This window comes from Haliotis rufescens, unplaced genomic scaffold, assembly GCF_023055435.1.
Source record: "Haliotis rufescens isolate VD_foot unplaced genomic scaffold, xgHalRufe1.0.p SCAF_7, whole genome shotgun sequence".
NCBI lineage: Eukaryota > Metazoa > Mollusca > Gastropoda > Lepetellida > Haliotidae > Haliotis > Haliotis rufescens.
The window spans coordinates 6285252-6419621 of NW_025964361.1; the positions used below are offsets into that span (position 1 = coordinate 6285252).

At 39.5% G+C, this 134370-nt stretch overlaps 4 protein-coding genes across 8 annotated transcripts; 2 read left to right on the forward strand and 2 right to left on the reverse strand.

Annotated features, from left to right (window-relative positions):
* The first annotated feature begins 2599 nt into the window (after nt 1-2599).
* Nucleotides 2600-7271, forward strand: LOC124149641 (galactosylceramide sulfotransferase-like). The gene is made up of 3 exons (XM_046521369.2): nt 2600-2765; nt 4325-4424; nt 5355-7271. The coding sequence occupies exons 2-3, from the start codon at nt 4387-4389 to the stop codon at nt 6907-6909; spliced, it is 1593 nt and encodes a 530-aa protein (XP_046377325.2). The 5' UTR covers nt 2600-2765; nt 4325-4386; the 3' UTR covers nt 6910-7271.
* Nucleotides 7272-11001: 3730 nt separating this feature from the next.
* Nucleotides 11002-53835, reverse strand: LOC124149642 (ATP-dependent DNA helicase DDX11-like). The gene is made up of 28 exons (XM_046521370.2): nt 53500-53835; nt 50838-50971; nt 48621-48727; nt 46837-46874; nt 44279-44343; nt 42630-42713; nt 41186-41389; nt 40848-40955; nt 39698-39782; nt 38852-38955; nt 38063-38158; nt 37027-37179; nt 36531-36657; nt 35886-35930; nt 34311-34417; nt 32746-32791; nt 31750-31848; nt 31001-31120; nt 30078-30190; nt 29181-29253; nt 22591-22694; nt 20566-20715; nt 19142-19210; nt 17779-17879; nt 14355-14439; nt 13619-13697; nt 12373-12527; nt 11002-11132 (listed from the first exon to the last, which is right to left on the reverse strand). The coding sequence occupies exons 1-28, from the start codon at nt 53597-53599 to the stop codon at nt 11100-11102; spliced, it is 2784 nt and encodes a 927-aa protein (XP_046377326.2). The 5' UTR covers nt 53600-53835; the 3' UTR covers nt 11002-11099.
* A 194-nt stretch (nt 53836-54029) lies between these two features.
* Nucleotides 54030-60944, forward strand: LOC124129891. The gene is made up of 3 exons (XM_046493243.2): nt 54030-54374; nt 56119-56280; nt 56707-60944. Exons 1-3 carry the CDS (start codon nt 54250-54252, stop codon nt 60173-60175), a joined length of 3756 nt encoding a protein of 1251 aa, XP_046349199.2. The 5' UTR covers nt 54030-54249; the 3' UTR covers nt 60176-60944.
* Nucleotides 60945-88794: 27850 nt separating this feature from the next.
* On the reverse strand, nt 88795-123317 carry LOC124149608 (paired mesoderm homeobox protein 2A-like). 5 transcript variants are annotated; one of them, XM_046521305.2, is made up of 6 exons: nt 122826-123317; nt 117220-117237; nt 93781-93825; nt 92275-92474; nt 91123-91330; nt 88795-89394 (listed from the first exon to the last, which is right to left on the reverse strand). In XM_046521305.2, the coding sequence occupies exons 1-6, from the start codon at nt 123085-123087 to the stop codon at nt 89204-89206; spliced, it is 924 nt and encodes a 307-aa protein (XP_046377261.1). In that variant the 5' UTR covers nt 123088-123317; the 3' UTR covers nt 88795-89203. The 5 variants fall into 5 exon arrangements, with proteins under 5 accessions (XP_046377261.1, XP_046377259.1, XP_046377263.1 ...); XM_046521303.2 differs by having other exon boundaries at nt 92275-92477; XM_046521307.2 differs by lacking the exon at nt 117220-117237.
* Nucleotides 123318-134370: the final 11053 nt, after the last annotated feature.

Below are 134370 nucleotides of genomic sequence, written 5' to 3' on the forward strand. Positions count from 1 at the left end.
GAGGAGCATCCGTGATGTTACATAATGTCTGCGCATGGGGACAACGCGTGACTATCTCGGGTACATGTGTTCCCCTGATGTGTTTTTTCACAACTGCTTACACTGACAACGTGTAATGTTAGTTTTAATACAATGATATTACAGATTTCGATTCCAACATCTGAAGTTTCCATTGGAATTGATAAGTGCTTTGCGCCGTTTGTTGGTTTTGTAATAGACGAGCAAGTGCATTCATATGCCATATAATTAAAAAAAAATCGAAAATTAAACACTCTGTTCCGTGCTAATAATGCTCGCTTGATATTCAGTAAAGGCCATGGTATAAATGAACACATGCAATACCTTCCTCGGTTTGACACAAGAAAACCAGCTCTGCAAAGTCTCTCATGTTTCCTTATATCGCACCCCTTCCCTTTGATTGTATTCACAAACCTCAAAATGTCTGTTATTGAGAATATTAAATAGTTTTTACACCAAGAACCAGTCAATACATCTTACATTCTCTAAACTTGCAAGAGCGCGGTGTTGGAATATCTCCAAAAAGACACCCCTATTGTTGTAATCCCCTAATATATACTGAAAAACATATTCTGTCTCAATCACAAATCCCTGCACATAGAAAGAGGGTGACTAAAACACTGTGATTGATGCAGACACCAAACACGACCGATTGAATTTTTTATGATAAAACTACAGAAAATTTATTAACTTATATCTAGATATGGAGCCTTTTGTGGTATCCAAGGTTTTTCATTCAAGTTGATACAATGTTTGACGGTCAATGGTGAACGTGTTTACGTGAGGTTTTCAAAAAGCTTCTCTCGACACTCGGTTGCGTTCACATTGTCAGTCACTGTTTGAAACCGAACCACCGCCACCTTGCGGGGTATTTAAGTCAGGTTTGGGCTTTAACATGTATCAATGATCAAGTTATGCACACATGCTGTTTATGTTCTGCTACGTTCATTGTTTCATATGTGACATTCGCGTAACACACTTCATAAACACTAAATCTGCACTTACCATTTCGTACAATGAAATGAATCAATTCATTTGGTATATTCTGTATATTTGTTATCTCTGTCACCGATGCGTTGAACGAAGTCGTGATCGTCTAGTTGTTCTGCTAAACGGTTCACTTAATATACATACAATGTAATAATTTCAGTAATGTTCAGTTTCTACTGTAACCATCTGGTGATATGTTTGTTTTTTGTTTGTGTTGTAGCTTCCATTAAATCAATTATGGGTAGAGGGTGGTGAAAGACTCATGTGGAACCACCATGATACCATCGGCCCTAGAACAACTAACCACGTCGAGGGATGGCATTCCAAGATGTCGAAGCTCGCTGCCTGCCACCCGAACGTATACAAGTTCATCAACATGATCAAGAATGAACAAAACTTTACAGAAGTGACTATCACGCAGTAACATAACGGTGGCACCAGCTGCAAGACAAACTAGACAGAGAGAAGAGACTGCCCTGCAGCTGGTGTTAAATCTCCCATCGAGTATGGTGATGCTGTATCTCACCTTATCGGACTCTAAGTGATTTTGCTGTAGCCAGGCAAGCTACATTGTATTAGATTGTCTTGAAAATTTGTACATCTGAATATAAATGGAATTTTTAATTAATAATGAATACTACTGTATTATATTGTCTTGAAAATTTGTACATCTGTACATAAATGTAATTTTTAATTAATAATTAATAAAAACCTATACTACTACATACATTTATTGTGTTATATCTACCTAGACAGGCTGTAGTCTGGCTATAGTCAGTCAGTGAAAGTGAAACAGTCTATAGTGTTAATCACCATTGTTGTAGGGATTATCACGGGCTACTGATTTTTAAACTAGAACAATAGCTGCTGGCAAAGTGAGAACACCCCGCCTATTCTACCCCGGGTCTGTTTGCTTAGTCAGATTCCCTTCACTATAGTGGTAATGAGGTTATGTGAGCAGTGTTGACAAAGGTATCAGCAAATGTGAATGTGCAGCAATGTGGACCTACAAGTTCACATGGTGGAAACATACATGGTCCTCTTGTCCTCCAGTAATATGAGCATATAAAACTTATTCAAAGACATACCCTTGGTTTCCGAAACGATACAAAACTTCCTAAGGCATGCGAACATTTAAAAATTTACAAATGTTTTCTGCCCAAAGTAATACTCATTTCATTTTTTGTAGATTTTGAAACTAGTCAGTAATTTTAGACACTAGGCCTATCAAAAGAAGTACATTAAAACACACTATACTATGATTATATATATCGAAACACGCGATTCACTATGAAATAAGTATTTACTGGGGTATCCACTTCTGAATTCACGCTTGGCCATTGCTGAAAATCCGGTCATAGCATATATGACAATGCTGCTTGTGAATACGGCAAAAAACGATGGTCATAAGTTCCAAAGGTGTAGTTTCCCATGAAACAACCGCCCAAATTTGGATTATATAGTGAATCATACGCAAATACGGTCATTGCACGCATTTCCTACTATTTTGAGTTTGTTTCAAAGTTGTAAAACCAAGCTTTTTGTCCTGTGAATAACATTCACTATGACGATTGGATACGATTCAATACACTCGCCCACCTGGGCCTACTGTGTAGAGCACTGGGTACATGTACATGGGTCATGGTGAGGCGCAGTCAGCGACGCGGCTGTTGTGATGAAGAGAGGCAACAACTGATGGTGACAGTGCGTGTGTCCAATATCACACCTACCGTCCAGACATACGGGTGTTAGACAAGGTAGGTGCATACCCCATAATGTAAAACTTCAAGTGACTTTGTCAGTGTGTGAGTTTATTGGAGTATGAACCTTCGTAAGAACGTCGGAGCTTGACGTTTCTTTCATACTTACATGTTGACTTTGGGTGGGTGGGTGTCACATTTTGAATTCTTTATTTCAATGAGGTGACTATGTCAGGTCAGTGATCAGACAAGAAAGTATGGCGGGGTAAGTGATGAATTTGTGTTCAGTACTCATTGTCCAAAATATGGGACGGCCAGCTGAATCGCGTTTACCCGGCTATACGATGCGTAACGGTATCGTTCACATTTACCATATTTAATCTAATAGGGGTATATTTTAGGACGGCCAGGTCTGTATTTCTTCATGGTATGTTAGGGGATATTCATGATAAGGTTTCTAAATGGGATGCACACATTTACTGGTTCACTAAACCTGGCTTGTCGACAGACCAAGGTTTTACTACCAATTAGAGGGTTTACTCAGTATCTGTTATCGGAAATACAGTAATCTTGCACCCTTTCTTGACATACACACCACCCTTCATACTGTAATTAGTGTACTACAAGGTAGTAGTTTAATACATGTGGTAGAAGCGGGGTGTACGGGATTTTCCTAGCTGAATGGGACCGGTGAAGATCCGGGGTAGAATAGGTCTTCAGCAACCCATGCTTGCCGTAACAGGCGACTCTGCTTGTCATAAGAGGCCGGATCGGGTGGTAAGGCTCGCTGACTTGGTTGATGCATGTCAAGGTATCCCAGTTGCGTGGATCGATGCTCATGATGTCAGTCACTGGGTTGTCTCGTCCAGACTCGATTATTTTCTGACCGCCGTCATATAGCTGGAATAGTGTTCAATGCGGCGTTAAACAACAAACACGCAAACAAACAAACTTGCCTGAAAAGACACCTTGTGTAACGTGTTTCAGTATGGGGCATGACCGAAGCCCTAGAAATTCGCAGGAGTCAAGCTTGCCGAACATGCTCATTGCTCACCCATCCAGCTTCTCTCCGCAACGTTGCTTAACTGCGCCGGATATGGGACCTGTGCCAATAAGCGCCCGCACGTTTTTAAACATTTCAGTTGTCCTTGAAGATTACTCGGACATATCTGCTCATGTTTAGTGTGTGTGTGTGTGTGTGTGTGTGTGTGTGTGTGTGTGTGTGTGTGTGTGTGTGTGCTTGTACTAGTCCGGACTGATGCCAATTAATAGTGCTAGCACACTGAGATACATTTCCGGAGTTTAACATGAATATCCCACTCAGACACAGTATACCAGCCGACCAGCCCTTGTTAAGCCCCTTAATGCCGGGCGCCAGACAGGATAACAACACGTTCCATCTTTTAACGTCTTTCGGTGTGACGCGGTCGGGGATCGAGCCCCGGACCTTCCGCTCTTCGGGCGGACGCTCTACCACTAGACCACAGAGGCGGTCCTGAACATTTAAGAACGAAGTAGATGTGTATTCTGTAACAAACACATTATATGTCCAGATAAATTAAACTTCGAATACAGTATTGTCATAATCTAAACAATCAGTGTTTGTTTGTTTTTAGCCATCCATGACCACATCCTGTTGTTGTTGCCCGAGCGACGCCAGCTAGCAGACACCGCCCCCATGGCGATCACTGTGCACAGAACAAGATGTTTGTTCTAGTAAGTATATCAATTGTTAGCATCACCCACTCACCTTCAACCAGGGAGTCTAGGGCAGAATAGGTCCCCACAACTCCATGCTTATGCTTGCCTGAGAAGCGACTTAATACAAGGCCGTAGTTAACTTTTTTGACGGGGTTGTGTGTGTGTGTGTGTGTGTGTGTGTGTGGCGGGGAGGGGGGGGGGGGGGGGGGGGGGGGGGGGGCATATATTTGTGCAAGTATCACTTGTCCCCTAATTGTATTTTCATGATTACCATCATAAGCATCGATCCACACAATTGGGATACGATGTCATGCATCGACCAAGTCAGCGAGCAAGGCCACCCGATTCCGTTAGTCGCCTCTTACAGGACAAGCATAGTCACCTTTTACGGCAAGCATGGGTTGCTGAAGACCTATTCTACCCCGGATCTTCACTGGTCCTATGTTAAAGTATAGTGTAGAAGTTAGGATATTCGTAACCAGGCACACTTTCACAAAACAACCTTTGCTACACCATTCTACAGTTCAACCGTTTCACGAAGCAACCCGTATCTCGATCTTAACTAGGTGCACTAACCTCAACGCAAAGGCTTGCGATCGTTAGGTTATTTTACATCGTCTGCTGAAAAGATTACTCGATATTTTATCGAATTTCATTGCCTATTAACTCAATCATCAAACTTCATAATATATTTAAGCCTAGAACTGTTTCCTTCAAGGAAAACCCAAAGTAATACAGGTCTTACACATTTACCAAGTTGGTAAAACCCGCAAGCAAGGCTATTACGGCGAATCTGGGATTCGAACCCACGATCATAGATTCCTGGCCCACCTAAGGGACACAACTCTGCACATCATGTTAGATCACTCAAGATTATATGTTAAACTATAAGTCGAAGGTTTATTTCATTTATTTTTAAATATTTTTTGAAACCTCTGTTCACAGTCTCCTGGTTTCCGTGGCTTCGGTGTTGTACATACTTGTTTTGCTGGGGGCGCCAAGTCACAGAAGCAGCAGAATCAGACTTTATGCAAAAAGAAATATCCTCTACAACCGTGCCCACAATCCTGGTTTAGTGACAATGCAGGACGGGACAATGCATGAGAAACACATGCTGAAAGAAAATCCCATCTCTGGTCCTCAGCTCAAGGAGGCCGGAATTCCACCAGCAAACACCCTCTACCGTGAATACAAGCATCGGTCTCACAGGGGTTCCAGTCATGAAGTTAAACTGGATCAACGGCCGCATAGGGAGCAGCATGGAGAAGATACCGAAGAGCCAAATATTTCATCGGAAAAATATCATTCTCAGCATTCCAGAAATACATGGGAGCAGCCAAATATTCCATCGGAAAAATATCATTCTCAGCATTCCAGCAATACATGTCCCCCCAAACACAATGTCGCCTTCTTGAAGGTTCACAAAGCCGGCAGCAGTACCATGGCAAACATCCTGCAGAGGTTTGCCGTCAGGAACGACCTCAACGTGGTCCTCCCCGACAAACTAGTTGGAGAAAGCGGTTTCAACATTCTTGGTTACGGACCTTTCTTCTCGGCGAACATGGTCATCCCCGTTCCCGAAGGACAGACCTTCAATATACTGTGCAACCATGTTGTGTACAACAGGGTAGTGTTGGACAAGCTCATGCCCCCTGGCACGTTCTATGTCGCCATCGTGAGGAGTCTTGAAGAAAGGTTCATTTCCGCGATGAACTATTTTGGTCAGGTATATTATATCGAAGACAAAATGAAAATGACTGGTGCGTTTAAACGAGAGGACATTCTGTCACACTTCTTCACCAATCAAAAGGTTCACGGGATATACAAGGAGTCTATAATAAACAGTATTGCGTATGATTTTGGGTTCCCAACGTACAGTGACAATGAGGAATATGCCCAGAGCTACCTTCAGAAGATCGATAAGGAGTTTGACTTTGTGATGATCATGGAATATTTTGACGAGTCTCTCGTGTTGCTAAGGCGACGTCTGTGTTGGGGTCTCCGTGACATCCTCTATATCAAACATAACTCCAATCGACATCCTGTTCTTCCTCTCGCAGAGGAAGATAGACAGAAACTGTACGGATCACAGAAACTAGATCATAGGATATACCAGCATTTCTACGGTAAATTCTGGGATGAAATTCTAGCTGAAGGACGTGACATATTTGATGAAGTTGCTAACTTTAAACTTGTGCAAAAGCAAGTTTTTGACTTTTGCAGTAGTGATGAAAAACAACAGAGAGTTCTTAATATTCCGTCGTCGAAATGGAACGAAGATTTCAGGCTGACAGCGTCCGATTGTAGAGGGATGCTGGTGTCAGAACTGATGCAGGTTCAGAAGCTGATGGACAGGGCCAGGGAACGGCTGAGGAGGGACGGAACGCAAGAACAATGGGGGGCGTATGTTCAGAACTTTCGGCATAACAACAAAATGCGGATGAAAAATATAGAAACATATAACGATATGTTTTACGTTAAACCCGCAAATGTCACATGATATCTCATATGTTATTGCAATGAAACACGACAAAAAATGTTTACCCACTTTGGAAACTCGGTTAAAGCCTGCGCCTTGGTCTTGATGAAGAACGTTGCGTTTAGTGGCATTGAGCAATAGACAAGGTTTGTTTACACGGCTACCTGTAAATAATTGGGTTTGGTTTGCAAACCATTGGTGTAGAGTATGAGCAACTGGGTATGATAGCATCATATCAACCAGTTCACAGAATTCCAAATTCCGGACCCGTGAAGATTCCGTGGTAGAATAGGTCTTCAGCGACCCATGCTTGCCATAAAAGGCGACTATGCTTGTCGTAAGAGGCGACTAACGGGATCGGCTGGTCAGGCTCGCTGACTTGGTTGATGCATGTCATCGTATCCCAATTGCTGATGATGTCAATCACTGGATTGTCCGGTCCAGCCTCGATTATTTACAGACTGCCGCCATCTAGATGGAACATTGCTGAGTGCGACGTTAAACGACAAAAACCTCCAAATTCTACTCTTTGTTGTTGTTCTGACAAGAACAAAGTATCGGGGACTTATTCAGCCCCTGTATCATCAGGGGTAGAGCCTGACTCTGTGGCAAGACAGACCAGCTGAGGGTGGGTATGTGTGGCCTCCATGTGATAATCCATGGGCATTTTAAACCATATTTACAATAAATTATTGATTTTACAAACCGAACCTCTTGCTTATATCTCTCCTGACATCATAGTCACAGAATTCCTTTACAGCTACGACTAGAATACCAAGGATACCTTTTTTCATTATCACACCATTTGTGGCTACCACACACAACGTTTTGTGCAAGTACACACAATAGCACCGCGCAGGACTCATAGAATAAGCTTCAGACATTGTATTTTGTTTGTTGTTTAACGCCGCACTAGACAATAGTCCAGCTATATGACGGCGGTCTGTAAATAATCGAGTCTTGACCAGACTTCGTTAAAGGTTAAAACATTGTATAACTACAACCAAGAAAAAGACCTATTTGAGTAAGACTTGATAATTACCGTTTCCGAAGCATTCGCTGCAGAACGTCGATAGGTGGCGCCCTAGCCTTGCTCCAAGTCTCCACAGAATGAAAGTCCATGGATATATTTGTTGTTTAACGCCGCATTATATTTCAGCTATATAACGGCGGTCTGTTAATAATATCCAGTGATTGGCATCATGAGCATCGATCTACGCAATTGGGATACGATGACATACATCAACCAAGTCAGGGAGCCTGGCCACCCGATCCCATTAGTCGTCTCTTACGACAATCATAGTCGCTTTTTACGACAATCAGTCGTGTAAGTAATGTTTTACACAGCAATCAGCTACAGTTGATGTCCGTATATTCAAACTAGTGGTCGACAGCATGAACAACAATTCACCCTGTAAGGGTACAGTGAGTTTGGTTTTATGACCATTTGAACAGTGTTTCAGCTTTACCATTGCCTGTCTGCTTAATGTGTTAGGAAGTGGCCCAGTGGATACAGCATCTGCCAAGAGAGTGAAAGGGCTGTGGTCGGATCCTCTGACTGCGTCATACCCTGCCTGGCGCTCGGCAATAAGGGGATAAAACAAGGACTGGTTCGCTCGGAGTCAGTACAACGTGTCGGAGTTGGGTATCCATGTTAAACTGTGGCATGATGTCGCAGTTGGCTGGCACAATAAAACCACTGGCATAGGTCCATAATAGTATATGTAGATCTAATATGTTTAGATTTTGCACATAAACCTAAACACGTTCCTTGTCCAATAATTTCGACATGTTTAGGTCTAAACATGTTTGGGATTTTGTTTAATAGCTAATCGTGTTTAGGTTCTAAATGTGGGAAAACCGTACACCCCCTTCAATTCGTTGTGGTAATTTACAAATAGGGCGCTTTCCGTGAGTTTTTCTTAAAAGTTTAATGGTGATATAGAAGTGTAACTGAAAGACGTTAAGGTGTTGTCACAATTGTCAATTTTCATAGCCAGCATTTACTTAGCTTTATTTAGTTGTACAGTTTTACATCGAAGGGACAAAAAACCCAGGGTTTTTTCTTTTATAAAAACAAAATACGATTTTAGAACTATTTAGTATTAGAGTTTTGAACGATACACTCATTTTTCTCGCATTGTAAGTAGGAAGCTCTTAAAACGTGTAAAAATATCACGCCGTCATCAGTCCGTATCGCCCCCTTCCAGGTATTAAAACGATGATGAAGTGGAAACAGTTGAAGTCAGTTTCATCATCGTTTCCTTTGTTGGTTTGTTGTTTAACGCCGCACTCAGCAATATTCCAGTTGAATGAGGGCGGTCTGTAAATAATCGAGTCTGGACCAGACAATCCAGTGATTGACATCATGAGCACTGATCCACGCAATTGGTGTGCGATGACATGCATCAACAAGGTCAGCGAGCCTGACCACCCGATCCTGTTAGTTGCCTCTAACACGACAAGCATAGTCGCCTTTTACGGCAAGCATGGGTTTGCAGAAGACCTATTCTACCCCAGATCTGGTCCACTGTCACATGGAGGTGATCAGTCGTAAGGGGTCTGCACATGATATTATAAAGTCTTCATATCTCCGGCCAGACCTACTGATGAGCTGCTTATTTGCTTAACCTACATTTATAAATCACCATAACCCATCTTCTGAGGCATGAAAACTTATAAATGTTCCCCACCTAAGGCAATTCAAACCCTTGTAAACCTAGAAAAGAGGCACCTTTTACAAACAAGAGTGATCAGAAAGATGACATATCCCCCTGGCAGCTGTCTGTAAAGTAATCACTAGTAAATGTGCAATTCTATATGTAATGAGTCAACAGTTGAATGTTCTTTTAGAAGCATACATTGTTTAACCTACTGAATGGTTTTCGAATTCTGGCCCGGAAACGAAAACGTTCCCCAATGGAGTCTAGGTCCAACTTCTTTACATAAAAATTGTAAAAAAGTAAAAATTTGTAAAAAAAAATAATATCAAAAGGCATCACTTAAGTATGTGCCTGATAGCTTTACCAAGTTTCGATCAAATACACTGAATGGTTTTCGAATTCTGCCCCGGAAACGAACCCCATCCCCAATTGAGTCTATGTCCAACTTCATTCCATAAAAATTTAAAAAAAATAAAAATTAGAAAAATCCCAAAATATCAAAAGGCACCACTTCAGTATGTGCCTGATAGATTTGCCAAGTTTCAATCAAATATACTGAATGGTTTTTGAATCCTGCCCTGGAAAAGGAAATGATTACGAACGGACAGATGGTCAGACGGACGGAGAGACAGACTGGCTGATCGCTATATCCCCCCGCATTATATGCCAGCATAGAACAGCATTGGAAATACTCTATGATCAAGTATTTCCTGGGATATCAATTTTTGATTTCATGCTTGGAAATGTCTGCAATTGTGGTCATAGCATTCATGACAATGGTGCTTGTGTATTGCAATACACATTGTCATATGATTCATAGGTGTAGCTTCATTTGAAATAAACTCCCAAAGTTAGTTCATATCGGGAAACATGCAAATCTGGACATGGCATGCAATTCCCTCTGTATAACATTTGTTTCAACAGTGTAAAATGTGGCCAGTGGTTAATATCGAGATCGAGAGAGAGAGAGTGTGTGTGTGCATACATATATAAAATATACATTAAGAAATATATCGAAAATTTTAATACAATATGTTCAATAGCTCCTGAGTAGATGAGATTGGCGAGAATGCTGTAATTATAACTAAAATGCGCAGCTGCGGGGTACATTTTGAGTATAATGCTGCTTCTAACAATATTTCAGCTGTATTAGTGAGTGAGTAGTGTTTTACGCAGCTTTTAGCATTATCACGGTGGGGACACCAGAAATGGGCTTCATCTTCGGTGTGATGAGCGAATGCTTTAACCACTAGGCTACCTGGCTGCCCCTTCAGTTATATAAGGCAGGATAAAGTAGAATCAGACTTCACCCATTGTATCCATGTGATGAATCGGACCTGGGTCTTGGGTGTGACCAGCTACCTCTGCCCAGCATGAGGCACAATGCACCCATGTGTAGGCTAACTGTTCCACCCAGGGTGAAACAATCACTTGTCATAACATGCAATAATGACTTTGGCAATCTTTTATTTACACAATAAATATCAACATTCAACTGATTGCCTTGCCCCGTGTAGATGCTTCATATGTTCACTGGCACTTCTTCCCTCAAAGGTTGAGTTTTTTCTTTTCAGCAAAAAACTGAAAATAATTTTTTGAGAGAATAATAAAGCAATGGCACAAACAGTGTTTAACACAGCAAGGAGCAGTACTAGTTAATGCCTGTATATTACCAGCTGTACTAGTGGTTGATGGCATGAGCATCGATCCAAGCTGTAAGGTACAGTGAGACCCTTTTTTTTACATTCATTAGTATTTCAGGGGGCACGGTTGGCCCAGTCGTCTAAGGCGCCGTGATTCGCTGTGCAGAGGTGTGTCCCATGGGCACGCCAGAAACCTATGATTGTGGGTTCGAATCCTGGTTCTCCCCGATTATGTTTCTAGGTTTGTCAGCACCATACCCGTGCTCGTGTGTTTCTCCAAAGTGGTAAATGTCTGAGACCTGCATCACTTCGGGCTTTCCTCCCACATTAAGCCGACACGCCGTGATATAACTGGAATACTGTTAAAAGCGGCGTTAAACCCAACTCACTCATTTAAACCACTGCCTGTCCACTTAATGTGGTAAGAAGACTGCCTCCGTGGTGTAGTGAATAGATCGTCTGCCCAGTTTTAGGTCGGTAGTTTGTTCCCCTACCAAAGATGTTAAAAGATCGTACTTCTTCTGACCCTGCCTGGCGCTCATCATTAAGGGGATAAAACTAGAACTGTTCAGTATACTGTGTTTGAGTGGGGTATCCATGTTAAATTGTGGGATGGTATCTCAGTGGGCTAGTACCATAAAAACGGACTAGTACAAACATCCACACACGCATGTGCATTCAGATTGCTTTAAAAATGCAATGATCTTGCCCCAAACATTAAACCCCACTTCACCTCACCCAATGTGGTAGGAATGCCAGATGTGATGCAGGTCTGAGATGTTTACAAATTCGATGAAACCCACGAGTATGAGTTTCTTAGTCAGCATCATACCCAATCTGGGCAAACCGGGATTTGAAACCCACAGCCATGGGTTTCTGAATAGCGACACACAATAAAAACACATATTGCAGTGTGTGGGATTTTGGGTAGGGATCATAATAAAAATGTTTAAAAAAATTACATGTGGACATCAATGACATACAAACAAACAAATAAAGAAAGAAAGAACAAATATATGCCCCCTTCCACCCACTGAAGGTGAAATTCACAAATGGGACCCTCACCAGACCAAAATTGTGGAACTGCCTCCATACTGTTAGCAGTCGATCTCCATTAGTCGACTCTTACGATTAAGGGAGAGACATCATATCCTTACTTCATATGAAGTCACACTCACCTTGGACAGTGCGGCCATGACTGGGCCAAATCTGGCCATTTTGTTGAGATGTTGACCAATCCAAGATGGCAGCTTGCTTGCTACATGGGGGCCGGCATATCGACGGTCACACAGCAGGATGGAGGCATAATCACCACGGTGACGGATAGCTCGACCTGAAACAAGCGTTGCAGAATATGATTCTAAATTAGGAAATGTTCAAAAAACAAATACTGCTGAGTACATGGAATATGCCATATCACCATAGTGTGATGAAGGCAGACGATCACTCAAACAAGTAAACAAGTAGGGATAACAACAAGTATGTCTACTAACAAATGCAGATCAAGAGATAAAATGGCGAGTGTGGTAGGTTTTATGTGATTGTTCGCAATATTCCAGTTGGGGTACACTAGAAATGGGCTTCACATATGTTGTACCAGTGCAAGGCATCCAATAATAGCTTCACACATATTGCAAGGCATCCAACCCAGGCCTTTGGGGTGACGAACGCATTGACACAAGGCTACCAAAAAAAACCCAGGGTGCAATGATTTGTTTGTTGTTCAGCAATCTTCCAGTTATATGACGGCTGTCTGGACCAGACAATACACTGATTGACATCATGCGCATCAATCTGGGCAATTAATGACATTGTCAAACAAGTCAGCGAGCCTGACCATCCAATCCCATAAGTCACCCTTACGGCAAGCAGTTGCTATTTACGACAAGCATGGTTTGCTGAAGACCTATTCTAACCTGGATCTTCACGGGTTCAGGGTACAATAAAGGTGTGAGATGAAACATGTCATGATTCTTAACTTACAATAGGATACAAATCACAGGAGTGAGTGATGGAGTGAGTTGGGTTTAATGCCGCTTTTAACAGTATTCCAGTTATATCACGGCGTGTCAGCTTAATGTTGGAGGAAAGCCCGATGTGATGCAGGTCTTAGACGTTCACCACTTCGGTTAAACCCACGAGCACGGGTATGGTGCTGACAAACCTAGAAACATGATCGGAGCGAACCGGGATTCGAACCCACAATCATAGGTTTCTGGCGTGCCCAAGGGACGCAACTCTGCACAGTGAATCGCAGCGCCTTAGACGACTGGGCCACCCGTGCACCAACAGATCACAGGAAACAGTCTGTCCTACAATTTGAAATATATTCCATATTGTTAAATGTGTGTTGGTGCCAGTAATTAAAATGCAGTTAAAACCTCTGGAGCTGATAGGAAAAGTACCACAAGGAAACTGTCTCACCGATGGACTGGTTGACGGCCTTCATACAAATATTCTCGTAGTGCAGCTGTCCAGGTAGTCGACCATCCTCAGATTTAGGCTGTGGAGTGAATGGATGCTGAATGGTGAGTGAATGGTTGTAGCAATCATCAACGAAATGGTTGGTATGGTAAGACAATATCAGTGTTACCCGTTCTGACATTTAATGTTAATTACGTTTGTGATGTTCTTAGGTATTTGTATGGGTGTTTAACAATAGGCTGAGACCTGGTGCTGATGTAACCAAAATTTCCTTTGGGATAAGAAAGTTTGATCTAATCTTAAAGCTTTTGTATCACCCTGTGGTATATATATATATTATACTCTTATGAATGTCCCAAGTCTGTATTGAAGTATGGGAGTAGTATGTACCAGACACTATTGCATCCACTAGCTCCAACGAAATTTCCTTTCAATGTTAACACATGGACTATATAATTTAAATGCAAAAAGATGTCTTGTATGAGAGTAAAAATGTGATTTTATTGAGACACACACACATGCATACACGTCGTTACTTAAGTGCAATAATCTTGGGCGCGACGTTAAACCCCATTTTACCTCACCTCAGAGTACACAAGAAAACATATTTTCCTAAAATCATTTATAAGAGTCTTGTGATTTGTATAAATACATGAATAAATACACTTGATGATCGAGGATGTGATTTAAAGTGATGAAATTTTCATTATTCACAAGTGAAGCCAGGTGAACCCACATAGTTCTTGTTGAGGTAGTCCATCTTCTCCCGGAGTTCGGGTGAGTACATGTTTGGGTACGGCATTCCCACCATGATGACACACCTGTACAGACAGCATACACATTACATGTTTGTTTGTTTGTTGTTTAACGCCGCACGCAGCAATATTCCAGCTATATGACGGCGGTCTGTAAATAATCGAGTCTGAACCACACAATCCAGTGATTGACATCACCAGCATCGATCCACGCAATTGGGATACGATGACATGCATCAACCAAGTCAGTGAGCCTGACCACCCGATCCCGTTAGTCGCCTCTTACGACAAGCATAGTCACCTTTTACGGTAAGAATGGGTTGCTGAAGACCTATTCTAACCCGGATCTTCACGGGTCACACATTACATGCTATGAGCGGACAACATACAAGGCAAACCACAATAAAATACACTCACAAAAATCATCAAGCACTTCTTTACATAGATTTATTTTATTCCAAGATTAAACCAGTTTAATTATTTGTTTCACCCATCCATCTTTCACTTTGGAGAAAAATAAAAAGTGAAAGGGGAAATAAACCTATGATCGCAAAAGTACAATGTCGTTAGGATCAGGCTTGTTCTCTCCCACTCTCTACAGTAAAGATTTTATCTGAAGGGAAGGATGGCAGTTTTTTACCCAGAAAATAAAATATAAAAGGCAGGTGAAATATGACAACAGGCACATATGTAAAAAATTGTGGTATATCTTGTGTTAAGTAACAAACAGTTATTTCATAAATGATTATTCTATTTCCCTCCAACCTACAGTTAATTTTGGGATAAAAATCTGTAAAATATTAGCAACTAAATTGGTTTGGCCAAACTATTGAAATCTCAAAAAATGTTTGAATTTGAAAACTCTGCCCTATTCACCGAGCCGTGTCTGAAATGTTACACAAATTGCATTTGGACAAGGAATGAAGATGAATGATGCTCTGATTCAAGCTACACAAAATACTAAACTTTCGCTTAGTGCCTGAACATATGTTCAACATGTCTACACAACCATGACAACAAAAACATTCTTTTGTGGATCATAGCCAAGATCAAGCAAAAAAATAATTAAAGAAAACCAAACCCCCAAAACCAGACAAATACCGTATTTGACGTAATAAGCGCCCAGGGAGCACTCAAAATTAGAAATAGGGGGCTCTTATTAGAATATTATTTAGTTGAAAAAACAACAGAGGTGAAAGATAAATTTCGTGGTTTATGCTGACAGCCTGAAATGTTTATGTACGAAAGATATATTTTCCCAGACTGTAATTGCCGATAATTAAGGGTGCATATAACACACGCGTGAGTATTATACACGAATAAATAAGTCTTGTGTACATTGATCAATCAGAAGGGGTGCTAATTGGGATTGTTCACTAGCCAAGATATTAGCAAATGTTGCCAAGTTACGTCGAATACGGTAAAAAGAAAGAGCCATTAATAATTTGTGAAAGAGGAAATGGGGTTCAGTCCAGGTTAAAAATAGACCTGGCAACTGTTTTAAATGGCGGGAACTGGAGCGTGAGGAAGGATAGTTACAATACTCCAGCAGGCTCGACAGGCTGCAATGTCAACATTGTTACTGGCCTGTATCCGAGCGTACAGACACTGACTATGAATACATTCACAAACAGTTGCATGAACACGAGGAAATTAGGACACGAAAGCACCTGGTTAATGCTCAGGAGCTTCTGTGAGAAACTGGAAACACATCATTAAGAGGGTCAAACACAGGGCGCATTGATCACTGAAGCTTGAGATGTGTGAGAACTTTATATTGGTCAGACTATACACAAGTGGTTAGAGCCTTCTGGACACACCCTTGTAGATTTATTGTACAGGAATGAAGTATTGGTTTTATCATAAGGCCAGGATGAATTATTTGATTTTCATCAATGCCAGCCTCCGTTGCACATTCCCCCTGACATCAGTTTAGCTACACATTTTTTATTTTTTGTTTCAATGGCCCGCTGCCCCTATTGAAAAGCAGCTGGAAAAGAAAAAAATTAAATAGCTATATATTTTTCTCCTGCTATTAATATATACTCTCCTATATAACATAATATGTTATATATATATAAATTCTATGTCTACATCACTATCAGTGATTCAAGAAGCCAGCTTCAGTTTTAACTCCACGGCAGAATGACTTTCATATCAATAAATAAACGATTGACATCTACGGAAGCCTTTTAGGGCCATTTGTTTTTTCTTGAAATTTCAAAATACTTACTTGAAATTTCAAGATGTAATAAGTTGAAATTTCAAGATACATACTAAGTTGAAATTTCAACTAAGTATCATGAAATTTCAACTTAGTATCTTGATAGTATCGAAACAAATAAAAAACCAAATGGCCCTAAAAGGCTTCCTTCGACATCACTTTGTATTTACATTTTTATTTCGACCAACCTTTTGGAAAAACTAGAATAAATCCATGAAACATAAAATCAAAAACATGTGGCCTTTATAGTCTCAAGTACCTACAGATCAAGAACATGTGATTATTAAGTGATAATTAAAGAACGCGTTCCCTTCTTTCTGTGAAACACACCATATGCATTCCTACAAAACATCTTTGCTTCGTGTGGATCACAGTGACAGTAAATACCCTAAAAAGCTGTAGCTCACCTGGGTAGTCAATTGTTTAAACTGTCATCAAAGACAGACAGAATGCTGTCAGGATTGATATACAAAATATTTGTTTGCATTTTCTCACTAAAAAGTGCCAACACACTTTAAACCTACAAAACATTTTTTTTAAATACAAAGATCAAATAACAATCAAAATATGTTAAAAAATAGAACATATATGTGGAGCCCCTCTACTAACAACTCATATACCAAATTTTGAGTAATGGCTGTGTAATAGCCATAAATAGGTTTTATAGAATGGCTGCACTAGCAGTCAGGTGAGCTAAACAATACACAAAATAAACCTCCTGCCTCAGTTTTGAAACATTCCCATGAAAATCTAATAAGAATTTAGTGTGGCCTTGATACACTCTCTCCTTTGGATATAGGTGAAAATTTTGGGTTTGGTTTGGTTTGTTGTTTAACGCCACACTCAGATATATTCCAGCTATTTGACGGCGGTCTGTAAAATAATCAAATCTGGACCAGACAATCCAGTGATTGATATCATGAACATCGATCCACGCAGATGGGATCGATGACATGCATCAACCAAGTCAGCAAGCCTGACCACCTGATCCCGCTAGTCGCCTTTTACGACAAGCATGGTCGCCCTTTACGACAAGCATGGTCGTCTTTTACGGCAAGTATGGGTTGCTCTACCCCGGAATCTTCATAGAACAGCATAAAACAACATTCATTTACTTAAGTAACCTCCATGTTAAAGCATGGTAGAGTGGCATGTCTTGAGGAAAATATTGCTAGTCTCACCTGCCCATGTCATCGGAGAAGTTTATGCCTTCGCTCATCTTGCCGCCTACAACACAGAGCAGGAGGCCCCCAGTGACCCCGGTCGAGCCCGTTACACTGAACTGTATCAGAGAGAAAACATGTGTAACACTGAACTGTAACAGAGAGAAAACATGTGTAACACTGAACTGTAACAGAGAGAAAACATGTGTAACACTGAACTGTAACAGAGAAAACATGTGTAACACTGAACTGTAACAGAGAAAACATGTGTAACACTGAACTGTAACAGAGAGAAAACATGTGTAACACTGAACTGTAACAGAGAGAAAACATGTGTAACACTGAACTGTAACAGAGAGAAAACATGTGTAACACTGAACTGTAACAGAGAAAACATGTGTAACACTGAACTGTAACAGAGAGAAAACATGTGTAACACTGAACTGTAACAGAGAGAAAACATGTGTAACACTGAACTGCAACAGAGAGAAAACATGTGTAACACTGAACTGTAACAGAGAAAACATGTGTAACACTGAACTGTAACAGAGAAAACATGTGTAACACTGAACTGTAACAGAGAGAACATGTGTAACACTGAACTGTAACAGAGAGAAAACATGTGTAACACTGAACTGTAACAGAGAGAAAACATGTGTAACACTGAACTGTAACAGAAAAGTGAGTGACTATTGTTTCACGCCGCTTTTAGCAATATTCCAGCAATATCACGGCGGGGGATACCAGAAATGGGCTTCACACATTGTACCCATGTTGGGAATCGAACCGGGTCTTCAGCGTGACGAGCTAACGCTTTAACTACTAGGCTACCCTACCGCCCCCTGTAACAGAACACATATGTGTAGACAGGGATGAGAAGATAGAACCTTTGCAATATGTCAGAAACGTTCAAATGGGAGATACCATATACAATCAATTCTGTCAGTATTATTCTGAAATAACAAGACACAATAATTACAAATACCAATGGCACCTGTTTCATGACATTTCAAGTTGAATAATCAAAAACTTATAACATAAAAATAACACTAATTGCAAATGTGTCAGCTGTAGAATTCAACCATAGTGGCTAGAATGTTCAAGATGAGCCTTGCTCTGTTGACTGTTGACAAATGATATGATGCTTGATGGAGCGAGACAAAGACTTTATTGATCTTCAACGAAAAGAATATACAGGGAACCGCCATTGATACCGGCTCGCACATGTCAATTTCAAAACGAGACTCTGACCTCTGACCCATACATATGCATACAATAAACCTTAATTGCATGCACACTACAGTGGCTAGTGATGCATCATAGTGCATCTGTGCAGTGCAATGAGACTGAAGACGTCGCCACAGAAACAGACTTGCCTCACCTTGATACATTTAGCAAACTCCGCAAGAGTGGAGTCAACCAAAGAGGCCAGTTTCGGCTCCCTGAATATCTGAAATAACGGTGAATATACATTTACAGTCAAATTAAAATGTAGGGTTTGTTCTTACAAAATGACAGACTAATGAGGAATGTTATTTCACTTATGGTTCATGTTTTCACAAACCAAAATTATTTACATGTCGCTTTGGAAATAGCTTCAGTTTCAAAACATTTGTTTTTCAAGCATCAAGTGACTCCAGTTGGAAAGAACCCCTACCAGGAATTTGCTCTGTTTATCAAGTAATATGGTGTAGGAAATAAGTCCAGGATGCCAGACTAGCAGGCCATGACATAAGTTCACTTGACTTTGAGTCAGGTGAGCTAAAACTCAATGATTTCTTCAATGGAAATTTTGAAACATTCTATGAATGGTAGAAGAAAAAACTAGTTAGCACTACCTTTCTAATTTTTTTTTGATGACAGGCCCTATGGTTTTATAAAGAAAGGCCAAATGATTAAAAATAGAAGCATTGTTGTAAATGTTTTGGCATTTATATAGACAAGAGTGTGTGTGTGTGTGTGTGTGTGTGTATATATATATATATATATATATATATATATATATATATATATATATATATGTAGAGAGGGTGAGAGAGAGAGCAAGAGAGAGAGAGAGAGAGAGATAGATAGATAGATAGATAGATAGATAGATAGATAGAATAGAAAAGTCCAAAGATGAGCTGTATAATTTACTCAACCGGTTTCACGCATGTGATTTTCAAGAGTACAGTTATACCGTTACGCTGTTTTGACGTCACAGTGCACTCTAACATAGTATGACATCATAGTGCAAACTAACTTTGTGACGTCACAATAAGACAGGCGTAAGACGATAGGGCAGGTGTACGACGCATACAGAAATAAGTATTGTAGTGGCAGTAAATTGTACAATACATGTAATTGTATATAATAATTCATTTATTTCAGGCCATTTAATTTTGGTTTGAAAGTATTAATAACATAACTTTCTTCTATCTTTCTCAGTGCATCATTGTCACATTTGTAAAACGTGAATATAACAAAATTTGGTGTTTTATTCCTGATCAATGTGTTGACTGAGTGGGATACACCGACAAGAGGGGTCCCTTATTTGTTGTCGTTGGACCCTGACTCTCGCTCTTAGGGTGTCCCCTGTCTGTCCAATGTATTCGGTCTTGCATCCAGCACATTTACGACATAAATCAAGTTTTTCGAAGCACAATTCATATTTTCACGGACATAGAAAGTTTTTTATATATATTACTAAAAACAAGTTAAAGAACACCTGATTCTTTCAGGACAACTGTAGTAATGTGAATGAATTGGGTGTTCTTAAACTTCTTTTGAGAAGTATATCAACTGGTAAACTCCCTGCCAACTTACCCTTTTCCTAGCTGCTATCTTCTTCAGCATGCCTGAGTTGTCCCAGTGATTGTAGACTTTCTTCTCGTAGTCGTAAGATGGGAAGAAGATGACCACGCCCCCTGGTACAACCTGACCCACGTTCATCACCAGTCTGCCCAGTTCATCCAGCTGGTACAAACACAGCAGCGAGTGAGTGAATGTTGTTTAAGGCCCCAGTCAGCAACATGCCTGCTATATAAGGCTACATCTGCTGGCGCCAACCAAAGACTAAAAGCATGGGCACGATGACAACATTGCCCTATAATCAGCCAAGTCAGTGAAATTGACCACCTGATCAATTCGAGTCGACTTTTATGACACGAATGGACGTTAGTTCTACCCATCATCCTTTAGAGTGTTAGCAACTTCATCTTCCCGAGGCAAGAGTCCACTAGCCTTTTCATCAAATTCTTGTTTCCTCCCTGGCCACATCAAGCACACTTTCCTATGCTAAATATGATTGGACTATCGCACATATCAAAAGTCCGAGCAGAGAATGTTTCACAAAATCAACATCCACGGCTGGTACACCTTAGTATGCAAGTGATTTACCAGTGTCTGTCTTTGTTGACACGAATATGTCTTTTTTCATGTTAAACCCCCCAACACCTGCCTATGTTTTTGTGTCAGGGATGAAATCACAAATGTTATCTGATAGATGAGGATGTTGCTTATGGTAGTCGCCATCTTTGTGAAGCTATACGAGATAAGAACAGCGATCTGACTGGATATTGCATTGTCATTAGAAGGGGCACAACTCGTGATCTACAAGAGGTGGCGCCAGGGTAGAGCCAAGAAAAGTGGACTTGATGTGGCAAGGGCAGAAACTAGGCTTGGATATAGGCTGGTGGACACACTTGGCTTAGGAAGATGCAGAACCTATGAACATCTGATAAACTTTGAATATATTATTAATATATCTGACATGTCAATATGGCAAAATCAAGAAATATTCTGTAAACATTCCTGTCATAATACTAATGGTTTATCAATTGCTACCTGTTTATCATCCAAAACAAGCCCCCCACAGGAGATATCACTTGGGTTAGATAAGCAATCTTGCTGCAATGTCAATGCTTTGCAGACCATTGCGACATCATTGGTTCTATAAATTTGTGTTGGTATATTTGAGTGGAGTGGAGTGAGTATGGTTTTACGCCGCTTTTAGCAATATTCCAGCAATATCACGGCGAGGGACACAAGAAATGGGCTTCACACATTGTACCCATGTCGGGAATCGAACCCGGGTCTTCGGCGTGACGAGCGAACGCTTTAACCACTAGGCTACCCGACCGCCTGGTATATTTGAAATCAGATGGGCGAGATTCTCTATATATTAATTGCAACACATAGAGATTATTATACGCACATGTGTGTCATACCATTTTACGAATCAAGTGTCAGAATTCTTGTATTTCCCAAGCAAGAGCGAGGATGATACATGAATTCTTAGACAAGTTTTGTGTGAGTGTAATAATTTTTGTATTACCCATTATTTCTTAATCCTTTTGAGCTTCCCCTCAGAAAAATGCAGTGGTTACCACCGCTGTTCTACTTAACCACAATGTGTTGAATGACATCAACAATCTTTGGCGTCGTTTCTCGTATGACGTCATTCTGACCTTACGTCATAATAAGATCTGAATGACTTCAACAGTGCCGTCTGAATGGAAGCAATACACTTGTTCGCGAGAAGCTTATTTGCACGAGTGCACAAACGATTTTTTCTATATTTCTGAGGGCGGTCAGGTAGCCCAGTGGTTAAAGCGTTCGCTTGTCACGCCGAAGACCCACGTTGGATTCCCGTAATGGGTACAATATGTGAAGCCCATTTCTGGTGTCCCCCGCCGTGATATTGCTGGAATATTGCTAAAAGCGGCGTAAAACCATACTCACTCACTCGATATTTCTAAACCTATGGGTAATAAATATACAAATACACACACTACCCTAAAGTGTATAGAGATGAGGGCCAGCCAAGCACTGGGATCACCTGTGACCTACCAGTGCAGGTTTGTCTCTGTTCTGATAGGTGAACTCCAGGGTGTGGTCTGACGGTCCGCTCGGCACCACCATCGGCAGGATGTTGCTGCCCGCGATCACATGACCTGCAATAGTCACGCCACCTGGTGTCACTCACCACCTTCACAACCACTACACATAAAGCGGGTCCTTGAGTGTCACTTTCACTGCAGTCAGTGAAATTCAAGCAATGACAGGGAATTGCCTAAAAGTTGGGCCGCACCGGGCCAAAATTTTATTGGCTAATTATTCCATTATCGACGACCATACCTACATATTACTGATGCAACAGACACACATGACATTAATGAACAATCACAAACCAAAAACATGCACCATAATTAAGTGATTGCAAGTAAATAGCTTGAAAATCAGAAAGTCAAGCTGTGTGTAAGCATTTTCGAGCTAGGTAACATATAAAAGAGCAATCGTTAAACGAAAGAGGATTTGAAACATATCAAATACTTCTAGCTATCATGATACAAATTTCCATCTGTCGGCATAGCGTTTACATTTATAGGATAGTACTATATCTAAGTAAATACCACTTTATAATGTCACTGTTTATCGTTTTTAAAGCAGAAATGTGAGTTAAAGTAGAGATCTTTTCCCCATACTCTCAACAGTCTGACAAGTGTTCGGTCTGACTTGCCCCAGGCTGTCAAAATCAACTTAAACCTCACAGATGTATCATCAAATGTGTTCACATCTATAAACTAATATTATATCTACCTTTTTACCACTTAATAATGTCACAGTACCTTGCATTTAAAAAAGAATTGGACTGTTAAAGACAAGCACTTTTACTGTATTTTCTCAAGAAAATCTCTGTCACATGTGTTTGCTCCGAAAAAAATAAACTTTAAACTCACAGATGTATCATCAAATGTGTTTACATCTATATACTAGTTGTATATCTACCTATATACCTACCACTCCTTGTTGGTCTACTTCATAGTGTCTCAGATCATGTGATTTAAAGAAAACATTGTGATCAAAGTGAAGCCTTTTTCCCTCTACATTCTCAACATAGTCTCTATCAGAAATGTTTGGTTTGTTTGGTTGACTTGGCTTGGGCTGTCAAAATTAACTTAAACCTCACAGATGTATCATCAAATGTGTTTACATCTATAGACTGGTATTATATCAAGTGCCAGTTTTTGTAAAATAATGTAAAAATAGATGTGAAATGAAAATAAATGATACTCTTTCTTTAATTACACATCAAGTGGGAGCTAATCAGAAGCCTCTCCCCACCCCCTGTAGCTAGCCTTGCTCCTGCTGACCGTCTCCCAATCGGAAGCCTCTCCCCACCCCCTGTAGCTAGCCTTGCTCCTGCTGACCGTCTCCCAATCGGAAGCCTCTCCCCACCCCCTGTAGCTAGCCTTGCTCCTGCTGACCGTCTCCCAATCGGAAGCCTCTCCCCACCCCCTGTAGCTAGCCTTGCTCCATGGCTGTGCTGAATGATAAGTCCGAAAACTCTGCACTGCGATATTTTGTTCCTTACTAGGAGTCAGCGATACATACACGAAAATAACACAGGATTCGGCATCCACATCAACAAACCTACAAAAGAAACAAAATCCTAAAGGCTCTCCAATAACCAAGCAGCTGAACTAATAGGGATTGTACAGCCCTACACAGCGCCCAAATACAAAACACACCCAAAAAACCTAATCCTAACACTCATTAGTGGGCTTCAGGCTACAAAAAACAAAAACGCAAAAAAACGTCCAAAACTAATACTTCAGATACTTCAAAGCTCCGACAATCTCCGCAAACTAGGCAAAGACATAGAAATAGTTTGGATTCCTGCCCACGTCCGAGTGTTTAGTAACAAAGTAAAGCAGCTAAATCAGCACTAAACTTAGAAGAAGTTAGCATCAACCTTCCAATATCTAAAAACGAAATAAAACAACATTACTAAGGAAAAGATCTTCCAAAAGTGGCAAAACAACTATCAGAACTATCAGAAATCAAACTGCAAACAAAAACACCTCCTACCAAAAACCCAATCCATCATGAAACCTAAAAAATCAACAGGGCAATAGTGAGTGAGTTGGGTTTAACGCCACTTTTAACAGTATTCCAGTTACATCGCGGCGTGTCAGCTGAGCTTAATGTGGGAGGAAAGCTCGAAGTGATGCAGGTCTCAGACGTTTACCACTTCGGTGAAACCCACGAGCATGGGTATGGTGCTGACAAACCTAGAAACATAATCGGGGCGAACCGGGATTCAAACCCACAATCATAGGTTTCTGGCGTGCCCAAGGGACGCAACTCTGCACAGCGAATCGTGGCGCCTTAGACGAATGGGCCACCCGTGCCCCCTTAACAGGGCAATAACCAAATTACAAATAGGCCACACTAAACACTAACTCACACCTACACCAAATTAAAAAACATCAAACCAGAAAAATGCCCACATTGAAACCAAAAAGAAACTCCTGAACACGTAATACTACATGTCACGCATTACCAACAACACAGAACAACACTCCAATCCACACTAAACTACAACAACCAGATGACACTAGCAACTCTGCTAAACTCTTCTAAACCCCATTTTAACTTTCAAAACTTTAAAGCACTAGGCATTTATATAATCAAAACAGGCCTACTCGGCTGCATTTAGAAACAGAAAAACACACACAAAGTAACATGACAAACAAGCTACCAATAAAACATAAATCTATAAAAACACACAACCACACAACCTCCTTTTAGTTCCCCTACCTTATAAGCATAGCATATTTCAAAATTCAAAATTTCTGCCAACATTATGATTAAGCGACCATATGGGCCCTCCAGGTTGCCTTACCTTTTGGACATACCCTTGTCCACCCCATCACTATACGGCCTAGCAGGCCCATTTGCGAATATATATATATATATACACTGAACAACAAAAAGTTCCTGTGACATTGAATAAGATTTAATGCAAAGCTATGTTTTTTACCAAATCTGAAACAATTTTGGTTTACAACAGATAAAAGACTCCTGTAAGTGTTCAAATGGTTTAATTTGCCATACTGACTTCAGAAAATGGGCCATTTCATAAAAAGCATGAACATGCCAAAATGATAATTTACAAATCAAAAGCCTCTGGTTGCGATGCAAGCAACACATGTTCGTCTCATGGAATGGACCAGGTGTCACACAAAGTCCTGTGGGATATCTGTCCATATCTGCTGGAGCATGTTTCAAGGTTCCTGGAGTGTCTGTCGAACACGTGGTTGACGTCGAAGGCGCCGATCCATCTCATCCCACATGTGCTCGATTAGTGAGAGATCAGGGGCGCAAGCCGGCCAGGGGATGCCATTCACGTTGTTTTGTTGAAGAGAATCCTGAACAAGTCGAGCAATATGAGGCCGGGCGTTGTCATGTTGAAAGGTAATGCCTGGGCCATGATGACGCCAAAACGGTAGAACAACAGGGCCGATGATCTCGTCGCGGTAGCCCTGTCCATTGAGATTTCCCTCTACCACTATCAAACGGGTCCTCTGTCTTGCTGTAATCCCACTCCATACCATAACGCTGCCGCCCCCGATCCGATCTTCTTCCATAACACAATGATTGACGTAACGTTCACCGCGATGTCGGTACACTTGAATCCGTCCATCGCTGTGGCTGAGGTAAAAAACGAGACTCGTCAGTGAATAGAACTTGGCCCAATGCATGGCCGTCCCGCGTAGACGCTGTCTGCACCACTGTAGATGTGCTTGACAGTGGTTTCCTGCCAAAATGGGACGTCTGGCGGGTCTTCTGGCAACAATTCCTGCACATCTTAGGGGACAAAGTACGGTTTGTGAAGATTTTTGTCGAAGGCCAGGGATGCTTCTTGCAGTCACTGTTGCTGGCTGGAATCAATTTCGTAGGTGCATTGATCGAATCCAGTTGTCCTGTCGATTATTGGTTACGCGTGGCCTGCCACTCCGAGGATGGTCTATGACTGCATTCGTCTGTTGCCAACGTTGCCATAAACACCAAATGGTGTTTTTGTGGACGTTAAATTGTCTTGCAACATCACATTGACTCGATCCTGCTTCAAGCATACCAATGGCTCGCAGACGCTCATTTGCGCACATGTGTGGCATTTCATAATGTTGAATAATTGCGTAATTTTGTTGTTTTTCTGAGTGGTTGTTGTCAGCACGATGCTAAACAATGCATATGGAATCGCGTTAACACCACATGTTTTTATACCCATTCTTGGGTAGTGAAATGCATGGGGCTTGCATAAAAGTCAACTTTTGCATGGAATGCATGCTTTTCTGTAGCATTTGCGTTTTTGAGACTTGATTCCATACATGTACTACAATATTGAAAACCAAACTTTAATTGTTTGAAAAATACACTAAAATATTGGTGTCTCAGGAAGATATCAGATATTTACAAGCAGTCGAATAAAGAGGATAAAGGAACCTCTCTGATTAGGTTTTTGTTTACTTAAGAAATTCATTAGCTACGTCAGATGATACAAGTATTTGTCACAAAGTGACGAAATGTCCCCCGCCTGTATATACACCATAGTACCAAATATGAAGACAATCCAGCGATTAGTTCTTGAGATATTGCGGCAACACCGTTTTCCAACTCCAAAAACAGATTTGCCTGCTGTGACCTTGAAAATGGGGTCAAGGTCACCAAAACAGACTGGTGTATGCGGTGTCTGTATATACACCATAGTTCCAAATATGAAGACAATCCAGCGATTAGTTCTTGAGATATTGCGGCAACACCGTTTTCTAACTCCAAAAGCAGATTTGCCTGCTGTGACCTTGAAAATGGGGTCAAGGTCACCAAAACCGACTGGTGTCTGCGGAGTCTGTATATACACCATAGTTCCAAATATGAAGACAATCCAGCGATTAGTTCTTGAGATATCGCGGCAACACTGTTTTCCAACTCCAAAAGCAGATTTGCCTGCTGTGACCTTGAAAATGGGGTCAAGGTCACCAAAACCGACTGGTGTCTGCGGAATTTGTATATACACCATAGTTCCAAATATGAAGACAATCCAGTGTTTAGTTCTTGAGATATCGCGGCAACAAACAGGTGGGACATATGGACGTACGGTCGTGAATACTATATCCCCCGCTTCGCGCTGCGGGGGACAATAACCAAAAGGCAGCTGCGATAAGGGGCGGCTGATCGAAGGGCCAAACTGGACTTGTTATACATCATGTTGTACATCATTCAGTCTACATGTCTCAATGAGTTAAATACAAATTTTGAACATAAAACATAAATAGGAGTGTACATAGGTAGATATAATACTAGTCCATAGATGTAAACACATTTGATGATACATCTGTGGGGTGTAAGTTGATTTTGACAGCCCGAACTAAGTCGCAGCGAACACAAGCCAAACACTTCTGATAGAGACTGTTGAGAATGTAGAGGGAAAAGGGCTTCACTTTATGCAGCATGTTTTCTTTAACTACCGCGACATGAGACACTTTAAAGTGGTATAATAGTATATATAATACTAGTCTGTAGATGTAAAGTATGTTTAGTAACTTTAGAAGTGCTTTAACAGTTATTAACACGTGTCGTGTCAGCCCTTTGACATTCGCAAATATCCTCTCCCAGAAAACATCCTGTGTTGGTTTAACATAAATGAGTTTAGGTTACTTAGGCAATCCCCTTTGACAACCTGTAAATAAAACTGAGTCTTCACCCAATGCCTGCAAGTATAGAAAACAACTCACTATCTGATAAGTCTAATGAAAGGAAAGTAGTCAAAACTCTGTGACTTCCTGCCCAGGACATCACACCCCTACCTGCTGAGGTCGGTGAGAAAACCTTCTCATCAAAGAAAACACACAGTCAAGACACTGGCTTTCTACGAGGACTCTCGGTATGTAGTCATAAATATCCCTTTATTAAATTAATGAATATACATTTCGATTCAAACTGAACTAATCGAGTAAAACTATACGTTTGTGGGCATTTGAGATCTGCCTACATATGCATGTTTCGTTTTATTTTCTGCTATCCATTTTTAGTATTACCCACTGGCCCAGCCTGGCCTGACTTTTAGGCAATCCCCTATGACAGCCTGTACCAGTAAATAAAATTGAGTCTTCACCCAATGCCTGCAAGTATAGGCAACAACTCACTATCCGTTAAGTCTCACATTATTTTTTTCAACCAAACTGATGGTAATATTCTGGTGTTAAAAGATTCCATAATTACCATGGTGGGTGACACACCAGCTTGAATAAGAAACTAGATATTTGACTTGATCTAAAATGTTTGATTACCTCACTTACCTCAAGTACCACAAAATAAAAACATTGATAATAATAATAACAACAATAAGAAGAATAAGAATAAGAACAACAATTATATCAACATTTATTAACATAAGTCACATAAACACTTCATCCTACCGGGTACCCATTCACTGCTGGGTGATCAGATCATACAGACCATTTTCATTTGTCAACAAATTTGAACAAAATATCCCATTACTAAATAGTGTTATTTGCATAAACATGTTAGTATTCAAACATTTCAATATTTTCAAGTTTCAGTACTTCCATACTTGAATGCAGGCAACTTACCACAAGAGTATTCCAGTATTCTGTCAGGGCGGACCCCCGCTGCTGTGAATAGCTGCTGCTTGAATTCCGAAATCTGCAGAACAAATCAAACAATGCATGTACTGTGGTTCAGTTTAATAATGTACGTAAGTTGTCCTTTGGGATGAGTGAACAGTATTTCAGTTACCGTAAATCCTGAAATTAATGTGCTACCAAATTAATGCGAGTGTCAACCCCTGACCTAAAATATGACATGACATTAATGATAGTAGCCTTGCCTTTGAACTATAAAAAGTAATCTACATAAAATTCCATGGTATAGAATTTTTTATATTTAAAACCTGCATCTCCGGGATAAAACTGAGGGGCGTAAAATATCTGTTGTTGGCATTTGGTACTTGAAAAAGACATTCTTAAAAGCATTGGGATTTATCGCAGTGTAGCCTAGTGGTTCACTCACTGGGCTACAGATATGAAGGTTGTGTGTTCGATCCTCGGGAATATATAGAAAACATTAGTCATTTGATTTTCCATTTCATTACATTGTGTTCAAATGCAAAATACATTTCTAGCGAGAAACATTACAATCTACCGATAAATTGAAGCTGTATAAATAAAATCCCCGGGATATCATTACATATATAGCAAATATGCCTGGGATATCCTATAAAATATAATCTTAAGAATACTTATGTATTCAGTTTTAGTAATACTCCTCGTAGATTCTCACGTAATTGTTTGCTTTATTTCAACTGAATCAAGACACCATTTGTCTCGTATTTTCGCGATGTTTCAATATGTATGTCTGACTTCGGGCAGGTAACTTTGAAGATGGGCAGGCAACACTTATGGGTCACCTGGCCGACTGTCTTGTGTGTGTTATTAAGCACATTTTAGAATAGAGAAAGATACACTAACCGGCTGCATGGTTCCTCCGGCCACTACTATAGCTCTCGCCTCCTTCACAACACTTTCAAAATGGACGGCAGGGTTTAACAGCAAGAACTTGAGGTAACTCTGACTGAGACGAGCTGAAATCATACACACAAGTTGCCATGGTTGCAAGCTAGATCTGAAAACATGCAAGGTAGCTAAATTTTACGGTTCATTATAAGCGCCATTCACACAATTTGCAAAAGTTAAAATTGTTCTTTTACAGTCTGACCACCCAATCCTATTAGTCGCCTTTTACGTCAAACATGGGTTGCTGAAGACCAATTCTAACTTGGATCTTCATGGTCTGTTTTAGTCTATGTACCCTTCCAATAAATGGAACATTGATCATCCAAACTTTCTCCAACTTACTAATGTGTCAGAAGTACTACAGACTTATTGCAGGTCAAAGTGGTCAAACATTGCAAGAAGATTCAACCAGTCATAACCTAATATAATTTCTGTCAAAGCACAAGAATAGCTGCAGTGGCAGGAATGAAATGAGATAAATCTATCTTATTTCCAACTAAAGTTACTTTTGATAAAAAGCTGAAACTTTCCCAGAAAACTTATTTTTGTGAATGTGTTGTGTAATTTTTATTCATTTTAAAAAAAAAATGCGAGAGCAAAAGTAAGATGTTGCCATGTTTCACTGAATATTTCCTGATCCAAGACAACTATAGTGAGTGAGTGAGTATGGTTTTACGCCGCTTTTAGCAATATTCCAGCAATATCACGGCGGGGGACACCAGAAATGGGCTTCACACATTGTACCCATGTCGGGAATCGAACCCGGGTCTTCGGCGTGACGAGCGAACGCTTTAACCACTAGGCTACCCGACCGCCCCCAAGACAACTATAAATGTGAGGTTTATGATATCTTTGTAATGGCTTGGTGTTGTGTTTACTTTGCACGCTGGTGACCATCCTCCCATCTTTATCAGCATTAGTGAGAGCCTCCAGGAAGCCTTCGATGTGCATCAGGGGGGACTTCAACACAGGCTGGTCCCCACACCGCGACGCCGCGTCTGGAAGGCAACACATGCAGCTTACACTCAGACAAAGGATTGATTGTTTGTTGTTTAACACCACAATATTCCAGCTATATGACGGCGGTCTGTAAATTATCAAGTCTGGACCAAACAATCCAGCGATTGACATCAAGAGCATTGATCCACACAATCGGGTATGATGACATGCATCAACCAAGTCAGCGAGCCTGGCCACCCAATCCCATTCATTAGTAGCCTTTTACGACAAGCATAGTCGCCAGCCATGAGTGTCACCTGGGCTCAAACATGGATAGATCCTGGTAAATCTGTGCATGTCTATGAGAAGACCTGACAAAAGAATTTAATTTACGATTTTGGGGAAAATTGAAACTCATACCCCAAAACACAAGACATAATTTTAAGAACAGTGTCTGGGCAATAGTGTTTAGCCCCATTAAAAAGTTCGGAACAAAGACTGAAACCATACTTAAACGATATCAAAGGAAACATGAACAAGATGTGGATCCATGCTTGTGACATGAACAAGATGTGGATCCATGCTTATGACATGAACAATATGTGGATCCATGCTTATGACATGAACAATATGTGGATCCATGCCTATGACATGAACAAGATGTGGATCCATGCTTATCACAGTCTACCTGTAACTACTGCTTCTACCACGGGCTCCGACTTCCTGTTGATTTCCTTCAGAAATACCGACAAACCAGACTCTGTCTTTTTCTCTGTGTTACTTGGAGCTGCAGTGAGAAAATACCATAAATAGTGGAACAAATAAATACTAAAGTGATGGAAGCTTAGTGCATTCAGTGTAACATGTAGAATTTTTATTTAAGTCTTATTGTTTCTGTCAGAGGTGGTCTCCAGGGCATGTTAGTCAACAGGGAGACCCAGCCAAGGACAATTTCATTAACAATTACCTTGAATAAAACTTTAAATTAATTACTTATCATTTGTATTACGTGAAAATTGATAGTTAATAACAATGAAAAAAATAACTTTATGAGATGCTTATTGTGGCTTGATAGAGTGATCCATGGCTAGCTGTTTTCACAAATCGAGAAAAAAGGCAAACGTGCACACATAATACATGCAGTTGCTTTGTAGATTTGACATTTTGGTAATCAGATCTTCACTTTTATTCAGTACAGACCACGGGCCTTTTTGTACAGACGAAATACAATTTAGGTGCAACCGGTATAAGATATAATACATTTCTTTGCTTTTTTTAACAAAAGCAGTTTTAACATAATTGCACATTATACATGTTGGAGTATTTGTGTTCTGACAGTATTGGCATAAAACAAGTACTTTGCTGTGTTCATATTAATAATAGGGTCTTGCGATGACAGTAGTGTATTAAATTTCAGAATATTTGGAAAGATGTAAAATTAAGATTCTATGTAACTTTGCCTAAATTGGCAAAAGCTGGACAAATTAACAAAAAGTGATATTCATTTTCGAATGGTTTAAGTTACAAACTTTACATTTTCTAAATTCACGAGGAATATTATAATGTCGTCCACGTCCAATTTCTAAATTGTGAGAACTAAGCCGAAAACGAGTCAATGTGTTTCTGAATTTTGGTAATCAATAATGTGTTTCAATGTCCAGACCGACTGGCTACTCTCACTCACTGGGGGCAACCTCCTGTATCTGGTACTTCTCCACAAACCCATTCAGCTGAAACACAATGAACTTTTATGTCAGCAATGTTATGCAAATCTTATATTTCCCTTTGTATTTTATCAAATTCTTTATCGTGTTCATTTTTCTTCTGAATTATGAAACTCAGTGTTATGGTGCTGTAGCTCACCTGGATAGGTTGTCAACAGAATAAAACGTCAGCAGACAGTATCCAGACATAAGCACAAAACAAGTAACCAAATTCCAAAGAATGGATGTTCTGGTGTATCATACTTTTGCAATGTGAGATGAGGTGAAATGGGGTTGAACTTCGCGTCCAAGATTATTGCACTGATGTGGCAACGTGTATGCACTTGAGTGAGTGTGTGGCTAGTCAGGACTGATGCCGATTTATGTGCTAGCCCATTGAGATACCATGCCATAGTTTAACATGAATACCCCACTCAGACACAGTATACTGACTCCTAGTTTTAGCCCCTTAATGCCAAGCGCCAGACAGGGTTACAACAAGTAACATCTTCAATGTCTTTTGGTATGACACAGCTGTGGATCGAACCCCAGACCTTCCGCTCTCCGAGCAGACGCTCTAATACCAGACCACTGTTGCAATGTAATATTTCCAATCGTTTCACAAAAAGCACAGTAAAATCCTAATCATTTGAACCAAATATGTCATCATAAGGAGACATATACATGCCAAAAGTTCAGCCTTCAGTCTGGCAATTTCAGAGAAAAACATGTTTACAGTGCTAAGAATGTTTTTTGAGAGCATTACTTAAAAGCTTTACAGTACATTTTGAGCAAAAATGTCTAAACAGTAGCCATTAAAAGGGCTTTCAACTTGGTTGCCGTGGTGGCCATAGTGAAAATCTGATTCGAACCTCTTGAATAAATTCAAGTGTCATCCATCATGGGTGGGAACAAACCTGAAGTTTCAGCTTCATTGGCCCAGTGGTTACTGTGGACGCCATTACAAAAGCACACTTGACTTTCAGTCAGATGAGTTAAAAATATCTGGGGAGTCATCACAATTAATATCATTTTCAATATGGCTGCCATGACCATCATTGCTGAGAACAAACAGATGAATTTTCGGCCTTATTGATCCTGTGGTTTCTGAGAAGATATTTACAGACGACAAACAAGCAGGCTATAAAACTAGCTCACTTGACTTTCTCCCGTGAAGATCCTGGGTAGAATAGGTATTAGGCAACCCATGCTTGATGTAAAAGGTGACTATGCTTGTCATAAGAGGCGACTGACAGGATCGGGTGGTCAGGCTCGCTGACTCGGTCGATGCATGTCATCGTATCCCAATCGCATAGATCGATGCTCATGGAGTCAATCACTGGATTGTCTGGTCCAGACTTGATTATTTACAGACCGACATCATAAAGCTGGAATATTGCTGAGTGCAGTGTTAAACAACAAACAAAACAAACTCGACTTCAGCTAAAAACATAAGGTTCTGGAATGTTGGGACTTCCTCTGCCCACGAAACCCCATATAGGTTGCAACTGAGAAAAGTATACTCTAAGTATCAAGTCGACTTTACCTTCCGGCTTATCATGCTACGCCGACAGTAACGTAGCACTTTAAACAGATTCATGTTGTCCAGACTGGCTTGAAACAGGAAGTCATTGATCGTCAACAGACGGGTCTCTGGAAGTAAACAGCAGGAGAAGCATCACGAAACAGTCAAAGATGGCAGGAGTATTTAACTGACTATGTGGACCCAAGAGTTTATCTAGGCCTGCTCAGACCCCGATATCCTCCCCTTACAGGTCACAAATCAGGCGAAATTGGTCGCGTTGAGTAGATGGATAGGTGACTTTACTCCTGAGAGCTTCTACAGGTTCGGTCCTGCCCCACACTGAAGGACCTGTTAAGATGGTGTCTCCTTTAACAAGTTCCTTTGTTCAAAACATACCCTGTTCACCCAGCAGTGAATGAGAACTCGGTAGGATGAGATGGTAATGTGTCAACCTTCTGGCAGCTTGTGTTGTATGATCCCCAGGGAGATGAGAATGAAAATCGAGTGCACACTAATCCATTGACCAGTAGATGTAGTTATTTGAACATGATTTAGGGTGTGGATTTGGCGCATGATAAATATGGACATTATTTTTGGGGGATATAAGCGGAGTTTTAGGCCCAAATCCAAGGAGGTAAGAAACGGAGTGTGTGTAATGTGTGATAAGTGCCCTAGTAAATAGTACCAGCTAGCTCTCGCTATGACGTAGCTGATGACGTCAGCACCAATTGGTGTACTGTCACCATATTAGAAGAATAAACCCAGGATCGTGTCTTCAGTCTTCGTGTTATAGATATGGAGAGACCCTTGGAGATCCGGGGTAGCATAGGTCTTCAGCAACCCATGCTTGTCGTAAGAAGCAATCAACTGGATTGGGTGGTCAGACTCGCTGACTTGGTTGATGCATGTCATAGTATCCCAATTGCGTACATCAATGCTCATGATGTCAATCACTGGATTGTCTGGTCAGACTAGATTTTTTTCAGACCGCCGTCATATAGCTGTAATATTGCTGAGTGCGGTGTTAAACAACAAACAAACAAACAAGAGATTGAGATAGTTCGATACAAGAACTACATGAAATACATCAATCACATGGAGGTCAGCCAATACCCAAACCAATGTTCTTTGACAATCTATCAGGATGTGAGGTGAGGTGAAATTGGGTTTAACGTTGCGTCCAAGATTATTGCACTTATATAGCGACGTGCATGCACATGTATGTGTGTGTGGCTGCTTGTACTAGTCCGGACTGATGCCGATTTATAGTGCTAGCTCACTGAGATACCATGCCGCAGTTTAACATGAATACCCCACTCAGACACAGTATACTGACTCCGAGCCGACCAGTCCTTGTTTTAGCCCCTTAATGCCGAGCGCCAGACAGGGTAACAACAAGTACAATCTTTTAACGTCTTTTTGTATGACGCGGTCCGGGATTGAACCCTGGACCTTCCACTCTCCGGGCGGACGCTCTACCACAAGACCACGGAGGCGGTCCTATCAGGATGTAGAAAGATAGCAATTCAGCTTCCTCTGTAAGAGTGATAAAATGTGTGTGTATGCATTAGGACAATAACGATATCTGTGTCTTACCTTTTGCCCCAAGTACCTGTTTGTCTGCTGCTGTGTCCAGTTTCCCTGTGTAGGCAAGTAAAACGTTCATGTCAGTATTGCAATCATGGGAGTGGTTGAGTGAATGATATTTAACAAATATGGTCAGAAATACTACAAAAAACAACCTGCAAGTGATCAAGTCTGGGGTAGACAAACCAGTGGTTGATCGCATGAGCAATGACTTCCCTGTTATGCCGTCTTGACGACACAAACCAGATCATGAAGGGTAACTGTGATAAGGCCAAACTTATTTAAAAAATCAGTTTTGTCATTTGGTTTGCAGATGTTTGACCCAAAAATTCAGGTTGGTAGAAGAAAAAGTAGTAGTTTTAAAGGTTCATTTTCAACAGGTTTTAAGTATGGTATTTTAGGTTGAAGAAAAGAAAAAGTAGTAGTTTCTAAGATTTGTTTTCAACAGGTTTTAATTATGGTATTTTAAATAATTAATTCATATTGATGGTGACAGTAAATGAATTGGTTCTTAAACATTTTAAATTTATTTCTGGGCAGTGGAATAAAAAACCCACTGCTTTTTGGTTTTCCCCATTTAAAGTTTTGGAAATCGGCAGATTCGTAAAGCAAGTCCCTTAATAATGAAGGATGGGGTGATGATTGAAAACCTACCACCCAGGAACTTGACAAGGCTGGCAAGGACATACAGGAGTTGTTTCACATACATCAGATTCTTGGCTTTGAGACGTGAGCGGAACTTGGCCTCATACTGGCTGAGCTGAGAGTGGGCACGAAGCACCTGTCAATGGATATCAGACTAAAATCCTCCATACAGACAAACATGTTTGTTGTTTAATGCTGCACTCAGCACTGTTATGGTTAAATCATAGTGGCCTGTAAATTATGGTGTCTAGGCCAGACAATCCAGTGATTGATATTGTGGGCAACGTTCCAGCCTCTTGGGGTGCCATCATGCACAATTTACCAACACACCTTGGATAAGTCGTGGAGAGATGTGTGCACTTGAGGACAGACAAACAGGCCACAACATGAGCTCACTTGACTATAAGTTAGGTGATCTAAAAATGTTCTCCTTGCTTCGGGGGGCACGGGGGGCCCTGTCGACTAAGGCACCGCATGCTGGGCAGTATTTTGTGTGTTGACCTACCTGGGCCCCAGTGACCTCAGTGCTGTAGATGTTGTTGATGGTCTCCAGCAAGTTGTGTGCCTCGTCAATGACGACGATGTTCCCGCTGAGTTTGATGCCGCATGCTTCTCGTGTGGAGTGATGGAGCAATGTGTTGTAAGGGAGAGCAACAACCTGCACAACACAAGCAGTCACACATCATCAACTCAAACTTTGGTATCTTCATAAGTGTTTCAATGAATCCCCATGTAAATTTTTAGTAAAGTATTATTGATACTTATCCCGACATACTTATTGCCCTTCTCCCTCTCTCTCTCTCTGTGTGGCTATTGATGCAGATCAGAGATCGATAATCGTTAACTAAATATCAATATAATTATCAATAGATATCAGAGTGGTAACATAGAGCAAATACGCAAAAAGAAATCAACAGATTTCACCACACTGGTGAGTTGTGGCACAAAATGCAAGGATTACTTTGTGGACATTTCAGACATAACATCTTCGGCAATTGACATGATTGAACAATAACAAGTCTCTTTTGGTTATTTAAACTTTATTCCATCACAATAGTTCATGTAAGATATTATTGATGACACAATTTTCATATCAATAATCCTTATTATTTCTTCACATCAAAAATAATTTCGATTATCGATCTTTGGAGCCAGCCCAATTCTAACACAATCCCCTGAGGTGTTCTAAGGTGTTCCTGTGTCTGACCGTGAAGGCCTGATGAAGCTCTACATACCTCTGCTGAAGGGACAGCGAACCTCGTCCCAAAGTACGGACAAGCTCTATATCTAAAGTGTTCCTGTGTCTGACCGTGAAGGCCTGATGAAGCTCTACATACCTCTGCTGAAGGGACAGCAAACCTAGTGCCAAAGTACGGACAAGCTCTATATCTAAAGTGTTCCTGTGTCTGACCATGAAGGCCTGATGAAGCTCTACATACCTCCGCTGAAGGGACAGCGAACCTCGTCCCAAAGTACGGACAAGCTCTATATCTAAAGTGTTCCTGTGTCTGACCATGAAGGCCTGATGAAGCTCTACATACCTCCGCTGAAGGGACAGCGAACCTCGTCCCAAAGTACGGACAAGCTTTCACATCCCGCCCCAGCTTCACCAGCTGCTCAATGTCACCAATATTCAGCTGCAACAAGAGAATAATGTCATACTGACTTTCAGAAACATCAGTCGAGAAGCCATACAACATAGGCTGAATAATAGAATTGACAGAATCATTTCTACAAGAAGAGTGAGTTATAGTCACAAGGAAAGGTAATATTTCAGCCTAATCAAGTATTTCTTTATGAAATGTGTTTGGTTTTAAGCTGCTTTTTGCAGTATTTCCGTCATAACACGTCATGTCCTCTCCATGTGTGAACGAAGTCAGAAGCAACCTTCGAACCTAAGCAACCTAGAAACTCAATCAGTGCAAACTGGGATTCAAACCCACAATCAAGGGTTTCTGGCGTACCAATGAGATGCAACTCTGCAGCAAATTGCAGCACTTTAGACGACCGGGCAACCCGTGCCCCCTCCACACACAGTGAAAGCTAACATATTGGTGATCCAGGGAATGACCCTAGTCCACAGCTCATTTCAGAAAATCGGTTTATATAAAACCCAAAACTTGATTTTTGGGTGAAACCAACTAGTCCCTCAAATTTTTTACTAGTCTCGGACTTATGGCCATGTCTATCCCTGTGTTCGACTCGCGTGATTGTAGCTTTCATTGTTTTTAGCTGATTTTGTGCTGCAATCCTCCAAGTTTTGTGAAAAGACAAAAAGCAATTTGTTTCCGTGCTGCCATGTGTGACCGTTAAGTGGACAGCCGACTTACCAGTGCTCTGTCTGTGTAGTCCTGGATCAAGGACTGCTTATAGAAAGGACACCCAGCACTGTCTGTCTTCTTGCTCTTCTTGGCACCAGATTCCTTCGATTTGCCTGAATATAGATTGAGGATTGCAGACACTTTCTTCCAAATAAAACTTCTTTGCTTTGTCTGCAATAATCTTAAATACTTTAGAGCAAGAATTCAATACAAAGGACAAGTGCTGGCGATTAGATGTCTCACCCTAGGAGAGTGTGGGTTCAAATCCAGGATGTCAACCCCCAAAAGTACTAGAATCTGTACTTGGCTAAGAAAGTGTAATCCCAAATATAATATTTGTTACATTTCTAAATGGCATTATGTATTCAAAGAATTCCCAAAGTTTTGAAAAAGATTTTGAATTTTTTTTGTTGTCGCTTAAAATCTTATTTATATTTGATTTATTATAAGAAATTTACACAAAGGAGAAATGCAGAATAAGTGAAAAAATAGCCTCATGTATTGAGTATCTTGCATTTTGGGACATTGATGAAGCAAATCTGGGAAAGAAGACTTACCGATTGTATCGATGCATAGTTAGATAATTGTCACGATACGAAACAAGATACATGTAAATTTATATCGATACAAAATCTTATTGAAATCGGTATCCATTTGTTTGAGTAACAATTGATTTTTCTATTCAAATTGAAATGTCATCATATTTTCTGAATTTGACCTATACAAAAACTTGTTAGTTTCTGACACTTGTTTGAATAAACAGAATCAACCTTTTCGTATCGTGAGGTACCTGTAACGTGACACCCCTAGAAGTAACACAACCATGTAATACAGGCTCCAGTTGGTCACACTCACCTTTGTTCTTCTGAAGCTCCAAACAACGATCATTCATGAGACTGAGAGACTTCAACTTGCGGACACTCTCGTTGATACACAGAGTCTTGAAACAGACGGACACTTTTTGTATTTCAGTGATTCAAGGCATTCATGCAAAACAGGCTATATATTACAGCTATATCATGGCAGTCCTTCAACAATCAAGTCATACCCGGGGTTGATGTGACGTGGAACTCTTCAGAAGGACCAATAACTATTTCAGTAAATTCATATTTTACGTGCTACATTAAATAAATCTGGTTGTGTGGACAGGTTGGTTTATGGTGGGATAGGATGAACGGGAGTTGGTAAGTGCGAAGGTTTGTTGGTTGGTTAGTTTGTTGGTTTGTTGGTTTGTTGTTTAACGCCACACTGAGCAATATTCATGCTATATGACGACCTATTCTACCCCAGATCTTCACAGGGAGGACAATCTCATTAAAATGAGATCTTAGTTCTCGCTTCCGCTAAACAAAGATCTGAGGACATCCCATTACGGGTCACGTCAGACCGACCTTGTGCGAACTTTGACCGACCAATGGAATGACCAATCAGAAGGCAGCTTTCTTGTGCTTTACGGCACTTATTTCAAATTGGCGACTACGCTTCGAAACATATTTTGACAAATTCTCGATTACAAATTTGAAACCTGAACAAAAAAACCATTCTGGAATGGCTAATAGATGGTCTAGATTGTATGGATACAGTCCTTAAACCCGTAACTATCGTTCAGCGTTAAAGTTTTTTGAGGCTGCATCATCAGAAATCACATTCCGACTCACTTTCATAATCTGGTAAGTGATGCTCTGATTGGTCGGATGAAAGGTCGTTTTGAAATGACCCCTAATGGGATGTCCTCAGATCTTTGTTTAGCGGTAGCGAGACCTGAGGTATGATTTTAATGAGATTGCAGGGAGGATGGTTTTACGCCACTTTGAGCAACATTCCAGCAATATCACAAAGGCAACCATGGAAAGTGCTTCACCTTTTACCCATGGGGAAAAGATTCAAGGGCTTCTGCAATATGAATTATCACTACTAGGCTACTCCACCCCATGGCAAGCACCAAGCCACAGAGATAAACAATAATTCTCGATAATGAATTTGACGAAAAAACCTGGTATCTGACCTGTCGAGATCCGAGGGATGTTACCCGTGTGTTCTCTCCATATGGACTCTTGATGATTTCCCGGACAAACTGCGACAGTTGAGAATGAGTTCTGCTGCAGAAGTAGATCTAAATAACACAAACAGAACTCCTGAAACAGCTTCAGCAACTATTTGTGACTTATTTTTATTTAGAGAAACAATCCTTTCTAAAAGCACACATATATTAAATATATATGTCTGTTTGTTAATGTAAAATAAATGAATTTTCAGCCCACGAATTTAACAAATGAATTGTATGTCTTGTATTTGTTGACATTCATAGTCTCGAATGACATATCTCATCACACGACCTGTTACCTTGGTAACGTGTTCCTCTTCCTCATCTCGATCAGCCTCTTTCTCCTTGTCTTCATCATCGCTATGGTAATCCGCCAACACCAGCTCCTCATCACCATGACAACTGTCATTTTCAACCTGTGACATCTCTGCGTTGAATGATTCCTTCAGCTCCTGACTTGCATCTCGCATCAGCTCAGTAAACTCATCCTCAAGCTTGTCTCGCTTTTCAGATGAAACATTACTATACCCAATTAAAGCAACTCATCAACAACAAAAAACTGATAAAAAATGCAAGTTTTGTGCCAGAGCTGGTCTTAATTTTTATAATAACTGGCCAATATTACCCATAGGAGCATGGATATCTGCGCAATTACAATTTCTCATATCATATAATTTCTGCTTCATGCTGATTTCTGCATTGTCGCAAATAACTAAAGATGAAATTTTCAATTGTTCCCTACGTCATGTACAGATTATGCGACCTTCTGACAAAAGATAACTGGGATGATGTCCTACTTTCGATAGGGAAGTCCACTTTGTTCTTAATCTTCTCAAAAATGATGTGGTAATAAACAGTGTAACCAACTCGAAACTTGAAATTACGGCTTATCAGTGAAATATTGTGGACCTAAAAAGCTTAATCCCTTTGAACAGATAATCTGTCATTCTTCTTCGCTTGTAGGTTATAGGGTATTGGTCTGAGTTTTGTATCGCAATTTATTGAGTGGAGGTTTTTTCATCTGTAATTGGTTACAAACCTTAATAAAAAAACATCCCCACACATTTTTGACATCTTTGTATTTTGATGGATGTTGCTATGGTCACAATGGCTGGTAATGGACAGAGTTTACACAGGAAACTGATTGCAAGAAGATGCAGTTTTTCGATCACAAGGAAAAAGTTGCTAACTTCATAATTTAAATTTGACTTGTTGATTGTTGTCACTTACTTACATTTTGACAAGAAGATAAAAATATACATGATTTTGAAAAATGCAATATGCCGGTATTTTCCTAATGTATTGTGAAACATATTCATAAGTATTATATATTGTGGTATACTGGTATACTGGTTATACCGCACACCACTAGTAGGTTAATATCTAAATAGTTGTGTTTCTGGAAACCTGACACATGTTTATCATGTCTAGCAGTTTTGGGGAACTGGGAATTTCCATTATAACATTTTCACCCAACAAAATTTTAGATAATTGTTTGTTTTTTTTGCCAAAGACAATCAAATTATGTAACATGATAAAGAGGCAAATTTGTAAAAAAAATTAATTCACTAAAGACAATCAAATTTTAGGTAGAGGCAAATTAATCTCTACTATTACAGGGAAACAGCAATCTCCCAAACGTAAAACATTCAGGTTTATCAGTAGAAAATTCCTATTTTCAACAATTAGATAATATTATCTTTATTCAGGCAAGAGCTGAGAATATGTAAATGGACATCGTACCTTGCGTTTGCCAGCAAGATGAGGCAGGTTGGTGTGCAGCTTCTTCAGGCGAGCTTCTCTCTTCTGAGCCTGCTCTTGCTCCATCTGAAGACAGAACCTGGACTTGCCTACAATTCTCCAAGGATCACCTCGTTAGTTGTATATAAAATGTAAAGATGTTCTCAATATCATAGCTACATGGAGATTCTGCGTTAGGATTGGTCCCCAGCAACCTATACTGGTCGTAAGAGGCAACTGAATGGATCGTTCACACTTGGTGACTTGCAATGTCAATGTGCTCCAACGATGTGGACTGTCGCTCAAAATATCACTGGATTGTCTGGTCCAGATTTGATTAGTCATCCCTTGCCGGGTCTCGGGATCCATTGACAAACCCCGCTTCATCAGACACCTGTGTTATTCCTAATACGGAATGAAGGCCGGGTAATATCGTATTTTCTTGTGCATAGTGCACACTTGAGTATAATTGCTATTTCGTGTATTGTGCCTAGTCAAAAACTATGTCATATCCCGAATGAAAAAGAGATAACAATATTTGTCAATGAAAATGAGAAATTTGCGACTACACATCACTAGATATGATGATTTAACATTTCAATTGTACTTCCTGTTATCCTATTCAATGTTTTATAAGCAAAGTTGGCTTAAGGTTAAGACAACTGTGTGCAGTTGTATCGTAAACTAAGCTGGAATAGCCATGATAGCAATCAGTTGTGTACACAATTTGTCCCAATCTACCAGTGATTCAGTTAAAAATAGCAAGTAACATAACTTCAAAGAAATTGTATGCAATGATCAGAAGATAAAGTATCTGAAACTATTATTTTACCAGGAATTTTAGAGCAAAATTCACTATATTTATAATAAAAATAATAACTATAAGCATAGCACTTTTGTATACTGCGGCATATATTTTACGTGTGGAACAGTTTGACGAGTCACCATTAAGTCTCCAGCGGTATTACTATTTTCATCACGAAAACAAAATGTTAACATATAAAACTACAAACAATATGACTTTTAAGGAGTCAAAGTATGGCAGTTATGATATCTGTATCCATACTCTGGCAAATAAAGTTTGTTTCAAGGCGTCAATAGCGGTAATCTGATCGTGACTGCAGTAAATATGTAAGTTGGTGCTCTCACTGTATGTGGTAAAGTGGGCCCTATGGAACAGGGTAAACGGAAGTTATAAGGGGAGGGCATCAGGTGCAGTAACCATGCCGTTTCACACACAATTTCGCCAAAATTAATGTAAACAATTATGGCCGAATGGAAATGTGACGAATATTAATCAAATAGATTACAAACCTAAGTCCCAAGTCCAGATGCATGCATGAACATTTATTATACTATCTGTACTGAATTTACACAAGTTAATTCTGCTGTAAGGATTAACTTGTGTAATTCAGTAAGGATTTTGTTGTTGTAGATATGCTATTTCCAATGACATGAAGGCGTATGTTTGTGTGGCAAATAATGAAATTTATGGGAGCCATTGATTACCCGTCAGTATAGCCGAATCGACGTTATCGCAAAGGGCGTTATTGCGAGGGATGACTACATACAGGCCGCTGCCATATAGCTTGAATATTGCAGAGTGTGGCGTTAAGAAAGAAACAAACTAACAAACAAGAAACAGTTTTTACCTTGACATGTTTCAGCGACTCTTCCTTCTCCTTTTTGGCAGCAAACTCGGCCACCCAGTCAAGTTCTGGAAAACATACAGGCGTCACGTTTCACCAATGTATCGATGCATTCAAAATATTCACTCGATGATGATACACGATTCATTGAGAAATGTCACTGAATGATCGTTCATGAATATCCTCACTACGGCCCATGACTAAAACATGTAACCGCCACAGGTTCCTTAACAACTTCTGAAACATCTCCCGTCATGTTTATTTTGTCATCCATTTAGACATCTTGTATTTGATGTATTACGACACACTTTCATTGTGACTGACTTACTGAGGTACAGTAACTACGGTTATAATGAACTCAAATGGACCACTAATTTTAGTTCGGTATAACCGTAGTTCGTTATAAGCATATATATACAACATCTATACAGCAAACGTCCGGGACCAAAAATTAAGTTCGTAATATCTGTCTGTTTGTTATAAGATGTTTGTTATAAACATATTTTACTGTACATATTAACACAACTTTCCCATCTAATGATGATATTATTTGAATACATGTGCTGTGTCAGATGTTTCTGAAGACCAAGTTGTGCATACATACACTCACGTCACATCTCTTTTGAGGAACTATTTTCTTCTGCGATACAGCTGGTTGTTGTATGGCTGTCAGTGTGAAGTCACACACACTAAATAAAATTGTGTATAGATCTAGGCCTACATCCTTTGAGGTTAAAAGAGTGAGGGCCAAACATTGTATGAATGTCATGGCAGGCTCCCACGTTCAAACAGTTTAACCCTCACTGTATGGAGGTTCGTTCGTTCGTGAGTTAGTTAGTTAGTTTGATTTTATGTCGCTTTTAGCAATATTCCAGCAATACACGGCGGGGGACACCAGAAATGGGCTTCACACATTGTACCCATGTCGGGAATCGAAAGCAGGTCTTCAGCGTGACAAGCGAACGCTTAAACCACTGGGCTACCTGAACGCCCCCATACTCCAAAGAACTCCCACAAAGTGAAAGTCTGTTCTTAAATGTATCAGCACGTGAGGTAGAAAAACAAGAGTCATCAGAAGATGACAAATCCCCCGATCCCCACAAATTTGAAAGAACAAATCATCTGATTATTACAGCAAGTCGTACAAGAGTACCAATCTTATCAAGAGTAGTTATTGGGCTATCAAAACAATACCATGGCATTGGGTGTTGGAACTTTGTAATTGTATGGCAGGTCCTTTTTCACAAAGATGTGAGTTAGTGGATGTCAAACAATTGGTACATGGCTGATGCTGTAATTTGTAGTTATCAATAGTTACTGAAGCTCACCTTTCACATTAAACTTATGAAATCTTATACATTGCAGCTTTATAGAAATACAGAAATAAATATTTACTCTAAACATTTCCCTTTGGGCACCTTCACCATGTCCACTGATGAACAGCTATCCAGGTAATTTTGTGGTCTGACCAGAGACAAAGTCAAACTTGTCATTATGTAAACGGAACAAATAAAAATTGTGTTGCTTTAGACCTATTCTAATCCGGGTCTATTAGTTTTTGTGAGATACGGTCTGGTCTGTTGACATGGAAACAGAATTACCATATAAATTATCTCTTTACAGGGGCGGTTGGGTAGCCTCATGGTTAAAGTGTTCGCTCGACACGAGTTCAATTCCCGACATGGGTACAATGTGTGAAGCCCTTTTCTGGTGTCCCCCGCCGTGATATTGCTGGAATATTGCTAAAAACGGCGTAAAACCTCACTCACTCACTCACTCACTATCTCTTTACAACCTGGTGTTTATGTTTCATGAAAAACAAGGAAAGACAAAAAAATGTTGTTGTTTTTTAAGAAATACCAAAGCATCAAAAGGCACCAGTTCAGCACGGGTTTCATACATATGCAATGTTTCATAATAAATACTACACCGTTTTCAAGTTATCCTCCAGAAACAAATGCTACACTAATTTGAGTAATAAGTCCAGTTTGTTGCCATGAAAACATGTGTCCCAAGATGACAAGTGAGGTGAAACAAGATGACAAGTGATGTGAAATCAAGATGACAAGTGAGATGAAACAAGATGACAAGTGTGGTGAAATCAAGATGACAAGTGAGGTGAAACAAGATGACAAGTGATGTGAAATCAAGATGACAAGTGAGGTGAAACAAGATGACAAGTGAGGAGAAATCAAGATGACAAGTGAGGTGAAACAAGATGACAAGTGATGTGAAATCAAGATGACAAGTGATGTGAAACAAGATGACAAGTGATGTGAAATCAAGATGACAAGTGAGGTGAAATCATAATGACAGGTGAGGTGAAATCAAGATGACAAGTGAGGTGAAACAAGATGACAAGTGATGTGAAATCAAGATGACAAGTGAGGTGAAATCAGGATGACAAGTGAAGTAAAATCAAGATGACAGGTAAGGTGAAATCAAAATGACAGGTGAGGTGAAAACAAGATTACAGGTGAGGTGAAACAAGATGACACGTGTGGTGAAATCAAGATGACAGGTGAGCTACAATCTACAGGTATAATTTCAAACTGATTTACCTGGTGCTGCTTTTGATGCAGATTTCTCCTGTGGGGTGCTGGAAAGGAAGAGCTCAAGCATCAGCCTCTGATTAGAAGTGAAATGATTAAGCGAACTGCCATTGTCAATGATTTGCAATTGTCAATAATCAAATCCAACCATCAATATGGTTTTGATAGATGTAATAGAAATGGCCTGAATACTTTCACATTACATTAACAAATTTATCAATTACCTTATCACATGTAAATGACATTCAACATACTGTCATCATTCATCAGTGACAAACTGTCCTCAGTACCCAGAGGTAGAGGTAGAGATAGAGATAGACTAGTGTCCACACCACCCCCACAGTATAACAGGGAACACCAACCTTCCCCCCATCCCCGTAAAAAATAAAGAAATTAATAAAAAATGCCAAACCCCAACACACAGTACATAGTGTCCACACTGTCAGTGACAATGTGTGTCTGATCCCCCAACCCAACCACACACTCCTACCCTCAGTGTATGAATCTTGTCCTTCACACAGTACATCAATGACACCCTGTATATCAATGACACCCTGTATATCAATGACACCCTGTACATCAATGACACCCTGTACATCAATGACACCCTGTATATCAATGACACCCTGTACATCAATGACATCCTGTATATCAATGACACCCTGTACATCAATGACACCCTGTACATCAATGACACCCTGTATATCAATGACACCCTGTACATCAATGACACCCTGTACATCAATGACACCCTGTATATCAATGACACCCTGTACATCAATGACACCCTGTATATCAATGACGCCCTGGACATAAAAGACACCCTTGACATCAATGACACCCTGTACATCAATGACACCCTGAACATCAATGACACCCTGTATATCAATGACACCTGTATATAAATGACACCCTGTACATAAATGACACCCTGTACATCAATGACACCCTGTATGACGCCCTGTACATCAATGACACCCTGTACATCAATGACACCCTGGACATCAATGAAACCCTGGACATCAATGACACCCTGTACATCAATGACACCCTGTACATCAATGACACCCTGGACATCAATGACACCCTGAACATCAATGACACCCTGTACATCAATGACACCCTGTATATAAATGACACCCTGTACATCAATGACACCCTGTATGACACCCTGTACATCAATGACACCCTGTACATAAATGACAACCTGGACATCAATGACACCCTGTACATCAATGACATCCTGTACATAAATGACACCCTGTACATTAATGACACCCTGAATGACACCCTGTACATCGATGACACCCTGAACATCAATGACACCCTGTACATCGATGACACCCTGTACATCAATGACACCCTGTATGACACCCTGTACATCGATGACACCCTGTACATAAATGACACCCTGTACATCAATGACACCCTGTATATCAATGACACCCTGTACATTAATGACACCCTGTATGACACCCTGTACATCGATGACACCCTGTACATCGATGACACCCTGTATATCGATGACACCCTGTACATCAATGACACCCTGTATGACACCCTGTACATCAATGACACCCTGTATATCGATGACACCCTGTACATCAATGACACCCTGTATGACACCCTGTACATCAATGACACCCTGTATATCAATGACACCCTGTACATCAATGACACCCTGTACATCAATGACACCCTGTACATCAATGACACCCTGTACATCAATGACACCCTGTACATCAATGACACCCTGTACATCAATGACACCCTGTGTCTCACACATACAGTACCTGGAGGTGGTATCCTCTGCCATCAGCTTCTCAAGCTCCTCCTGCTGTTTCTGCTGATAGTCTCGCAGCCACTTCAGAGCCCCGCATATAACACTCAATGACTTGCCCTGCAGTGATTTGGACACAAAGCTATATATAAGTCAATGACTTGAACCAAGAAATGTAATAAGTCACTGGTAAAACTCAATAAGTCAAATAAACAAGCAACAAAATTCTGTTAGGACAATCTTTAATTGCCACAAGAAAAGCGTTGGCTAAGTCACGATAGCTCCTGACGTTTCCCTATGATACTGAAAGTATCATATCAAGACCAAACTGCTCAGGATTTCAATTACGATTTGAGATGGCTGTGCATTGTTTTATTAATCGATGCTGTAAATAGGACCTTACTATTTAGTTTTTAATTATGAAATTATGAAACATGTCAATCTGTCAAATTGAAACTGTATTGGTCTATGACCAATGACCGACGGCCATCTGAAACTCTATCGCACATGTAGTAAACTCATTGTAACCATGGTAACAGGCATGGAATATTTAACAGTTTACATTGCCATCTTGTCCTAAGGTACAGACGAAAGTGATCCATCTGTGTGATTTTGACAAGAGCCCTTAATATGCTGAAAATAGTTTTTCATCCGTGTAACATGTCAGACATGCAAAAAACAAAATAGTCAACTGCTTTGAACTACTGCAGCATGTCCTTGAACATCGGCATTATAATTATTACTTAGGATGACAGCATGAATTTAATCCTGTGAATATGCTTCACATCTTCTTGAGGCAAGGGAGTTAACTGACTATAAAAGTCCAGTTTCCACCCTTGCCGCACTAGGCAGGAATTATGGAGTTACATTTTGGCTGGACTAACGAGTCTATGCATATTCCAATCAAAATCGCGGTTCGTAAACATCATAGTGACTGCCGTGCAGATTTCAGTCGACTGAAGGATTCCAGAGCATGTGTGCCGTGACTCGTCATCGACAAATATTTTTTCAAATATTTTCATGATATGCATCAAGGTTCTCAAGTGATTTGATGCACTTCGCGAGATAAGACGCGTTTTATTATGACAAAGATCTTTATTATCGATCCAATCTTCTTGATTGAGGGGCGGTCGGGTAGCCTAGAGGTTAAAGCGTTCGCTCATCACGCCGTAGACCCGGGTTTGATTCCCGACATGGGTACAGTGTGTGAAGCCCATTTCTGGTGTTCCCCGCCGTGATATTGCTGGAATATTGCTAAAAGCGGCGTAAAACCAAACTCACTCACTCTTCTTGATTGAGCACCGCCATTTTGTTTGAAACAAATGTAAGTGCTTTGACAAGAGGAACCTGCTTGGTCACTAGGAGGGATATAAAAGGGAACTCGTAATAGCCACTGGTGGCGCTACCATCGAGCCACGAAATTCCAGCCTAGTTCGGCAAGGGAGGGAACTGGAGTTTTACAGTCAGTTAACTCCCTTGACCCGAGATGATGTATGCTTCTTCATGACAATTACATATGTTGGAGAACTGGGAACAGTAAAACTTTTGGAATAAAATATCCACATTATCTCATTGCTAAAACAAATACTAAGGGCTGTCACATTTCCGTAGGGTTGGTTGCAATATTTGTTCATATAGACTGATGAGATCAGAGTTCCTTGTCCAACAAACATACATACACATTTCCATCTTCCCAAAGCAAGGGAGTTAACTGACTTTAAAAGTCCAGTTTCCACCCTTGCGGAACTAGGCTGGTATTATGGAGTTACATTTTGGCTGGACTAACGAGTCTATGCATAGTCCAATCAAAATCGTGCAACGGAATCGAAATCCGGTTCGTAAACTGTCCTGCAGATTTGGGTCGATTGCAGGATTTGCAAAGCATGTGCACCGCCAACTCGTTGTCAACATATATTACCAAATCTTTTCATGTTTGTAATCAAGGTGCTCACACATTGCGTGTTGTAAGACCCGTTTTATCACAACATAGACCTTGATTATCTATCAGATCGTCTTGACTGGGCGCCACTGTTTTGTTTGAAGCAAATGCAAGTGATACGAGAGGTGGAATCTGATTGGTCTAAAGGAGATGCTTAGAAGGGACATAACTCGTAATAGCCACTGGTGGCGCTACGATAGAGCCCAGGAATTCCAGCCTAGTTTTTAAAGTCAGTTAACTCTCTTGCCTCGGGAAGATGACACATTCCTAACAATTGCAATTTCTACTTACAGTCCCAGTTGGACTCTCAAATATTCCAACTTTGCCAAGTTCAAGACAACGATACAGCTGTTGCATGAAGCCTGTTTGTATGTCATACGGCTCAAAGGGAAATGGAAAGGATTCTGGGACTGTACATTGTGTCTCTGCAAAATAAAAGAAAACATGTATTAATCATATCACCAGGGAACTATTTAGGAATCAAAACTAATTGCAGGGATTTATCTACGATTCTAAACTACATGCCCCGGCACATTGGGAAAGTAGTTATTTTGTTCAAAATTGGGATTTTTTTAAAGTTCAAATTTTTCTTAAACTCAGAGAATATTGAGACTGTATTTAATGTGATAATATAAAAAGAAGCATTAAAACATGTTTCTATTAATTGGTCTTGCTATAAGTGAATTTGAAAGGTTAATTTTTTCCTAAAATATTTTAACATTGTATTTTAATAATGCATTCTATGCAATAATGTAACATTATAAAATAAAGCTTCTTCTTCACTGGACCTGATATACAAGTTTGTTTGTTGTCTAACACCCCACTCAGCAATATGACGGCGGTCTGTAAATAATCGAGTCTGGACCTGACAATCCAGGGATTGACATCATGCGCATCGATCTATGCAATTGGGATACTATGACATGCATCAACAAAGTCAGCAAGCCTGACCATCCGATCCCATAAGTCGCCTCTTACGACAAGCATAGTCGCCTTTTACGCAAGCATGGGTTGCTGAAGACCTATTCTACCCCAGATCTTCACAGGTCTGATATACAAGTAAATTAAACAAGTCAGCTTGACAAAGTCATAACATTAACAGTAGTTATAACTATCATGACTATAATAACAATAATAGAGACATTCTTAATTCCAATTTGAGAATTTTCACTGTGTTTAATGCCAAATGCAGACTATGGGCAGGTCTTGATAAATCTGTGATCATTCTGAGAAAGTTAAGTATTATTATATTAATATGGTACTATTTCAAATCACAGATCTTAACATGTTTATCCGAAGTAAAAGCCTAAATAAGAATCACTAACTGTTTATTCTGAGCAAAAGTGTTTTATCATGATTAATTTACCACATGTTGTGTACATGTACCTGTGTATTTGGAAAAATACTTTTTGTTCATTTCAAGAAATCTCCATTCAGCATATCCAAAAAGACTTTAATAAACGAAGAAAAATTTAAAGTTTTGAATATGAAAAAAATTCTATATTTGGCTCAATACTGCAGTGCACTGATACACTATTCTAAACTACGGACACTTAATCTTTTTTTTTTTTCAGGGTTATCAAATCATTATGACCAATGATATTGACATAATTAAATACATACCGTATTCGACATAATAAGCGCCCAGGGCACTCTCAAAATTAGAAATAGGGGGCTCTTATTAGAATAGTATTTTGGTGACAGCCTGAAATGTTTATATACAACAGATATATTTCTCCAGAATGTAATTAAGGGTGCATATAACACACAAGTGCGTATTATACACGAATAAATAAGTCTTATGTACATGAATCAGTCGGAAGGGGTGCTAATTGGGATTGTTCACTAGCCAATATAATAACAAATATCGCCATGGGCGCTTATTAGAGCGGGGCGCTTATTACGTCGAATATGGTAATACATAAACTGTCAATTGGGCGCATCATTTGTATGAAAATAGTTACAGTGAGTTTGGCTCCAGCAGAGTTAGTGTGTGGAGCCTTTGACAACCGAAAACCTGTCCCCAGTAAGTGAGTGAGTTTGGCTTAACCCTGCCTTCAGAAGTATTTCAATTATATAATGGCATGTCATCTTGATGTGGTAGGAAAGCCCGAAAAAATGCACATCTTAGACTTTAGTGAAACCTGACAGGATGGTGCTGACAAGCCTAGAAACAACATTAGGGTGAATCTGGGGTTTGGAATCATCCAGCAGTGTACAATACTCAATAGTGCACTCATTTAAGAACTTCTTCACAGCTACAGACTGTAAATGCTAGAACAGTTAACTACTACAAATCATTTTTACTGGATAGAGTGGGAATGTGGAATGAATTACCGGATAATGACTTCACTAAATGTATCACCACAACAGCAAATCCCAAAATATTTGGCTTTAACTTAGACTATGCAGAGACCATTATAATAGATATTATGGTTATTATATGGTCTCTGGAGTATTGTTCCCATTTCTGTCAAATCGTCCATTCCCGCTTCAGGTTAGGATGCAGTTAAAAGCACACTTATATAATAGACATATTTATGAGTCTACTACTTGTACTACCCTTTTGGGACCCGTGAAGATTCCGGAGTAGAATAGATCTTCAGCAACCCATGCTTGCCGTAAAAGGCGACTATGCTTGTCGTAAAAGGCGACTATGCTTGTTGTAAAAGGCGACTAACAGGATTGGGTGGTCAGGCTCGCTGACTTGGTTGATGCATGTCATCGATCCCAATTGCATGGATCGATGCTCATGATATTGATCACTGGATTGTCTGGTCCAGACTCGATTATTTACAGACCGCCGTCATATAGCTGGAATATTGCTGAGTGCGGCGTTAAACAACAAACCAACCAACCAACCAACTACCCTTTTGGGGGAAATAAATATTGTTTAAATCAATAGTGCACTCAATGGATGCATAGGATCCATCAACCATATTGTATCCCATACCATCAGCTGTTGTGGTGTTAGTATTATCACAGCTCTCGCCATCAAGTCCAAGCTCGAATCCTGACAACAGTTCATCACCCTCATCATCGAACTCATCCATGTTCCAGCACTGTAGATCTGTCAGCTGACGATCATAGGTTTGTCCAAACAAACAGGCCAAACGAAACGGAAGCTAGTATTTCCGCCTGGTACTGTCAACACGAGGGTTTTAGTTGAGAATTTATTATTTACAATTTCTGTTCTTTTTGTGTGGCTTTAGTAGTTTTACATCGAGTGCTTTCACCGTGCACACTGATCGAAACATCACCTACACGTCTCTTCGAATATTCGCGCCATTTAACGACTACTTTACGGTTGCCTTTTTTTAGACAGACAGATAGAAATGAATTCGAATATATGGTGTGAGTTAGTACCGCCATCGTGATGTTCGTGATTATATAAATAGGTTATCAAAACATAAAGCATATCATTTTGATTTACAACATTGTCGTAAATATCAACCAGTAACAAGTTTCGGTAGATATGAACTTCCGGGATTGAGTCGCGGTATTTACAAATTTTGTGTTGACAACTTCATCACTCAACGGTTTGCCTAAACGTCTTCCAGCGGCCACATGTTTAAAAGATTAATCATGGGCCTCAATCGTACTTTGACCTTGGGTCATTCAATCAGCGTATCCCTGCAAATGATGAAGTGAAATTTCGGACATGGAAGTGGAAGAAACTTGAGACCAGTCGCGAGGCTAAAGGATGGGAGAGGGCCGCATCTTGGTTCAGGCGACTGTGACATCTATCAGTGATGACCACATACTCTACCCCTGCTGTGTCCAGTGCTACAGCAAGATGCTGCAGGACATTCACTACAAGAATAACAGGTAATGCAGCGTCAAACAGTCTACAATTGGTCAGGCAAAAATAAAGGAATATTTGTCACTGATCATGCTGATTGTGTTTCCTATTTCATCACAAAATAGGGTAGCTCATGTCGATATGTCGGGTTTCTTTCGTGGCTTTACTTTGAAAAATGCAATATGTCACTGTCAGTATGAGCTTGCTTTTAAATGAAGATCATAAAGGACCTGTTTATCTAAATGCATGTTAGTGAAGCACAACTGATTATGCTTACACCATGTACACTGGGGCCTAGTGACAATAAATCCAGACAATATCAGGAGGGTGATAAAAGCTATGATACAATTTTGAAAAAAATGAGAAAAAGGATGAAGGTCGGTCGGTAAATCAAAAACTTATTTTATTTTGTCCTCACTATCAGCATGATCAGTACCAGTGACTATAGTGGGATACACCCACCCATCTTGTCTAAATATTTGAATTCCTTGCATCAACCAAGTCAGGAAGCATGACCACTCGATCCCAATTGTCGTCTCTTATGACAAGCATAGGTTGCTGAAGTCCAATTCTTCAACATGTTCACGGGGAACTTGTAATAAATTGGTTTCTTAGGAAATTGAACTGTGTGGTAACACTGTGATACATGACATAGGCGATCCCTTTTCACGTTGTAACCAAGAGCTAAATAGTCATGTTAGTGCAATATCTGGAACTGATATGTTGTTTTTGTTATATAAAGGTGGCATATGTTTATGATTAGGTTTAGATTTTATCCTATCATGACAATACAAGGAACTTGACCATGCTGCCTTGTTGACAGCGATAGAAATTGGCACTAGTCCTATTGTCCTTGCCAAAGTGCACAATAGTTGTGATAGTTAAGGTACTTAGGTATCATAAGGACTAACTGAAATTTGCCATTTTGTGTGGGTTTGTAAGGACTAGTGGACTAAAAAGGTTAGTTTCTATCACTGGCTGATGTTTTCCACTTCATAACATTTTACAAAATACTCTACCAATCCAAATATTTGATGAACTTCAAGATATAAAAGGTAAATATGGTAAATGTTTCAGGATCTAGGGGATATAGAAATGTCAACAATATTCCACTGTGAACTGTGAGTTTGTAAAGCAACCAAAGGTCAGGTCAAAATCAGCATCAGATTCCGTCATGGAAACTTGGTATATAAGAATGTAACTGAAGGGGCATTCTTAGCTGGATGAACAACCTAGACATTATACTGTACAAGTGGTGCAGTACGTACAATTTTGAAGCTACACTTTGGCCTGTATCCGTTCTGTTTTAGCCAAATTAATTGACACAATTTTCCTCTTTGTGCTATTTTTATTGTAGCCATTGATCTGGCCAAAAAAAATGAAAAAGGTGATGTGATTCTGATTAAACATCGTAATCATTCTTATTTTAGTTGCCAATCATAATCTGATTTCACTGATCATGCTGACTGTGACCAGGAAAAAGCACACATGAATATGAATACAAACACAGCATATAGCATACAGTAGTTCCTCAAATAATTCATGGTTTTAACATCTTTCAATAATAACAGAATTTACCTTTCGACCATGTCAGCTCTATTCCAAAACATGCTAAACATATAAAATGAAATGTTATGAAATGTGAACCATGCTATTATTTTGTTTGGGCATGACTAAGATTATTGAATGCGAGATTGATATTTTTAAAAATTATGACTTTATATTATTGATGTACTCAGTCTCTTATGATTCATAATTTTTGCATACTAGGTGGCGCTGTTTGAAGTGTGGTGAATCTTGCGGTGTGGAGGAACTTGAGTGGCGGTACCGCCTCCGTATGACAGTAGCTGACACAAATGAGTACAGGCAGGTGGCTGTGTTTGGTCGGACACTACAGCCATTTTTTGGCACAAGCGCCAACGCATTTCACAAGTAAGGAACTGACAATATTTGAGATTTTTCAGCATTGGAGGGGACTGGGATTTTTAAATTTGTTCGTATCCTACTTTTATATTATCAACATACAGATGTAATTAAATATTATAACAGATATAGAACTGAATGAACCTAAGGACATGACCAGATTTGATTGAATATGTATCCATGTTGTAATGAATATCTTTCTTTACGTTTATGAATTGTCAGGACAACAATATGAAACCCTCATCTATAACAAATGATAAAGTTGATGTTGATAAAGTTTCATATTTTCATAAATATTTCACAACATTGTATTGTACTATTATCACTTTTTGTTTCTTGAGAAATCATTGGATGAAACTGGATAGTCACGTCATTGTCCAAGGTTGAAACATACAATTTGTGGTACTATCAAGCTGTACATGTTCACCGTTTCAGATTCTTGTCGTACCTCCAGAGGACCAAGTGCGAGGTAGCTGACACAACTCTGAAACAAGCCATCTACCACGTGTTCGTAGGGCAACCATTCCTGTTTGGGTTTGCATCAGCCAATCAACCTAAATCTGATATATCAGTCTCCAGTTTGTCCCATGTTGCTGGTGGAAAGGGAAGTAACTCTGACCTAATTGCTGTCCAGATGATATCAACTAATTTAAGCCAGATGGGTACTGTTTCTCAACAGATGAGTCAACTTTTGAACAGGCACACTGCAGACTCATTCCGTCAGCCGCCATCAGAGTTGACAAAATATAATAACAAAAGTCCGCTGTCAGTGTTTGTCGGAAAAGGGAGCTCTAATGAAACCAGGGAAAACCTTTTCAATTCATTCTTAGAAGTTTCAGATAACAGTAATGTGAACAGCCTCCTTTCAGTTCTGCTAAGCTGTGAAAACTCTTTATCCAACACTGTTTCAGTGTCTTCAGCTTTTTTGAACAGCGCTGACTTGACAGAGGATAGAACTATGATGAACGAGGGAAGTAGGATTGGACCTGTTAGTATGTCTTGTCAAGATGACGTCGTTACTGATCCTATCACTGGCAAGACAGTAGTCCAGCTAGGTAATGAGTTCACAGATGCTGATGAGACAATGGACGAGGGAAGCAGAGTCTCACATATTATGCCTTGTGAGGATGACATCAATTCTGATCCAGCTATGGACAATACTTTGGGTAAATATTACACAGATGCTGATGAGACGATGAATGAGGGAAGTAGAATCCCACATATTATGCCATTTGAGGATGACATCAATTCTGATCCAGCTATGGACAATACTTTGGGTAAATATTACACAGATGCTGATGAGACGATGAATGACAGCAGTCTCCTGCTTGCTGTTGAGGAGCCATCTTCATGCAATTCCCCTGAACAGGTCCCTGTCAATATTAAATCTGTGAATACAGATACAGAACAGTCTCAAGTGAGTAGTGTTGATAGAACTGTGTTCGGCTGTAGACAGGACCATTCAGCTGAAGCTAAACATGGTAAAGGTGGAGAAGCACCTGCTGATGAGTGGGAAGAAATGCCTTATTCAGAAGACCTGGATGAGTTTCTCCACAAAGCAGCGACAGAGAAACATGGACACGGCGTGTTACAGAAATCTATTGCCATTCATCGCAAGAGCCTATCGGGACATTCAGACTTTACTCTCAACACTGGAGAGAGTTTCAGACATGACGATGACAGGGAACTAGAACCTGCTGTATGTGGTGTCTGGACGTGTGATGAGGTTGTAGTTGACAGTGAACAAATACCTTGTTTTGAGGATTCCCGATCTCAAGTCAGCTATGTGCTGGAGAGGGCAGGAGATGGGTGTGGCCAACACCAGGGAAGCATGTCCCACAGGGACACAGTAACAGTTTCACATCCTTGTGGAACTGATTATACAACTACTCTGAATGAAAGAAGTGATGGGATCTCAACCATTGATAAAGATGTGTCACAGTCTGTAGATAAAGACAGGCTTCTTGTATCCAAAGGTGTTGTTGAGACATTGGCAGCTGGGGAATATATGAAATCTTGTAATTACGTTTCAATGCCTGTTGATGGAAGAATGGTAGCAGAACATACCATGTGTGGGAATGTGGACACAGTATGCTGGGAGGATATGCCAGAGTCAGAGGACCTTGAGAAGTTTCTGTTGGAAGCAGGAGGGCCACATGGTCCTGTCACAGACCAACACTCTACGGCACAGACCATAGCAGACCATCACTGCAGACCACAGACCATAGCAGACCATCACTGTAGACCACAGACCATAGCTGATGATCATCGTAGGTCACAGACAATAGCCGTTTCAACTAGACAGGAAGATCCTGTAGAGCCAAAAGTCTGTTTGGAAAAGTTCTTTGAAGAATCTTTTTCCGGTGATGACTCTGTTTTCTTCACAGGTATACTGTCACCTTTGGGTAAGAGAACAATTATTAATGGTGTTAATAGTAACAGTATAAACTCATTCAGAACCAGCCATCATGTCAGTTCAGATACGTGTGTGTTAGGACCTGTTGCTTCATTGACCCCTCAACATCAAGGAAACAATTCAAAAGACACCAAAGCAATGTCAGGAGAGGCAAGCCAGGCCCTTTCTAGTAATCTACAATCACAGCATTCAAATTGTGACAGTGTTTATGAGCAGTTGAGCATTGGTTCAATGGTAACGGAAAAGACAGATCAAACAGGGACATGCTCAAGTGTGTCCAAAGGATGTGATGCCTCTCTGAATGGTTCCACTGAACTGTTTGACGTCAGTGGTGTGGATCTATTTGAATGTTTGAGTAATGAAGAAGAAAAATGTTTGGTGGAAGAAGATCCAGGAACTGATTTAAAGGATGTGTCTGCAGTTTGGGATTCAATGGTGGAGACAAAGGACATCCTATGTCAGAATGCTTTGTCTGAAGGTGTGGTTCCAATTGTGAAGGATTTGTCTGCAGTTTGGGATTCAATGGTGCAGACAAAGCAAGGTGTTCTTTTTCAGGACAACCCTGAAGCTTCACCAGGATTTCAGAAACAGGTAAAATTTGCTAAACGTTTGAGCCACATGAGTTCCATTCAGTTGATTGATATCCGGATGAAACTGAACTTTGCTCTTCCAATGGACAGTCAGCTGACTCCGATGAGGTCCTGCTTGCGGAGTGTCCCAACACCTGAGGTAACTAAACATGACAGAAAGTGCCTGGAAGGGAAAGAAAACCAGTCACCACTCAAGGTCATCTCGGCTGTGAAATTTGTCCAGAAACAACCAACACTGTCACATCCTGACACATCAGTGTCAACACAAAATGATACAAATGATTTAGGGCCAGTACACAGGAGCAGTGATGGTGACAACATAGATGATTATTGCTTTCAACAGTCACAAGATCTGTTTGCAAACAGTCAGCTAACAGATCATGTAGACTGGAGTAGCACCTCGGACTCTGACACATCACCTACAGCAGGTGGTGGATGTGATCAACCTCCAGAAAAACTTGGAAGCATCAATATTTATCCATCCCAAAGCCATAACACTGTCAGGCACTCTGATTCATATCAACCTCAAAGAGTTATCCATGCGGATGGGAAATCAGGTAAATGTCATCTGGGTGTGTTTGTTTGTGATGGAAGAAGCGGAGGAAGACACTTGCCCCCGACCAGCAGGGATTACTTTAATGGGAAGGACAATAAATATAATCATAAGAATATGTCCGACTGTGATAATGAAACTGCCCCGTGTGTGTTCAATGGGGCCAATGAGTCCTGCAGTAACACTGCGAAGGATGAGGACACCAGTCAGGTGCTCTATGATGGGTCTCCACTGCTGTTCTCCCAGGCAGACCAGACACCCTGTCAGGTATCCAGCACCCCTATCGGGCACTGTAGCACTGAGGAGTTGGGCCAGGGGCTTACACCAGACTTGTTCAGTCCTTGAAACAACCCATGTCCTGTTTTCGGTTCAAGTGAGTCCAGCAACCTATGCTTTGTAAGAGTGAGTGAGTTAGCCATATTCAAGCAATATCACGGCGGGGAACACCAGAAATGGGCTTCACACATTGTACCCATGTCGGGAAGCGAACACGGGTCTTCAGTTTGCCTAGCGAACGCTTTATCCACTGGGCTACCTGACCGCCCATATGCTTGTAAGAGATGACTCTGCTAAAGGTCTGTGGTCATGCTCAGTGACTTTGTTGATTGTGTGTCATCGTACCCGGTGGTGTGTGATATTGCCCAGAGTACCAATCACTGGTATATCTTGTCCAAACCAATCTCATTAACATCAAATCTAATTTCTCGCTGCTGCTAAACAAAGATCTGAGGACATCCCATTACGGGTCACGTCAAAATGACCTTTCACGAACTTTGATCAACCACTGAAACGGCAAACAAGAAGTCGTCATCAGCCAATTAAATTCTTGAGCTTTACGGCACTCGTTTCAACCTGGCGATTTCCATTTTAGACTACGCTTGAACAATATGTTGACACAGTTCTCGATTAAAATTTTGAAAACTGAACAGTCGAACATTCCGGAATGACTAATGTATGGTTGAGACTGTATGGCAGAGCTTCCCACGAACTGTGCAAAGCCTCCTCTGTTCAAATGTTTATTCCAAAAAAGCGAGAGTTAGACGATAATTTTGACGGAATCAGTCGTACGGGTCGTAACTGTCGTTCGGAATACCCCATGTTAACGTTTCCGAGGTTGCATGATTAGAAAAGACATTCCGACTGTCACTTTCATGATCTGGTAAGCGACGCTTTGATTGGTCGGATGAAAGGTCGTTCTGACATGACCCGTAATGGGATGTCCTCAGATCTTTGTTTGGCGATAGCGAGAACAAAGATCTGATTTTAATGAGATTGTGTCCAAACAATAAACAAAACAAGCTTTGTGGTATACCTACTGGCACATAACTTGGATGGTATGGTATGAGCATTGTCCACAATGGTGTTCTTTGTGGTGTGTATCTGGAGAATCATCATCTACTTCTTCATGACCAAAGCCTGACTACAGCCAATCAAAATGTAGCACAAGTAAAGTTCTGCCCAATCAAAATGTTCCAAAAAACCTAGTTGATATTTTCAGGTATGCTTCTTCACTGTTGAAAAGTATATTATAGTCCATCGTTCCCCACTCATCCATCCAAAGTTGATAACCATGGTTACGTGTGTTTTGAGTAGTTAATCAATGCTCACTATTATTGATTATTAAGAAGTTGTTTGGGCAATACAATATGTTTAATCCAGTTTAAAGGGATCGGGGAACAATGATTGAATCTGTGATATGAATGTTATTTGATCACATATTATGTATTTGTAAATATGCCAATGAAATGAAATTGTTATGATGTTTTTATTTTCATCAATGATATTAAACACCTTGAACTATTCAGTTATGCTTGCATTATTCCTTAGTACCCCTTTATTGTACTCCTAAAGTACCAGCCCACCTGAGTGGGCTTGTGAATGGAGGGTCTTCATGGACAGGGAAGGTCGGGGAATAGATCCTTGGCTGTGCCATACGTTAAAAGATGGAACTTTATGTTACCTTGCCTGGCACTTGGCACTAAGGGGATAAACATGATAAATCAAGGACTGGTTCAGCTAGGACAGTATACTGTGTCTCAGGGTGGCTATATAAGTGCAATAATCTTGAACACGGCGTTAAAACCCCATTTCAACTCCACTCTAAAGTGACATGGTCCAATTATCGTGAGTCCCAATCCCAGAGTTGCCCTTATGATTATTAGGTCAACAACCATCACTTGGGGTCTTCCTCCCACATCAAACTGACATGCCGAGATGTAACTGGAATACCGTTTAAAGCCCTGGGAAACAATCCTTCTCGAACCCACTCTTATTCCGGTACCAGGTTAGAAATAGCCCCCTACGCTTGCCATACGAGGCTATTAAGTGGATCAGATGGTCGGGACTGGTGTTGTACCCCCATCCATGAAGTGTTGCTCACACTATTAACCACTGGTTTGTCTGGCCCAAACTTTATTACTGTACCAGCTGTCGTGATACAGCTGAAATATTGCAGATTGTGGAGTACAACAAATACTAGAATGGCCTGTTATTTTTCACTCTCACTCAATTGCCTCTGTGATCTAGTGGCAGAGAGTCTGCCCAGAGGGAGGAAGGTCCAGGGTTCACGTTAAACGATGGTACTTCTTGTTACCTTGCTGGTTTGGAGACAGTATACTGTGTCCGAGTGGAATATTCATGTTAAACTGCAGCACAGTATCTCATTGGGCCAGCACTATAAAATCGGCATTAGTCTGGACTGGTACAAGCAGCCACACTGACGTTCATACACATCACTATATAAGTGCAATAATCTTGAATTGTAACTTCAAGTGTTAAACCCGTGAAAACCCTTGTTAGAACGGGTCTTCAGCAACCCATTCTTGATGTAAAAGGTGACTATGCCTGTCGTAAGAGGCGACTAACGGGATCGGTAGGTCAGACTGTCATCGTTACCCAATTGCGTGGATCGATGCTCCTGATATCAATCACTGGATTGTCTGGTCCAGGCAGGAATATTGCTGAGTGTGGCGTTAAACAACAAACAAACTTCAAGTGTTTGAATACACTACGCTTCTCAACGCTCGTGAACACATAGGGCCGAATGTGGTGTAGTGGTGACGGGTGTCGAAGTCCAGCAATGAATTGATGCCGTGTATTACTCGTGAAACTCAAATGAGCCACAGTCCGAGAATAAAGTTCGTGTAATATCTTTGGTTGGCTTATCTTCACATTGCCGTTTGTGGGATGTTATCTGAGCGAGGGGCGGTCGGGTAGCCCAGTGGTTAAAGCGTTCGATCGTCACGCCGAAGACCCGGGTTCGATTCCCGACATGGGTACAATGTGTGAAGCCCATTTCTGGTGTCCCCCGCCGTGATATTGCTGGAATATTGCTAAAAGCGGCGTAAAACCATACTTACTCACTCACTCACTCACTTATCTGAGCGCTCATTGGCCAGAGACACTGGAAGTAAAAATTTGATTGCTTATGTCTTCACGTTATTAGGTCGTACGTGATCCGATATGATTCTGGTGCATGCTTAACTGTCACATGAGTAATGCTGCTTCTGAATGCCCATTACATGTATTCCATGTATAAAACTCTGTAAATGAACTATTCTAACCCACCAACATCTACGACTTGGTCTGGTCTGCTCCAAAATGACTCCGCTGATAAGTCGCATCTGCCGCAGCATTTACAGGTTGACGGGTCTGAGTATAAAGATCATATACAGTAAAGTACGTTTATAACGAACACGCTTATAACGAACTGACGGATATAACGAACTGATCCCCCCCCCCCCCCCCCCCCCCCCCGACTATTTGCTATAGTTATGCTGTATATATGCTTATAACGAACTACGGTTATAACAAACTAAAGTTAGTGGTCCCTTCGAGTTCGTTATAACCGTAGTTTTCTGTATGCTTGTCCGGAGACATGCATTTCCGAGTCGCCAAACGGGGACGTGCACCTGCGGCGTTAAACAACAAACAAACAAACAAGGCATCGAGTTCATGAACACCTGTTTGAAACGGTTGAATCAATGTTTTTGATAAGTGTTAGGTGTCAAGGTTGTGTGAATTATGGTCATGGCATAATAGATTGAGCACACCGACTTAAACCTTCTGACTTAACCAACCATTTCAACGATTAGACTCTCGTGATGTAAACTTTTCCTGATACGCGCACCTGAAAGATCCTCCTTCCTCGGAATGTGTACAGTGTCATACACATGAGCATAGTTTCAAAATACTCACCAAAACGTATTTTCGCACTGATCATGATTATATTATTCTATTGATAAAACGCAGGCAACAGAGTAATAACGTGTCCCACAAACTCCATACAGCAAGCATTTCAAGGAGATTTATAGGCCGCTTCAGTAACAAAGTTTTCGTGCGCCTCAATATGATGAATGAGAAATAATTCTGGATCTTCGTTACTCAAGTGTATTTTGGGTGGAATTGACGGCCCATTTTTCTGTTTTATATTAAGCACTCATGAATCTGAACGACAACAAACATACTTCTTAGCTCTTATTCGAAATCGATTCGTCATGGAGAGCTGGCTTATTCATGAGTAACGACAGTAATAGGTACGGATAAGATGTACGGGTTGGCTTGGGTTGTCCTAGCCATATCCGTAACAAACCAAGTCAACCCATAGCCAAGGGCATCCAGTGGGACAAAGTCAAAGCCCTCACCACCAACCTCAAAGGCTCAAAATAAGAAAATTTACAAGAAGCCATCAACATCAAAAGACTCCAAACATCAACCAACGTGATCAAGGCTATTACAAAGCCCTGCGTACCATAAACTCGTCCAAGATCCTTTTGTTTATACTACTGGCTTCAGCGGTTAAGATGTTTACCCTCTTGTGTACATAGCAGGCTTCTCCACTCCAGTGTAACTACGTACCAATCTACTCAACTGCATAAACACTGTCTCATACCTGTATATACGCTTGCCAACCATACTCTGTACATCACTTGCTTCATAACGGTGTTGGAACCTACACCGAAACGTCGCTTCCTATTGTTATAAAGGGGGCGGTCGGGTAGCCTAGTGGTTAAAGCGTTCGCTCGTCCTGCCGAAGACCCGGGTTCGATTCCCGACATGGGTACAATGTGTGAAGCCCATTTCTGGTGTCCCCCGCCGTGATATTCCTTGAATATTGCTAAAAGCGGCGTAAAACCATACTCACTCACTCACTATTGTTATAAAGAAGTTATTCATCCATATATCTTATTCATATTTAGTACTCCCAACTTCCGAAAGCATTGTCAGGTCAAGATATACGAGTAGTGTCTGTCTTCGTTCTATCACTGTAAAAAGGTGGGGCTTTGTCCCTAAACTCGCTATGTACGCCCGCTACGTCAGTGAGACGCTTACCCGCGAAGATCCGGGTTAGAATATGTCTTCAGCGACCAATGCATGCCGTAAAAGGCGACTATGCTTGTCGTAAAAGGCGACTAACGGGATCGGGTGGTCAGGCTCGCTGACTTGGTTGATGCATGTCATCGTATCCCAATTGCGTGGATCGATGCTCATGATGTCAATCAATGGATTGTTTAGTCCAGTCTTAATTGATCCAGTCCACACCACCGTCATATTGCTGAGTGCGGTGTTAAACAACAAACAAACAAACAAACAGTGAGACGTTTGTTTAACCAGGCCAGGTTGGAGTTATCTCCCGTGGATTGTGTACACGTTTAGTTGTGTGGTGTGGGATTGTTGTCTTCGGCTCTTAACTGGTATTTTAACGTTAATCATCAAGTACAGCTTCTGTGAGGTATAGGGCATTTATCTGTATACACATTTACTGTCTATTGCGAACCTATTAATTCATGATAAACATTGTTGTCAAAAAGAGCACTTCCCTTGCTTATGTTTACGCCAGGTGAGGTGAGTTTAACGTCGCGTCCAAGATTATTGCACTTATATAGCGACGTGCATGTACGTGTGTGTGTTTGTGTGGCTGCTTGTACTAGTCCGGACTGATGTCGATTTATAGTGCTAGCTCACTGAGATACTATGCCGCAGTTTAACATGAATACCCCACTCAGACACAGTATACTGACTCCGAGCCGAGTCCTTGTTTTAGCCCCTTAATGCCGAGCGCCATACAGGGTAACAACAAGTACCACCTTTTAACGTCTTTTGGCATGAAGCGGCCGGGGATCGAACCCCGGACCTTCCGCTCTCCGGGCGGACGCTCTACCACTAGACCACGGAGGCGGTCCTTTACTCCAGTGATGTATTTATTTTAAAGAGGGCAGGTAATACCTATGCCCAATAACTGTTCACAGGTAATTTAGACCACCTTTCACAGATCACAGGTAAGTTTTCCACCTATTTTACAATCACGGATAATGATAGCGTGAATGCCTTTATATTTCATAGAGAAAGGGAATAATTAATTCTTATCAATCTGATAGTGACTAAACCATATCATTAAATTTATAGAAGTGTTCTTTTTGCATGTATAAACTTGGACTGCATCTCATATTATTGTAACATATAAACTTGTGACAACTTGTCAGACGGACCATCTTGGGCGTTTCTTGATATTTGTTGGGGACTATCCCCCAGATTTACTACATGTTATTTCCCGTTCCGACATAAAAAAAATGATAACGAATAATAACAATTCACAAGAGAATGAAAAAGACATTTCACAGAAAACGTGTAATGCATTTGCAAATTCACGATAACATGACTGTTGACAAATAATGTATCACATCTTATTCGTAAAAATATCGAATCACGGCAAATTAAAAGAGTCAATAACGAATAAGGAAATATTTTTTCCGTACCCGATTTAAATGGTCGAGAGAAAAAGAAAAAAATGCAAGTTAAAATATTAAAGAAGTTCATTTTTTGTGACAATTAGTGTAATTTCGTCAGATGTGTTTAAAAAGTTTCTTGGCTAACCACGTATAAAGTTTACCCGTGAGATAACTTGTGACATTGCATACTCCGCAAACACAAGGTTGTGACAATATACATTCCTACAGCACGCAGTAAATACCTGCCGGTTGGTCCTTAACTATTTTGTTGTATATTTGACAGAACTTCGCGTAAATATCGCTGAACATCGTTCATCGTTTACATCGCTGTAAATTTGTGGCAATATATCACGTATCATGGTAAGTAATGCTGTATAACTGTGGCAAGATATGATGTTAAACCATGCTGTAAATATTAGGGAAAATGCCATGTCATCTATGCTGTAAATATGTGGCAATATACAATGTATCATGTCAAAGCATGCTCTAAATATTAGGGAAAATGCCATTTCATCTATGCTGTAAATATGTGGCAATATACAATGTATCATGTCAAAGCATGCTCTAAATATTAGGGAAAATGCCATTTCATCTATGCTGTAAATATGTGGCAATATACAATGTATCATGTCAAAGCATGCTGTAAATATTAGGGAAAATGCCATTTCATCTATGCTGTAAATATGTGGCAATATACAATGTATCATGTCAAAGCATGCTGTAAATATTAGGGAAAATATCATGTCATCTATGCTGTAAATATGTGGCAATATACAATGTATCATGTCAAAGCATGCTGTATATATGTGGCAATATTTTATGCCAAACCATGCTGTATATATATGGCATTATATCATGTAAAAGCATGCTGCAAATATGATATCAAAGCTTGCTGTTAAAATCTACCAGTATTTCATGTCAAAGCACGCTGTCTTGGGAAAAATAAAACGTTTCTGGGTTTGTCAGCACCATATCCTCCACGCTTGTGGGTTTCACCAATGTGGATGAAGTCGGGGTTTAAAGTATCGTTCAAGATTACCACACTTATATAGCGTAGTGCATGCACGTGTGTGTGTTGCTGTTTGTACTATTCCGGTTTTGTAGTGCTAGTCCACTGATTGTCTACAGATTAACATGGAACACACACCCCCCCCCCCCCCCCCCCCCATCCACTGCCCCCCCCCCCTCACACACACACACACACACACACACACACACACACACACACACACACACACACACACACACACACACACACACACACACCACACCACACACACACACACACACACATTCTACTGACTCCAAGCCGGTCAGTCCTTGCTCTATCCTATCAATGCCGAGCGCCAGACAGGGTAACAATAAGTACCATCCTTTAACGTCTTTTGGTATGATCCGGCCAGGGGATCGAACACCGACTTTCCGCTCGCCGGGCCGAAGTTCTGTCCTCTTGACCACCGAGGGGCTGTAGTAGGAAAATCCCACCTGTGCGTAAAATGGACTTGTCCAACATAGACAATGTCGGATTCTTTTGAGGGCGTCATCATTATTAAAATACGGGAAAATATCTTGAAAGCTTGTACATTTTCTCATCACCCTTGAATATTAGATAGTGTTGATATCTCATATCAGAAATAAACGAGTCGTGGTCTTTGTTTATCGTACAAAAAAGCGCTGCAGGGAGAATAAACCAATTGGAGCTGCGCCCATTTGGTTTATTCTCCCTGCAGTGTTTCATTGAACGATAAACAACTCCCACACAAGTTTATTTTTTAAATAAAATAAATCCCCCAAAACTACAGTTTGTGGCCCTGCATTTGCATGTTCTTGCACAGTTTAGGTCACAAGAACCTTTAACACAGGCCTAATGGTTAAAGAAAGCTATTCCATTGACAACATACGATCTCGTTCCATTTCAAGCCCTATCTTTTACAAATGACCATAATTATGGAGAATCTAATTTCGATGTAATCATATGCTGTAAATGTATAATGGCCATATATTTAGCCAATATCTGGTTACCAAGTCCTGAGACTGACAGTTTCAGTATCCAAGATATGAAGGCCCGACAAATGTCACCTTAATCCCCTGATGGACATTAAGAGAGAAAATACAGCATTCCGGAGATTCGTTGTTTGTTTGTTGTTTAATGCATGGCTCCTTGGTTGGCCAGCAAAATTACAACGAATATGTAAATAGTCGACTCTGAATTAGACTAACTGGTGAGTAACGTCCAACACCTCGCTTCTCCAGCCAAATCCAATCAGTTGCCTCTCACGACAAACATAGTTGGCTTACCTTTAATCTTTTCTTGGCAATAACCATTTTTCTGAAAGAACAGCGACCACACGTAAACAGCTGAATGATGTATTGACGTTATCATTGCTTGTAGATATTCCGCCTTTTATCACCAACCTTATTGATGTTTCTTTGAAACAGAATACCTGGTTTTAATCTAGTCCCAGATAAGCCAAAGCGTCAGATATAGCATGTTGCAGTCAGTATAACACAAGGTCAGATACAGCATGTTGCAGTCAGTATGACACGAGGCCACATACAGTATGTTGCAGTCAGTATAACACGAGGTCAGATACAGCATGTTGCAGTCAGTATAACACAAGGTCAGATACAGCATGTTGCAGTCAGTATTACACAAGGTCACATACAGCATGTTGCAGTCAGTATAACACAAGGTCAGATACAGTATGTTGCAGTCAGTATAACACAAGGTCAGATACAGCATGTTGCAGTCAGTATAACACAAGGTCAGATACAACATGTTGCAGTCAGTATAACACAAGGTCAGATACAGCATGTTGCAGTCAGTATAACACGAGGTCAGATACAGTATGTTGTCAGATACAGCATGTTGCAGTCAGTATAACACAAGGTCAGATACAGCATATTGCAGTCAGTATAACGCAAGGTCACATACAGTATGTTGCAGTCATTGTAACACAACGTCAGATACAGCATTTTGCAGTCAGTATTACACAAGGTCAGATACAGCATGTTGCAGTCAGTATTACACAAGGTCACATACAGCATGTTGCAGTCAGTATAACACAAGGTCAGATACAGCATGTTGCAGTCAGTATAACACGAGGTCAGATACAGTATGTTGTCAGATACAGCATGTTGCAGTCAGTATAACACAAGGTCAGATACAGCATGTTGCAGTCAGTATAACACGAGGTCAGATACAGTATGTTGTCAGATACAGCATGTTGCAGTCAGTATAACACAAGGTCAGATACAGCATGTTGCAGTCAGTATAACACAAGGTCAGATACAGCATGTTGCAGTCAGTATAACACAAGGTCAGATACAGCATGTTGCAGTCAGTATAACACAAGGTCAGATACAGCATGTTGCAGTCAGTATAACACAACGTCAGATACAGCATGTTGCAGTCAGTATAACACAAGGTCAGTTACAGCATGTTGCAGGCAGTATAACACAAGGTCAGATACAACATGTTGCAGGCAGTATAACACAAGGTCAGATACAGTATGTTGCAGGCAGTATAACACAAGGTCAGATACAGCATGTTGCAGTCAGTATAACACAAGGTCAGGTACAACATATTGCATACAGTATAACACAAGGTCAGATACAGCATATTGTAGACACTGTAACACAAGGTCAGATACAGCATGTTGCAGTCAGTATAACACAAGGTCAGATACAGCATATTGCAGTCAGTATAACACAAGGTCACATACAGTATGTTGCAGTCATTGTAACACAACGTCAGATACAGCATTTTGCAGTCAGTATTACACAAGGTCAGATACAGCATGTTGCAGTCAGTATTACACAAGGTCACATACAGCATGTTGCAGTCAGTACAACACAAGGTCAGATACAGCATGTTGCAGTCAGTATAACACAAGGTCACACACAGTATGTTGCAGTCAGTATAACACAAGGTCAGATACAACATATTGCATACAGTATAACACAAGGTCAGGTAAAGCATGTTGCAGTCAGTATAGCACTAGGTCAGATACAACATGTTGCAGTCAGTATAACACAAGGTCAGGTACAGCATGTTGCAGTCAGTATAACACTAGGTCAGATACAACATGTTGCAGACACTGTAACACAAGGTCAGATACAACATGTTGCAGACACTGTAACACAAGGTCAGATACATCATGTTGCAGACACTGTAACACAAGGTCAGATACAACATGTCATGTTGTAGACACTGTAACACAAGGTCAGATACATACAGAATGTACTAATACCCCTCTCCCAAACACCTCCCCCCATCCCTTAACAATATATTAGAAATTAGCTACTTGTGTTCATTTGCCTGACGCTGGGCGGAAAAAGCCAGCCTTAGCGGCGGACCAAATTGAAATATATTGTTCAGTTCTGTCTTTGAAAAGAAATGCTATCATAAATTACTGGTTTGTACATGTTTAAAGGTTATATTCATCCAAACACACCGACATGCTTGATAATGTAATGAAATCCAGGTCTGGCAGTGACTTAAAAATAGGATGGTAAATGACGTCACAGAGCGTTATGATGGTTGTCAACAACAATAGCACTGATGATAATCACGTGTTTGGGAATATAACGACGGCTCCAGGAACAATGGTAACTTCAAGAATAGCCAGAAGAACCTTCTCGCTGGCACTGTTTCTCAGACACGGCAGTGACACAATTTATTGCATGTGTCTCTGCTTGTCATACGAAAGTGTAACAATGACCTACTTCAGGCGCAGTGCAAAATTACTTTCTCATGTGAGCATTTGAGAGTCGGGACTAAGTGAAAGATATTATTGTTTGTTGAGAGTGGTCGGAATTCTACACTGCGCGTACGCCGACGGTGTTAGCTATAGGTGTGGGTGCTTGTTGAAACCGTTGGGGAATTCTTCTCCGTCCGGCATTAAGTTTTTATGTCACTTTCGCCGGACAAATGGAGTGCTAACGTTCTAAAATGGAATTGTCACCTTCCCATGAAAAGCAAAACGATCAAATTGGTTTACGATATGAAATTTGTCAGCGCTCTCACACCAGCGAAGTGCTATCGCTCTCCCTACGTCTGAGAGACACAACCGTCATTTGATGCTGGAACCTAAGCCTGGCTGAGCGGAAAATCGCTTGAATTATTCATCTGCGTTAAATTGCAGGATTCGGGGTAATAATCTCCGATCATTTTGCAATGACCTGGAATTCTCTGACTCAATGGTGGGCGGGGAGAAGGGGAGGGATACAGTGGAGGGAGCAATGGGGAGAAGCGTCCCTCCCGAGAGGGGTTCATGGGTAGATGGGCGGAGGGTTAACCACTCCTTGTCCCTGTCTTATTCAAGGTGGTAAGACAGGGGAATACTTTGGATTGCAATGAAACAAGACATCTCCATGCCTAAAATGAAAGAAACCATAGACTCAAGCGCAAATAACACCTTACTAGTGCTATTAGATTTTAAGTTGTTTAGCCTTTGACACTTTCAAACGGATGGGTATTAGTATGTATCCTTGCTATACCCCTAGAATAAGAGAATAAGTGGAGCTTAAGGTCGTAGAAGGGGTAGAAGGATGGATGAGGATACTTCCTTTTATAAACCCCTGTCTCTTAAATAAAGAACAACAGTAAAATAATAAAAGAGAAGCACCCCTACCCCAGGCCCAGCCCAGAACCTTCTCTTACCCCTAAACGCGAGAGGAAGGGATGTATCTTGCCGGCAACGGTACTTTGGTAATCCCATTCGACATCTAACCCTCTGATAGAATACGTCATGACAGACCGATATGACAAGGGGGAATAAACTACACATCCCGCCCGTCTAGCATCCAAGGGAGGAGGGGTTCCCGTTCCTCTTCTAGCTACATACAATAATCACTAAGCCCAGACACGCCCTGACTTGAGTGTAGTATATCACGCGCTCAAGATATATGTTTGCTCGGGGAAACTCGGATAATTAAAAATCGACGATGGTTTGAAAACATTGTGTCAGGAGCCGCGGCACTAGTGTTTGCCAAATTCGCCAGGGAAATCTCCCGACTCATTACGGGGGATAGTTGATCAATAGTAACTAGATTAGGCCGACAACAAAAATGATTAAACTTACATCGGCGGGCAGCATGTCGGTCCCGCCACCTGCTTCCCTCGCGCTGGCCGCGTGCAGGGCCCCGGATGATGCCCCCCGGGTGCCCCACGCGCAGATTAATGCCTTGTTTCCACCGACACTTACAACTGCGCATTCAAATCTCGTAGCTTTGACAAAAACTCTTTGATGTAATGAATACACTGGACAGAATGTACATTTGCTTCTCTGATTGCGAATAAATCGAATCTGCCCTGTGAGGCATGATGGTGCGAGGGTAGAGGAATGCGCTGTGGAGTTTTCAAGCTACCCTCATCGTGCTGGAGGCGAGTTAACACACCCTGGCGTCTTAAGTCGCCTTCAGCAGCCATGTCAGTCTACCTCGACATCACCCAGCCTCCCATTTCCCTACCACTCGTGCTCTGTACACTTGGGATTCCTATTGGGTAAAGCTGGACAACCTTATACAATGTAGTATTCTGGTAATGTGGTTGTGTCTGGATGCCACAGTGACTCGCTTTATGCCTACGGAGAAGCATCTAGTTAACCATGAAGAAAACTGGATTGGTACTTAAGCATAACCTTTGAATAACGACATCTTTTCATCTGGAGAAGTGACAGTGATGTGCAACACGTTAAGAATATTCAGTCGCTTTTCTTTTTTCATTTTGTCAACATAGGTTTGTGTACAACACAGAATGGGATTTGGACATCTTGAATATATTCTGTGAAGGGTCTAACTGGTTATAGGTTTCAAGAACCGAGCTATAACCCTGGGCTACAGAATTTGTCATGCAAGTAAACGACGGAACCAGCCGGTGGATGTATACGAAAAGTGCAAATGTACGACTGTCATCAGTGTGTTATTAATATGCGCGTTAGGAGCGATTTTGGTGCAAATAAAATGAAAACAGCGTTATTGGTTTTAAAAAGAAAACAAGAAAGTCATCAATTTTTAAAACCCAATATATCATACTATTCCCTGTTATTTGTTATGATATATGTTAGATGATAAAGAGAGTTAGTGTTTCGGCTGGTACTCCATCTCCTGCTGTTGTTTGTTCATAAATATGTTTAGGCGAATTGGTAGAAATACATTTTGACCTTAAACCTTTCCGATGTAATTATAGCCGTTTGACTCAAAACCCGCATCTTCATTGACGTAGGTAAATTCAAGAACGCGACACCATGTAAGTGTATTTCCGATATGCGGAAATCTGTCCTTAAACGTGTCCTTATTTCTGTTAGTGTATTTCCGATATGCGGAAACTTGTCCTTAAACGTGTCCGTCCTTATTTCTGTTAGTGTAAATACGTGTATATATACTACAGTCGAATTGTAGGACGTAACATTGAAGTCCTTTACATGTACCGAGGTATGTCACTGTAAAGGGACATTAAATGGTTTCTAAAATAAATATAAATAGAGGAACAAAGAATAGACAGATGAATGCTGAAATGAAGAAGGAAGGAAATAGATAATAGACGAATACAAAAAAGAAACTAAAGGAATTAAAAGTCATAAATGAATAAACATATAAATAACAATCGTTGACTAGAGAAACAAAGCTAGATGATAAATGATGACTAGAAGAAAAAAAACCGTATTAATTAATTAATTTAAATTATAGAAATTAATAAAACAATACTGAATGATAATATTTTGAATGAACGGATGTACGCGTGAATGGAAAGACATAAATGACGTGAATGAATAAATGACATAATGCTGGATAGGGAAGTTTATGGAGAGATGGATGGACGGACGGACGGACAGACAGACAGACAGACAGATAGATGTGCAATGTAGTACCAAAAACAACCCCTTACGTATTATGTTGCAACTTTCTTGTCAAAGCAGCGTTCCGGCGTAAAAAACCTCTATAACTGAAGTCCTTTGAGATGTTTTAAACGAGTGTGTCAGCTGCACAAAAATTGATACTAATCCTTCTTTTAAAAAGAAATCTTATAATCTAATACGGATCAGTCGATGAAGTTATATTTCACCATTTAACTTGACATCGTTCTCACGCGTGTAACAACAGCAACTCAGGGGAAAGCAGGCCTGTGGAAGTCTCTATCAGTGTTGTGCTGAAGTAAGTCAAATGTATGCCCACTCAAGCCCTTAACACCTCAGTTCTGAGGTTTCAGCTACCGGAACTAACCAACGCATTCACAAGAATTTACACTTGACTTCAGTACTGGTGCTAATTAAGTAGTTAAACAGAGTGGGTTTTCTTGTTTTTACAATTGTTAAGGAGAGGTTTGTAAAAAATAGTACATGCTTTCTTTGAAGTAATTATGCTTCAAAGTCTCATTTTTTATTTTAACTGAATCTGTTGACTTGGCTGAAGGAGTATATTTCAGGTTATGAGAATTTCTTACGTTGGATTTCGGGGAATTAAGGGAAGGGGTAGGTGGAGAAGCCATGTGAAACTTTAACGGGATGGTATATAATGATAGATTATAAAAATGCATGAAAGATTTTTTCATAACACAGTATAATGGAACGAATTTGTCTGAACATTTAGAAAAATAATATTACTTCAAAGGATGTTACGAGGACTTTTGGAAAGAAATCTATAATCCAGTGTGAAATTATTTTTTTCCGTGTGACTAACGGGGTATAATATACTTTTTATACTTTAAATACTTTAAAAAACCTTATATACTTTATATATATACCTTATACACTTTATATACTTTATATACAATATATACTTTATATACAATATATACTTTATACACTTTATATACAATATATACTTTATACACTTTATATACATTATATACTTTATACACTTTATATGCATTATATACTTTAAATACTTTAAATACATTACATACTTTTTACACGTTATATACCCCTATTTTGCCTTTTACGCCCAATGGAATCTGTTTCGTCAAATAATCGAGACTGGTTAATCTCTGGCGTTATAATTTACAAATGTTCAACATGATTTTATGACATACTTTATGATGGAATGGTCACAATGTAAAGGGCTGGTTGGTAGCCCAATGGTTAAAGTGTTAGCTCGTCGTGCGGAAGACCAAGGTTCGATTCGATTCTCGATATAACAATAAGAGTTTTCTTTCCGGGATAACGTTTTATATATAAAATATATTATGATTTTATTATTAAAGAAAACTCTTATTGTTATATCATGTATATAAAACGTTATCCCGGAAGTACTTGTGAATATTTACGATACATGAAATAAAGATAAGAATGATTCAGTGGAATTCACATACATATGCTACAACAGTGCTTTGTGATATTTAATAGAAATTATAACGACATTTCCGACACTATCGATATTAACAGTAGTTTATCATTCAAAACTCCCATGTTAGTTATGAAAGAAAATGCAATTTCCCGTCATCAGATATCAAGGAAAATAATCCCTTTTCTCTTTTGTGAATTTGATAAAACACACACATGTATGTGTTTACGGTCTCTTGAACCCATGTAAATATATAGGCCAAATAAACATTAGCATAATGATCATATCTGTGTTTAGAAGTTATTACTGCATATGCTGTTTACATCTCGATTGATAATTTCATATTTGTCCTCACAACAAATCATGGTCTATTTCCATTTGTACAAAGTTGTTTGTTTGTTTGTTTGTTGTTTAACGCCGCACTCAGCAATATTCCAGCTTTATGACGGCGGTCTGTAAATAATCGAGTCTGGACCAGACAATCCAGTGGTTGACATCATGAGCATCGATCCACGCAATTGGGATCGATGACATGTATCAACCAAGTCAGCGAGCCTGACCACCCGATCCCGTTAGTTGCCTCTTACGACAAGCATCGTCACCTTCTACGGCAAGCATGGGTTGCTGAGGACCTATTCTACCCCGGAATCTTCACGAGTCCATTTGTACAAAGGGCGGGTAGGATAGGGGCTCTTTCGGGACCACAAGATCTCCATAATTTAAAAAATGAGGAAAACCTTTAGTTGTTAATGTCAATGAGAGCTAGACTTTGTTCAAGTCAGAACTTGCATTACTGTATTTACGACGTAGAAAGGCGGACTAGAATGTGTGCAAGTCTTTGCCCCAAGCTGATTTAATTACATACAAAAACACATTTGGTAAACATATCTTGGGTCATGGACTTGCTCAGATTCCGATTTTCTTTTGAAGTTAGTCAAAAATGACCCTTTTATCTCCTTTAATGGTCATGTTAGGGGCCAGTCATTATTATAGCGCCGAGTGGGTCAAAGGGGATCAGGGGAGGGTCACCCAAAAGTATGACAGTATCTAGGGGAGGGTAAAATAAAAATACACATTAATTTCATGAAAATAATGACATTGTTTTTCAGGGAGGGTCATGACAAAATGTATAAGCGCATTGGGAGGGGGATCCAAAACTATGACAAGCAGTGGGAGAGGGCCATTATTGTCAGTGCTTCAGTGCATCCAAAACTTCTGAAACATCTCCGTCCCTTTGCAGTCTAATACCTACAAGTGTAGGGAGAGAGAGAGAGAGAGAGAGAGAGAGAGAGAGAGAGAGAGAGAGAGAGAGAGAGAGAGAGAGAGAGAGTGAAAAGAACTCCAGATGTCATTCATTTGAATATTCCATCACAATATTTCAAATTTTCCGAAAAATGCCCCGTGACCCAAAGAGGGCCGATATTATTAACTTATATCACTAGTATATCATCTTTCTAAAATAGTTGCTCCTTTCGAAAAAGCAGTATAATTGACACTAAACGTGTTGACCTGAAAAATACATTTATTATGTATTTAGCGACGACAAATATTTATCTGAAATATATAATCAATATTTGTGAAATAACATCTTGACTTTATTTATTATTCCTGAATTTCTTTCAGCCTACCTAATGTGTCTATTTCAGGCTATTATCAAGTACAAAAAAAACAGAATAAAAAGAAAATTGGGTTATTCTTTTCAAACACAATGTTTATCTCATTGTGACGGGATAACGTTGATGTTTGAAAATGCCAATTTTGTCAGGCTACGCGATAACATAACGTGATGCTTGACAAGATGGCCCAAATATCCTCGAAGTACCTTGGAATGTGTGGATGTCGTGGTTTGGGGTTGAAAAGATTAATGATATAAACAATTAATAAAGCAGTGTATGTAGCATAGCGAGGAATACACGAGATCACTTATGGAACTAGTTATTGATCACCAAGAAGACAACACAGCATATGGAATCCTAGCTGGGACATTGTCGCGTTCACGCCCTTACAAGCCAAGCAACAAAATCGACTAAAGCGCCACTTCGCGACAATGCGAGAAGGCGCCATTTTGATCAACTGTCGCTTTGCCACCCTTTAAATAATATTTGTGGTGTTTACCAACGGGGGACAATGCTACAGCGTGACGATGTCCTCTCTAGGGTTCCGTATAGCCTGCGAGTAGTTCAATTGTCACATAATTCCTTGGACATGAACGAGCTTGCAAAAAAAAAGTTTCATATTTTTTCGGATGGTATTGGAAATGGGCGGCATGTGTTGTGAGTGTGTTTTTTGTGATTATGACTGTTCCTCAGTTACACTACACGTTGTTTTAAATGTCAATTCTTTTGTACTCAATGCAGATTAGTTTTTTTAATCATTGTTTTAAATGGAACACAATTTCTGTGTAAACGTGTGAACGGTCAGCTAATTTAGGAGATGTATGTATTTCATAGTAAAACCCACAATAAAACACTAAATAAAGTGACAAAACCCTTTTCATATCCAACAGAAATCTCTTCTTAGAGCAGAGTCGATTGTACCATTCCGACGAGATCATGAGCATGTGTTTATGAATCATTAAAGTAATGATTACCAGGTGTTCTCGAAGATACGTTTCCAGGAGTTTCAAAAAGCAAGCGCATCTTTTCAAAGACGATAATTTTCTCTTAAAAACCGTTAAAGTATTTCCATCAGTCTTTCCAATCCTCAAATGATATTTTACAGTTTTATTATCAGAAAAACAAAATCGGATGGAGAAACAAACAATAGCCAGAATAAAGGAATTTCCCTTTCTCCCAAGAACAAATAATGTTAAAATATTTCATTTACGAAGGTATTGAAACTACGTTTATAACGAACACGCTTATAACGAACTGACGGATACAACGAACTGTTACTTGGTACCGTCCATTTTCTGTATAGATGTTGTGCATATGCTTATAACGAACTACGGTTATAACGAATTAAAATTAGTGGTCCCTTTGAGTTTGTTATAACCGTAGTTTAGTTTATATAATTGTGACGTCAAACACATTCATGTCTGTTTACAGTAAAAGCCAATTTCTTTCAAATATTATGTTAAAGAATGTAAATAGTTCCACAAAATCAACGTAAAGGATAATATTCTTAACACCGATACCATTACAGACCAATCTCGTTAGTATTCTCGAAACCAAAACACTCGTTTCCTTTGAAATCGTCCGTATTAACGGAAGTCCGGATTAACAAATGTCACGATTAACGAATCATCGGCACGTGAATGTGGTTGTGTAACTTTGATCGTTTAGTGTTCTAACAGTTCTCGTCCGAAATAACAGTACCTGTCCGGAATGTGAAGTTTCCGGATTAACAGGGTCCGAACTAAAGAGGTTTCAGTGTATCCAGGGCTTTCTACTATGTGACCACGGCTGCTTGACGCAGTAAGATCTCACCATGTAAATAATTCCCATGTGTTACACAACGACTGCACCTCCAATCGAAATACTTCACAAGTGATTGAGGCGGGCAAGTTAACGTCACACATTCATATCATAGAAATTCCAATTCAATTAACGGTGTAAGAAATACGCTTATTCTAAGGTTTGGATATGTCGTCCCAACTTTCTTAAGATTAGCCTAAATTAGATATTAGGAGATTATAATGTGTGCACCTCTATGTTGTATGTGCTAGCGTGTTGCAAGCGATCTATCGATTTGGTGAATCAATCATTTACTCTAAAAGGAATTTCTATTCACATCATTGCGCCGATCTTTAATGCATAAAAATCACAGTTTGAACATAATCAGAAAAAAATCCAATGTGTGCGGTATTCGGTACAAGGCGCCGACTTTCCAGGATACCGCTCCCAGAGGCAAAGTTGCCAGAATGTGAGCTTCAGTGAAGAAGAAAAATACATCCAGCCAGTCCGACGCATTCACTTCAATGGCTTACGAAGCTCTGAAGAGGGGCATGTTTCTCATTCAAGTTCCGTGCATGGGGAAATCTAAGTTTGATTGTATCGGAGAAGCGTTATTTTGAGTGGTATTGGGTTAAGGGATGGTGGATGCGGCCACGGGTCGCGAATGTATTTATTAATATGCATCACTCTTATTATAACAATCTAAGTTTTCTCGAAGTGTTTTCATCTCGAACTTGATCAACATTTCAAACTTAAATTTTTGTTTAAGTTTCGGGTATTTTAGGTGTTAGTGTTCCTTTTAGTTTTAGTTTGAGTTCGTTCTTTAATCTGAAGGGTTATTTTAGTGTTAGTCTTATTTTAGTTACTTTATTACCATAGATTATATTTTAGTTGGAGTTTCAGCTCAAGCTTTAGTTTTAGCCGCGCTTTAGTTTCAGCCACGCTTTAGTTTTAGCTTAGCTTTTGGGTATTAGATTTGTTTCTGTTTCAACTGTTTAATGACAGCTTAGTTTTAAATTAACTTCTGTTTTTGTTTTGGCTTTGGCGTAAGTTCTAGCTTAGATTCAGGTGTAATCTCTGCTGTAGAGTTTTCTTTAGTTTCAGGTTATTCTTGGTGTAGTTTATTTTTACCTTTTGTGTTTGGATAAGGGCTTTTTAGTTTTAACTTCATAACGTAGTATTTGCATACCATAATTAGAAGTATCTACATTCACAGAATGAACAGACGTCGATATTAGCATGGTATACACATACACAACGAGCCCTCTTTGACAATGTGAACTAGCGTCGACAACATGAACCACATTTAAAGCTAAGAAAACTTTCGTAATGTAGTGAGTGAGTGAGTTGGGTTTAACGCCGCTTTTAACAGTATTGCAGTTATATCGCGGCGTGTCAGCTTAATGTTGGAGGAAATCCCGAAGTGATGCAGGTCTCAGACGTTTACCACTTCGGTGAAACCCACGAGAAGGTCGTAATTAAGACTGTCTTCGTAATGACTATGACGCCATGGTGTTTCTGGTTAGTTTCAAATATAGCTGAGAGAGTGTTGCAGTGGTAATTTGTCTATGTGAGATGGGGCAAACAGTTGCCATCAGTTGTTGTCTCAGTTAAGTAGCCGGAGTGAGTGTCTGTTCATGGCCTCAACCTATAAAGTCCAACACGCGTTGCTGCTGCTCTGGAACTAGTGGGAAAGCCATGAATAAGTAACTGCCGACAGGCCAACCCGACCAGACAAACCGTGTCACCAACAGCTCAGACAAACTAGTTGGTATTGAGATAACTCGGCTGTTCTGACGAACTCGTCCTCAGTCGTGACTAACAGTGACTCATCTCTTGATTTGACACCAACAACCACTGGTCGGAGTCTCTTGATCTGACAGCAACAACCACTGTTCTGATTCTAACAACCACTGGTCTGATTCTCTTGATCTGACAGCAACAACCACTGGTCTGATTCTAACAACCACTCGTCTGATTCTAACAACCACTGGTCTGATTCTAAAAACCACTAGTCTGATTCTCTTGATCTGACAGCAACGACCACTGGTCTGATTCTAACAACCATTGGTCTGATTCTAACAACCACTTGTCTGATTCTAACAACCACTGGTCTGATTCTAACAACCACTGGTCTGGTTCTTACAACCACTGGTCTGATTCTAACAACCACTGGTCTGATTCTAACAACCACTGGTCTGATTCTTACAACCACTGGTTTCATTCTAACAACCACTAGTCTGATTCTCTTGATCTTACAGCAACGACCACTGGTCTGATTCTAACAACCACTGGTCTGATTATAACGACCACTGGTCTGATTATAACAACCACTGGTCTGATTCTTACAACCACTGGTCTGATTCTAACAACCAGTGGTCTGATTCTAACGACCACTGGCCTGATTATAACAACCACTGGTCTGATTCTAACGACCACTGGTCTGATTATAACAACCACTGGTCTGATTCTAACAACCACTGGTCGGGGTCTCTTGATCTGACAGCAACAAGCTCTAGTCTGATTCTAACAAACCACTGGTCTTATTTTCTTGATCTAACACTAACAACCACTGGTCTGATTCTAACACCCACTGGTCTGATTCTAACGACCGCTGGTCTGATTCTAACAACCACTGGTCTGATTCTAACAAGCTCTGGTCTGATTCTAACAACCACTCGTCTGAGTCTAACGACCACTGGTCTGATTCTAACAACCACTGGTCTGAGTCTCTTGATCTGACAGCAACAAGCTCTGGTCTGATTCTTACAACCACTGGTCTAATTCTCTTGATCTAACACTAACAACCACTGGTCTGATTCTAACAACCACTGGTCGGAGTCTCTTGATCTGACAGCAACAAGCTCTGGTCTGATTCTTACAACCACTGGTCTAATTCTCTTGATCTAACACTAACAACCACTGGTCTGATTCTAACAACCACTGGTCTAATTCTCTTGATCTGACAGCAACAAGCTCTGGTCTGATTCTAACAACCACTGGTCTGATTCTCTTGATCTAACACTAACAACCACTGGTCTAATTCTCTTGATCTAACACTAACAACCACTGGTCTGAGTCTCTTGATCTAACACTTACAACCACTGGTCTAATTCTCTTGATCTAACACTAACAACCACTGGTATGTTTCTAACAACCACTGGTCTGATTCTCTTGATCTAACACTAACAACCCCTGGTCTAATTCTCTTGATCTAACACTAACAACCAATGGTCTGATTCTCTTGATCTAACACTTAAAACCACTGGTCTAATTCTCTTGATCTAACACTCACAACCACTGGTCTGATTCTCTTGATCTAACACTTAAAACCACTGGTCTAATTCTCTTGATCTAACACTCACAACCACTGGTCTGATTCTCTTGATCTAACACTAACAACCACTGGTCTGATTCTAACAACCACTGGTCTGATTCTAACGACCACTGGTCTGATTCTAACAACCACTGGTCTGATTCTAACGACCACTGGTCTGATTCTAACAAGCTCTGGTCTGAATCTAACAACCACTGGTCTGATTCTAACAACCACTCGTCTAATTCTCTTGATCTAACACTAACAACCACTGGTCTCATTCTAACAACCACTGGTCTGATTCTCATGATCTAACACTAACAACCACTGGTCTAATTCTAACAACCACTGGTCTGATTCTCTTGATCTAACACTAACAACCACTGGTCTGATTCTCTTGATCTAACACTAACAACCACTGGTCTAATTCTCTTGATCTAACACTAACAACCACTGGTCTGATTCTCTTGTTCTAACACTAACAACCACTCGTCTAATTCTTTTGATCTAACACTAACAACCACTGGTCTGTTTCTAACAACCACTGGTCTGAGTCTCTTGATCTGACAGCAACAAGCTCTGGTCTGTTTCTAACAACCACTGGTCTGAGTCTCTTGATCTGACAGCAACAAGCTCTGGTCTGATTCTAACAACCACTGGTCTGATTCTCTTGATCTAACACTAACAACCACTAGTCTGATTCTTACAACCACTGGTCTGATTCTAACGACCACTGGTCTGATTCTAACGACCACTGGTCTGATTCTAACAACCACTGGTCTGATTCTTACAACCACTGGTCGGAGTCTCTTGATCTGACAGCAACAAGCTCTGGTCTGATTCTAACAACCACTGGTCTGATTCTCTTGATCTAACACTAACAACCACTGGTCTGATTCTAACAACCACTCGTCTGATTCTCTTGATCTAACACTAACAACCACTGGTCTAATTTTAACAACCACTGGTCCTATACCTTGATCTAACACTAACAACCACTGGTCTGATTCTCTTGATCTAACACTAACAACCACTGGTCTGTTTCTAACAACCGCTGGTCTAATTCTTTTGATCTAACACTAACAACCACTCGTCTAATTCTCTTGATCTAACACTTACAACCACTGGTCTGTTTCTTACAACCACTGGTCCGATTCTCTTGATCTAACACTAACAACCACTGGTCTGATTCTAACAACCACTCGTCTGATTCTCTTGATCTAACACTAACAACCACTGGTCTAATTTTAACAACCACTGGTCCTATACCTTGATCTAACACTAACAACCACTGGTCTGATTCTCTTGATCTAACACTAACAACCACTGGTCTGTTTCTAACAACCGCTGGTCTAATTCTTTTGATCTAACACTAACAACCACTCGTCTAATTCTCTTGATCTAACACTTACAACCACTGGTCTGTTTCTTACAACCACTGGTCTGATTCTCTTGATCTAACACTAACAACCACTGGTCTGATTCTAACAACCACTCGTCTGATTCTCTTGATCTAACACTAACAACCACTGGTCTAATTCTAACAACCACTGGTCTGATTCTCTTGATCTAACACTAACACTCACTGGTCTGATTCTCTTGATTTGACACCAACAACCACTGGTCTTATTCTCTTGATCTGACAGCAACAACCACTGGTCTGATTGAAATTTAATAGCGACTACATCCGGTCAAACTCAAGTCGTCTGAGATTGTTCAGTCTATAGATCTGATCGTGACTTAGGACACTGAGTTTAATGGTCTTAAGCCGATGGCTGTTCAAATTCCATTTTCATTCGTTGTCATTGTCTTCTCCGGCGTCATCATCATCCACAATGTCATCATAGTTATTTAACATGCTGTAGACGCATTTACTGGGTCTGCAACAAGGATGTGACATTCTATCTACATACCCAGTCTATCACAAAAAGTAAAGTTTGATTCCATCATTGCTCACATAAAAGAGAAGTTTTATAATTCTCAATACAATGATTTTCAACGGCGTCACCTGTGCATTTTGGCTTGCTTTGATATTGACATTTAAAATATAATTTCTGATATTGTTTCCATAAAATAAAAAAATGATGTTGTGCATCCCGTGTGTGCCTGTTTTGATCCTGTCCCATGTCAGTTAGAGCAACGAATCCTTGACTGTCTAAAATATTCCCCTGATTATACTCTCAATCACATCATTTTCAAAACATCAAGCATGGGAACTTTATAGCGTTCGAATACACAGGTCCTTTATTATGAAAGTTGGTCCTTGAAAACAGACTGAAAGAAAACCTAATCGTTTTAGTCATAACTTCATTTATTCATTTCACATCCACAACTTTGACATCCAACGCATGATTCGACTACAGCATCACATGAAAACGATTTTGGAAAAAAGAAATTATATACAAGTTTATACTATGTTGTGTTGTCATGCCATCGCTACGTTAGCTGTTCATATGCTGGGTATAAACTAAAACACGTATTGATTTTTACATGTTTTATATATCTTTTCTAAAACGTTCTTTATGGTTGGATCATTTTTGTCCGTTATTTCTACGCTGATTTGGTACACAGTGTAGAAATACCACGAGTCTAACAACTCTATTTACTCTATAATTTTAATGATTGCCTCTGTGGTCTAATGGTAGAACGCCCGCCCGGAGAGCGGAATGTCCGCGTAATACCTAAAGACGTTAAAATATGGTACTTGTTGTTACCCTGTCTGGCGCACGGCATTGAAGGGCTAAAACAAGGACCAGTCGGCTCGGAGTCAGTGTACTGTGTCATGTTAAACTGGTATAAATCGGCGTCAATCCTAATTAGTACTAGCAGCCACACACACACACACACACACACACACACACACACACACACACACACACACACCTTGGACACGACGTTAAACCCTATTTCACCTCACCTTTAATTTTGATAATTTTCGTTCGTTATGTCTATTCCTCTCTGCTTTTCTAAGTAGTTGCTTTTCCCACTATGTAGTATAATAAAAGCAACAAAAACAGGATTCTGTATAAGAAAAGAAACAAAAACCTATAACAATAAGAAAAGCAGCGTCCTCAGGACGATTTCAACAATATCACAAGCATGTGTCCAGCAAGTGTACCACAAAATCCCTGTTTCCAATATTAACCATTATCCTAAATACAATCAAAGAAGGACTTTCTTTCTATAAACAGGAAGAATTTGTGACAAGTGGAAATTATACCATGTGGATTTTCTAGAACTCAAAGGATTTTCTTGTGTTTTTAATCTCAGAAAAGATCCAAGTTCAATTCTGCGAAAACATTTGATTTTTCAACTTTGTGTACCATTACCCCACATGACAAACATAAGGAAACACATAGTTCTTTGATCCATGTACATTTGTCACCAAACGTGGTGACCATAGATACGGTTACAATTTTATCTTCAGAGGTTCAGGCCCAAAAATGAAAGCAAATGCCATTAGAAGTCTACCAATAAAACAATATGTGAAATGATGAGCTTTCTCATTGATAACAGCAATTTGAAATTTGAGGATAAGACATTATAGGCAAGAGGGGGCACTCCCATGGGGCACCAATTGTGCTCCCCTCTTCCCTGATCTGTTTCTCTATGCATATGAATCTATGCATCAAATTTATGTCCAGTTATCTGTAATAATGGTAATACCTCTCTTTAACGTGTTTGCAATGCTCATTTAATTGCAATGTAATTACATTGTAAGCACTACCCCTCAAATTCACAGTTTACATTTGCATGTATGGAAACCAAAAATCGCCATAACAGTTTAAACTTTTTATATATTTTAAACACATATAAACTTTCATTTTACGAAAATCTACTATAGGTAATTGTTCTAATTTCTTTGGCAAATTGATAAATATGTTCACACTTGCGTTATTTCACTTATTTCCAAGCACCGAAATTCTATTCAGGACGTCATACAGGGTCATGACGCCCCAACGACGTCACATACTTATACAGTAAAGTACGGTTATAACGAACTCAAAGGGACTACTAATTTTAGTTCGTTATAACCGTAGTTCGTTATAAGCATATATACAGCATAACTGCAGCAAATAGTCGGGACCAAAAAAGTAAGTTCGTTATATCCGTCAGTTCGTTATAAGCGTGTTCGTTATAACTGTAGTTTACTGTAGTTTAAAGAAGGTTGCGGTTCGACTTTCATTTCAATTTATCGTAAACAATACGCGTGAAATGGAATAGACATCTCTTTTTGTTTGATATATATTGTGTATAGATCTTATAACAATTTAACTTAACGATGGTTCTCGGATTCGATAGGCTGGCTAAAATATCCCGTTAGAATACTACCATACATGACGGTTCGACTTGTGCAGTCATCACAATATCATACAGCCAGGTATCCTTTCACGATATTTTGAGATAGTTGTCTCGAGATGACCGATAGTTGTTTGACAAAGGCCAGACACTGACGTCACACCCATTGTCTCATTTTGTGGACACGAAGCATGTATACTCCCCAGGGATTTGAGACTGCAGTGTGACTGTTCGCTGATCCGTTGGCCGAGATTATAAACAAGCGCCAAGAGCATGTTTTAACGATCGAACTATACAGATCAGTAAACATTCTTCGGGTATATACCTATGTGTTGCTTTGTTTAATTCCTTCAGTATACAGTAAACTACGGTTAAAACGAACTCGAAGGGACCACTAACTTTAGTTTGTTATAACCGTAGATCGTTATAAGCATATATACAGCATAACTATAGCAAATAGTCGGGACAAAAAAATCAGTTCCTTATATCCGTCAGTTCGTTATAAGCGTGTTCGTTATATGATCTTTATACTCAGACCCGTCAACCTGTAAATGCTTCGGCAGATGCGACTTATCGGCGGAGTCATTTTGGAGCAGACGAGACCAAGTCGTAGATGTTGGTGGGTTAGAATAGTTCATTTACAGAGTGAAACTCAGATGATGGGACTCAGATTTGTGGCGGATTCTCAGAGTGAGTGAATTTGGTATAACGCTACTTTGAACGGTATTTCAGATACATCACGGCGTATGAGTGGGGAAGTGAGTTGGTTTTAACGCTGTTTTGAACAGTACTTCAGTCATTTCACAACGCGTCAGCTTAGTGTGAGAGGAGGAGGCCCGAAGTGATGCAGGTCTCACACCACTTTGAACGGTGAAACCCACGAGCACGGTTGTGGTGCTGAAAAATATAGAAATATAATCGGAACGATCTGATATTGGAACCCACGATCATAGGTTCCTGGCTGCTCAAGGGACGTAACTCTGCACAGCGATTTGCGCCTTAGACGACTGGACCCCCCGTGCCCCCATCATGGCGATTCAGCTTATGTGTGGGTGATGACCAAGTCATGCATTTCTTGTAAAGCTTTTGTTGATCCAACGTTGTTCAAGGAGCATGTAAGTGGCATCTGGCATTCGAAACCACGATCACTGGATCCTGGTACGCCCAAGGGAAGCAACTGTGCACAGCAAATTGCTAATAGCGCGGCAAATTGCTAAGGTAGGTCTTGTAAAGATATAGCTAATGAAATAGCAGGATTCTGTGTAAATATAGCCATCCTAACACTGAAGATGACGGCCGCCGTTGTAAATAGCGTCCATATGAGTTTATGTGACGCCATTTTAACAATAGACAACTGAGCTTATTTCTCCACTTGTCTCCACTAATGATAATTAAGGGTACATTGGTACAAATGTGGGGGATGGAGTGAGTGAGGGAGTGTGGTTTAGGTAATTTTTAGCAATATCCCTGCCATACCACCAAAAATAGGCTTCAAATATTACCTCAGAGGGGAATTCAACCCTTGTCTTCGACGTGACTAGTGAACGCTTTATTAGGAAATCCCTCCGCCCGGACATCGGATGAAAGACACCGAGTTCTAACTGTCCTATGGTATGGTATTGACGGTAAAGGACATTACAGCTGCACTTCACAACACTTGACAACTATCATCCAAAAGTCGGAGATCACATCTTCACAGTTCCTGCACCACAAATTAGACTTATTTATCTTGTACATCATGACACAATGGTAACTGAAGTATTAATTCATTTACCGCATGTGACACATGGCATTTTTGTCACAGACTAAAGGTACAACCAGACATCAAGACTGTGACTGCACTTCGCTATGTGTCAATAACTATTCCATAACGACTATCTATACTAGTCCAGCCTGAACATAAGGCAAGGCTTCCTTTTAAGCTGAATTAAACGGCAATACTGAAAGATGACAAATTTTTAATGGCACATAAATGACGATACATGTACTGTGAGAACCTACTCTATGTTGGACGACAGACCACCACAGCTAGCAGCTATATACACTACAAGAGCTAGCTCCACGCCGAGCTGCCACTGTTGGTATGTACATCTCTACACGCCAACACTCCACACCAGGACATCTCAACTGGTGTCCCTTTAGCCATTTAGCTAAGTCCGCGAGGGAGATCGGACAACTTCCGCTTCCGCCATTTTCAGAGTAGAGGTCAAGGTCACACCTTAAAATCTGCGCCAAATCATGGAGTCTCTGTTTGGCATTTCTGTGACCGATGGCCATATAATACTCTGTTATTTTTTATGACGTCACATATGACGTCATCGCAGTTTCAGTAGTCCACAATATGTTGCCATTAAAACAGCATTCCGGCAGTTAGTGGTGGGTTTTTATCCAATGAGGTAGCAGGGTTGTATTCTGAGCCAGAGTTGCTTAATACGCTGGAGTAGGGTCCATGTAGCGATGGGGGTGTCTGGTGTCCCGGGGTTGCCTTGCTGGGGGCTGGAGGTGGACTCGACCATTTTGTGCTGTCTGACTGGACCTTTCCTGGGAAGGGAAAGAAAATGAAGTTAGACAGGTGCTTCATACATATCTCAGATGTCATAAATGTCATCAACAATTTTGACATTTGACATTTTTGACACATGTGTCTTTGGCTAAGACAATTGAAATTAATTTATTGCTTTAGTGCCAATCAAAGGCCACATCTCGAGATAGTAGAATATTTGAAATATTGTGTCAGACACTTCCAACTTATCTAGCAGATGTCCCTACACCCTCAAGTGTAATAGCAACTGTCACCTCAGTAGACAGTCTATCTCACTTGTGCAATAGTGTATGACATGTCTCCAAACGTTTCAATTTAGAAGGAATCCGCCCACGTGTGCAGGGCAGACTTTTTGTAGGTTGTATGTCGCCAATGTCTAGTAAAGTGTCTGTTCGTTATAGAATACGCGAGTGGGTGAATGTTGTTTAACGCCGTTGTCAGCAATATTACAAACAAAACAGCGGCATTTGTATAACAGCCAAACGGTCTAGACCAGCTAAACGAATGACTTAGGTCATGAGCAACGATCCACGCCATCAGAGTAATGAAACACAAGCAGCCCAGACACAGACAAGATAGTCTGTCTCCATTTTCGCCGTCCCAACAACAAGCATAAGGAACATAGGACCTATTCAAACACGGAATCCCAATGAGGTTTTCTTGAGATCTCCCTGTACATATGTATTGCGCAAGTCATCATGGCCATCTGAGACAATGTGACCGCCTCCGTGGTCTAGTGGTACAGCGTCCGCCCGGAGAGCGGAAGGTCCGGGGTTTGATCCCCGGCCGCGTCATACCAAAAGACGTTAAAAGATGGTACTTGTTGTTACCCTGTCTGGCGCTCGGCATTAAGGGTCTAAAACAAGGACTGGTCGGCTCGGAGTCAGTATACTGTGTCTGAGAGGGGTATTCATGTTAAACTGCGGCATTGTATCTCAGTGGGCTAGCACTATAAATCGGCATCAGTCCGGCCTAGTACTAGAAGCCACACACACACACGTGAATGCACGTCGCTATATAAGTGCAATAATCTTAGACGCGACGTTAAACCCAATTTCAACTCACCCCTGAGACAATGTTACGAAGAATGTGAAACAACAACCAAAGCACGAAATCTAGCAGTGTCTGTTTATTGTTTAACGCCGGACAGCAATATTCCAGCTATATGACGGCGGTCTGTTAAGAATCGAGTATGAACAGACAATCCAGTGATTAACATTATGAGCATCGATGTAGACCAATGGGATACGATGATATTCATCAACCAAGTCTGCGAGTCTGACCACCCTATCCCGTGAGTCGTTGACCTCTTCTATCCCCGATCTTTCACAGAGAATTTAGTTGTGAGATATTTTATATATAGTATTACTACGAGCAAAACAAGCGATTTTGAAGGAATTTGTGAGTGGGCATAAACTGTTATTAAAACAATATCACGAAAGAATGAACTTGAATTGTTCAAATTTTGGGGATCGACCCCGGGTGATCAGCGAAACGAGAGAACAGACTACCTATTACCAGAAAGCATATGCTGAAGGAAAAGGGGCGGTCGGGTAGCCTAGTGGTTAAAGCGTTCGCTCGTCACGCCGAAGACCCGGGTTCGATTCCCGACATGGGTACAATGTGTGAAGCCCATTTCTGGTGTCCCCCGTCGTGATATTGCTGGAATACTGCTAAAAGCGGCGTAAAACCAAACTCACTCACTCACTGAAGGAAAAATGCTGTACCTGATTGGTTCGTGGGTTCTTCCATTGACTTGGGTTTGTCTTTATTGATGTTGTTATTGTTGTTGTTATTGTTATTGTTGTTATTTGAGTTGTTAGTGTTGTTGGCGTCTTTATTACTGGGGTTGCTGTTCTGCTGTTGTGACGTCTGCTGTTGCTGCTTCATTCGCTCCATCTTCCGGAACTTTGCACGCCTGTTCTGGAACCACACCTACGAACAAACAAGCAACGGTCACCATCCACGTCCATCAAACAACGTGCTTCTACGTCAAGGTAAAGAAAGTACCACACATGCCATGTTAGGATCTGTTCAAATCATTCTATATCAGTGCTTGTGATTCTTATGAATATAACTGATTTACCGGAGACTAGGTTCGATATATCGATACATTCAAGAAAACAAGGTTCGACTGTAGTAGTTCATGGTTTAATAGAATTTGTTTTGGGGCTTCACATATCCATGCTCATTCATACATGTTATCCTCATACAGTAAACTACGGTTGTAACGAACTCAAAGGAACCACTAAGTTTAGTTCGTTATAACCGTAGTTCGTTATGAATACAATACATATACAGCAAATGGACGGGACCAAAACAAGTTCGTTATATCCGACAATTCGTTATAAGCGTGTTCCTTATAAACGTAGTTTACTGTCTATGTATCAGTATTGGCCAATCCACCCTACCATCATCGCCAAACCCACATTTCTGTTTTTCAACACGCCGTTCCTTACTCCCCTTATCCCGGCTTCTGTATATTTCTAGTCGACCATCTGTACACCCCTTCCTTCATCACCCCCTGTTTCTGCATTCTGAATCCCATCATACCCACCGCTCCATCCATCACCCGGGCAGCCTGCGTATATCGCCACTCACCCTGCCTCTCTAAATCCGCTACCGACCTGACTCAGTAGACCCTAACGTACCCTGCTCCCGGAAGTAAACAAATAAATCTCCGCGCTCAAAGGCGTCGAGCGCTCTGATTGGTAAATATCAACATGTGCTGACCAATCAGAGCATCGATTCCATTTCAACTTCGGCCACGTTTATTTATATAAATGGGTCCTGTGTTTCAGTAATATCACTACCCTGCTTCAGGAGCATGTGCCCTGCCTCTGTGTACGTGTACCCTCACCCCCGACCTCTCTACCCACCTGGACTCTGGCTTCTGTGAGGTCTGTCTTCATGGCGATCTCCTCCCGGGTGTAGATATCCGGGTAGTGAGTCTCGGCGAACGCTTTCTCTAATTCCTTGAGTTGTGCAGAGGTGAAGGTCGTCCTGATGCGACGCTGTTTCCGCTTCTCGGGGTTAACGGAACTCTCGTGCGCATGCTGGTACATCTTGTAGGGCAGACCTGCTGACCAAGCATCAAACGTCTGAGTATAGGCAAGACCATATTTACATACGATCGTTGTAGGACATGTAACAACAACTGACGTTGTCCGACCTCCGACTACGTTGAGAATATACTGACAAACTAACGTGATATTACACGTTAATATGTCAGCGATAACAGGTGTGAAAGTCATGTATGACATGTCCTATATGTTAATGACTACCGTATTCGACGTAATAAGTGCCCAGGGCTCTCAAAATTAGAAATAGGGGGCTCTTATTAGAATATTATTTTGGTGAAAAAAAAACAGAGCTGAAAGATCGTTAATTTCGTGGTTTATGCTGACAGCCTGAAATGTTAACATAAGACAGATATATTTTTCCAGAATTTGATTGCCCATAATTAAGGGTGCATATAACATACGAGTGCGTATTATACACGAATAAATAAGTCTTGTGTACATTGATCAATCGGAAGGGGTGCTGATTGGGATTGTTCACTAGCCAATATATTAGCAAATATCGCCGTGGGCGCTTATTACGTCGAATACGATATATGAATAAATGACAAGTTGTTTCACAGCAGACATGATATATCAACCGTGAGGAAGCCATTTAACAAGCCTACCCGTAGCATCTCTGACGATCGAATGATCTCGTCGTTTTAAAGGGGCACTTCGAACACAAATAAACACTTCCAGTACTTAAACACTAAGTCCTATTTCGCATGCTTTAAATGTGTTAGGGTGTACTTAAACTCACAGCTCCAGGGTACAAAGCCAACATATGAACAACTCATTTGTCCCTTTTATTCGTATAGATCTTTGTATACAATATATGTCCTTTTGACTTCTGTGGATAAGATATTAAATCTCGTACACGTCGATGACCATTGCATGCATTGTGCAAGCTGTATTGCCCATTGCACGCATTAGGCAAACGGTCTGCCCAAAGCACGCAATGGGCAGATGCACAGATTCAGTGTAACATATGCATACAGATAGTGCATTGTGTACACTTTATTCAAATGATAAACGTCCAACGATTCTAACAAGCAACTTTATAAGATGACAAAAAGGAAGATGGGTAATATTGTATTACAGAGATGCAGACATATTTTAATGCCTCCGGTGAATAGGACATGCAACTGTCTGAGAGTGTTGGTTGCTAGGAAACAACCCGTTGATCCAGACAGAAAGAGTAAACATATGTGATGAGGATGCGACACAGTGAAAGGGTGAAGGTTCATTGACAGATGGTAGAGAGGGGATCAAGACGGGTAGAGAATAAAGGGGCAGAGAGGGGAGACAAACGATTTTATTCACCTCGGATATGTCCTGCGCGTGCCTGCTCACCCTGGCCAAAAATTCCTGAAAGTACAAGGTCAAAGGTCAGCGACCAACGGCATGAGACATATGACTAAACAACAAAGGTAATTTTGAGTGTGGATGATAACGCGAGCAACAATATTTTCTAGAATTGCAAAACGGAAAGACACTGTTTATATTAGAACTAGTATTTATGCTTTTAGAAGAATAGGACCAGCGTCTCCTCGTGCGAAATTGATAACTTGCTAAGTAAACGGCTGTCACCCATACTGTAGAAATACAGAAAAAATTTGCAGGTGATATATTGGGTTTGGTACTTATAAAGCATTATTCTAGCTTTATCACTGCTTTATTTGAGTCAGGGAGAGACCAACCAGTGATTGATATTATAAGCAACGACCCACGACGTCGGGGCACGGTGATGCGCAATCATCCAAGTCACCGAGCCTGACCTTCTGATACACTTTAGTCACCACTTTGGGACTAAATATAACCCGGGTTCCCCACGGGGATGGTGTGGTACGTTGTAAAGAAAGGGGGGTGGGGGGTAGAATTAACACCTTGTTCCAGAAACGATTCGGCCACCTGAGTGTTAGAACAATGAAGGTTAAGGTATCTGAAGGTTATAGCAACCCAGACATTGTTCCATTAAACTGAATAGTTACGTCCGTATTGCAAGGGAGCATCCTCTTGATTTGCATGGGGTCGGTGGGAATTGTTTTTAAGAACAATCTATTTTTCCAGCTATATCCAACAAACTATTTAATTACTAACCACCGTCAAACAATCTATTCATTTTTACTAATAACCCCCCAAAATGACATTTGGGTATTTCCGATTTTTTATGATAAAAAGATTTTGATTTCAAGAAAATACAGAATTTGATTTCGAGAAAACAGTAAAAAATTTTTTTTAAATTCAAACAAACTTTTCATTTGTCTCACCACTGCGAACAAACTATTAATTTTGGGAATATGTCTGAACAACCATTCATTTTACCCCACAAACCCCCTACCCCATAGAACCATAGACATGATAGATCCTCCCTAAACAAAAAAACGAAATTGATGACTGTAGGGGTCTACAACATTGTAAATTAAATTTTTTACTAAGGATTAACTAAAGAAAATCAGATAAGCTGACCTTTACCATTTTAGATTTATGAACCTTTACACTTTTAAATTTAGAATTACCACACCTGATTAAAACCGTCAACAAGAACGCAGTAACGGATGACGGCCGTAATTAGCATGGGTTCATGTATTGTACGAAGTAGCACGATTAAAGTCATGCAGATATCGTCCTCAAAAAAGATCCCATCGTTAGTAGTGTGTAGGTCTGTCAAAATGTAGTTTAGACAATAGCCGTAGTGCTGAGATTGCCTTGAACAGGTGTGGGCAAGTCGAGCTAGAGCCTTGAACAGGTACAGGTGAGCAGTCGCAAAGTATCCCATGGTAAATTCGATGGGACATTAATGACTTGGGATGAGAGAGGGTAGGATGGATAAAATTGAAGATGGCTTTGGAAGATGTGGGTTTAGGATGGCTAGCTTGGAGATCAGGATCTGGTCGGCAAATGAACAGCTAAGGCTGGGTATGCTTGGATCGAGGTGCGGGTCGGGATTGGTAAAGTTGGGTATACTTGGATCGAGGTGTGGCTCGGGATTGGTAAGGTTGGGTATACTTAGATCGAGGTGGGGCTCGGGATTGGTAAAGTTGGGTATAATTGGATCGAGGTGTGGGTCGGGATTGGTAAGGTTGGGTATACTTGGATCGAGGTGTGGGTCGGATTGGTAAGGTTGGGTATAATTGGATCGAGGTGTGGGTCGGGATTGATAAGGTTGGGTATACTTGGATCGAGGTGTGGGTCGGGATTGCTAAGGTTGAGTATACTTGGGTCAAGGTGTGGGTCGGGATTGCTAAGGTTGGGTATACTTGGATCGAGGTGTGGGTCGGGATTGCTAAGGTTGAGTATACTTGTATAGTTGGCGGTTGGCGGTCGGGATGACATAGGGCAGAGATGGATGAGCCTTCTGTTGAAACTTATAAACACGTGAGGAGTGGTGATCAATGCCAGGACAATAGGAAGGTCAAAGAAACTAAAAACTTCAGACACAAAGACCACGTATAAGTGACTTTTGTCATTAAAGGTGAAATATTTATGATGTCTCTGAAGCTGATATAGAATATTTTCGACAAAGATTGTCACATCAAAGACTAAAATAAAGTACGTCGTGGAAGACTGTCACGTGAAGTGCCATAACGAAGTAAGCAAGCAGTGAACACAGACTGGGATATTAATCAGAGCTCATATGCCAGTATAATAGGATACACCGCAGCGCATCTGACAGGTTCCAGCAAGATTAAAGCAAATCATAGCGACCACTTGTATTGCCAAGTGGACCCCAGCAACCCATGTAAATACATGTACGTGGGGCACTTTAAATAAATGGATTTAAGTTTCAGGGGATGAATATTCATGATTGAACTGGCTAGCACCATTATTGTGTCTTGGAATACGCCTCGTAATCCACAAGCTTGTGTTAAACAAGCATAGCATCTTCACTGTAAAATACAATCAAGGAACTGGGCAAGCAGATAAGGTCTTGTCCATCATGTCTCATGTTTTGAGTTTGAACTTGTTTCGTAAATATTCATTATGTTGTTGGAAATAGAAGCAAAAAGGCGAAAAGGTAAAAAATTAACCGGCATGTCATCGTTTGGATCAAAACAGCTCGGAATATGGACACACAAAGATTATATTTAGGCTATGATTAAGAAATCTGTGTAGGGTTAAAAAGTATTTTATATGTTTTTGGTTGTATTAACGTTTGGCACGGTTTTTTTTCGCATCTTAAAGCAGTTGTATCAGGGTAAAAAACGCTTCTCGGTGATGTATTCGTTGCATGGGAAAAAAAGCTATAATAGTAACAGATTCACAAACGGCCATTTCACAGAGTCCACTTCTCGATCACAGAAAGAAATGGGAACAGAAAACACACTGGCAGAAAATAACGTTTATCTCTACAAAACCAGCTGTGTACTTGTCAGTAGCATCCACAACCATGAAGCAGATCCTGCTGTCGAGAAAGCCCGGAAATATTATGGAAATGTTCTTTAACGTCAATTCCAATACAAAATGTATGACAAAATTCGTCTTTCATTTTTGTTAGCCTGACTGTTGGCTAATTGGGCAGACTTTGTTGTCGTCGGTCCTTGCTTACATCTCGTAACTAGCGCATGTTTACTTTCGGTTCCTGTCACGTTCGATTAGGGTCAGCTTGAGGGATGGTAGTCTTCGCCGCAAGCAGAGGCAGGCCATTATTCCACAGAGACTCCAGAAGAACGGCCTCCTCGGTGGCTATCACTCACAACCAAATCGATAATGTTCGCCAATCCGAGTTATTTATTTATCGTGCGTTTATCAAATCAATTCCCTCTACAGAGTCTGTTTCTCTTTATTTGTGGGATCAAAATTGGAGAAATGGAATGATTTGTCGACCCCGGCAAAATTAGATAAGCTGAATCGGGCATCTGGTCTTCTTCATCGCAATGCTGATACGTCTAGGAGGGAGTCCCTCTGCTGGTCCGGTGCTGCGCACTGATCGTATCTAGGCTGATTTCGTTACGACATGCATACCCTTCGTAATTACGCTCCTCACAGTTACCGCTTGACCAGCTATCCGGAACCGTTGCGTGATCATTCTTGTCCTAAACTCGCCATTTAACGTTCACTGTCGAGATCAGAGCATTACAATGACTGTCGGAGATAGTAATTAGTGACAGTTAGATAGAAACTGCTGGTCTGTCACGAAAGCAAGATGGCTGCACGGTTCCCATAAGACACCGCGCGCCCCTTGATGTTGCAGCGGAATGACCTTTATCCGCGGGACGCGTGTCTGGATGTATTTGAACGCAACGTACGCAGTCATCGTAACAACATCGGAGAGTCGCATATACACAAGGCAAACACGATAAAGGACCGTGATTCTTGTTCACTGAGCATGCCACGTGTCCCTAGGCTTCAATGAGAATGCTTTATTAGATCAGACAAGCGGCCACGAGGCGGGATGAATTTTGCAGTCCTTTTTTAATAGTAGAAATTTGATCAAAGTGGCTAATAAAATAAACATTGCACAACAAACCGTTAACCGTAACATTTGTAATTGAAAATAGAAACAGTTTTTATCTTGAATTAGGTAAATGGAGTTAATCGGCTCCACGAAGCCTGTAAGGTACTGCTTGACGGTAGTGGCCCATTAATGTGTTTAATTACACGGCTGCCATGTATGCCTGAAACCGCTGTAGCGGAGGGTGACAGACCCAGCGTGATGCCAACGCGTTTGATATATGCATCGAGTACCATAACAAGGAAACCAAAGGTAGACATGTAATTGCCCTGTGTGAAACCCTTTGTAATTATACTCCCCACACTTTAATCAAGACGACAAACAAGCGATATACGTGTGTTTCCTAAAAATAGCACTGTTTGCAACGAACCGCATTAAAAATTCATCATGGCACCTGTGACGGTTTGGTCCAAACTGAAGACGAAGTATGTCGAAAGAAAATTGTGGCCGGGTCTCTAGCTCCACCTAATGGAACAAAGCGCCAAATGTATATTTGTTTCAGGTTTTTTTCTGTTTTGTTTTACAGGTATTTCTTCATTTTCAATATTAGACGATGACCCAAGCGAACTACGAACTGAGCAGTCACCTGATATAGGACACTGTGACGTCAGAGTCGGAGCTATCCCCGGCTGATTTCGATCAAGTCTCGTGGGATCTCGTTCAAGAAAAATTTATCTTGATGGGCGGGTTAGCTTTTATCAGGCTGTGCTCTCAATGCTGATTATTCTACAGACGGTTTATTGCATAAAAGTACAATATTTCAGCGCCAAGTCCCACGGGGCTGCGGCTAATTCTGTTAAGAAAAGGCTCGAATCAGCGCTTGTGACGCAAATTGGGTTTCACATATTGATATTAGTTTTATATTCTAGTAATCAGATTAGGTTGGAGAGGTTTTCAATATAAAATGCGTGTAATTGTTCGCAGAAGCAAGCCTACATGGAACTCTTCTGAGATTGAGGGAGAAAATTAAACGGGCACTTGTTCCCCTTCCCTCAACCTTAAAACTCCTCTAACAATGGCGGACTAAGTTTTGATTAAATAAATTTCCAATTATTCGCCAAACGGGATGACACCTAATCTATCAGAATCGTCCTGGTTGATATTCGCACTAATACAATCAAGCTGTTTGGGCGACCGGGGAAATAAATTACGATCTACACAGGCGATCACAGAGCCCTCTATATCAAAGCGCCTGACGCTAGGGGGCGCTCTCAGTTGAGAATGATTTAAAATCGGAATTTGGTTTAATCCGGAATCGATGCTGATCACATTTGACTCACGCGTATATTGAACATCGTCACCTCTTTAGCACCGGAATCAAGCACAATTAAATGAAAACCAACACGCTGGATCAACCAGCACGAGTCGGTGTTTGAGCGAGGGAGACAGGGTTGCAGACCCCAATTCAATTTGCCATCCGCGATTGTAAACCAGGCAGACCCATCCAGCCGGGTATTTAAACTAGGAGTATCCTGTGTGTTATGGAAGCAGACAACCCTGATTAGAAGAGGAATGGAGATATGGGAAGAGACACTATTTCGCAATTTGCTGTGTTTGTTTATGCTGAATCACCGGTGGCGCTGGCACACACGGCCATCAACGTCACTTCCGGTGCTGTCTTCTCTGGCTGTGATCAGATCCACATCTGTTGAAATGCTGATTAGAAAGGATTTGGCTTGCCCCAGGGACCATACTGTATTATCAGTAATGCAATCAGTCACATATACTGAAATATACTGAGAAACAGAACTGTCCTACCGTAGTAACCTTGACATGTATTGTTTGACATTAAGAAGTTGTCGGATGCCAACCTTGGCAGTGTCTACACGTCTGGCATGACTGACGCGAGTGTGTACGTCGAATCAAAATGAATCTTAACCTGATTTTTAAGTCACAAGAGTACAAACACAAACAGACAGATAACGACTCCCTTGCGACGGTGACTTCAGTCTTGTATTTTGGGGGGGCAGTTGTTTTCTGAATCTCACATTGACTGAAAATACTTCTACAACGTATTTACGTAATGACCTTCCTAGTCCTAACCCTTTATCCTGACCTCGTTATAATCAACCAAACTATTAGAACCGTCGATCCCTCCATTTCTACAACAGTCAAATGACTATACACGACCTCGCCTAGTCTGCGCATCGGACGCAACTCCACACTCACTCACTTACTCTTCTAACACCCCCCCCCCCCCCCCCCCCCCCACCTCCCCCACTCCCACCCCAACCCAGCGGAACACATCCAGCCCATCCCAACCCCACTGTCCCGCTTCTCTAAAATTAACTCAAATCCTCCACCCCACCCCTCCCTCTAAAATGTCCGACCCCTTCTCTTTAAGAACAATACCACACACGCCCCTCTACCCTCCATCTCTCATAACCATCCCCTCCGTACATCCCCTCCCCTTTACCTATGATGCAGTCCATCATCCCCTGTACTAATAGGCCCAAAGCAGCCTAGGTAATCAAAACCTACTCCAACCCCCAAGCGACACATTATCTCATTGTTCTCATTGACATATCTATTTCAGCGTGACTGTAATTGCAGTTCTACTCGTTTGCACATCCGTGTAAACAGGCTTCTCTTGCCGTCTTCTAATCTAATCATAACATTATATATATCGTTTCCTATTTCACCTCAGCGCTGATTTATACAATATTTGATGTTGAAAAATGTCCAGTGAAATTTACTTTGTTCGCAAATTAATAAGCATTGTATAAAAACATATTTCAGGAAATTCCTTGATGTTAAAATATATGATACATGCTATATATTTATAAAACTATTACTAAGATAGCATTACAGGTTTCTAAAAAGCTGCAAAAATATCAGTCTATTTTTAACATTATTTGTAATGAACATAGTACAATATTTATTGAACCATTACGTAAGGTTACAGCATTAAAAATATGAAAACATCAAATTATTAAAAGAACAGCTCAAGTACGCTGTAAAGTAAAGGGTATTAAATCGTTGTTACTAAATTTTAATTCTTTGCAACTTAACCGTGTCGATAGCGCCGTCTCCGGCAGTGTGTGACACTAGCTGGTGTACAACTATCTACACGTTCGGACTGAGGGACAGCGGGCTTCATACGACAAAATATACCTTACGTTTAAAAATGGACGGCTATATGAAACAACTACAGCAGCATCGCGTGGTTTGACTGGCAGTTGAAAAAAGTTGTAGTGACATAACCGGACAACCATTAACAATTACAAATTGCGTGATAATATCATAAATATAGCATTATATTACTATTAGAATGAAATAGAACAAAAAAATATATGACAGGCAATTAGACGACGGGCTGTATATTTGGGTTTTTTTTTAAACAGCAAAAATATTTATGTATATATAATCGTTCACGTTTAGAATGAAAATCGGCATTCATCACCTACTTCTACTTTCATAGGGGGGGCCTTTATCAGAATATATAGATTCCCTGTTATTTATTTTGTTGAAGAGCAAAAGCGGGTTGCACTTTGTGGAACGAGATTTTCATCATCAACAAGGATAGGAATTTTACAAACGTTGTTCTAGTGTGTTATCCGCTGAAACGAACCCCGGGCAGGGTAAGAAACTCTTTTACAGATGGATGCTGATGTTGAGAGTCAAGTTGGGGACACCAACGTGTGGATGCAAGTTGAAACGTTTCGAATCCTTAACCTTGAGATGACCATAACATTCTGTTCCAAAGTACCCAGTTCGTAACATCACGCCATGTTCTTTTCATAATCGCCATCTACCAACTACCAGTGCGGGAGTTTATAGCACTGATGGCCTCCCGTAGGATTAATTATATAAGTGGTAAATTCGGTACTAATACAGAATAAAAATGAATGAGTCATTCTTAGAGACAAAAAATAAACAATTTGGTTGTGCGTTGTGTTTGTTTAATGATGGCAAATTCAACACCGAACCAATATTCGCCCAAGTAATTATTTTGAAAATAACTAGAGCGTATGTAATACCTAGGAAATAGCATTTCCTCGAGTTTTAACCAAAACAGATTTCAATCAAGGGGCAATGTTTTGAGCCATGTTGTCTTTATACGAGAAATAATTCTTTCCGTGATTGGATTCAAATTGGAAACCTTTGCCCATGACAACAGTTTCATTAATAGGAGGCATTTTGTTCTTTAACTGCATTTTTTTGTAAATCGGCGGATCTGTATTTCAAGGGCAGGGAACACACGACTCTCTCATCGTCACCAGATTTGGATAAAACAAAGTATGCCAATAATCATTACCATCGCAAAGATGCAAGAATTTATTTTCTAAAAAATAATAAAATAAACATATTATCCATCTCGTAAAACATTACTTTAATTTATATATAATATGACAAATCATACCGCTTTGTTAATGCTGTAAACTGCCTCTCATGTGTTCTTTGGTGGAATTAGATTTGTTCTCTTTTTACTCCGTTATGCTGCTTTTTAAAAAAAAATCTTGTTTTTTTTTGTAATGTATCATTATGTATAATTAGTCTCCGGTCTCGCGAATACCGGCTGACTCATTATCATCTTCCTTGCTTAAAACTGGTTTTCTTCTGCCGTGATTTTTTTTCTTCTTTTTTTTCATCAAGACACACTACATCATGTTGTACAGCGTTATTCGTCATCTCGGTGGTCGACAGCGGCATAACGGCAGAAAATTCCTTTCTCCATGTTAATGAATTCAAATTACTATTTTATCAATTATGGACGCCAGCCCAAAGACCGCGTACGGCTTGTGCTACGCTGTGCAATTTACCCCCCTCCGCGCGCCGCCTCCCCAAGGCAATGATACGGTGGGGCGTGGTTGCAGAGGGCGGAACAGCCAGGATTAATCAAACTTGCTTAACACACCGGTCACGTGACCATGCAGCAATGATACTGTTGTTGCGCCGTACAGTACACCCATATCAAGTGGGGACAAATTAAACTATTCCCTCGTGACATAATTTGTCGCTGTCACGTGATACTGGGTCGAGCGCGTGGCGGCGATGGGCGCGTCATGAAGACAGGCGGAATCCACTTGGTATCCAACGTCAGTGGCAGGAGGGGAGGGTGGAGGGGGAATTAATTGGGGGGCATGAATTCATGAGCGACGCTGGGTCCGATCTGTTTTCACACTCACATCTGTGCATTATTTTACCCGCGGGACGTCATTTCTTAATATTTGACAATTTAAGAATTAAGCGATTTATTAACCATTACTGATTGTTTTTACTGGTAAGCGTGTCACCTCCCCTAAAATCTGTGTAGTGTTTCCATTCATGCGTATACTATGATAACATTTGAACAATGTTCAAATCAAGAAGCAGTTTTTTACAGGAAACGTAACTACCTAGACCATAGTTGAACACAATAGACAATGTCGTAGATCTTTCACACTGTGACATTTTAGTGGCGGTAGCAGTAATTGTTAAACAAGCACATAAGAAGTAGTAGTAGTAGTAGTAGTAGTAGTAGTAGTAGTAGTAGTGTAGTAGTAGTAGTAGTATAGTTGAAGTAGTGTAGTAGTAGTAGTAGTGGTAGTAGTAGTAGTGGTAGTAGTAGTAGTGGTAGTAGTAGTAGTGGTTCTGGCAGTAGTAGTAGTAGTAGTAGTAGTAGTAGTAATAGTAGTAGCAGAGTAGTAGTAGTAGTAGTAGTAGTAGTAGTAATGGCAGCAGCTTAATAACATACACATTAAAATATGCTCTTTATATAATTAGTTTTAAAAGTATGCGATTAATTATATTTATGTTGCTAATATGTGATTGGTTAAGTTACTGTTGCAAATATTCCCCAAAAGTACAGTTTTGTGGTCTTACCGTTGCTTGTACTTCCAGAGATATGTCAGGAGAACCTTTAACACTGGCCTAATGGTTCGAGAAAGCTATTCCATTAACAATATAAGATGTCGTGTCCATTGGAAGCTCTATCTTTTTCAAATGACCAGAAAAATATATACAATCTAAGTAGTAGTAGTAGCTAAAACATCAGCACTAGTAGGAGTAGGAGTAGGAGTAGGAGTAGGAGTAGTAGTAGTAGTAGTAGTAGTAGTAGTAGTGGTGGTGGTGGTAGTGGCAGTAGCAGCAGCAGGATAAGTAGTAAAAGCTGTAGTAGTAGAAGTAGTAGTAGTAGTGGTAGATGAAGAAGTCGTAGTAGCAGTAGTAGTTGTTGTTGTAACGCAGTCGGCTGTTGTGGAGACTGCTCTGTTCAGCTAGTGTCGGGATACAAGACGTAACCTTGTTAGCTTCCCCTAAACATCCTAATCGGGTTAGAACGTTACAGACTCGAATTTAACTACGTTTGTGAAACAACTCGCTCTAATTCGATAACAACCATGTCACGAACACATTCAGCCACTACCGTCCAACACAACCTCTAATCCAGCTTCTAAACTAATTAATTATAGTCTAATTTACGTTGTGTTAGGTTATTTCATGAATAGGAGGCTGAAATAGCGACACACTAGAGTCCCTGGAAGCACTTAAAGCAGTGGGTATTTCTTCCATTCAAATCCAAAATCAAAGTGATTCTTATACTTAATCTCAGAAAAAGAAATTGCGCTTCCTTGATGCATATTTACGACTAAGATGAGAGACCTAAATACACGCATTAAGCCTATTAGCATGGAAATGGCATTTTTTTTTTATGAAACTACAATTTCTCATACCGTTGCAATGTTACAAGGACAGATAACTCTGTAATCCCTTTCTGATTTAACTGGTTGTGACAACAGCTGAACTTTGCAATCAATGGACAATAGCGTCAGAAAATTTTCGCGGACGTTTTAAACTATAGTCGATAGTGTTACATTTGTTTAACCAATATATGCCTTTCAGGCACAACAAGATGTAGATTGAATTAACAGATTATTAATAATACATCCTAAAAGAAATCAATGTTGAAAATAATATACGTAGACGTTCAGTTCGGCAATTTAATATTTGAACATATGATTAATGCAGGTTTATTAACACGATTAGATACTGGGGAAGAATACAATTGAAACAATTGCTTGTGGGTATGCCCTCAAATTACCATCACCTGTCAGACAAGAATAGAGAGACAAAGACAACGCCAATATAACATACTAGACTATCAAGTGGAGGTGTTCACTGTTTCGCGAACACCCGGTGTTCACACTGTACAAGAATTCACGATCGTAGATTCAGGAATAGGTTGGTTCCGTCTTCTATGGATTTTCCTGTGACTTGCTACGAACATGAAATTAATTATTCTCGTGAACGGCATCATTAGTACAAGTAAATTTAGGGAAGGATGTAGATAGGGATAATTTATCTCGAATGATTCGTGATAACGGTAATGCCTATAAAACAACGACGGATGTTATAATCGATTGATATCGTGTTCTTGTTTCCGCACCCGTGTATTTCTTTTTGATTTTCCCAAACCGGGAAGGTGAGCTACGGGCCACGCGACACATGACAAGGTCAGCTAGCTATGATACAGTGTATGGCTCACTGTCCCGGCAGCTATCAAAGTGTGATCACGTAGAGATCTCGACCAACCAATTAGCGATATTGCCCATTACGAGAGCTGGCCTCCGCGAGCGTGCGCGCGTGAGACAGTCGCCACGTGACCACAAGTAGCTGCGCTGGAGATGTGGCGCGGAACTAATCGCTGTAAAATGGCCATTTTGTGATAATGTCGGGCTGAAGATGCGCGGCGCGATAGCACGGTGTTTTCACACATTGGAAGTGGCTTCGATCATGCGTCGGGATGGTGACAATTGTGATTAATCTGGACTAAACGTTTGGGGAACAGAAGGCTTGCAATCCCAATCTAGTAATTACAGTCCCGGATACATTAGCGGAATTAGTTGATCTTTTTGCGGGGTGACATTAAAGAGAGACTAGAGCCAGGGTGCACGGCGTCATAGCTACCTGTCACGGGTTATGCGCACTCGCAGCTGGGCTGGGACACCCGATCGAAACAGGGGTGCGCGCGCAGATTCACTATCGCCATGAGACGAGCAACAAATTCCTATTAGCATATAAGCAATTTTATACATAGTGGTTTAAAAAAAGGAAATAAGTTTGGGATAAAATATTTACATAGTTAAAACAATGCGATTCTTTTTCTTATTCATTAGAATAACGGAGTGGTCGTATCGTACAGCTGGACTGCTGCGTGTACCGTTAAACAGTAAACCGTTATATTTCGGGACTAACGGATCGCTATTAGGGTCTATCAAATTTCCAAACACAACACTTAGTCCTGGCTTCCAGTTGTCTCCATAACTATCAGCGCTAATTACTGTAAAGTGTTGCCTTCCATTGTCTATTGCTAATCACTTATCAGCGCCAATTACTGTTGGCTTCCCTTGTTAAGTTTCCACCTTTTGTAATCTCATTACTTTGGTTGTTCTTACATGTTCATATATATGCTCTCTGACTCATAGCATCCATTCACCTGATGAAGGAGTAAGCATATACTCCGAAACGTTGTGTTCCTCATAATAAAGAAGTTGACATCCATAAATTCTGATCCTTTGTCACAACGTTGGCTTTACCTTGACTTGAGGTTTACTAATTATATAAGCAAGAACCGTACATTGGTTTTTTATTTCTAGTTTAAAGTTATTTTAATAATAATTCTTATAAATCGAACCGATTATACATTTAAATTAAGTACGATTTCTGTTTTTCCCCTCATCTTACAGGTCTTAGGACCTATTTCTAATGTTGGCAGAAATTCTGCAATTTGAACAAATATAAGGTATTCTAGCGTGTGAAAAAGTGCAAAATGTCCCCCCTTAACCAAAGATTTTCATCCTGAGTTTCGTTGTTAACAATTCGTGGTGATTAGGATGCTTGGTGCCTGCTTTGTTACAGTAAGTTGGGACATACGGGAGACATGGCCGAGGCGGCAGAGATGAGAAACGCTACACCCCACGTCCCTCCCTCTCCCCGTCCCCCTCTCACTCCTACCCCATATCTCGCAAATTGATCACCACCCTGGGGAAATCACGCTCTCGAGAAGGTGAAAAGTGCCCTATTTAACTATCTTTTAATCGTGCTCGGTTTACACACTTAATCGACAAATGAACTGATTAATTTTCACTGAGATGATATGGGGATTCAGGATGGACTGGGCAAAATCAGTCGTCCTTAACGGACGAAATCTGCCACGCTTATCGTTCCATAACTCCTTCCGCGAAGCGACAATACTCGAGCCCTGTGCAGAGACCAAATCGGTGGATCGGTATTTTCAATAGCCGGAAACACATGAGACTGAAAGGAATCCCCATGGGCCCCACCTTGCCTGTATCAACGATCTCGACTGCCTTGGGCTGTTTGTGATAGCATTTGTTAAAGAATTGTAACACTATGACAACACACAAAGACATCCGTCACACAGATAGCTTCTTACTTACATCACGTGTGTAAGTGACAGCATTTCCTTCCACGTGCATACACAAAGTGAGACATAAATGTAATAAATTTCTGTCAGTGACCTGTTATCAATTATTAATTATGATGACGATTAATGTATTTACTTTGTGTCTGTAACACAGTAAAGTCTTGACATAAATGATGTTTTCCATGATTTTTTTCAATTACGGAATTCAGAGAAATTAAGGTTTTTTTCTCAAATTCAAATTGAAATTTAACCTGTCTGGACACCCTCTACCATGTTTTACATGAAATCGGAACCAAATTCAAATGTGGTCAGTTTGATGTTAGATGTGAGGTAAATGCGATGTTTCTTATGGGTTATACACCATCCCTTATATGACGTCACATCGTGTCCTGTATGAAGGCTGTACACCACGAGGGGCTGTAAAATGTTTCATATTGGTTTATACAATGTTTCATATTGGTCTATACAATGTTTCATATTGGTCTATACAATGTTTCGTATTGGTCTATACAATGTTTCATATTGGTCTATACAATGTTTCATATTGGTCTATACAATGTTTCGTATTGGTCTATACAATGTTTCATATGATGTCTATACAATATATCAAACAGGTTCGATACAGTATGTCATATGAGTAACAATGTTTCAGATGAGGTATGCGCTGTTTCATAAGAGGGCAATGCAATGTATCACATGAGTTCCATATGAGTTTCATATGAGTATACGATGTCTCCTATGAGTATACGATGTTTCCTATGAGATCTATAGAATATGTTATATGAGCCCATACCATATATCATCGGAGGTCACGCCAAGTTTTATATGAGGTTATCATTTAACAGTACCAATGAGTTAGCATCTTCACATTCATCTAATCTCGTGCACTAACTTCGGCTATCACAACAAAGACATTATGACAGCTAGTTTCATTTATAAACAGGAATTTAAACTGCCGGGAAATTTAGTTACCCTTCCGAACGATGGCAGGATTCTGAAGATGAATTCTGCCAACGTCATGTTTGAAATTCCAACCAAGTTTTACGTCATGTAATAATGCTATAAATACTATACGTTAACTTGTAGGCAATAATGAATACACATGCGTATGCATTTGTTTACGTAATACATATGCACACACACACACATATATATATATATAAACACACACACACACATAAATATTTATACACATAAATGTGTGTGTGTGTGTGTGTGTGTGTGTGTGTGTGTGTGTGTGTGTGTGTGTGTGTCTCTGTGTGTGTGTGTGTGTGTCTCTGTGTGTGTGTTACGTAATATATGGAATAAATGAGCAAACAGTCACATTCAAAATATCTCCGCCCAGATTTTAAAAATAACGTCACAATAATACAAAATTACTACTGCTGTACATGTTTCGAGCATTTTAAACTATAGTTTTAGTTTTTTTATTTCTTTAATTACATATGATTAACTCCGCAAGTAAATCTACAGGGATAAACAAGGAGTATTATGAACCATTTGTCTAAATACACATCTCCATAAAATGAAGATTATCAAACTTTGTTGTCCATATTTGTGTAAGAAATTCCTTGCTGTATATAATAGCAATGATTGTTATTATTTTCATCATGATCCTCGTCATCATCCGAAACACCATGTTAGCAAGCATTCGTTTTATTAATGATGGAACAATAATAGTAAACCCACCAGTGATGCTTGTTCGCTGTGATTAGGGAGCAATGATGGCATTTTGCACATTCCGTTGTGAATAAATACACACTGATACAAATATTAATAACAGCAGTGGTTTTATGCTCACTGTTCTCTTTGGTCTATTAACTGTTAATGGTGTTTGAGACTCCCTGTAGTTAATAAACTGCCGGACAAAAGAGAGTATACACTTGAAAATTGGATTTGACCAAAATATCACGTTATCAAGAATTTGCTTGACTGAAAACAATCGCCGTAACACTGCAAACTTAAGGCCCAAAACACAACTATGATACCCGTATCTAATACCGCCATCAAATACCATTCCTTGTTTGTTTGTTTTTTAGCCACAATCAAACTTGGGTGTATGTTTTCCTTTGCCCGGCAGCTTACAAATGGAATCATGTCTTTAATCTGGTCAGCTATTGTTTAAAATGTAAGACGGTCTGGTTTTAGAGTAAGAGAGGACTAGTGCCAATATTATCAGTGTTCCAAATACCTGCCTGCCCGACCGTCCGAGACGGGTTGATTTCAACTCGGGCTGCCAGATTTTCAAATCCCCCTGCCCGACGGTCAGGTTATATTTCATATGTGAAAACATTCTAAATATTTCCCAATGATAAGCATTAAGTCACATGTAAAGATGAATGATAAAATGTAACCAAAAAGAAACCCCGTTAGCTTATCCTGAGAATCATATGATTATAGTGGGCAGGCAGGTTTTGGTCAGGGCTGGCAAGTATTTCAGCTAGCCAGTCCTGTGGTCTGGCTGAAATTTTGGGGAGTTTCATACCCTGATATTATGATTCTGTTCATTTAAAAATAACATTATTCCGTCTTGAAATTGAAACAGAGCTATATGTGACACTGGAGTTTAAAGATAGCGCATTGGAACAACGAATGATATAATGAATTTGTAACATATGGAGAGCGGACACTGTAGTGTTGAATTGTATTGCATGTTGTTTATGTACACGTACCCGGACATTGTATTGTATTTGATTTGGTGTGTTTGAATAGTTTACAGTATATTGTATTCGTTTTACATTAACATTGTATTGTATTTGATTTGGTGTACTTGAATAGTTTACAGTATATTGTATTCGGAGACATATGTATTTAGCGTTTGTATTATGATTGTATTGTTTTTCATATTGCAGCTGATGTTTTCGTAAACAAACTATTACACATTTTCAACTGAATTTTACATATTAGAATAACATGATTGAAAAAATTGCTTTTTGTAAAATGTGTGACACTGAATATAGGTGTTTATTCCACAACCTAATGTTTCTATCGGCGTAAAATACAGTAAACAATGTTTATAATGAACACGCTTATAACGAACTGACGGATATAACGAACTGGTTTTTTTTGGTCCCGTCCATTTGCTGTATATATGCTGTATATTTGCTTATAACGAACTACGGTTATAACGAACTAAATTTAGTGATCCCTTTGAGTTCGTTTTAACCGTAGTTTACTGTACCAGGAAAAGATGGTCGTCATAGGCATATATCCAAGTGGATGATTCTCACGTTCTACAAATTCAACACTATAATTCATGTACCACCTTCGTTACGATCTATTTCAAATTCAATTAATTCATGAACAATTTACACTACCAGACAAAAGAAAGTATTGAAGTCAAAAATTGAATTTGACCAAAATATTACAAATGTTGTAAAAACAATAATTACACTGAAAACAGTCGCCGAAACACTGAAAACTTAACTTCCAAAACAATGATACCCGTATCAAATACATCACCATCGAATAAAATTTCTTGTTTGTTTAAATTGTAGCCACCATCAAAGATTGGTGTATGTTTTCTCTTGCGGACCCGTTCGATAACAATGTTCCTGGTACGCTGCATCCTATATAAAAAAAACAGTTGATTTGTGATGACAAATACTTAATAAATCACCGTAATGTTAAACCTCATTATTTTTGTTAATTGTTCACCATAACAAAAGTATTCAAAGGGCAATAGATGACAATATTTATCGAAATTTCATACACTTTATCCCGTTTCCAAAGCTACAAGAATGCAGTCGTGTTATATTATGTTAATTCGGAGTACATTGTATTGATGACCGTTTGTCTTAATGAATATACATTTGTATAAAGCCATTACAAAACCGTCCCCCGTGTACCGTCCTGCCATCGTGCATCTATATATATATTCCCCTAGGCAGGCCCGGGTCCGCATACTATAGGTACATTGATTTTCTCCGGCCGTAGCGAGACGGAATAATCACATCACCAGGATTTCATAGCTTGTAATTTTACTCTAACGGGAACAGATGCCTTAAGATTCATATATGTATTTGCTGGACACATAAACGTCGGACTATCAGCGACCTGACAACACTATCTATTTGGTATCAGTGATTTTTTTAAGAAAGATTTTTGTCTATGCGTTACTATAGCTACCCATTTTTTAAAGCTATTAAACGTGAACATAGCTTCAAATGGACTTTGGACATGCAGTGAATGTTCTGATATTTTGGCAATGTTGTTCCTCATTACTAGTTTTTTTAGACAATGTTGAAAGAGTGATCGCAGATTTACCACCATCACCCCCCTTCTCTCCAACCCCACCCCTCCTCCCCAGGTTAACCGCCCCACCCTGCTTGAATTGCACTCCGTCAGTCGTATTTTGTTCACACGTTGAATATATTTTGCGTATTTACAACGCTCAGTCTTCATTCCTGCTCTTTAAACAACGTTGAAATAGTGGTAGTAGTACCACCCCTCCCAGGATTAACCATCCCACCCCCTTAGTCGTAGTTTGGACAAATATTGAATATTATTAGTATTTGCACAGCGTCCATTCCTCGTTCCTATTTTTAGACAACGTTGAATGGAGGTCTTATATTTACTACCCTTTCTCCTCAACACCCCACCCCCCACTCCAACCCCCACCCTGCGTGAACCTCTTCCCTCACCCGTAGTGTGTAGTCATATTTAATACTATTTTTATTTTTACCACTTTATTCTTTAAACAAATGTCTTAGGTTCCCACCCACTTCTCCCCACCCCCACTGTTTACGAACCTCACCCCTCACCACCCCCCAGCCGCCACCCTGGAGCCAGACCTGCCAGCGTGAAGGATGCTTGACAAGAACAAGGTGAGAGTTGATGCCAAAAGCCACCGTAGCGTCGACTTAGCGCCGTATCGGCCGCGAGCTGACAACGTCGGCGTCGTGAGTTTTTGGCAGTCCGCGTCTCATGAAGAAGCTAAAGGTCGCACACCGCTCTCTGAGGCCAAACATTGAATATTTCATTAGCTAGTAATTATTTCTGTTTTCTCGGTGTATATAGAAGCGGGATGAGGACTTGGATTCACAGCATCTCTAACGTGCGGTAGAACAAGGTGTCTCCTTGTTTCTCATGCCTGGTGATGTTCCTTGTTTCGCCAGTTTACCTTACCAGGACAATGTTACTCAATCAAGTATTCCAGTATTTAAAATAGTCAAGATATGTTTAAAGTGGTAACGTGTACTGGTTTCACATATAACGTGAGTGAGTTGGGTTTTACGCCGCTTTTAACAGTATTCCAGTTATATCGCGGCGTGTCAGCTTAATGTGGGAGGAAAGCCCGAAGTCATGCAGGTCTCAGACGTTTACCACTTCGGTGAAACCCACGAGCACGGGTATGGTGCTGACAAACCTAGAAACATAATCGGGGCGAACCGGGATTCGAACCCACAATCATAGGTTTCTGGCGTGCCCAAGGGACGCACCTCTGCACAGCGAATCGCGGCGGCTTAGACGACTGGGCCACCCGTGCCCCCCTGACATACAACGAAGAAGTGTATGCAAGCATAATAACAAATATACATATGGTTAAAAGGAAGAAATATATACTAATATATTGTTGTTTGGATGAAAATTGACACGCGTGTATTTCTGATGATATAAAATGGTGTTCCACGCAACGAAGAAGTGTATACAATCATTAGTATGAACTATTCTTAGACGAATAACGGTCTTGTTGGAACAGCTGTAATTCAGGATTGTTTCGATGAAAATAGATATAATATAGAACATGTGTTATTGGTAAAAATAATATTAAACGGTGTTACACACAACGAAGAAGAGTATACCCATATTATTATGAAATATACCTAATGTTATATATTGCTTGGGTTGGTAAACGTAATGGAAAAACAACTATATTCAATTCGGGGTTGTTTGGATGAAAACTGAAGTAATTAAGAAAATGTGATTTATGCTGATATATGAAATTATGTTACACACAACGAAGGAGTTTATACAGGCATTCATTTCAAATATATTTTGTTGGTATTGTAAGTAAGTCTCAGTTCGTGGTTATTTAGCAGAAAAATTATAAATGTAAATTTATCATTGTGTCAGCACTGACCAGTTGGAACGAATAGAACACAAATATTTATATTAAATAATTATTGTTGAGGTAAGTTGACTACAGATATTGTTAAAGATGTACTGTAACTGAGGATACAGATTAACAACAAACAAAAGGAAAGCATATACACATGTATAGTTATATTTACCATAACGTTAATTTACAGTTATATTTACCATAACGTTAGTTTACAGTTATATTTACCATAACGTTAGTTTACAGTTATATTTACCATAACGTTAGTTTACAGTTATATTTACCATAACGTTAGTTTACAGTTATATTTACCACAACGTTTGTTTACAAATAAATTAACCATAACGCTAGTTTACTTTTATATTTACCTTACGTTAGTTTACAGTTATATTTACCATCACGTTAGTTTACAGTTATATTTACCATAACATTAGTGAACTACACGTGAAATTTCAATGCTTGGAAAAGGTGGTTACGTCTAGTTGTAATGTACTGTTGACTATCGGCAAATGATTAAATGATAACGGAATATGCATTATATGAATAAATATACACATACCATATGGCTAAATAGAAAATGTTACAGAAATGTACAGCATACATGCAGTTATTAGGACAAACGTCGGATATCAATTTTGTTAATAATGTTTATGATAAATACCGTGAGATCATCATTTCGACTTGGCAAATATTAAGGAAATTTAATTTATTGAGTAAAATCGACATAGATTTCGTTGGTAATCGGCCAATATGTAACATTTATGAAGAACAATTATATATACTATCATATTTGCAAATGGTATGTATTAGAATTCTATATTGAACTGAGTGATTGGCACAGTATTACTATTCTATTCGTTCTTCGGAGCATAACATTGTATATTAAAAAATAACTACACGTATTCTAATAGATGCGGTATCTGGATGACGAGTAAGACGCAATATGCTTATGTAATTGATTGATTGGTCTCATATTTGCGGAAATATGCATTTGTGAATACGCCGTTTGACGTCTCCATGTTCGAATGTATTAATAAATCTCAATACTGGTCTGCACATATCTCAACACTGCGTTTCGATATCAACCCACCTCCTGCGTCCGTTCCATGTGTGCTACATTTTAACTGCATTTTCAATGCACTGATAAAAGTCAAATTGTCATTGTTGTTTCTGACAAAAGTAAAAAATAAGATTATCAAAAAAATAAATTGACGTTTCCCAGACTTTAACAAAGTTCATGGCCGCGGCTATAACGTTAAAATTCTAGTACTTCAAACTCTCCGATCAATAGCCATGACCAAAATTTCGTTTCAAATCTAATACTAAGAAACGAAGCTGACAAATTTGCATCAAATTTGCCAAACCTCAAAAGAAATGATTATGTTAATTTGATCATAAGTTTACAATAATTCATGAAAAAATGCGGTTCCGTTTCAGACATAGTTACTATAACCTAGAACGTAGAATGAGTTTACGCAAAACAAATCCACGTTTTACCTAGAACATAATACTCAGCTTCATAGTGTAAATGGTCCAGGCCGAGTAGAACAGCGCATTATGACATGCATGTGAGGCTTGGACTCTCCAAGTCACTCCGTTATGCAGTAATTCCTACAATATTCCCCCACAGTTTGACATAAATGGATCGCATCTCTATACTCATATCCCCGACAGGGCATTAATCACAAATGTACTTCTTGACATGAAAATAAATTTACTCAATTTGGGGACGATTGAAGTATATGCAACGTGTGCCCTAGTTAGAGGCTTTCCGCGATCTAATTCAATCAGGGAGGAGAATGATCGGAATGACTTAACCGAAAGAATACAGAAGTGACGTGAAGAAAATATACCATCTGCATAAGTTGTGAGGACATGTTTCATTGAAATTATTAACATTATGTTTATCCTAGCCGTCTCTATACTAATTTATATATTTCATTGTTCACTATTCATTTCTGAAATATTCTAAAATTATCTGATATATGAACCAAAACTTACATTACGGCAATATTTATTTGCGGAACTGTTGAGTAACACTGTATAAAAGGTTTGTAAGTAAATTGTTATTTAAAAAATGGATGTAAAAAATAAAACATTAAAAGAAATACGAATATCAACTATAATGTTTTTTAAAGACGTAACTTTGCAACGATTAAAAATGTTTCGTTCAATCATGTTATTAACAGATGAGTATCAAATATAAATAAAACGCACAAATACAAATTATGTTCAGTTTTTAAGTTATTGATATTAAAAAATATATATGAAACTTATATTACTGTTTTCAATAGCTTCACCAATGTTTACTTGAAAGATTATTTTCACTTGTACGAATCTGTGAAGTAAACATCATAGGAGCGCATATTTAAACTGGAATTAGTTTTCACCACACCAGGATCTAATTCCCATAAACTTCAGTAAAAAAAACAAATAAAAAATAATTTCATTATTCAATTAAATATTTAACTTTGTTTCGATTTCTGAAAAAGTCTGTGCCAATATTTAAAACATTTTCAAAGTCCAAATTCCGATAGTCCGGCCTTAGTTCCTTATAATGTCTGCTAACATATTCCTTATTATTTATATTTACGATATGATTATTAAATTGATTATGTTCCTTTTTTCTTATTGAGTTAGAATAAACAATGTAATTTAGGCCAATATCAGACGGGAATAATTAGATTATTGTCAACACTCATACAAAAATAAGCCTTCAAAACGTTATGTGCTAAATTTTGTTAAATTAGTCAACGGTTTAGACCTTGTTCTCGTTCCTGTGTAATTCACACCGAAGATTTATATTCTGTGTATTTAAATCAGACAATTTCAACCTAGGAACAACGCGGTAAATAAAATTATCAATAATAAACACTTAAATGCGTCTGCGCATCGCAACAGCTCGATACCAAGCCGAGTCAGTCATCTGATTTATTCGCGGAGACTTCAACCTTGATCAACGTAGTAGGGCATTCTGCTTTGTCCAATACAGTATAATAAATACTGCTTGACGTTATATAGATTTATTCAATAATGTTTTCGACAATCTTTATGTTTATGGAAAACATAACTTCATTCAAAATAAAAGTACTGAGATAACCTGTTTTGGGTGAGATACTAGGGATGCTCGACTTGAGTTCTGTCCACGCGAGTCTCCCCATCTGCATTCCTTGGACGTCCCAGATATTTTTTTCATGTAATGCTTTACCTCGCTGAAATCCATTTTGGAGTGATATAAAATAACAACAGATGATAGTGTCTCTAATGTCTAACGAGACTGATAAGTCTTAATTTATTATTTGTAAAAAAATATTTTTATTTCGACACATATGTCTCTGATACTAAAACGTATATATGATAAAATAGATGCTGTAATAAACAACATGGCCTGGCCTGGTACACGACTGTTTACGATGTATTTTGGCACGTTTTTCTTTTATCTCAATGAAATAAAACAATCATATATAATTATTTCAAGTATATAGTAACACATAACATGTACATTGAAATTTCGGTTGGTCATTATTACTATTCGATTGTATTTTTATTTTTTACCTAAAATCCCACAATAAAATACATAATTTTAACATTTTGTAAATTTTCTAAGATATGTTTGCAGAAACAGAATTCAAAATACATGCTGAATTGAAAGAAGGAAATGTAAGAGCCCTTTACATCGACTGAGTCGAAAACAACGTAAATTTCCTTTTCTATATATATCACTGTAATAACCTGCCATATTATATAGTCACGGCTTGAGAAACCATTTGGAAACTTTATTCAAATTTGGGTATCCAAAAAGCTAGTATACGATGTGTGGTATCAATGTATAAAAAATAGTTATATGCTTATTACCAACAACAATGATTGTTTACATACCAAAAGAGTATCCAATATCTGAAGGACAAAACAAAAAGAAAATATTACATACAAAATAATTTTCAAGTAATAATAATTTTGAAAATATTTTAAAGAAGAATTTTTTTAAATCGCGCGTAGTAGGAGTATCTAAAATTTCAGATGGGATTTATCATTAAGGAAAAGGCGAATAGTTGGTTTTAAAAGGTAAAAATAATATTGGACTAGGTAACAAGGTATATAACACGACAGCAGTTGGAATGCAGCATTGTGAATTCTTTAAGAATTAGACATTGGCTATGGTTTATTACGATTTATGACTGTGTACATTTAAGGTCGTTCTATTCCAGTTCGGTCCCCGACTGGTCATCAAAATAGAAAATGTGTATAAATTGTCAATGATATTTCCATATATCGGAATAGTTACGGTAACGAAGCAAACTATATATGCAACTTAACGAATCTTTGACACCACCCATAGAGATGTGTAGTCTGTACCGATGAGAAGAAACTGTATGCGGTATTCCATAAACCCAAGTCAACATTTTTTAACAAAATACATTATTTTTAAATTTAATACAAATACCACTGAGAAATTCAAAATAGTAAATTGTGAGTTACCGAGGTAAACATGGATAAAATACACACATATATTTAAAAGAAAGTAATATTAATAATTACAATATACGTTTTTAATACCGAGGTAATTCTTCATAGTAATAGGAGGAATAGGATGCAATATGTCTCCGAAGCAATATTTCAATATTGATATCATATTGCGAGATATGTATTTCATATGAGATAGGACTTTGCACACACATGTCAGACGTTTGTACTTGAACAAATAAATAATGTTGAAGGAAAGGTATTGAAAATACGGTGAAAATAGATATGAGAAATGCATTTCGTGTGTATCACCATTTCGCGAACACCTGGTGTCATCAATATTTGATGACTATATCATGATCAGGTGTTTATTAATATTATGTAATAGTGATGATATGCGGTGTTCGAGAAACGGTGATTTCATACGTGAAAAAAACGTTGCCAGGATGTATATTATCAAACAATCTCTCAATCTCTCTCTCTCTCTCTCTCTCTCTCTCTCTCTCTCTCTCTCTCTCTCTCTCTCTCTCTCTCTCTCTCTCTCTCTCTCATACGAGTGTATTCTTGTGCGTGTTCTGTGGTGAGTTTGTTGTGAATGAAAAAGAAGTCGTCACTTGGTACAGAAAAAAAGATAGATACAAAGCTAAATAGATAAAACAATTGATTATCTAATCAATTGAATATCGTCACATATTGGAACGCACACACACAATAATAAATCGTCCAATCTTATAAGGATAACATCCGTTGTTTATTTCATATAACACTGAAGAAATTGTATATTTTCTCATTTGATGTGTATTCGGTCCTAGAAACCATCTCTTTTTCCAAAATAAAAACGAATACTATTTCAAAGCTGACTTAATGGAGGTATGACCTGGGTGTATGATAGTACGGATGGACATGAAAATGACACATGTCTAATACTAGCTGTGATTCTAAAGTCTCAAAGAATTTAAAGTTAACGAAGATATAAGCAGTCACCACATTATGAAAATAAACTATATTTCGCCAAAGAACAAATATCAATATCACCCGTCACTAATAAATCTAAAAAGTATATCAAGGAGTACGTCTGTTTATTGCCACTTATAACATGGACGCTAACAACGATATTTAGTACTGAATTAATGCAGACATATATTGCAAATGAATCCTTATAATTTGGCCTGAACATTTTGTAATGTTTGATATTTTTCTAAAATATTTGGTAGGAATTATTCGAAAGCCAATTCGGCATATACAATCGCAACATTGAGGCTCTTGATACTACACAAGTCTATTGAGCAAAAAAAATCCGCACTGCTTTATTCATTTAAGACACTAAAAATCCACATTAGTTTCTATGTAAGGACGGTATATTACGTCCAGAAATGACACATCGCCATTACCGGACCCTGTTTTTCGTTCTCTCGCCCACTTCACGGGCAGCACGTGCACGATGTGGTCGACAGATGGCCCCGCAAGCGGCGGTCAGCCAAGCGAGGTTGAGCGCCACGGACTTGGAGTTAAGTCCTTAATTAATTTTCTATTCTGTTTAATAATTACAGCTATTATGATATCAGTAAACCATAACAGTGTTTAGAGAACTTGTCTCCCACGAGCCTGGTGGATTAAATAGCGCTACACGTATGCAGATTAGAGAGAGGGCGAGAATGGACTATCTCACACAGATGGTCGCGTATTTTCTTCTTTCGCACAGCGCTGCCTACTGAAAATTAAACTACCCAGTTGTCTTTTCACAATTTGAATTGATATTACATGAGATTACATTGATTAACTTTCTTTACAAATTCGAAATAAGTGTTTATTCGTTAGTTAATGTAAGCAATGACGTGATTTGATGTAAATCGTTTGTAACATTGCTCAAGGAAACGAATTACCCTCAGTTCTAGAAATAGATGGTACTGCTGTAAAATACAAACACACATAAATATTTATAGAAGGATTCAATTATTATTTAAAACCCTAACTAATTTTTTTACACAATGAAAGTGTAAAGCCTGTATGTTTGTTAATATCCTCATTTGGGGGGATTCGTTCCGTTTATATCAACCGACAACAGGTCTTTAAGTAACAATGTTTCTGAATGTTTGAAACCTTTATGAAAAGAAAGCCATGATTCATATTCATTAATTTAGTAACTGAAGTTATAATATATAATTTGAAGTCTTCTTTCTCAATCTAACAAAATCCCAATTTGCTCATATTTCACGATAAAGAAAGAACAGTTTTGTTTAGACCGTGCTTCGGTTATGACCATGGACTACTTCAGCAATATCGGTGAGTTTCAAGGAGACAGCGGCTCTAGTGTACATTTGTCATATCAGTACGCAACCGAACTGACAAATAAATCGCATTTCACATACCGCGAGACACAATCGCTTCGTTACAGCACAACATTATACATTTATTCAAAAGTGTTAGGGATGAAACTTTTACAATTATCGATACATTTGTGGAAATATAATTTCGTTTAATCCGAGCCAAATATCACAGACGGACTATGAAAGATTTGTCTGTACTTTTATGACCTTGTATTCGTCTTACAATTATTTCAATATATTTTTTCTTACATATATTGCAGATTGAGAGCAACTTACTCGTATAAGCATTCAAGATTATTTTTGGTGCTATTCACGACCGTGCGTAATATGATAACGCATCGAAATTGTATTACAAACTATTTGTCATTCCAGATTTTTTATTGTACTTGTGACATATTCTGTGCATTCAGATAACAATGTTTTATATGTCAATTAACAATAGCGAAGATTAATGTTTTAATAACATAAAAGTGCACAGCAATTAAAAAAGGCGAGTTATAGTGGTCAGACAAAACATCTGATAGTGTAGATACTACTATTTTCATTTTTCGATATATAATTTTTATAAAAAGACTAATTTTAATTTGGACCGTACAGGAATTCACAGGAATTAAGAGTCGTCTCAGAAATTTAATATCTCTGAAAAGGCATCATATGACACGTTAAATATATAAAAATATATTCATATTCAGAATTAATACCCTAAAATTATGTCCTTTTTCGATACTGTAAAAAACAGGAATGAAAATCCGAATTGAAATCCTCGCGTGTGCTGCGACGGCTGTAGCAGGGTTAAACAAGCCCGCGTTCTCAAGACCTATATTTTATTTACCTAGTCTCTCTCGCCAACAACGCACTCGTTTCTCTGTAACTCACACCACTGACGAGTAAAAATATCCCAGATTGTAATTTAATTTTACCCCAATAACTGACGAATGCAATTATTCAATTTAACCGTGTAATTGAACAATGCTCCGTTTTCTTATTTGTTTATAGTACGTTTAGTTAAGTCAATGATAAACACGCGACGTGAACATTGTGCTTTTATGGTATAATAATGCTTACGGGTATGGAATTTACAAATCCAAACGATTATTTAATAAAAAATACCAAAAATATTAACAACTTACGCAGGCCTGTTCAAAATGTTTGATATGATAGAAAAATATATAAACCATTGTAGTTCAGTGTATTTTCATTTATAAAATATGTTCAAAAGGCTCAGTGGTGAAAAAACTGTTGATTATACTAATAGAGGAATTAGAGGAATACGCCGTTACACGTTCAATGATACGTACGATATGACGCATTTTACTACTGAAACAGATTCATCGTCAAAAGTAAACAATAGAAGCAATATAGAACAAACTAATTGTCAATTCATTTATTGAAAGTGGTAGAATATATGTCAATCACATACCCTGTGAAGGATTTCGTCATGTAAACAAGAAACGTTTATGGTGTTGATTTCTGTACTGGATCGCGACAGATAAAACTGTAATACCGAAGTACGAACTGTAATACCGAGGTACGAACTGTAATACCGAGGTACGAACTAATACCGAGGTACTAATATGTAAACTGGAACTCGCAGTTATTGCACCATGGCATTATATATCGGCGTGGTACTGATTGATATGATACAACACTGAAAGTGACATTATTCATAAATCGGAAAATATATGACGACCATCAATCTTATTGAAGGGAAGAATATTAAAATTTGAAGTTAACTTACAACATTTAGTTAGGAAATTAAACGGAAATTTTGTATTACTCACAATAAAAAAGATCATAATGCAATTGTAATTCACGAAAGTAGTACGTTAATATGCGATGAAGAATAATGCTGAATGTGTAGTACCTTTAGAGAAAAGCTACGTGGTGAGGTTATGTTTCTAATATCATAAACATGAAAGTTTTTACGAAGAGTTAACAGTAGTGTGACATTGATATTGAACGCGGGTGACGTAAATAAACGGAAATAACACTAATTCTGATAGATGCTTTGTAAATTGTTCCCAAATTATTGTATATCCTCATATTAGTCGCCCCCTCGACTGTCCCCCTCATTACCGCCCGCCGACCCACAGGTAAATCACGGGAGAAATATAACACTTAGCGTTACCCTTATTCAATAATACTCAAATCAAATTTCATTTAGTTTAAAGCACTCTTTTAGTCCGTTATGTGGTTATATTGTCTTATTTGATTGTCGACTTTCCTTCCTGTCCGCACCCACTACTATCAACTCTGCGTAATAAGATTCCGGCTTGTAAATTGAGGAAAATACGATAAAATGGATATGAGATAAGGATAGCGGGAAAATTAGCAATTGGATTATTGCGACAAAGCCAGAGAGCCCGGTGTTTTGTCACATATGCCGCTTACCGCCAACCGCCACCGACGCTAAATGCCGCAAATTGTTCACAATCGGAATATTTATCTAATTTTCTGACAATTTTCTTGTTTATATTAATTTTGTTCGGTAAATAAATAGAAAAATTTCGACCGCGGCGAAAATTATGCAAACTCTGTATCTCTACATTTGGTAATCCAATTTGGCCTCAATCAGTTGCACTAAGTAGACGACGGTAACCCAGTTAGGGCCACCTAAAACAATTTTCCTCGCCCAAATCTTATTTTCACCGGAATCGCTTTCTCAATATAAACTGAACAAGACGTTTTACTTACCAGAAGGAAAGACAGGCGGCTGAGGGTGCTCACGGGGACGGGGGACCATGGAACAGCTTCCTGACCCCCCAAGGCTCGGGTTGGTGACGGTGGGGAAGGTCCGCACCCCGTTGTAGCGGTACCCCTGCCCAGGGATCTGAGCGAAGGGGCCAGAGTCCCCATAGGAACACGGTATGTTACAGTTCTGGAGAGAAGCGTCCATTCCGGGTAGGCCACAGTTGGCAGCGTCAAAGCTTGGTTGGTTGAGGTACGGGTAGTCCATCTTGGAGAAAGGCTGACCACCAACTGGACACCAGCCCAGTGCTGACAATAATTATTAGGGAATATGAAATTTTTATGTAGAAGAATATTGTTGATTTCTCGTGTGTGTCAGGCGACTCCGAGTCCCGTTTCACAAGATTAAATTAGAAGTCGGCTGTCGGGCAAAAAGAATGCTCAGCTAAATTCTATCTGTCGGCTATCTAATTTGTGTACGTCTCGGATAAATGATCATCAAGTTTAGAAAGTGAGAAATTTACTAAGTACGGTGCGCTTATGTATGCGCGCCTAATTAAATTATAATGTGCTTCAGATATGAAATAGCCTTGGTAGCCGAGACTGCCTATTCGCGCAGAGTCGGTGACGTAGCGAAACGGGGCGACTTGAAACCGCCCACCGATTCCGTCTCCCCCTCCCCTCGTGCTGCCATACGCCGCACGCGGGCTGAGGGGATGGGACCGAAGTCAAGAAATGACAGAAAAAATGTTAATATGAAACAGAAGAGTGCATTCGTTCCGCTTACATTGTGCGGCAAGAAAGACAAAGAAACTGTTTGGCGAGGAGGCATGAGGACGGGCGTCGGGAGGGATGGGGATAACCCAGGCCCCCCTCCCGTTGCAAGCATGATGAAATGATAACAGCTTCTGATATGGTGATGATTGCTTGCATTCAAAGTCAAGAGGCCTTTCCAAGACCCATATGGGACTTTGCTCTCTAGCAGAACTCACAAGAGAACATCACATAATTAAGATAGTTTTTAATTCATCATAATTCATAGTCCTTGTAGCCAGCTATTTTTCTTTAATTATTTCAAGTCATGGAAAAGTTACGCTTCTTGTAGATTCGGAGAAGAGAGTTTAAATGTCATGTTGGAAAGTTGGATAAACTTTACATTTTAGCATTTTTACATTTAGTTTTGTTACTCTTTTAAATGAAGTAATCAAGAGGACGTTATATCAGGATAATAAAAATCTATAAAAAAAATAAGAAACAGTTTGAATCCACAAACTCTGAGAAAGAGATCGGGCATTGGAATCATATCATTTTAAACAACTTTGATATTAAAGTTATGCTTCTCATTTTAACTTAATCTTGAATTACATTTTAAAATTAACCTAATTCGTAATATTGATAAATTCTGAGTTATTTTCAATGAAAAGAATATACAGTGCATGTAAGTTGGATTAAAGATTAATACTCTAGCCTGTTGTTTTTTCTCTCATCTATGTCACATTATAAACACGTTAGACGAGCTCGACAATCGGACACAGTTTTAGACAAATACAAGAAAATTCTGAAATAACTTCATTTTGGTTTTTCATTTGGCATTACACGCGACAGACAAAAGTGTGTCACTTGTTCTCTGAGCCAGACATTATTCACACGTTTTTCGGAAAATATACAAGAAAAATTATTCAGAAGTTGCAGAATGACAAATGACCAACACTCATAGACGATTACAAAATATTAGCTCTCTTTATTCAATTGCTAGTTTTGAATATTTGGAATATAATTTTATTTTCACCTGTGTCTAATAAGAGGTTTGCCTACGAAATTCGCCAAGGTGTAGAAACCACAACAAAACGTGGAAACACATATCTCGCTTAAACGCTTCTTAATACCTGTACCAAAATTATCAATTTATAACACATTGCAAATGGTCCAAACTCATTTAACACAGACAGAGAAACATGTCCTAACAGTATTTGATATTTATGGAACCATTCTGCTCGTGCAAAACACAAACATTCTTGTGATGGTGATTGTACAATGCTATTTTTAGCATTACAAAATTGGAAATATCTCACACTAAAATCCCACAAGGTAAAACTTGCAGCCCATCTCTGATCATAATGCCTACCATCATATTGCTGCAATGTTGCCAAAGGCGGCCTAAAACCGTCTCACCTACTCACTCATATTGGTAAAACTAAAAGAATTAAAGTATTTCTGTCACCAATAGAATCACATTTAATAAATTATATCACACTAACATGTTGAAACAATGTTCTACTTGATTAACACGACAAAACATATGCATGCATCCTAATCCACACTGACATCACGAAGATGGTGTTTGAAATTTGTGTAGTTGTGAAATTGAGAAACTACATAAACAGGAAAAAATACCCTAAAACTAAAATGTACCCCAACCATATGTTTTAACCATTAAAACTCTACAAAAAAACATATGCATCCACACTTCACATTGCATTTATGAAATTTGATGTTTGAAATTAGTGAAAAGTGTGAAATTCAAATACACCATCTTAGGATGACATTATGCACGACAAAACCTAACATGTATCCCACTCATGTTTTATTCACGAATACTCGACAAAACATATGCATGCATCTGCCTCACATTGATATCATGAAAATTGATGTTTGAAATTAGTGAAAGAGTAAAATTCAAATACGCCATGTTAGCATGACATGCACAACAAAATCTAAAACGTATCATATGTTTTAACCATTCAAAACATATGCATGCACCCTTATCCTCACTGATATTATGAAAATTGATGTTTAAAATTTGGGAAAAGTGTGAAATTCAAACACTGCACATTAACGGGATATTATGTTGTAAACGGGAGGAACCTCGATCAACAGTGATTGTAGGAAGTTGGCTGATGGAACAGCTTTAAAACTACACTGAGATACGTCCACAATACATTAATAGTGTCGTTTGTTTGTCCTCCTGGATAAACGACGACTCATTACTATACCATAATCTTGTAGCAGGGAACAGGTCAGACAATTACATGAAAATAATAAAGTGGGGATTTTCAAATGATTAACAGAAGCGATAGAGAAATCAATTACAACGTTCATTGAGAGTAGTGTGTTGCAGCGACCATCTCGCCGGCTCTTTGCACAGGGCCATCTGGCGGTTGCTGCGCACATCTGAAGATGGAGATGGCGGGACTAGGGTGGGGTGCACCACGCGCCTGTGTGTTGGTGTGAGTGAGTGTATGTGTGTGTGTGTGTGTGTGTGTGCGCGCGCGCGTGTGTGTGTGTGTGTGTGTGTTATACGAGGGGGGGTACTGTTTTGGAGGTCAGATTGTGTCAAACATCTTTATAGAGAACTAGGCATGTTCAACACTCCAGGGAGAAACCTAGGACAACCTTCTCATGACTTAAATTGCTTTCATTTTAAGAGGAGTTTTTGGTTGGCCCTTCATCATGGGTATAAAAGTTTCTGCTTCTTTTCTTTTATGTTGCTGTTTATGTTAGAGGGACGCGATAAGAACCATGTGGAGTGATACTTATACATATAGAGAATTAAGGCCATCAGTTATTTACGATGATGTGAATCTCATGCAACCCTTTCATGTCTTAGAATTGTGTAAATATTGCGGTTGCGATACTGGCTGACTGTATCACCAGCGTTTCAAAACTTAGTTTGGAACTGAGACGAGAACCAGATAGTTCTCATAAACTGACGAGCAAACGAAAGTATACCCTTAAAATTTGGATTTGACCACACACTCGCAATCATTACTAGACTGAAATTGTCGCTGAAACATTGCAAACGTTTGGTCCAAAACACACCTATGATACCCGCATCAAATACATCATAATCGTGTAACCATTTCTTGTTTTTTTCATTAGCGACCGTCACATGGTGTATACTTTCTTTTGTCCGGCAGTTTAGTTAGACCTATAGAGAACTAAACGATAGAGCGAACGGATGACAACCCTATCATTTATTAATATAATTGTTGCCGTATTGGTTTGCTATTCACTGTATCGCTAGATGCTCATACACGACATTAAGGTATTTGAAAACAGTACGTGATGGAGGTCAGTCTGACCAGACAGACGTGACTTATGACAGATATATAGAAGAAAATGCATATATCTAGAGTATATACATGACGGTGAGACGAAGAGGCGAGATTTATCTAAGCAATAGTGGGACAATATCACGATAGGACGCAACCCAAATAGGTTTCATACACTATAAAAGTTTGGAAGCGAACCCGTACTTCTAATCAATTGGTAAACGCTTATGAGCCCTGTGAGTGAGTGAGTGAGTTGGGTTTAACGCCGCTTTTAACAGTATTCAAGTTATATCACGGCGTGTCAGCTTAATGTGAGAGGAAAGCCCGAAGTCATGCAGGTCTCAGACGTTTACCACTTCGGCGAAACCGACGAGCACGGGTATGGTGCTGACAAACCTAGAAACATAATCGGGGCGAATCGGGATTCGAACCCACAATCATAGGTTTCTGGCGTGCCCAAGGGACGCAACTCAGCACAGCACGGCGCCTTAGACGACTGGGCCACCCGTGCCCCCTGAACCCTCTGGGCTTTTCAGGATAGATAGATGGAAACTTGTGCATAAAACCATTGACTGAGATAGAGAGAAACACTAGAGAAACACGCTATGTTTTCTGAAATCAGAGAGCCTTGAAGGAGAAACGTTTATGCTTGACTTTAAAGACAGCGATGATTGCAAGGGTTAGGATAGGACTCATATTTGGTATAATAACGATAATAATAAATTATGTTGGTGAGTTAGGGAAAACTTAAGCCGTATGACACATTACCGTTCCGGTCAACGTATGAATTCATTTGCATTCTCAGCTCCCTGGGGATTCTACATTTTGTATATATGAGTAATTTGGTAGAAGTTTATTCAGTGTTTAGCAGTATTACAACAATACCAAGACGCATGATTCCAAGAATGGGTTTGAAACCAGTGTATCGACGTTGTGTATCGGACCTGGTCTTTGGCGCGCGGAGCTAACGGTTTCACCCGTGGGCTTCTCAAACCTAAATCGGCCGATATATGTAAATATTTCGCCACATGTCTGAGATTTTGGCAAGGTGACAGTAAACACTAATCCACTTGTTTCAATCCAAATGCGACTGACCGTGGTGTAGTGAATAGTGCGTCTGCCCGGAAGGTCGGTAGTTCAATCCCCTAACCGCGTCATACCACATTCATAAGAAATCACTGCTAAAAGCAGAGTCCATTGTACGATTCCGACTATATCATATACATGTGTTTATGAATCACAATCAAGTGGTGATTATACTTGGTGTCCGCGAAAAGGTGAGCACATCCTGTCACAATAGTCGTTAAAAGATGGAACTTGTTGTTACCTTGCCTAGCGCTTGGCATTACGGTGATAAACAAGGACTGGTCGGCTTGGAGTCAGTATACTGTGTCTGAGTGGGGGATTCATGTTTTACTATCTCAGTGAATCTGGACTAATACAAGCAGTCAAACATACGCGAGCACGCAAACGCACACGCAAACGCACAGGTCGCTATGTGAGTAAAATAATCTTTTACCCAATTTCACTCACCTCACCTCACCTCACCTCTGGGACATGAACACACCTTGAAACATTATATACAGTAAACTACGGTTATAACGAACACGCTTATAACGAACTGACGGATATAACGAACTTACTTTTTTGGTCCCGACTATTTGCTGTAGTTATGCTGTATATATGCTTATAACGAACTACGGTTATAACGAACTAAAATTAGTAGTCCCTTTGAGTTCGTTATAACCGTACTTTACTGTACATCAATAAGGACTTCTCAACAGCACGGTTTCCATAACTGATACTGTACTATTGGCGAATGGAGGTCAGTAGGCGAGAGTCAGGTAACACATTGATACACAAAATCAAATGACAAAAGAAATCCATTGATTTAGATGTCCATTTGAAGGGTTGAATGAGTCGGGTCTTGGCCGCTATGTCTCGGGTTTCTCAGACAATGTCACTTCAACATAATGCACTCGCAAAGCACGATTACACGTGATGAATTTTACAATAATGTCTACCCTTTAAATGTAGATATTTGACAAGATTTTAGAAAATCACTTCACTAATTCTTCTCTCGTCAACACCATTTAAAAGAGAATTTGAAGAGAGTTCCGCCAGTTATTCCCAACCATTACGTTGAATGTGGGTCTGTGTTAAGTGACACTGTATACGGTAATGTTTGTAAAACTATCGATTTTACAGCCAGTTGAAATATAAACTAAGTTTTTTTCTGACTTAAGTTTATCTCGGCATTTGGACAAGTTGTGTGAATGGACGCGTTTGCACATGCAACTAAAATCAGTCTGGTATAAGGTGGCTTATGGCTTCTACAAAACTCGATAAGGTCATCACAATACATTTACTTAAATGCCATATTTGTTTTGTATTAACATTACAATAAGTAGGAGCTTTTTGCCCTTGCTAGTATTTATGATATTGTGGTTTTTTTTAAACATATCTGCTACTTGTTGTATGTAGCAGACAGAGTACTGTATCTGTGTATGACGTCTGCATGTTACAGTTTGCTACAGGGATATGTCATGGGTACGGATGGACTAGTGGTCACAGGCGCCGCACTTCGCTGTTACACTTTGACAGAGTTACGTCCCTTAGGCATGCCAGGATTCTATGATCGTGGGTTCGAATCCAATATTCACCTCGAATAAGATTTAGTTTGTCAGCACTACACCCGTGCTCGTGGGATTCACCAAAGTGATATGCAGATGACATATAATTAATACTTATAATAATAATAATAATAATAATAATAATGATAATAATAATAATAATAATAATAATAATAATAATAATAATAATAATAATATAAACAACTCAATACGATCTATGCACATCCATAACCTTTATGTGATGATGTTTCGCGTTGAGGGCTATCTAAATATTCATGCATGACCCCTTGCTAATGATAAATAATATCATGCATGCATGCATGCATGCATAAAGTTATAGGTAGATAAAATACAAAAGTCCAAAGATGAGCATGAGCTGTATAGTTTACAACAAGAATGTGATTTTCAATTAAATTATACAACTTATCTTTGGACGTTTGTATTATATATATATGACATACATTTATTAATATGCATAATACGTCTTATGGTCTTTCATTTTTTCATACAAAAATAACGCATCCAAGCATACATAAGTGTAACCTTACAAAAACGCATACGACTTTACATATATTCTTATTCATAATACCGTATAAAACATATATTTATATAACTAAGGCGGTTGTGCATGGATTCCTCTATGTGGTAACGCTTTCAGACAAACATAATTTTACGCTTAAAATAACGCACGCCATCATTGGTATATTCTTATTTGCAATAACGTGCACAGTCATAGATATATTCTGATATGGCATTACTGATGTATTAATATGTTTAGTTGTACATAGATTTCCCCCGTGTGGAATAGGTCCCCAGGAATCCATTGTTGTCTATCTGTGGTCAGGCTCGGTGACCTGCTTGATTGCGTGTCATCGTACCCCGACGGCGCGGGACGATGCTCATGATATCAACCTTTGGTTTGTCTGCCACAAGCCACCGTGCTTGACTTTTGCATACTGCAGCATAAAGCTACAAACACATGTATCGCATGCTGCTGTCTAAACGTACTAAAACACTGTTGTGTCGAACTTTGATGCGTCGAAGTTATGGTTGTCTCGAAGTAAAAGTTTGGTCCCATTGGTAAATGAATGCTTTCATTTTTGGGTTGTGTCGAAAATCGGATAACTCGAAATACTTTCGTATGTCCGTTCAACTTCGACACAACGGTAGTAAACAGAGACATGTTGATGTAGCGTTTTCTATTGAGAAATCCATTGACACACATGTACACTTACATACCGCAAATACAAATTCTATTTTTGTTGGAAACTTGATATCGAGGTATTTGATACTGAGTGGAAATATATCGATTCCTGTCTGACACGACTTACTGGTCACACAGACGTCCTCTCGCATCAGAACGTCACTAGATATTCCCTACACAAACAATTTGTTTGTTTGTTTACTCAATGTATATTGCACAACTTGTACATTTTGATTTTGTGTTTAGAAAGTAATACTTGTAAACATTACTTATGCGTGTATATTGTAAAACATATATTTTGTTCATGCGTGTATATTGAAAAAATATACAAATTGTTTGGACTGCTTTTATTGTGAAACTTATTATTGTGTATACTGTGGATCTGATATATCGTTTGCTTAGTTGAAATACTTGTAAATATTGTTTATGTATCTAGTATATTATGATACTTGTAAATATTGTTTATGTGTGTATAATAAAATACTTGTAAATATGGTTTATGTGTGTATATTGTAAAACTTTCAAATGAGTCAAATTTGGAAATGTCCTCCAAATGTCTACCATAAAACCTTCTGACAGTTTTACTAAAATCTTGAATGTTGTAACAATGATCTAACAACTTGAGCAAGCGTCGTATGACGCTTTTGACATTTTCGCAGAAAGAGCATGCTCGATTGTACCTCAAAAGTCACCTTTTGACACTAACTCTGTATGGATAGATCTAAATATAAAGCCGGCGAGATGGCTTAATTGCCCAATTCAGGTAGGTAAATCGGTAGAAGGGAATTGGCCATTTGGCCATGGACCAAGGAATTACGCTTTCCCTTAATATGTTGTGTGGGATTGTGGTGAAAAATGAAATGTTTTGATATAATTGAACTTGTTTTTTTCTGAAATTGCAAACATGAAAGCAGAGTCTTTCAAGTTTTTAAGAATCTACATGGCACTTGTCTTAGATAGGTTCTGTGAATATGAAGTAAGTCCTTCCTGTCTTTTATCATGGTTAATCTTTGAGACAGGAATTTGTTGGTGCCTTTGTTGAACACAGTAACTAGATCTCTCTTTTTACAGATTTTATTAATGGATTTTTGGAATCCAGTACAAAATAGGAATCGACATGTCTTCTGGTTCAAAAGATAAAAACAGATAAAAACAATTGTTAAAGTTGTTTATGCAGATATGTTGTTTACGCGTAATAGAGGAATAGCTCGACTAAACATCCAACCGTGTATATTATTGATATACTACCGATTTGGATACTATGTTTGACATTGTTTGATATTAGTACCGATTTGGATACTATGTGTGTCATTGTTTGATATAAGTACCGATTTGGATACTATGTTTGACATTGTTTGATAGTAGTACAGATTTGGATACTATGTTTGACATTGTTTGATAGTAGTACAGATTTGGATACTATGTATGTCATTGTTTCATATAAGGACCGATTTGGATATTATGTATGTAATTGTTTGATATTAGTACCGATTTGGATACTATGTTTGACATTGTTGGATATTAGTATTGATTTGGATACTATGTATGTCATTGTTTGATATCAGTATTGATTTGGACACAATGTCTGTCATTGTTTGATATTAGTACCGATTTGTTTACTATATATGTTTGTTTTTTATATTAATATCGATTTGGATATTATGTATGTCATTGTTTGATATTAGTAATGATTTGGATACTATGTTTGACATTGTTGGATATTGGTATTGATTTGGATACAATGTCTGTCATTGTTTGATATTAGTGCCGATTTGTATACTATGTATGTTATTTTTTATATTTGTATAGATTTGGATACTATGTTTGACATTGTTTGCTACTAGTACCGAGTTGGATACTATGTATGTCATTGTTTGATATTAGTACCGATTTGTATACTATATATGTTATTTTGTTATATTAATATCGATTTGGATATTATGTATGTCATTGTTTGCTATTAGTAATGATTTGGATACTATGTTTGACATTGTTGGATATTAGTATTGATTTGGATACTATATATGTTATTCTTTTTATATTAATAACGATTTGGATATTATGTATGTCATTGTTTGATATTAGTACCGATTTGGATACTATGTTTGACATTGTTTGATATTAGTACTGACTTGGATACTATGTGTGTCACTGTTTGATATGTTTGACTTTAGTACCCATTTGGATACTTTGTTTGTCATTGCTTGACATTGTTTGATATTAGTACTGATTTGAATACTATGTTTGACATTGTTTGATATTAGTATTGATTTGGATACTATGTCTGTCATTGTTTGATAGTAGTATTGATTTTGATACAAGTATGTTATTTTTTATGTTTGTACTGATTTGGATACGAGTATATAAACAATAATCAGTATTGTCAGTGAGGGTTTTACGCTGACCAACACAACCCAGACCTTTTGTTTTTCTCCTGACAGTAAGACCCATTGGGAATCAGACCCTCGTGCCAAACTCGATTAGTCACAGCCTAGTATTGTGTAGCTGTAATATTGCTGAAAGGTGCATTAAACAACACTCACTCACTCACTCACTCACTCTGATCGCGAGCTTCGGTTGTATGTTTACAATCAGCCTTCGTTTGTTGCTGAAAGCAAAGGAAACCATGCTTTGAGGTGATGCACTAAGTGAACAGTATTCTCTTAATCTATAATTTCTGTCAGGAGGGATGTTAACATGTTGTAGTTTCCCGTGCTGCGCGAAAACATGGCTAGTTCCATACGGTTCTGTTTTTTTTATCGACCATGGTATTAATTAAATTCGTTTATGCGTTATGGGTATTCATGTTTTAGTTTCTTTCACAGGAAACCCCCGTCGTGGTTCTGGGGTGAGTGAGTTTGGTTTAAAGTTTTAACAGCTATTTCAGTTACATCACTGATTGTCAGCTTAGTGTTGGATGAAAGCCCGAAGTGATGCAGATCTTGGATGGTTAACATTTTGATGAAACCGGCTACAACAATTTGGTGCTGATAAACCTCGAAACATTATCAGGGCGAATTTGGATTCAAACTATTTCTCCTCTAAATTGATGTGTTTAGGGGTCCTACTTGTATAAAGTTTTTGTTGTGTATTTCGTTGTTGTTTAAGGCCACACTCAGCAATATTCAAGCAATATGACCGGGACTTGCTATTAAGGAAATATGGTAACCAGAGAATCTCATTCCCAGACATTTACCTTAGAGGGAAAACATCAACTTCTCCTTTCTTGAAACGATTTTTTCTGATATACCTACAAGAACGCGTGACACATGTCCTATGTTATAACGTTATGTGGACAGTAATGAGTTGTACGCAGAGTGATTGTATTATTGACATAGGCAATTTAGGGCAATCTGGTAAAATTATTCATATCTAATAAACATAGTGCCTGTTATAATCTGCTGATCCCACCTGGCGCAAACTGACATTTAGATGCCCGATCACGTGACCCATACATCCGGGCGATGACGTCATTTGTGAACTGTGCCATTTGTTAATTGATCTGCTAATTAGTCCTTAACTAGTCTCGTAAGTCTGATGTTCAGCACTATGCTTTGCAAGTCACGTGACATTATTGTTTTGATCAGCGTAAGGAAAAGGGTATAATTATATATTCTCGAGGAATGTTTTCTAAATGTGTTGTATGAAATATTGTTTTTCTT

Bases quoted from the DNA above. Each gene is read 5' to 3' on its own strand.
- LOC124149608 (XM_046521303.2), bottom strand. From the start codon at position 123,087: ATGGACTACCCGTACCTCAACCAACCAAGCTTTGACGCTGCCAACTGT. The intron at 92,478-93,780 runs GTGAATAAAATC...ATGCTTGGTCAG, and splicing joins ACGCGCAGGACATATCCGAG to CAGGTCTGCCCTACAAGATG. The intron at 91,331-92,274 runs GTGGGTAGAGAG...GTTTGTTCGTAG, and splicing joins TCACAGAAGCCAGAGTCCAG to GTGTGGTTCCAGAACAGGCG.
- LOC124129891 (XM_046493243.2), top strand. From the start codon at position 54,250: ATGGGAGAGGGCCGCATCTTGGTTCAGGCGACTGTGACATCTATCAGT. The intron at 54,375-56,118 runs GTAATGCAGCGT...TTTGCATACTAG, and splicing joins ATTCACTACAAGAATAACAG to GTGGCGCTGTTTGAAGTGTG. The intron at 56,281-56,706 runs GTAAGGAACTGA...TCACCGTTTCAG, and splicing joins AGCGCCAACGCATTTCACAA to ATTCTTGTCGTACCTCCAGA.
- LOC124149641 (XM_046521369.2), top strand. From the start codon at position 4,387: ATGGCGATCACTGTGCACAGAACAAGATGTTTGTTCTA. The intron at 4,425-5,354 runs GTAAGTATATCA...CTCTGTTCACAG, and splicing joins AGAACAAGATGTTTGTTCTA to TCTCCTGGTTTCCGTGGCTT.
- LOC124149642 (XM_046521370.2), bottom strand. From the start codon at position 53,599: ATGGATGAGTTCGATGATGAGGGTGATGAACTGTTGTCAGGATTCGAG. The intron at 37,180-38,062 runs GTATGTAGAGCT...TGTGTTGTGCAG, and splicing joins TCGCTGTCCCTTCAGCGGAG to GTTGTTGCTCTCCCTTACAA. The intron at 29,254-30,077 runs GTTAGTGTATCT...TTTGTTCTGCAG, and splicing joins CCGGAGGAACCATGCAGCCG to ATTTCGGAATTCAAGCAGCA.